Raw genomic sequence first — 144,179 nt, 5'->3', positions numbered from 1 at the left:
ACTCCTGACTGCTCGTCCCAGTTGTGACACTATGTCTCTCAGGGGGTGGCTTTTTCAGACCCCTGAGAGACATAGCTATGCTGATGTAAGACCAGCCCAAAGTAGCAGGCTCCCACACAGCTTGAGTTGCAGCTTTGTCTCCTTTGTTCACCAGAGACTACATCATGCCTGTACAAAGAGACACCTAGTGGCTGACCAATATACTGTAAGTAAATGTATCATTACATCCCTTAGACATGCCCTACAGGCAGCACAAGACCAGAGAAAACTTTTCCTTTCCATTTCCTGATTCCCTCTAACTTTACTCACCTGCAAGCCAGCAGGTGGGGGAGGGGAGACGTTACAATGATTTCCCACTTAATTTAATAGATCGTCCATATTTTCCTGTTGTTAGTAACTGCAAAGATTGGGAAATGCATGTTCTGGATCTCTGGCCACACCAGAGCTTTGCACAGGTCTAAATTATGCCTGGCTGCAGGGAACAGCTGAAAAATCACTGGAGCACCGGCACACACCTTTCCTGTGTCTAGGCTACCTAGAGTACATAAAAGGAATGGTTGAGGGAGCCAGTTAAAACTCCTTTTTGGCTGCTTTTTTTCTGCCAGTGGGTCACAAAATGGCCATAGCACGGGCAACGATTAGGGTCAGGCTATTCAATTTCTTCCATGCACTAGTGGTGTGACGTTAGGCTCTGATCCTGCAGTCCTTGCTCATACAAAACTCTGATCAAAGTCTTAGATGGGAGTCTTGCCTGAGTGAGGACTGCAGGATTAGCCCCTTCTACCAGGAGGGCAGTAATTGCTGTTGAGAATGTTTATGAACAGGCTGCCTGAATGAAGTGACTTGTCTGTCCTAAGTAACTGCCTTATCTTGTCAAGTTCATGGTATAGGAACACTAATGGGAAGGTCTGGTCCCAGCACAGTGTGCTCGGCTTGGAGAAAAGAATCATGCTTTGGAAAAAGGACTAATGGCATGTTCCATTTGTAATGGCTTTTTCAGCTCGCTGGTGGGGAGTTTTTTCTCTGCTGTAAAAATGATTTTAGTATTTAATTCCTGGGGTTTAATTTGTGCCTTTGTGTGGAGTGCTTTTGAAGAGAACTCTTCTGTTTGGAGGAGTTCATTACTTACAACGCAAGAGTAATGTTAAAGTGGACGGGTTGGGTTTGGTTTCGAGGTGCTCCAGCTGCTGGTAGGTGTGGAGTTGTGTGTGTGTGTGTATGTGTGTGTGTGATAGAGAGAGGGAGAGAAAGATGCTGATGTTGCATATTTGTAATAGCCAAATTGCAGAATATAATGCAAAGCAGTAAATATAATAAAGGCAAACTAGCCCACTGGGCTACACTGGGTCCATCATATGCACAGTTAAAAATGTATGTTAAAATAATATTAAACCTGAGGGGCTGTCCAGAAATCTGCAAGGAAACACAGGCCAAATCTCTCCAAGCACCTCTCCATGCACTGACTCCAGTTCAGCAAAGCACTTACGCACAAACTTAACTTCTTTGACTTTGATAGCACTACTCACATGCTCAGTGTTAAGCGGGTGCTAAAGTGCTTTGCTGGATCAGGGCCACAGTGCTTGAAGTGAGACAGGGTCCTGGGTCCCCCTTCCTTCCCCCCAAAACATACTCAGGCCAACAGAGCTGCGTGAACACTGAAGGGTGGAGAGCGTATGCCACAGGCTCTTTAAGACCCGGTGGTGTACAGAGTTCCCAGGCGGGATTCTGAGTGGCTGCTGCAAACCTCTCCATTCACATTTCACAGACATCAATGAGTTACTCCTCCCCTCACCCCTGTTATCAGCATCTTCATTTTACAGAGGGGAAGGTGAGGTCCAGAGAGAGATGATCGCTCCAAGGTCTCTCATGGCAGAGCCAGGAACTGAATCCAGATCTCCTGAAAATGAAGCCCGTGCCTTAACCACAAAGTCCTGCCTAGCACATTTTCCTTTGAACACAGCAGCCTTCCTAGGAAACTAGCTTCTCTATGGCCCTGATCCAAAGCTCACTGAAGTCAATGGGAGTCTGTCCATTGATTTCCACGGGCTTTGGAGAAGGCCCTATAAGTGTTTTTAGAAATGATGTGTTTCCTTCCCTGCAACACTGGAAAGAACTGCTCTGGCCTCTGATTCCCCTGATCCATGCCCTGCTCCTCCCAGGCAGATCTTATCTTCCTTAGGGAAGCTGGAGCAGTTGGGTGTCATGGCCACGAAGGGTCTCCTTTGGTCCCAAGGGGTCTGTACCACCCAGCACAGTCCCATTATCAGTTCACCAAGTTTCTTTGAAGCTATAGGTGAAAAGTCACTCTTTTCCTGGTGACCTGTTGTGATAAATGAGAAGGGGGATCAGATTGGGGCAGGGAAGCTAATGAAGTAATTAGCCCGCTAACAAGGAGACTGGGTAAAAAAACACAGGACGGAAGAGCAAGGGGACAGCAGGGGTGATGATGATGGTGAAAGGCTAGCAGGGCCTGCCAAAAGGGAGTTCTCCAGGAGACACCTTTTCTCCCCCTACCTTTCCAAAAGGGGTAGTAAAGCTGGATAACATTGGAAATACTGTGGCTGCACTGGCATGTAGAAGGGGGTGGAGTGAAACACTGAAACACTGCGTGATGGTTTCTACGGGAGAGAAAGTCGCTAAGTGGGCTGTGTAAAGCAAAGAGGATGTGGGGACCTGGCACAGGACAATATAGAATATGCTAATTCTGTGTTAAGATACATCCTTATACATGTCAAGACAGTGTAATTGTCATGTCTTATGTCAATGACCCAAAATATCAATAAATAAAAACATTTCAACAACCAGAAACCACCTCCTTTTAACTTGTATGGTATGGGATCATTAGGACCCTAGCCCTGCAATGAGCTCTGGATGGGCCTGTGCACAGCTGACTGTGGGATCAGGACCTAAAGGTCTACTCCAAAATCCACTGAAGTCAGTGGGAGTCTTTCTACTGACGTCATTGAGCTTTGGACTTTAGGGCCTCATCCAAAGACTCCCATTGATTTCACTGGCCTTTGAATCAGGCGAAGGGTTGTTAGCACTGTACTAGCACGGAATTAGCTTCTACAAGCAATGGGTAGATGCTCAAATGTTCTGTCAATGTATCTTCTGCTTGCTTGCAAAATCCTGGAGATAAGTGATTTTTCATGGCCTGTTACTTCACTAGGGAATCTGTTTAATAAGGGGAAAAAATCATAGGAAAACAAAGAATAGCAATAATCACAAGCATTTACATCTGGCAGTAAAGTATTTGGGAAAAATTACTCCAGCAGCTTGTTGACTTTAAAACTTAATTTTATTAAAATGTTCAACATAAAGTTTCTATTTTAAAAAAGCACTCGAAAGAAATAGCCAAGATTAATAGGAACCTAAATTGAAACCATGTCGGTTTGTAGGTAATGCAGACCAACACTGAATTAATAGGAAAGCGTTTTTTTCAGGGAAAGTTCTGCAGTTTTTGCCACTGCTGTTTGTCTTTGCTTTAAGAACAGGAGGACTTGTGGCACCTTAGAGACTAACCAATTTATTTGAGCGTAAGCTTTCGTGAGCTACAGCTCACTTCATCGGGTGCATTCAGTGCGGGAAATACAGTGGGGAGATATATATACACAGAGAACATGAAACAATGGGTGTTACCATACATCCGATGAAGTGAGCTGTAGCTCACGAAAGCTTATGCTCAAATAAATTGGTTAGTCTCTAAGGTGCCACAAGTACTCCTTTTCTTTTTGCGAATACACACTAACACGGCTGCTACTCTGAAACCATACACACTGTAACGAGAGTGATCAGGTAAGGTGAGCTATTACCAGCAGAAGGGGGGTGGGGGACTTTTTGTAGTGATAATCAAGGTGGGCCATTTCCAGCAGTTGACAAGAACATCTGAGAAACAGCGGTGGGGGGGAGAGGGGAATAAACATGGGGAATTAGTTAACATGTCTTTGCTTTGTCTTTCTTGGAAAGGAGGTGGGGGTAAAAACACCAGCCTGTTAAATGTTTTATTTCCTCTTTAGATCTTTGTTCAGTCCAGTTTATTAAGCTTCCTGAAACAGTGGCCTATGCAAAGTCAATTGACAGTATGTCTCCCCTGTTTGTATAAAGTCAGATCCTCGGGTGGTATAAACCAGCATAGCTCCATTTACTTCAAAACATTCTCCACCAGGGATTTACAACAAATGTGTTGGTAAAAAAAGCAGACAGTAAACTGAAAGAATGCTTCAGCATACAGCTATTGCCCGTAGAAATGAATTACAAGTGGATCAGTAGTTTACAAAAGCAATAATGTATAGGTCTCATAATTACCGCTTCAGGATTCTGTGGAGTCACCAGTGCCTGGAAGAAAGAAGATTTAGCCTGAACAGGGAAGTTAAACAGGACATCAGGAAAATAGTAAAACTGACGTCATTGGATCATAGCCAATTTACACCATCGAAGGATCTGGCTTGTTGATTTCAATGGAGCCATGCTGATTTACACCAGCTGCTTTTATTCCCCCCCTCCCCCCCCAAAAGATATTTGTTAAGTCCACAGGGAATGATTACTGTGTGGTAACAATAGAGAACATGAACACTGGAGGAACTTGTTAGCAGCCTGAAGGCAGGTATGTCGCTCACTGTTTGGTCCATGAATTGTTAGTAGAAACATTGAATGTTACCAGCTGGCATCACAGTGGTCTGTATTCATTACGTGAATAAATGTATGCAGTTTCCAATGGAGTTTTACTTGGGAATGTCAGTGCAATTTGCAAGTAATAATTGTATTTCTATGTACATTACATTACACCAATTCCCAAGCGGGGGTTCTGTGGCAGTAGTTATGGGTGTGAGGACTCCAGTTTTTATTCCAAGCATTTATTCTAAGCATTTTAATTCCCAGAACCCTGGGGGGAGAGAGAGCCGCATGCTGAGACCCACTGCAAAGATGCTCAAAAGGCTGAGAAAGGGCCATTAGGGGGCACTCTAGTCTCAAAGTGAAACAGAGACAGCAGGAGAGAGGGAATACACTCCGTCCCTGCTTCAGAGATTGTGATGAGCCCACCAGCAGGGGATGATCATTCCTTAAAAGAAAAGGAGTACTTGTGGCACCTTAGAGACTAACCAATTTATTTGAGCATAAGCTGTAGCTCACAAAAGCTTATGCTCAAATAAATTGGTTAGTCTCTAAGATGCCACAAGTCCTCCTTTTCTTTTTGCGAATACAGACTAACACGGCTGCTATTCTGAAACCTGCCATTCCTTAAAAGGAAAGCCTCTGAGTGGGGTGGACTCTATTCTTAAGGGCCGCTCCTCCCCATGAGAGATCCAGCAAGGACTGTGAGCCGTGACGGGGAAATGATGGTGGCACAGTCACCAGGGATCCCTGCAACAACCTCCGCCCCCGGGAATGCACAGCTGGTGCCTAGAGCAATGCACTGAAAGAGGATTGGATGGGATGAGGGATTCTTGTCTCCCCGAACCACCTGTCTGCCACATCGCCACCTCAGTCCTGGAGCTGGCTGAGATGCTCCGAGCAGGAGGAACCGATCAAGGATTCGACATGTGAGCGTCATATGACCTGCTGCAGCCAGCACTTTCCCTGTAGTCTTGCCAGCAACACACCAAAGAATCCCAACTGGCGATGCTGAGGTGACACTGAATGAGATGCTCTGTGCTCGGATGGGAAGGAGTCTGGAGGCCACACTGGGCCTCTGAGAAAAAACAAACACCCTGAAGCAGCCTTGTGAGCAAACATCAAACTGCCTGCTCCCTCAGTACCTGCTCTGCAGGGCACTGCGAGGGACTGAGTGAGGGGGACTCTCTGTCCTCAAGAGGGCAGCTCATCCGAGTGAGATGTAGTCCTGAGAGTTGCACGGGATCTGGTCGACGAGGTGAGTATAGCAGAACCGCTCGGTAAGAGTGGCCATAATGTAATTAAATTTAACATCTTTTCAGGGCCGGGGGGAATACCATAGAAACCCATCACAGTAGCATTTAACTTCAGAAAGAGGAACTACACAAAAATGAGGAAGCTAGTGAAATGGAAATTAAAAGGAATGGTCACAAAAGTGAAATGCCTGCAAGCTGCATGGGAACTATTTAAAAACACCAAATCATAGAATATCAGGGTTGGAAGGGACCTCAGGAGGTCATCTAGTCTAACCTGCTGCTCAAAGCAGGACTGATCCCCAATTTTTGCCTCAGATCCCTAAATGGCCCCCTCAAGGGTTGAACTCACAACCCTGGGTTTAGCAGGCCAATGCTCAAACCACTGAGCTATCCCTTCCCCCCCCCCATGTATACCCTATTAAAAAACCAAAGTAAGAAGTCCCCAAAAATGCCAGCATGGCTAAAGAACAGAGCAAATGAAGTTGTTAGAGGCAAAAAGGCATCCTTTACAAATTGGAAGTCAAATCCTAGTGAGGAAAGTAGAAAGGCGCATAAACTCTGGCAAGTTAAGTGTAATTAGGCAGGCCAGAAGAGAATTTGAAGAGCAACTAGTACAAGACATAAAAACTAACAGCAAAAAATGTTTTAATCAGAAGCAGGAAGCCTTTCAAACAACCAGTGTGGCCACTGGACGATCAAGGAGCATTCAAGGAAGACAAGGCCATTGCAGAGAAGCTAAATGAATTCATTGCATTGGTCATCACTGCAAAGGATGTGAGGGAGAAGGGGAAGGGATAGCTCAGTGGTTTGAGCATTGGCCTGCTAAACCCAGGGCTGTGAGTTCAATCCTTGAGAGGGCCATTTAGGGATCTGGGGCAAAAATTGGGGATTGGTCCTGCTTCAAGCAGGGGGTTGGGCTAGATGACCTCCTGAGGTCCCTAACCTTCTATGATTCCCACACCAGAGCCATTCTTTTTAGGGGACAAATCTGAGGAACTGTCCCAGATTGAGGTGTCAGTAGAGGAGGAATGAATTGATCAACTGAAAAGTAATAAGTCACCAGGACCAGATGGGATTCTCCCAAGAGTTCTGAAGAAACTCAAATATGTGATTGCGGAACTACTAACTGTCGTATGTAATGTATTGCTCAAATCAGCTTCTGTACCAGATGATTGGAGGATAGCTAATGTGACGCCAACTTTTAAAAAAGGCTCCAGAGGCGATCCCGGCAATTACAGGCCAGTAAGCCTGACTTCAGTACTGGGCAAACTAGTTGAAACTATAGTAAAGAGCAGAATTATCAGACGCACAGATGAACACGATTTGTTGGGGGAAGAGTCAACACAGCTTTTGTAAAGGGAAATCATGCCTCACCAATATATTAGAATTCTCTGAGGGTGTCAACAAGCATGTGGACAAGGCTGATCCAGTTGGTATAGTGTACTTGGACTTTCAGAAAGTCTTTGACAAAGTCCCACACGAAAGACTCTTAAGCGAAGTAAGCAGTCCTGGGATAAGAAGGAAGGTCCTTTCAAGGATCAGTAACTGGTTAAAAGATAGGGAACAAAGGGCAAGAATAAATTATCAGTTTTCACAATGGTGAAAGGTAAAGAATGGCATCTCTCAAGTATCTGTACCTGGACATGTGCTGTTCAACATATTTATAAATTGTATGGAAAAGGGGGTAAATAGTGAGGTGGCAAAGTTTGAAGACAATATTAAATTACTCAAGATAGTTAAATCCAAAGCTGACTTGTAAAGAGTTTCAAGGGGATCTCACAACACTGGGTGACAGGGCACCAAAATGGCAGATGAAATTCAATGTTGATAAACGCAAAGTAATGCACACTGGAAAACATAATCCCAACTATACATCCAAAATTATGCGGTTTAAATTAGCTGTTACCACTCAAGAAAGAGATCTTGGCGTCATCGTGGCTAGTTCTCTGAGAACATCTGCTCAGTGTGCAGTGACAGTCAAAAAAGCTAACAGAATGTTAAAAACTATTAGGAAAGGGAGAGCTAATAAGGCAGTAAATATCATAATGCCACTATATAAATCCATGGTACACCCACACCTTGAATACTGTGTGCAGTTCTGGTTGCCCCATCTCATAAAAGGTATATTAAAATGAAAAGATACAGAGAAGAGAAAAAAAAAATTTAAGGGAATGGAACAGCTTCCATCTGAGGAGAGGTTAAAAAGATTGGCACTGTTCAGCCTAGAAAAGAGACACTAAAGGGGGATATGATAAGGGGCTACAAAATTATGAACGGTGTGGAACAGTGTATAGGGGCGTGTTCTTTACGCCTTCATGTAACACAACTAGGGGTCATGCAATGAAATTAATAGGCAGCAGGTTTTAAAAAAAAAATGGCCAGGGGACTGTGCATTGTGTGAAGAAAGCACAGTCAACCTGTGGAACTCATTGCCAGGGGATATTGTGAAGGCCAAAAGTATAACTGGGTTCAAAAAAGAACTAGATAATTTCATAGAGGATAGGTCCATCAATGGCTATTACCCAAGTTGGTCAGGAATGCAGCCCCATGCTCTGAGTGCCCGTAAACATGTGGCTGCCAGAAGCTGGGACTGGACAAGAGGGGATGGATCACTCAATAATTGCCCGGTTCTGTTCATTCCCTCTGAAACATCTGGCACTGGCCACTGTCAGAAGACAGGATACTGGTTAGATGGATCATTGGTCTGACCCAGGATGGCCATTCTTACATCCTCATATCCTGGGAGAGAAGTTCCCCTCCCTAGGCAGACGAGTGGGAAGAATGGAGGAAGCCCAGATCATCTTCACTAGAAGGGTCATGAGGAGCCTGAAGAAGGGCCGGATGGGGCTGCTCCATTCTCACTTCTCTCAGAGAGATGTGCTGGGACTTACAGGAGAGCCCTGTAAGACAGAGTCAGCAGGAGACGAGAGGGCCCTCAGTGTCTGCTCCACTGATCGCAGCCAGCAGGCCAGGCAAAGCCAGGAGGACATGTTCACTTTTTACATCATCCTATAAGAACAGTGAGCCTTGGAAAGGAAATGAGAACAGCAAGGACCTCTGAGCCCAGGCCGCTCACTGGGGCAGCTGCTTTGAGCCCAGGCCGAAGGAGGATTTATTGGAGCGAGGGATTATCATCTCTGGAAGCCACCAGCCGCCACGTCCCCAGAGGAGAGAGGGACCCAACCTATTCCAGTCTATGCCAATCATCCCTTAGCTGAGCTGAGCCTCGATTCTCAGCCCTTTTCATCTTTCCCCCTAAATGACCCCTTTCCTTCAGCCCCGGGCCTTTCTGCTGCATTGCCCTGGCACTGGCTGGCCAGTAAGGAAGGCAGGCAATGGCACCATGGTCCCCTTCCCAAGAGCTCTCAGTCCCCTAGCAGTACTGCAATCCAAGGCTCACTTGGTGCTACGTTAAATCAGCACATCCCCAAGCTAGCCTGTGTTAACCTGCTGCAGGTCCCCCCACCCCACATTCTCCCTTAGCCACTGGGAGCCCCCACAGCTCCTCGTCTGTTCCCTGCCCACCTTTATTTGCCTCCTCCCCGTGGTCTTTGGTTCCGGGAGCTGCAGGGGACAGCACCATGCTCACCTGCAGAAGAGTTTCACACCTTTATGCAGCTGCCGGCAATCTGATAAGGGATCGGCGGATCTGAGTCCGATTCCATCTGCATCTATGTCCCTGTGCATGGCCCGGTCGTCTGCTGCTGATGCCAGCTTTGCTGGTCAGTGAGCCTGCCCCCGGGGTGCAAGTGACTGCGGGACAGTGAGGAAAAGGCACTTCTGCGTGGCAGGAGGCCAGGAATTGTTATTAGCAATAGGGAAACACTGCAAAGTTGCAGGAGGAGAAGGGGGTGGTCACTAGGCTGGTGTCAACCCACAGGTCTCAAACCCAGGCCTGCCAGGTTCACAGCCACATGCTGACCTGCCATCTGGAGGTAGCAAACCTGGAGCCCATGAAGCCCAGCCACAGTGTGAGGCTCTGCCCCAAGGTCTAATAGGCTGAGTCCCAGAGCCGCTGATTGGCCCGCTGGCAGCAGATAAAGGAAGCTGTCTGAACAGCTGGGATCGACCCTGTGTGTGCCTTGTGTTGCCAGCGCCCCCTCCCCCAGTCTAATTTCCTGGCACTCTGACCCAGCTGGACTCCTGCCATCTGACTTGTGATTCCTGACCTCCAGCTTCTCTCCTGCCTCTGATCTCCAGTGGCCTGACCCGGCCTGAATCTGGTTCCCAGCTCATGGTTCTGATCTCCAGGTTGTCTCTGGCTGCTGACCTCCCAGTATCCTCACCCAGCTGACTCCTGTCTCGTGACTGTGGGCTCTGACTACTAGGTCTGGCTGCCCACAACCCAGCTGTGACAACCGGTGGGGTTCTGCACGGAGATCCCTGGTGAGTGAGGCACCTGGGGCTGCTCAGGCAGACGTAGGGAGAAACGAGAGCAAACTGGGTCCTGCAAGACCACCATGCAAAATGCCAAGATTTTCTGTAGTCCATTGAGGGCTGCTCTGTGGGATGCTGGGTGGACACTTAGCTCCTCATGCTGTCTCTGACCCTCAGATTTTGTGACTGTTTAAAAACACCATGAGTGCCATGAGACAGCTCACAGCCTATTTAAAGGTATATTACCCCATTCCTATGCACTCCAGTAACATGCTAAATGAGTGACAAAGATTGGCCCCAGGGAACTGCTGATGGCTCAGAGGAGCAGTCGTGGGAGGAGGAGGAAGAGTGGGTGGTGATTAGCTTTGTATTTCAGTTCTTAGTGGACCAAATGCCAGGCACATAAATTGAACTAGCTTCTTCCTTCCCCCTCCCCCGCACCCCGCCCGGTAGTGGTTCCTGTTGAAAATAATGGAGGGGCCCAGTGGGAGGCACCTGCTCTGTGGATCAGCAGAGGTGTTCGGTCAGTACAGCTGTCAGTCATGCATTTGTTGAGAGTGGTGATGCCACTGTGGGTCCCTTTGAAAGGTCCTGTCCCCTTCCACAGAAGTCAAATAGGCCTGTACCTGTTGGAGGTGGGGAGACGGGGGGGGGGGGGGGCAATCAATGCTGTTGCTGTGGTGAGGCCTTTTTGGTGACCATACCGTTGCCATCTGGATGTCTGATCATCCTGCACCTGTCAGGACCACTACATTCACTGAAGAGAGGGGGTTTATTTACAAACGACGACAGCTTGTAGAATAGCTGTTGCTTTTCCATTCAGAAAGCTGCTGCAAAGACCATTTTCCTAGTCGGTCGCTTTGACCACATTGCCCCTCTCCGTGCATCCCTCTACTTCTTTATCATATCGAACATAAGCTACTTTCCTTTATTTTCAAAGCCTTTCACGGCCTTTCCCCATCCCATCTGTCATGCACTATTGAAAGGTTGACTCTTGCCACCACGTCCCACATTTTCAAACAAGGACCTTTCATTCTTTCTCCCAGTTGGGAGGAGCTCCCTGTAAACATCTGCAAACCCAGCTAAGCATCTTCCTTCAAATCTCTCCTTGAAATGCTCCTTCGCCATGAGGCCTACAAAACACATGACAACGGTTAAGCTGCTTGTGTGCTAAGACCACTGCTGATCATGCTGTGACCAATACGATTATTTGTATACTCCCAAGTCTTGTCTGTATCCAAATGTTGTCTCATGTCTTATATGTAGATTGTAAACTCTTTGGGGGTAGGGTTTGTCTTTTTGTTCTGTGTCTGTACAGTGCCTAGCTTACCGGGCCCTGGTCCATGCCAGAGGCTCCTAGGTGCTACAAATAATAATTTTCCATAAATATTACTGTGGTTTAATACAACATGCACCATCAGCTACCATAGACCTTGTGTTTTTTAATGTTTTTACTTAGAAAAAATGAAGGCCAGGCTCTTGCATTCTTCGGAAGAGGACAGTCATCACAAGTATTCTACATTCCTGAGTCACTGGTTAATAAGCCAATGATTTTTGCTTAGGATAAAATAAGTCAGTCTGTAGAAAAGCGAGCTTGTTCTATAAGACCTGTGCCACTCTCTGTTCTGCCTTAAATCCTCAAGCCCAAGTTTTAACACAGGGTTGCCGACTTGGTGAAATGACGTTCTCCTTGTTGCCAAAGCGAAAGCAACAATGCCAGAGATCTAATCAGGTGGTGACATGGACGACTAGAAGATATGTTTATGTACATGGAAAAGGTAATTCTCATGGCGCTTTGTGCCAAAGTGCTGTCTAGAGCCGAGGTTTCAGTTACAAGCAAAGCTACAATAGGTTTGCATTAGTGGCAAATCCATCAGGTGCGGTGTAAAGACTCTAATGAGAATACGTGTAATCTGATTCTGGGCACGTTGCTCATTCGTTTGACATATCAGAGCCACTTACGTGAGTTTGATCATTAAGGTGGAAGATCTGGATTAAAGTGACAAGATGTCCTGATTGTATAGGGACAGTCCCAATATTTGGGCCTTTGTCTTATATAGGTGCCTATTACCCTCCACCCCCGTCCTGATTTTTCACCCTTGCTGTCTGGTCACCCTACTCTAAAGAATGCTTCTGCTACAGAGCTCAGTATTAATACTTTCCTAGAAATTAGGAGTAAATTCAGGAGCCAAGCCTCAGAGTGCGTCAATGACGGTTCAGTAATTAATAATTCACTGGTCGGTAATATTAATGCACTATAAGGGAGAGTTTCAAAATCACAAAATGCAGCTAGGTATCTAATTCCTTTGAAAAGCTCCCCCATAAGAGAACCCCAATTAACTGAAATTCTCAATTTACCTTGTTACGCACCCCGAAATGTTAGAGGCTAGACCCACCACTTTAGAAGAGCAGTGGGTTTGAAAGAGCTGGGGACACAGAATACCACGTTGGGGTGGCATCAGTCACTGTGCTCTGGGGTTGGGAATGTAGGCCCTGATCCTGCCAAGATTTATGCATGTAGTTGATCTTACGTTACACCATTGCACAGACACACGGGGAGAGACAGTCCCCGCCCTGAAGAGGTTACAATCTAAATAGACATGAAACAGGCCCAGAGGCAAAGTGACTGGCCTATCGTCAGTGGCACAGCGAGAAATAAACCCCACCCTCTCTCCAAGTCTGTTACCAATAGACCCTCACATCTATTTCGACGTACAAAAGCGGTGAGTTTTACCAGGACGCTGTAGGGTGTGTCAGCTCTACAGTGGAGCCATAGCATGTGCTTGCCAACCTTGGTTGGTCATAGGCTCGAGGGCTGCTTTTCACTATGTGGTAGGGAGAAGGCATTTCCTCTTAAAAACGCATCTAGCTAGGTACTCATAATCCAGCAGTGAGTGCAATATCTGAGCACCTTACACTTGTTAATGGATTTACCCTCACAACACTCCTGTGAGGTTGGGAAGAACCAGCCTCGCTTTTACAGAGGAGAGCCAAGGCAGAGAAAGACTAAGCCACTTGCCCAAGGTCCCCCAGGTAACAGGTGGCTGAAGCAGGAATTGAACTTCTTGAATCCCAGGCCCGTTCTTCTTCACTAGACCAGCCTTCTTCCGGGAGACAGCATTGTGAGCCAGAATGTATTCCTGGACCACAGCAGGCTATAAGAGGACGTACCATTTACTATTGTTTTGGGTAGGAAGTGGAGAGCTGCCAGGAACAGTCTTCCTCCACCGCAGAGAAATGCAACTCAGTGCATGCAGTGAAGTGGCTTTAGAGGCACATCACTGAGGAGGGAAGACTTGAGGCAGATGCTTCTCCCAAAGTCCCACAGCGGGGAGAAATGTGAGCCCCCTGCAGCGGTATAACATGGTGCTTCATCTTCTTAAAATGGAAACCTAATGCAAGTCACCTAGTGGCAGAAGGCTAGATCTGCAGTTGATGGTTTCTGTGGCTGTTAAGGTGAAACCCAACTCAAGAGTATTTGTATTTCCTATGATGGAAGGGAGCTTTAAATGAAGGATGATGCAAACATGATAGTTCGCATAACATGCTTTGGTTTTATTGAATTAAAAATAAAGGGCTTGATTCTGCACCAGCTTGCACTGTATGTCGTCATTTACACCTGTGCAATGTGAGTACAAAGTGGTTGTTAGAGGCTGCCACGGGCGCAAGCAAAGAGAGAATTCTGATTTGGGTGAGGTTCACGGCCCTTTTACACTGGCACATCTGGCCACGCAAGGATCAGGGCAGGGGAGAATAGGACCCAAAGTTTTCAATGTGTATTTTAACGTTCCTGTTATCAGTCTCTTGAGACGCCCACTCTGCCATCGAACAGCCAGACAATTCTATCGCTATAATAACTGCAAATGTAACAATGACCATGGGCAGATCATCAGCAAGGGTTGAACCTGGGATGTCCTGAAAGGAAGCACTTCTACTACTTGAGCTCAAGGACCCCACCTGTTAATGCAAGGGCTGTAGCACACTCATAAATTTGTGTACATGGTCTAGCCACTAGAGGGGGACAAATAGCCACACAGTATTCGCCTGGGGTTATACCCATGTCCTATCGCACAGGGAATGTGTAGCACTGAAGTCAGTCATTGGTTTACGTGGCTTATCCGTCATTCATTGCTGCTTACCCTCCTCAGCGCTTGTTGGCAGATTGTTGTTTTTAGAGCTTGTCAAAATGATTCAACTTCACGTTTAATTGATAAATAAATGGTGATGGAAGGGCTTTCCCTTGGGTCATGGCATGGCACTCCAGCACGTCTGCCTCAGTTTCCCCAACAGAGTCATCTGCACACTTCAGCTATGGATGCAGCCTAGCTCTCCGTCCCAGTCACTGAGAAAGTTCTGGGGTAGCGGGGCTCCCAAGGCATAACTCCAACAGAAGCACGAACCCAAAGAACCTCAGCTTTCAGCCCCCTTCCCCTCAGGTGGCTGGCCTTAGCACCCACCAGTGGGTTGCTGGTAACAAATCAAACTGTCTTTGTCAGGCCTACCCATCTGCAGGGACGTCCAGGTCAACTGCAGTCTTCAGTCAGCTCCTAGCGCCGGCCAGACTTGCCTCACGACAGAGAGCTGTCCATCTTCTCTCCTTCTGAGAGAGCTGTCCCTCCCCCCTCTCCCCCCACTGCCCCTTTCAATTCCTCCTTCCAGGCCTGACAGCTGCTAAAAGTGGGGCGGTGTGAGGCGGCTGCTGTTTATTAACCCCTTCCAGGCCAGGGTGGGGTCCATCACACTAATACTATATGATCATAGTTCAAACGAAAGAGTAAAAAAGAAATATTATGTGAGTTTCGTTTTGCAAAAAATGCTGAGATTTTGACTTTTCTTCCCAGTTCAGGACGGAACTAAATTTTGAAATATCACCATTTCCTGTGGGACAGAAATTCCGAATGTTGACCCTCTCTAGCTCCTTTCCTCAGAGTCTGCTTAGCAAACACATTTGGGCTGCTGTTCTCCCAATTGCTCTGGATGAAGGCTGCCTGTCACCACTGCCGTGGCTCTAAGAAGGGAGTGTATTGTTGCCTGCCTTTCTGAGGGCAGGCTGCTAATTACAGCTTTAATTCTGTTTTGTTTTGCAGGCTCCAGGTGCCCAAATTGTTATCACACATAACGACAGAGCTAAATGCAGGCGAGCTGTCAGACAAGATGTCCCGACTGGCAAGGTGCCCATCAGATGGGTAAAACCTGTTATGGATGAGCCATTTGAAGGGATAACATAATATAAAAGGAATTTGCTGGGGTCCATGTAGACATCAAAGTGTCCAAGCTGCAGTTTCTGAAACTCTGAAAGGATCCAAATTAAAATACTGATAGATCTGCCTACTTATGTGCAGAAGGCCAGTGGACTCACTGGCTGCATGAATGTAAACCATTGACTGGGGTTTCTTTTCCTTTGATTTTCACAAGAGGCAGCCAGAATTTTTGATGACTAGTGGTTGTTGGCCAGTGATACCCACTATCTGTTCAGCTTTGGGGGGAAAAAAAATCCCACACCACATTTGAGATGCTGTACAAATAGCTTGCTGGCTGTTGCGGCTTTTGGCTTACCCATCATTTTCTGATTGCGCTGGGCATGCAGCCTTCTTAAAACAGGGCAAATGTTGGCTGGACCATCTGGAGAGTTAGTTCATGAGCTAACATGTTTGACACGGTTCCTGAATTTTACTGCCAGCTATTTTGTGAGCAAACCCGAGAATGCAGACAAACCCCGTTTTGACATTTTTGAACCAGAAAGTTTCAGTTTTTCATGTTGAAAGGAAGTTTTGTTTTGAAATTTTAGTAAATTTAGACCAAAAAAAAAGGTTTAAAAAAAGAAAAAAGAAAAAAAAAACCATTGAAGTCAAAACAAAATATTTGGCTCATGAAAATGTTTGAGATTTTGACTTTTTTGCATGAATTTTGGACAGGAAAATTTTTCAATATCTCAAAAAATGTTGCAAGATGGGAAGATTGTTTCCCACTCAGCTCTTTGGGTGTGATATAGTTTCCATTGAATTCAATGGGTCTGATTTCATGTTATTCCATTCCTCCATTTGGAGCCACCACTGTGTTTCCTTGCCTAGCCCTGGTTGTAATGTCGAGCAGACTCAGGGCTGCCTTCACTTGTACTGTGCTTCCCGTCTTCCCTTATGGGAGTTGTGATAACTGGGCCTACAAATGGATTCTAATTGCAAGCTCAACAGTAAAAACGATATGAAAGTTCATGAAATGTCATAATAACTTATAATAACAAATGTTGATGGGAAAAGCTATGAAAGGAAGACAAGGCTGAATTAGTCTAAACCAACCCCCCTGGTATATCTAGGGGTCTACTTAAATCGCCGTGAAATCACACCAATTTCATGGATGTGTTCATACAGTATAGATACAATAAGTATTATACTGTACCACTGTTACCTTTGTAAGTTGCCCTGGAGAAGGGAATCTGCTAAATAAATACATAAATAATTAAAAAGTGTAATACTCAGTACATACATCTTAGAGACACACATTTATGCTTACCTAAATAAAAGAGTCCATTTTATTTGTTAAACACCAGCATCCACCAGCAGTTGCAACTGACATCTCCTGTCTCGGTGGGGTGAATACCTGTCCATACATTCAAATTGCACATTCTGCATCCACGGAATTGGTAGGAATTGTAAGGCAGCATTTTGCCAATTTGTAGAGATTTGGAAACTGATCAGAAACAGAGTCCCCAAACTCAGTTACTTTTCCCAGCATCTGGCATTCTTTGACAAAGGTCAGATAAACCGCACATTTGTTCTCATGATCTTTCTCCCAACCAGGAATTGCTTGAATTAGCTCAGGGTCAAAACACAGAAAAGGTACCTGATTTGGATTGAAAATACACTCAAAAAGTAGGGAGCTGGTTGTTCATACCGAGGTGGTAGTGGCTGATTGTACCCGTAGTACCAATTTAACTTTTCTGCTATTGAATGGAACACTTCTTGTGGCTATTTTCAGTTTGGCACTTTGAAAGTTGTTGCGATGCCATATCTATGGTCCAACTGATCAGATCTACCAGTTTGTTGTATGCTTTGTGAATCAAAACCGGGCGACTTTCAAACCATGTTAGAAGGTGCGTGGACTGGATAGCATTCTCAGTCATGAATTTCACCTGGTCTTCAGTATTGCTCTGTTTGAACAGATCAGAGACTTTAAGCAAAAGACTGTTTGCCTGGTGTGATTTCAAGCTCCTCGCACACAAATTGCTGGAAGTATTTAATATTCTTTGCATGGTAAGCAATTGCATTAAACCACAAATTCCACCACTGGTTCAGGTGGAAGTGACACTGCTTGGCTACCACTTTGATTGGCCATGGACTCCTTGAATCGTAGTTTATGGTTTGGACAATGAAGAAAGCAGCATATCCACCTCAGGGAAATGTGTGTGCCAGATATCTCGGGCCTTTGAAATAACGTATGTATTACAGGTAATGTGAATTGCAATGGGCATCGTTCCTTGTACAGTAGAACCTCAGAGTTACAAACACCAGAGTTACGAAGTTGCCAATCAGCCACACACCTGATTTGGAACTGGAAGTACGCAACCAGGCAGCAGCAGAGACCAAAAAATAAAACAAAACAAAAAGCAAAGACTGTACAGTACTGTGTTAAATATAAACTACTCAGAATAAAGGGAAAGTTAAAAAAAAAAGATCTGACAAGGTAAGGAAGCCTTTTCTGTTTGTTTCATTTAAATTAAGATGGTTAAAAGCAGCATTTTTTTCTGCATAGTAAAGTTTCAAAGCTGTATTAAGTCAACGTTCAGTTGATGATTTTTGAAAGAACCCCCAGAACGTTTTGTTCCGAGTTCTGAACAGTTCAGAGTTACGAACAACCTCCATTCCTGAGGTTCGTAACTCTGAGGTTCTACTGTAGTACATCAGAGAAAGCTTTGCACATGTACCTCACGTTGCCAGAGAGAAATGCGGAGACTCTAAGCTGTAGTTTACAACAGCCTTTACTATATAATGCGATACCGTTGAAAAATGTACTGACTCAAGCTGAACAGGCTCTGTTAGGAGAACAGGCATACGGTCATCTATCCAGCTACCAGGTCTGAATAAAACATGGACTATGTCCTTATCCCGTGCACCTATGGCTTCGTCAGCTACAGCTGAAATGGAATCATATTCTGCCAGTGCAGCGTTTGTAGACTGTACGTGCTTCACAATTACTTCTGTTAGATAATCTTGGTGAAGTTAGTTTGCATGCAGGAAACTGCCAGCATTTGGTGCGTGCTTTCTAAAGTACTCCCTTTGTTTCAGATTATCCATTTTTTCTAAAGGTATACTGGCAGCCGTGAAGGCCTCTACTAGCTCGATTGTAGCTTCTTCTTGCTAAACTACTTTCAGTTGTTCGTTTAAACATCCTGGACACTGTCACTTTTTTTTTTGTTCTGACCTGTGGCTTCTGTACGTGCTTTTTGTTTAATATGTGATTTAGACTCAAAATGGCGATTGAGCCTGTTTTTTCTGCACACATCCAGAGTCACGCTGCAAGATTGACCATATTCTGCATGTAAGGGCCTTGCTGGGTACTGCTTCACACAATCCAAAATGGAAATGTTTGAGCAAAAAAGTTCAATCATTTTATGGAAAGGAAGGTATTGAAAAAATATACTTTTACCATTATAAAAAATAGCATGACCTTTTTCTGAACAGCTCTAAGTTAATATTTTGTACAGAGATTATCTCGAGGACAGATGTGGATTTCACTGTTCCTGGTTCTAGCCAAATTCTAATAGTTTAAACATAATAATTTGCACATGCACTGTGATTTTAAAATAATGTGCTTTTGGTTTGGTTTGGATGTAAAATTTAGTTTGGACACCAACTCCAAAAAAGGTTTCTACAAATGAGACCAAAAAGAGAGTCTTCTGTAATTACCCCAGTGCACATATTTCCTTGTGTAGAAATCTGGTTTCAGTTTGCCTGCTGAGAGCTCGCTAGAAGTTCCCCGCGAAGGATCAGCAATACAACCTAAATCAAGCTGGTTGGGATAGAAATACTTTCTCCTCGTGCCTCCAGTTTCTCAGTGAACTAGGGCAGTGCAATGTGAGGCAACAGGTAATGAATTATTGTAGAGTAAGAAGAGAAAGCAGGGAGAAGTTGTCAAACATAAATAGTGCACAAATGATGCTCATAAGCATAGTCCAATTTAGAAATGATGAGCCATTGCTGGTGTAAATTGCAATAGGTCCATTGACTTAAATGAAACTGCACTGATTTATATCAGTTGAGGATCTGACCTTTCACCTTTCAATTACTGTCCTTTCATTCACAGTCCTTGGGTAACATTATGCACTGACATATCAGAAACCTGTGGGCTAGATTTTCCAACCTATCCTTAGACTTATAAGCTATTACCAGCAGGAGAGTGGGGTGGGGGGAGAGAAAACCTTTTGTAGTGGTAAACACCCATTTTTTCATGGTTTGTGTGTATAAAAAGATCTTCTGTACTTTCCACAGTATGCATCCGATGAAGTGAGCTGTAGCTCACGAAAGCTTATGCTCAATAAATTGGTTAGTCTCTAAGGTGCCACAAGTATTCCTTACTCTTCAAGTAATCCCACTGATTCAATGGAACTACTTGAGGTGTGAAGTTATTACATAGCAGGAAAAAGAAGGCACAATTTTGCCCCATTTCTAAGCACTTACGGGAACAATCTCCTATAGCTTCAAGGAAGACCTCGTCAGTCTTGTAACATAGTTAAAGACAATATTAACATGGTCTCTTTTCAGTTGCAATGATCAGGTTATTTACTCTAGTTTCTTTTCCATAAATTGTTCCACGCATCATTTGCCATTCACTTTGGGCCCAATGCAGTGCCCACTGAAGTCACTAGGAATCATTATACTGACTTGCCATGCACTGGATTAGGCCCCTTGTCTGTTCATGTGTCCCACACCAGATCAGATGGCAGCTACTACTGCAGCATGATGTTTCTCCAGCTGTTGTTGCATTTACTGCTTACACAATTGGTTTGGTATATAATCTTCTCTGTGCTTTTGTGTAAAAGAAAGAGAGTTGTCAGAAGCCAGTTTGTGCCCTTTGGTGTCTGTTGTTAATACATTGCCACTCAGATATTCATCCAATATAGAAAAATCATCAGTCATTCAATTCTGGTCATTTACTGTCACTGCGAGCACTGATGATTACAGAAGGCAGCTGTTATATTGTATAAAATCAAACTAGGCTGTCGAGAGAGGCATCTAAAGCCACATAAAGGAACTTAGAGTTGAAAAGTGGGAGCTTAATTCTCTCTGTCTTCATATCAAAACGGGGACACTTACCCACCTCTGTAAAGCAGAAGGAAATTCTCAGACGAAAGGTTCTATTTAAGTGCAGAAGATCTTTAGGAAGGGGAGTTGGTTGAAATTTTTCAAATGTCAAGCCTTTGTCCAAATTTTTCTGTGAAACTTCGAACAACAAAAAGGAAGAAAAAAATCAATGAAATTGCTGCTTGCTTCCCCTCCCCCCATTTTTCAACCAGCTCCCTTAAGAACTGAACGACAGGTGTGTTGTCAGGAAGGAGGTCATGTTTGTCACATGTACATGAATTTGACACCTCAAGAGCACACATGCGTGTGTTCTGCGCCATGGACAGAAGGGCACAGAGAGCACCATGTAAAAGAAGCACCATCGCTCTCACGATCAACTGTCGTTTTCTTTTCCTTTCATAGTGCTCCATTTAAGCCAGCGATTTGTCCCACTCTCCGCTTTCCTCTTCAGGTTGTTTGAATGAAACAGGTGCTTCACAAAAAGCCTAAAGCTAACAGTGCTAATCTCTGCTTTTCACAAATGGATCTTTTGTACTGCCTGTTGGATTTGGATTTACAGCACTGAGTCTTTCTTTTTTTAAACAAACAAACAAACAATGAGGGCAAACAACAGAGAGGGGAGAATAAAAGGGAATCCGCACACATAAATGAGATGACATCATTAGTTTAGCTTAGATGATACAGTAGTCAAGGGACGTGATGATGGGAAGGAAATAACGTGGTATATGACAAAGGGCTAAGTATGAGACAACCCACAAAGCATCTGCTACTGGAACAATGAAAAGTTCATTGGTTTAGAGACCTTGGAGCTCAGGTGCAGTGAAAGAGAATAGGGTCCCATTGTTAAGGCAGGATCAGCAGTCCGCTTTGTTCATTTTTCCCCCCTTGGCACTACAATAATAATAACTTGTCACCATCTTGAGACATGTTGGCATAGATCGCAACCACTGATGGATACTCAGCCAATGAATGCACTAAAATGGTTTGTTTCTGTTGATGTACATCTTTGTAGAATCCCCTAATGGGAATATAAAGAGATGAAACCTTCACTGCCAATTACTTTTTGTGTAGTCCACTTTAACCCCTCATCGCCTGGAGAGAGGCACACTGCACTGGTGTTACCATGCTGTTGGGCTGTTTCTTGCCTTCTCGTATCGTTTCATTCATTCTATTTGCAAATGGACGTGTATTAAAAATGTCACAGCTGTAGCTGGGCAAGTTGTACCACCCTGATGTTGTTATTTTTTACAATTAGTTTGCATTGGAATTCATTTAAAGAGGGTCTAGAAATGAAAACAAATTCATTCATCAGTTTAAGGGGCTGATCTGATGCCCACTGAAGTCACTGAAAAGAGTCCTCTTGACTTCCCTAGGTGTTGAATTAGACACTAGGAGACTCAGGCCAACTCTTTCAAATTTATTTTCAAAAGCGTCCTTCAATAAGTTTTGTGTGAGAGCTGGTTCAGATGGGTTTGCAAGTCATGGACTTTGGAAATGTTCTGCTTTGAATGAACCTGGTTTTCCTCAGATCTCTTTGGTGCCTGGACACTGTAGGGATGGGCACAAATCCCTTCCCGATAGGGAAGGTTCAGGTCTGATGGGTGCAATGCTTGTTTGCATGGTTTTGCGTCAGTTTGCTTATTCGCCAGAAATGTAGTTGAGACTAGGCCTAAGTTATGAACCAGAATTAGAACTCTGAGCATCTCAGCGAGGCCCTCTGCCAAACTGGGATGGCATTACTATGTGACACAAAATATTATTAAATAATGACGAGTCTGTTGGTACGGGCCTGGGGAACTTCTGAAGGTAATGCAGGTAAACTCAAGCTATCTGAACTCTGATCATCCAGAAACTGGACAGCTGGACTAAATTGCAGGCCACAAGATCAGCACATGCTGAGTGGTCCTCAAAGACATTTCAGGGTTAACAGAGTTTCAGAAAATGGTGACCTCTCCAAAGTGACTCTATTATCCCGGGAAGACTCCATCCCAGATGTAGTTTTCAAAGAGTACATGGGCATCTAATTTATGGGCATCTAATTTATACCATCTCACCAAATCATCTTCCTTGAGCCTATGTGAAGGTAAAACTCAGGAGAAGGTTCACAGTATCTTCATAGCTCCATTCTGGGCTTGACAGTGCTGGTGCTGGGATATCCTAGCGCTGACCCCAGAATCTCTGTCCTTCCATACCCCAGGATTTAACAAACCATCCAGGGAGTGCTGGCCTTATCTAAACCCCATTGGAGTCAATGAGAAAACTCCCGTGGGGTGTGGGCAGTGGATTACGCCATATAACAAACCATTCAATGAGCAATGGTCTAATCCACCACTCAGTGGAGTCAGTGGGAGAGTTCTCATTGATTCCAGTGGGCTCTGGATCACACTCTCAACTATTGTATGAAGATTTCCATTTCAAACTGATTAGCACTCTGGCAGCAAGGGGCCGCCGGTGAACTAGGAAGTGAACTGCATCAAGGTCTGATGCCAGCATTCCAACACACTAGCAAGGCTGGTTGAAATTTTTCGGATTTAAAAATGTTGACAACATTTTCAAATGTTGATGGAGGGATTTTTTTTTTTTGGTACTTTCCTTCTCTCCTTGTTTTTCAGTCAGCTGTGCCCAACTGGGTTGATCCTGGAGTAGGGTTATTACAGAGTGCAGGGATTTAGAGCAGTGGGATATCACATGGCTACAAAAATGACTGCTGAGTACAAAGCATCACCTCGTGTGATCAGTGTTGTGCCCATAACAAATTCCTGCGTTGTAGTCAGCAATCACTGTATAAATCCCAGACACACCATGATCTGGAACTGAGACACAGCCAAAGACACAAACCTTTACCACTTGGGCCTTTAGTTTTTGGTAGTAGCAGGTGCCACGTTTGCTCTGTGCATCAGCCACGAGAGGGCAACTTTCCTTGCTGGCGCTCATTTGTTCTAGTGTACCTTCATCACTCAAATGTCAGCAGAAAGAGACTACACAAAGGGCTCTGACATGGCTAACACCAAATTTGTACTTTAATTTGAATTTATATTTGTGGAAGAAATTTGGCCCACCTTGATTATCACAACAAAAGGTTTTCTCACCTCTTCCCCCCGCTCTCCTGCTGGTATTAGCTCATCTTAAGTGATCACTCTCCTTACAGTGTGTATGGTAACACCCATTGTTTCATGTTCTCTGTGTATATAAATCTCCCCACTGTATTTTCCACTGAATGCATCCGATGAAGTGAGCTGTAGCTCACAAAAGCTTATGCTCAAATAAATTGGTTAGTCTCTAAGGTTCCACAAGTACTCCTTTTCTTTTTGTCATCCTTTTGATACACAATACAGTGCCCCGCGAAGTCAATGGGACTCTTTCAAATGACAGGTGGGCATTGGATCAGTCTGTAAAGACATAGGTAAGCTTTTGGGGGCGGGTACCATCTTTTTGTTCTATGTTTGTAGCGCCTAGCACAGTGGGGTCCTGCCCCATGACTGGCACTCCTAGGTTCTACCACAATATAAATAATAATAATACATCAAATAGCCTTGGTATATCCCACCTGTTTGAAGTGCTTAATGAAAATGTCCATATTTCATGTTTCAATGGAAATAAATAGACCTTTTTATTTTATTAACAACATAACATATGATTTTTTAATTTTTATTTTTACCTACGTGCTCATTGAGAAAAATTGATCGGACTGAGAAAGCTTTATAAATAAAACTATATTTAATGTAGAGCATGGGACAGGAAGTTATTTCCTCCCCCTTATATTTTACCTTATTGGCAATGTAAGAACTTTTTGGAACAGTTGACTATCAGGTTATTTGAACAGAGATTCTAGTGTCTCCTTATCATTTCTTGGTTATTTATACAGTAGCAAGCAGCCTCAAATACCAAGCAAAAAATGGAGGCGCGCATAAGAGAACTTCAAATGACTTTGGTGAATAGCTGAAAATGAACAGAGAAGTTTTGAAACTCTTTTAATGAAAGTCTAATTCTCTACCTCCATAAGAAATGGCCCGCTGATGATGGAAACGGCCCAGACATGTCTGCAGAGATTTGGGAAGCTCTTGTTTCAATGTCTCTTTGCAACGGTTAAAAAAATAAAGAATTCTGAATTCCTGCCCGTTGGTGTCTCCAACTTACATTTCTTCTTTGTACACCATTCTCTGTCATGCGTCATGCAACAGTACAAGCAATGCCTACCTCGAAGCACGTTTATGATTTGTATTGCAACAGTATCTAGACCTGCGTTTCTCAAATGCAGCCACAGTGGCTGCATTCAGCCACCTGGGGCTTTTCGTGCGGCCACAGCCTCCAGGGTGGTGAGTGGGGGAGCAAAGCAGTGGCCCCCTCCTCTGGGCCCACCAGCAGGGGCTGGTCCCTGCTCCCTGCTCCCTTCTGGAGCCACAAACACTGTAGGAGCAGATGATCAGTGGGAGTTCTCCACTTTCCCCAGGGACTCAGCCTTTCACCCCCAGGGACAAAAATTGCTGACAATGTTGAAATGTCCCGGTTTTGACATTTTTGGGATTTTCATTTTGAAATGACTTTTTATTTTGACATGTTTTCAAGTTTGTATTGGCATCTATAAGAATTAAATATAAAATTTCAAAAGGTGAACTCAAAACCAAATATGCTGATGGACCCAAACCACATCTTTTGGAGAACTTTCTTTCATGGAGAATTTTGAATTTTGGGGGTTTCATTCCTAATTGGAATGGAAACCTGTGTTGAAATGTCAAAATGCTTTGTGAAACAGAATTTCTGTCCTCTGCACAGCTTGAAAAAGCAGTTTGATTATCATCCCTGTTTTACAGACAGGGACCTGAGACGCAGAGAGTAAGTTAATTATTCCATATCATGCAAGAGTTCAGAAACAGGGAGGAACTCAGGGTTCCTGAATCTCAGTTCATTGCCTTAACCCCCAGGGTGTTCTTTTCTCTGACATGCATGCTTGGTGCCACTCGTTACTGCTCCCCCAGGAATGTATATTGCAGAAGAAGTAGTTTGATGTGGAAATGATAAAGGTTAAAGGAATGTCAAATCCTTGAATACAGAGGGCCAGATCCGGCACAGCTCCCTTGCTTTCAGTGGAGTTGTGCCCATTTACACCAGTTGTGGATCTGGCACTGTATTGGTGTGCTGGCCCTTTAAGGTTAGGAGAGGTAGTGTGAGAAGCCAGTTACCCTTTACCCAGAATAACCAAAAGGGACATTGGGAGAAAGGAAGTTGGTTCTGGGGAATAGCTAGTATCTGAGACAGTGAAGGTATCGGAAAAACCAAGACTACTGTTCCGTTAAGAGCCCAGGACCAGGAGCCCCGCCAGCCCAGACAGGTGTTTGGGGTTATTAGCCCCAGGTGGGAAGGATTAAGGGAGTGGGTAGGTGACTGGGTGGGTGGATCTCAAAAGGGGGCTTCAAGACCGGTTAATGAAGAGCTGCTGAGAGCCTGGAAGAAGGAGGAACTCAGCCAGTGGATAGACCTAGAAGGAGGGCTGTGAAATCCTGATCTAACGGGGTGAGTTTATGGGCTGGGGAGGCCAGAACTCAGAAGGAGGGCGGTGGAAACCCTGAACTAAAGGAATGAACTTGCCAGCTGGGGAGGGCAGGGCTTGGCTTGAGCCACACAGCCCCAGAAGGAGAGCAGTAGATACCCTGGTCTAAAAAGGTGAAAAGGGGTTCACTTTGGGAAGCTGAATACACAAGCAGATTCCCCCTCTTCTGGGGGGGTCTTTGTTTTTGTGAGTGGATCATTTCTGGGAACGGAGGCAGGGTGACTGCAAGGCTGTTTCTGGCCATGACGGGGACATTCCAAGAACAGCACCTGTCTGTGGGGCCCCAATCTGCACTGAAGGATGAATTTCAAATAACTAAATCACCAAGGTATGGCACTGACCCAGCTCACTGCTGGGGCATGGTTTTAATGTCTGGCATCACACGGCATGTTTTCAAAGACAGCGATCAGTCCTCATTCCATGCTTAGATGAGCAAAGTTTCTGGTGCTGGGCAAGATGTTGTCATTTGGAGTTTGTGCTCCAACGCTATATGGAGAGAAGGAATACGAGGAAATGAGCCGTGCATGGGAAGCTGTCCTTTGTTTGCCTGCAAGACCAATCACATTTACACTGAATGCAAACTTTGCAAGGCCATGGTCTTTCATCATAAGGCATTCATGCGTGTGTGTGCTAGCCATGTTAAAGCACATATGAGATCACCACTCTGGGCATGGCAGCTGTGCGCTATCCACCGGCTGCATTTCATTTGGTCTCCGAGGATGGTGGGGAATGGCTGGGTCCCCTGAAGCTCCCTGCCACTTGTAGCTCCGAGCCCTCTTCGTCTTGTAAAAGGCAAGTGAGGCAGCCGTGGTGCCATTTTTGAGAGGCATCAGCAATGTTTGATTTAAGGCTCCCCTGTGCCTGGAAGGAGGAGCCCGGTACTGGGGCAGAGCGGAGACGAAGCACCAGCAGGCATTCTGTCCCAGGGAAAGTGGAACAGGTCCTGGAACTCCCAGGTGTACGGGGACTTCTCTATACAGACTCCTCCACTGCAGGCTGACGCGAATCCGTGTTTCCATGAGTTACAAAGAGACTCCCTTGGAGTTCAGTCACAGAGGGGCCTTGCAGAACCTGGGCTTTGTATGGGGCTGTGCTGCCGAGGGGGAATAGACACAGGGTGGGAGCAGCGCTCTGCTCTCCAACGCCTGACCCCGAGTTATCACAGCCTCGTTCTGGCCCCCTTCCCCACCATGATAGGCTGTCTCCCTCCTGCCCCTCCCTCTCCATCCTTCCTGCCCATGTTTGCTTTTGAGGGGCTGAGCGTGCACTGGGGGTGGCTGAATGCTGGGGGACCGAGGGAATTTGTTTGTGGGGTCACTGAGCGCCTTAAAGTGTTATGGTGTGTGGGCGGTAAGGTATGTGGAGAGAGGTCGGTCTGAGTGTCAGTGTTGCCTTAACTGGCGACCTCCTTGATTTCTGGTGGGTGTGAATTAATTGGTAGAAGAGGCCACACCTCCCCGTTCTGTCATTTAGGAAACACTAAAGCAAATAAGCCCAGAGCTGCCAAAATCCGAGCAATCGCTGATGGAGCCCTGATGGGGAAGACCGCCAAAGAGCGTGAATGGAATGTCAGTGAGTACAGAAGTTAAAAATACACATCTCAAACCCTGAGGACTCCCCCGGGGCTAAGAAGCTATATTGATACTAGACTTCAAAAGATCCAAATAAGCAGCAACTTCCCCCCTTGCCCCCAGAGCACAGGAGTACGTGCTTGCGGTGTCAAAGCGATGTTATTTCTGCGCTGCAGATCTCAGGATAGATGCCTAGAAAAACAATTCGGATGTGTTACCTCTTCTTGCATTTAAACTTATCTTTTTAAAAAGAAAATGAGTTAGTTTTAGTTTCATACGTTAGCCCCTAAAATGTTTGTTTTCTGAAGATTTTTAAATTTCTCTCGGACCTACCTTGGAGAGGCAGTGTGGCCTAATGGGCAGGGTGCTGAACTGGGACTCAGGAGACCTAGGTCCTATTCTGGATCTGCCACTACTTTGCTGGATAACCTTGGGCAAGAGAATTTCCTGCCTGTGACTCAGTTTCCCCATTTTAAAGATGATACTGACTTCATTTGTACAGTGTTTTGAGATCTGTGGGCGCAAAGTGCTGTATAAGAGCAAGGTATTTGGGTCTAAGGCCAGGTTTACACTGGAGATTCCTTGGTAACAACCATTGGGTGAGCAAACCCCATGTATAGATCATCAATTTGCACGGGTGTAGCTTATACATGCTTGGAACTGGGATACACCATGGCTTTGCCTGTCTGCTGTAAGGATTTGCTTTGGTGCAGCTACCCCAATGGCTGGGCACAGATGTCTGGGAATCCCAGAGAAGAGAAGGTCTCAGGTTTTCACTGGGGCTTCAGTATAAGCTAGTGCTTGACTTAGGAAAGAAAGACGTGTGTGTTTAGTGTGTGTTCCATATCCCCCTCTGCTGGGTCCCCGGAGGTTAGGTGACTGGTGCAGCTTTGAGCTTCAGGGCTTAGACCAAGTTTTCAAAAGTGACGAGTACTTCGGGGTGCCTCAAGCTTCGGAGGCTCAACTTGAACCTCTTTAAAGGGACCTGATTTTTCAGAGGGTGGTTGCTCAGCACGTGCGGAAAGTCAGGCCCCTTAAGATTTCTCAAGTTGAGCAGCCAAAGACGGAGGCACCCAAAATTACTAGTCACTTTTGAAAATCTTGTCCTGTGTCCTTCAGGTCAAATTAGTCCATTCATTCCGGGAGGTCACTTTTGTAATGAGTGCCATCTTGGTCATGACCAGGGACCTCCAAAGCCAAAATGGAGGATGTATAATGCAGACTTATTTGTTTCCCCCAATCCCTTCTCTTCCCATCTGTCAGCTTAGATGAGAAGAAGTGGGGTGTGGCCCACCCACTTCTAAGCTCCTCCATTTTGGGTTCTGCGACCATTTTAGTCCCCTGCTGCTTCCTGGGTTTGTCACTAACATTTCCTTTCAATACTTGAAACCACGTTTTTCCCATCAACAAAAACCAAATGCTGAATTCGGCACAGGTGGAAAGCAAATCACTTTAAACTTCTTCCATCCCTATTGAGGAAGTAGCCTGATCATGGTTAGTACTGTGGCTTCATCGCGGCTCTAAGGGCCTTGCCACAAATAAAAGGTACTTTGGTCACTTTGATCAAATGGACATGATGCTTTTTGTCACCCTTAACTGGCCCATGCTGCAGTCTCCCTCTCCCGGGAGTGCACTGAGGAAGTGTTAGCTGGCTTTGCAGACTGGCTGACTTAAAGCCTACTTAACTTGGCCAACAGAAGGTGAAGTGGATTCTTGATTATGATCCACAAGTACCTACACGGGGAGAAGATTTCTGATAGTAGACGGCTCTTTCATCTAGTGGACAAAGTCCTAACAAAGCTGAAGCCTGACAAATTAGACCGGAAACAACCTTTAACAAGGAGAGTAAATAATCATTGGACCAACTTATGTAGGGATGCAGTGGTTCCCCATCACCTGAAGTCTTTAAATCAAAGCTGGGTATCTCTCTAAAAGGTATGGGGTAGCTCAGCCAGACGTCATGGGCTTGATACAGGAATCACTTGGTGGAATTCTATGGCCTGTGATGTACAGGAAGCCAGCCTAGAAGATCATTATGCTCTAGAGTGTCCTGCTACTCTTCCGTGGTTTTCCAAACAGTTTATTAATGACCAAACCCTGGTTCCACAGAAGCTTCTGAGAATTTCACTCTTCATTTCATAGTGACCAGGATTTGGCCCTAATAGCATAGTTCATTAACAAAGGCAAACTTGACTGACCACATAAGCACATTAGCGATCTACGTTCCCTATCCTTTGTACTATGCATAGGTAGACACGCTGACTCTTCACAGAGTCAACCGAGAGTTCAGGGGGCAAGCCCCATTGTGGGACTGGAGCTGCAAGAGTTAATATTTGCTGTGCACTTTGACAATACCTTCGTAGCTTGTCATGCCAACGGAGGCTTTGAACTTGTTACCCTCAAGGCCCCACAGGACCTTTCATGAAGCTTGAAAACAGGCATGTGTATTTTACTTTACTTGCTTTATTGAGAATACATTTTGCGATGGAGCAGCGTAAGAAAGGAAGTCAAAAGCAAAGTAAAAGACACAATCATTATTTATACCACGGTAGCATCTGGATGTCCCAGCTAAGATCAGGACCCCATTGTGTTTGGGTGCTCTGCAAATGCTCAGCAATAAACTGCCTCTGCCCCCAAAGAGTTTACAGCATAAACAGACAAAGGGAATATTATCCCAATCTGCAGATGGAAAACTGAGTCAAAAGGCATGACTTGCCCGGGATCATACTTAGCCCAGATCTTTTGCCTCTGCAGTCTAGAGCTTTAACTAAAAGACCATCTGTCTTCCCAGTCAGCTGGAAAGTGACGACTGTAAGTCTCCTTTGTCCTGCTGTAGCAGTGTACAGTGGTATTAGTGTCGATGAGACTCAGCCTCACAGGTAAAAGAATTAGGAACAGACTAATTTGATGCAGTAAGCTCTCAATTATTATGTTTTAAATAATAAGGTAGAGAATTGCTGTCTTCTCTGTGTTTGCACAGATTTGAGTGTGGCTCAGATAAAGACCCAGCAAAGCATTTCCTCACCCAACCCCTCCCCCATAGCCCGTGCCCTGTCACTCTCTAGTAGTGGCTGGACCACAAAGAGGTTTGAGTCCTCAACAGCCTTCTGGTATGTCTACACTGTAGCAGGGAGTGCGCCCCTCAGTGCAGATAGACAGACATCTTCCAGCTAGTATGCTGAAAACATCACTGTGGCCGCAACCCAAGTACATAATGGCAGTCAGGTGAGCCCATGCTCAAGCAGCTAGCCCAAACTGCCCCCCACCCCTAGGCTGCTGCGCCCACCCGGCTATTTTTAGCTTGCTCGCTTGAGCAGGGCTAGCAGGTGTCTGTCTACCTGTGCTGTGGGAAAACACTCCCGGCTGCAGCATGGTGCTCACAGACCTGGGGTGTCTAACTCTGGCAGGAGCGGCTCACGCTGTTCAGTCAAGCGTTGGATCCCCACTGCTGACGACGCCCCGAGGGTGCCCAGAGTTACAAAGCCTCGAGTTGGCAAGAGGGAAAGTGCTTACATGAGCAAGGAGCAACCTAATAAAATATTAGCTCAGCACGTTCAGAGCCACGCAACTCGATTAGAGGTTTGTAAAAGAGCAGTGCTGGCTGTCGGTGATTCAGAAGCCCAGGCCAACGAAGAGAGAATATGCAATGCTTTAATGCCCTGTGACTTGGGTGCTGAATAAGCGTGAATCAGACAATAGTGTGAAGTGGGGTTGGGAAGGATTCATAAAACATACCCAGCTCTTTTTGTATGACTATTAGCTAGAAATCTTCACGGGTCAAGTGACCAGATCCTTTCCTACTAGAAATAATAGCTATTTATGTCATTCTCCTCCGGGACCTTGGCATACACTTTGAATTCTGCTCTGTGGTGGACAGTGAAATCGAAGCTTGGATTGTTCACAACAACTTGTCACTTTCACTTCATTGAGAAGATAGGTGCTGCCAAAAAGAGCCTGTCAAAGAATGAATTGTAGGGGTTGGATCACTTAATACGAGACTACAATACTCCACCCCATTGACTTAAACCCTGTGCTCAATTGGCCGCCAATTATTTAGTATTTTGAATGGAGCCTATTTGTAATAGGGAGAATAAAAATGTGTTAGAGCTGTAGGTCTGAAGGCCTTTTCTAAAAAGTTCTTCTTTGGTTAAATTTTATTACTGATGAAACTGGGAGACTGATTAGCACGAGCTAGAGATAAACTTATTGCGGGCAATGACTTTCCTACACAGGCCTGCTCGTGCATCTTCATCTTGGCACTTAAAACTCTGATGTCACTTCTTCTAAGCAGAAAAAGTGAATTTTGCCCAGTTATGTTGGTTTTATGAAGTGGAAGACTTTCCTCTAGGGACTGAAAACTAGAGCTTCAAGGGAGCCACTTTCCCATCCTGAGCTTTTGGGGAATTTGGAAACTTTTGCCTGTCCCAAATCAGAATGAAATGTTGAAATCTGAACTTTTCACAAACCAGTAATCTGGGGAAAAAATTGATTGGGTTAATTAAAACACTTTTAAAATATTTTCAATATTGATCATTTTCAAATATTTCATTTTGATTTTGAACGTTTTCAGTATAAATTACCTAAAATAGCAAAATGAAAAGTGCTTTTGAATAGAGACACAATTTTTTTTCACTTAAAATGTCGAAACAGGATGCTTTGAAAACCTTAAGTTTTTCTTTCAAAGTGGGAGATTTGTTGAAATCATCCCTTCCTAGCGAACTGTCTCGGTTTGGAGAAATCGGCATTTCCGACAAAAAATTTGTGTAACAAATTCCCACTCAGCTGTACTGAAACCCCCTTTCCAGCTGATGCTTCACATACCTTCTTTTATGTCAGATACAGGGTGATCTTTACCTTCTGCTGTCAGCTGGTTTTGAGCACACTGTAATGAGTCAGCCTGCTTATTGGCCCAGCTTCTCCAATGGGATCCAAGCAAACCTAGGCCTACAGAAGTCTTAGGGAGTGGTTTTTCTCCTCTTGGGGGTCCTGGCTCAGTCCACATTCTGCTGAGCTGCTATCCTCTTGCTATTTCCATAGACACAAATATAAACCAGCGGTAGCCTCAGCATGTGAAAATCTGCAAAGCGAGGAGGGAAGATGGAGAGGAAAAATGCTGGCAGTCTAGAGAGTCACTGAGTGCTATCATTGAGACGTGAAAGGTCTCTAGCTCCTGCAGAATATGCTGCATGATCAGAGAAAACTAGCCAAATGGCTGATTACAGAAGGCATCATTAAAACCCAGACAGTCTCCTGATGACTGGAGGTAGAAGACTACAATGGGCTGTTAAGCAGGGAATGGAAACGATCCTTACAGCCCGTAGCATAGGTGAGATGTTCCAAAAGAGCCAAGGTAGTAGCTGAGCATGCACCTGCCACAGCTGCACTCAGTGGAAGCAGTCGAGCGTTAAAAAGAGGGGGTGGCTGATGGCTTGTTCTCTGTGAGGGCCTTGGGACTCTGCAACCTGCTCCCCACCCAACCCCCTCACTCCAAAATGGAGTGAGTAGTACCTTGCTTTGCCAGAAGTCCGTTCTACTGCACTGTGTCTACTTGTAGAGTAAGGCCCCATCCAGCAAATACCTGCTCAGCTTTTTAACTTGGTGCACCGTGGGATTGGCCTCATTCAAGTAAACACGGAAGTCTTTGGGACGCCTCACGATGCAGAAAGTTACGTCTTTATGGGATTGGGGCCATAGGCACTACTCGGCAGAATCAAGCCCATAATAGGCATTACAATAATCGGCATTTATTTTTACACACACGCCTACGGAACTGGAAGTGGGATTTGAAATGCATTGAATCCACCCTTCACAGCTCCTTGTGACCTTGATCAGGAGCATTTATTTTAATGCCCATTATGCTTTGAGATAAGTAGAGTACCATCCAGTGCCCCAGAATGGCCATTAGCGTCCTCCTCTCTATCAGGAAACCTGCAGCCAATTAATCACACACTGCTCTACAATCTTAAGATTCAATTATGCCTGGATAAGTGTTGCTCAGCTGTTCCTGCTGCTGCAGATGTGACATATCCTGAGATTAGCTGAGATCCACAGAAGGTCACTGATTCGGTATCTGGCGCTAAGAAAAGCAAGGCTGTCTGGAAGGGAAGTGACACCATCTTCGAAACATTTTATCACAAAGTAACTATAGATGTCTAAAAAATCCTGCCCTCTCCCACCCTTCCACGGAAGGTCCTTTTAGCTCACTGTTGCCTGTCTCATCCTTAGACAATTTACCATTTTGAGATGGAGAGGTCAGCAGATTAATAACCTGTTAGTAGGACTCCGATGACAGACAGTAGCTAGTGCTCCTTGGGGACCATTGATAGCTTAACTTGAATTCTTTGAGAGAAAACCAATTTTTCCTCTTCTTGAAAACTTATACTTCACATGGAGCATGGCAGACGGGTATTCTTTGTTTCCCTATGTGTGAATGGTTGCCAGGCATGTTACTGCAGTGGGTGCATGTGGAAGGGGCCACTAGTCCTTTTGATTGATCTAAAAATTCCCCCTCTGAATTTTTTTGCAGCTGCTATGACTTCTCAAAACTACCAACATTTCTGTGGTTCTCAGGGGCTGTTGGAATCCATTTAATGGCCCCCCAAGTTACAGTTTGGCACTCATTGAAAACATTCATGCCACAGACCTAATTAATTATGTTGGGTATCATTATAGTCATGCCTTTGCCAGGATGTTCTTTCAAAACCACATTTCTCTTGTCACTCAAAAAACACAGTCAGTAGAGTGGAGACACTTGCAGTGCAGTAAAGCTAAAATCAACCTTTTGGAAGAGAAGTGGCAGGATTTTGTACATAAGCGGAACATGTCAAATTCTTCTGAATCTGGAGGATTTTTGAGTTTAAAAACCAGAAGAATCTTGATTAGTTTTCTTCAAACATTTGTCAGGTTTTTCATCCAGCCACAAGCAGGTCAAAAAAATCCTAAGTGACTAATCCATCAAGATTTTTGATATTTTTCAAATTTTTAAAAAAGCAGTGAAATTTTTTTTGAGGGGGAAAGCCTACACAATCTTGTTTCTAGTTTGGTGTTTTTAAACCCACTTTCTGTGTAAGTAATAGGGTGGCATTAAAGGCAATGTAACTGTGGGCAGTACCTAAATAAATAAAGCAGATTGAAGTTATTTCTATATGATAGTGCTGATACGACTTCTAGAATACTGAGTTCAGTTCTGGGCACCTCACTAACGGAAAGCTATTTACATAGTGCTGTGAATTCAGAGGTGAGTAGCAGAAGTCAACTGGAGCCTGGAGAAATGGTTAAAAGAGCTGCATACGTCAAGTTTGACTTGGCTGTGACTGAAATCTCATCTACACAGAAAGTTGCATGGCTTTCACCTGCTCTTCCAGGATCCTGTACCTTAGAGTGAAGGGCTGAACTGACATTGCTAGGAGTTGAACTCCTGGTTATAGGCATTCCAGGTGTACTGCACGAAGCCACTGTTATAATTTCTATTACACTGCCCCCTAGGAGCACCTGCTGATATTGACATCCCATTATGCTAGACACTGTACAAACACTTAGTGAGAGGTGGTCTCTGCCCCAAAGAGATTACAATGTTACTAGACAACAAAGGTCACCCAGAGTCACACACCTGAGGAATGACTAGCCTCCTGATTCCCCAGACAGTGCGCTGCCCAGTAGGCCACACTGTTCCATTAGGCAGCCCAGTCAATAACAATGAATACATACAAACTGAAATGATTCCTGTCCTAAAGAGCTAACAGTGGTCCAAGTGCATGGATGTAACAGCTTAATTTGAAGGCATCTTGTGATGGGGTAGCTGCCCCTCACCGGTCGAAAAGGGGTTAAAAGCAGCCCTAAGGAGGCTGTGCCAGAGGCAGCTAATCAGAAGAGGGCTGAAGGGAGCAGCCAATCAGGGCCAAGCAGGCCCATATAAAAAGGGAACTGCAGGGCAGAGGAAGGCAGTTCTCTGCTGGGAGCCTAGGGAGGAAGGACTGTGTCCCTGAAGGGCCAAGAGAACTGCCAGCACCCTGGACAGAGCAGTGCAGCAAACAGGGACCGAGGGAGCCAGAGACAGCTCCGGGCTGGCTGCTGGGGGGTTTGCAGACTGAGGCCCTGATACAAGGGTTAAAGAGGGTGCTGGAGCCACGCGGGAAGTGGCTAGACCGTGAACTGCAGTTTGCCACTGGCAGGAAGTGGCTGAACAGTGGATTGCAGGTCCCCCGGTAGGGAGGTGCACAGTGTGTGGCAGGGCCGGAGGGCTGTGTGGCTGAAGAGGACGCCACGGTCTTTGGAGAGATGTGGGTCCAAGAGCAGGAGTCACGGCAGCAATGCACCACCTGAAGGGGGCGCACCCAACTACAGAGCTAATTCAGGCTGAGGAGGTGCCAGAGCGGTGAGTGGACCCCATTACACATCAGTTGTTGAGACGCTGCAGCCTGTGTTTACATTACCTGTAGAAGGGAGAGCATGCCGGCTGAAAATAGAGCAATAGCAACTTCCAAGGGAAATGTTGTGGCTGTTTTGATTTCTTTTCATGTGTCTGAGCTGCCTGCTCTATTTCAAATGTTAAATTACAGCTGATTTTTTTTTAATACAAATTTGAATGGAAACAATTCTATTTTTGTACAAGTTAGTTAGTGGGAAACTGGCCAAACTGAGCTCAAATGAGAATAAATTGTTCCCGTAATGAGCTGTTGCATCTCCAAGGCAGCCTAACCAAAAAGGACAAGAAAAGGTGTTAAAGTGGACGGAACTGCTGTTGTGATGGCCCAGAAGCAGCTCAGGAACCGGATTGACTCTAAGAGAGTTTGTCTACATTGCAGTCAGGGAGGGTGACTGCAGCACGTGTAGACGTACCCGAGCTTTAATCTAGCTAGCGTGAGTACCAACGGCAATGGAGTCGCAGCAGCTGCCCGAGGAAGCGCCCACGGCCCTGGGTGGGTTTGTACAGCTAGCCCTGGAGCTCGTGTCTCGTAGCTTCACTGTTGTTGGGACTCGGCTTCGCTAGAGCAAAGCTTGCTCGGGTATGTCTGCATGTGCCGCAATCACACATCCAATGGCACTTCAGACATAACCTAAGGGTCACAATCTGGATCCAGTTGTTGCTCTGCTTGGTGTCCCCTTCTGGTTCCTCTTGTACCTCTGACCTTCCCGCTCATGACCCATCCCTGGTGTCCCCCCCCCTTGGTTCTCTCAATGATCTCTAGGCTCCCACGATGCCTCTCCCCTCTGAAGGGGCAGGCCTCTGGTCTGATGCTCCCCTTTTCCCAGAATTCATATAGGCTGGTTCCCAGCTTGCTCTGAGGAGGAAGTAATCTGCACCAGCCCTAAACCTGGCACAAGTGTCTTCCCTGGGTACACCAACTCAGCTGTGCAGGTTGGCACATTGGGGGGGCAGGAAGGGGAAGAGGAAAGAGTGACAAGCCAAGACTCCACCCCTTCCCTTCACATGCCCGCCCACTTGCATGTGAGAATTATCAGTGGCCCACGGGCAGTTGTTCTGCCCCAGTTCACTTGTGATTCACAATGCAGGCCTGCAGGAGAGTAAGAGGGTTACTTATGCTCCCTTAAAGGCTTACATGGGTCAACTGCCATCCCACAGGGCCTTGGTTTATTCCTAGACAATACTGTATTTCTAAGCACAGGCTGCGATTGCGTTCTACCGTTTTGGAAACGTCACTTCTGAAGTGCACGCTCGGTCCCTGAGAAGGAACCACCAAAGCTGTATTCCCAGTACAAGGTCTGGCTTTAGCAGCAGGCCTCTCATGTACTTCGCAGCGTGTGTTGAGTTAAAGGCTCGCATTGAGAGGAGAATATAGACCTTTCTGTTTGTACAGCTCAGTTTCCCAACCTTGCCCTCAGCCCTTTACAAATAATTAAATGGGAATCTGAAACTGGAACCAACTCCAAGAAGCCAAATAGAGGTGGTCTCTCCTCCTGGGGATGAAAAAGAGAATCAGGACAGGGATGAACTGAAGTTATTTTGGTGTTTTATAAATAATCTTCCAATTTCCCATCACCTGCCACTCCATCTCTCTGGGGGTCACTGCCGGACTGTGCTTCTCTGTCTCTTTGCCAGACGTTCTGCTTCTGTGTGTGAGATTGGCCACATGAGCCAAAGGAGCACCTGGAAAGGTGAACAGAGCTCTGGCTCCCAGAACAATAGGGTTTTGCTTTTTTTACGGACACGCATAGGCGGTGGAACCGCATCTGGAAAACTAGGAGGCAGCTAATTTGGCTGTACTGTAGCATTTGTAAATACCGCGTGGCTGAGAATAGCACTGCTGTGAGTTCTGATTTCTTGGCGAAGCGAATGTCCTAGAACTTCAAACATGAAGCGTTTACATGGGCTTCCCCATAAGTGGCTCTCAAGAGATTAGTGTGTTGCACCAAATATTTTTATTCTAGCCACTGTGTACCCATCACCAAAGTAACAGGCCTTTTGATAAAGATCAAGGGGATTGGGTGGGGAATCTGAGTAATAGTCATATTGTATTCTAGTACAGCAGGATACGGTGGATGTTGACACAACAAACCTGTTTCCTAGACTCCCTTATTTAAAGGCCACCCATAGATTCAGAAAATATTTGGCAATTTTGAATAATAAGCTAAGGAAGGCCTTTACAGCTCTTCAATTTCAAACTGTGCAGTTAGCTTATTTAGAAGGGAGACACCTTGGCTAGAGCTGGATGAAATTTGAATTTTTCAGTGAAAAACGCAGATGTAGTGACATCGAAACATTTCACAAATCCGCGTTGAGTTTGCTGAGCTGTTTGGGTGGCAAAAAACCTTGAGAGGAAAATATATTTGTTTTGGGTTTTTTTTTTCAGTTTGAAATTACTTTTCTGTTTCAAAATTGTCTTTAAATAAAATGAGAAGAAATCAAATGTTTAAAAACAGCAAAAAATCCAAACAAAAGAGGGGTTTTGTCAGAAGGTAACGTTGTATTCAACCCCACATGACTTGCTTTTTTAACTTAATTCACTGAACGTCAAATTCCTGCTTTGACCCCAAACTAATTTCAATTTTCTGGAATTGCCAGGGAACCAAAAAAATCCTGCATTCACACATCTCTCATACTGGCATTGAGAAGTAAAACTGTTTGTGGGGCTGGATAGGTTGAAGATTTGCCATGTTACTTACTACCATGCAGCTTGTATTTGAGAAATAAATGGCTATTTCCAGTCTCAGCCCACAAGCCTTTTACCTCGTTGGCTCAAATTAGAATACTTATGAAACAATAACATTTCCGCTATATGGGCAGCTGTGCTATTTGCCTGGGCAGCGGCAAAAACGAGAGAAGAATTGTGTGAAATTATTTTTTATGGCCTACTTGGACCAATTTATTAGAACTTCTGTAAATTCATTTTATTGTTTTTATGGGGTGTCAGGTAGGTTGAATCTGTACTTTTTATCATCTTAAGTCAAAAGATTCAAAATTTATCTGTTTTTATGGCTAACTTCTAACATGCTATACTAACAAATCACTCATGATAATACTTTCTTTTATCGGTTGTGCTCAAAGTGCTTTAAAAAGGAGATGAGCATCAATAGCTCTGGTTTACACATGGGGGTGGGGGGGAACTGAGGTAGAGATTGGTTATGTGACTTGCTCATAGTCACACATTAGACCAGCAACAGAGCTGAGAGTAGAACCCAGGTCTCCTACATCACAGGCTGGATGTTTTTGCACTAGGCCATACTGGCTTCCTATAAGCTAGCTATAAATAACCTTATGATGGCCATAAAGTTTGTTCCTTCAGCTACAAAAATGATTTTTGGAAGATGAGTTGAAAAAAACATAACAGATTACAAATCCATGGTGTTGACTGAGAAACATTTGCATTCAGGCTGTCATACTGTATATCAGGCTTTACCGGGTGTGATTTGACATAGTGCAATTACTAAATTACAAGACAAGTTTTATGTTGAAATATCTGGCAAATAACCATATAAAGTGCAGGGAAAATAGAAGGTTCTAGCTGAAGAAGAAGTAGAACAGAGTATTCACTGTTACCGTAATGCCTAGGAGCCCCAGTCATGAGCGAGGGCCCAGTTATTCTAGGCACTATATAAACACAGAATGTTCTGATCTCTTACTGAATTTACAGCGGTAGAACTCCATTGATTTTGACTTAGTTACTCCTGATTTATGCTAGTGTAACTGAGAGTGAGCCCGAAAAGAAAAAGTGTAGGGCCTGATCCAAAGCCCACTGAAGTCAACGGGAGTCCTTCTGTTGGTTTCAATGGGCTGTGGAGTATTAGGTCATATATGTGTGTTTTGAAAAAATCTCCTGCCCTTGAGATCCCAGCTCTGACACTCCCCCCTCAGCTCCAGATGTTCTTCCCTTCAATAGGGAAGCCGGGATGAGGGGGTGTTATAACCATGGTAGCAGCCTGCATGGAATTGGAGGAAGGAACGCTGGTTGCAGAAGGAGAGTTTGGAGAAGGCACCAGGCAGCCAGTCTGTGTGCACATGGCTGGAATGTTAGCTGCAGTTGCAGCATCTTTGTAAATAGTTCTCTTACTGAAGAGCCAGTTTAGTTTTAGAAATGTCTTATTATCCAGCATGTGGTGTGTGAAACAACCCCGAAGAACTTCTTTTGAGTCCTGATGGGTCCAAGTAAGACTCTCTCAATGACTTCAGTGGGCTGTGAATTGTACCTTGCTATGCCCATATGGCTCATGTCAGCAAGCATGTAACTCCTGCTATATACTTCTCAAGCGCCACTAACTTATTACCTAGCAACACAGGACTGTGGTGGGAATTCTAGATTCAAATTCGTACCTTCGGGGGCGGGGGGGGGGAAGCTTTGTGATTCACCTTGGGGTCATGACCGCACCCCATTGAGATACACCGCTCTATCTCAGCGGCTAGAGTTTTTTTATTTTTAAAGGGGTTGTTGATTGGCTTAGCTGGAAGAAAATCACATTTCCCTGAAACTCTTAGGGATACTCTAAATGGGTGGATTATACAGCTGCCTGATTAGAAGTTTGGGTTATGCAAACACACCGTGTTTAGATTTAGGCTTTGCAGTTGGAGTCCAGGCAGCTGTTTGCACTTAACTCCATCAAGAAGCCAAGTTAATCAAAGAGCAGGAAGGATTTTTTTTTTTGCCCCCTTAAACCTATGGCTTTATTCCTTCTGTCCAAATGTCTTGGAGCCGGCCTTGTTGTGATGTAGAGCAAGGTGTAGGGTGTGCTCGACTGCGGAATGACTCTGAGTGGTTTCGGACTAGCGAGATGTTATGCCCAGCAGATTTTTTTTCTTCTTTCTATGATGTCACCACTTTCCTTGTCCAAATTCCATAAAGCCTCCACCCATGCAGCTGGTCTTGTATCACAACTGGGGCTTTGCTTCCATATTGCAGTTTAACAGCTCAGTAGCCTGTTTATTTAGGGCTGGATTTGGATACCCTGCCTTGGGTAGCACCTGAGTGTACAAGCACCTCAGTAAGTCCCCTCCTGTTCAGGTGAGCAGGCTGGGAGATGGTGGTGACCTGACTCCCCCCTCCAGTGCGCAGGCCAGTACACCTGAGCGGGCAAGGAGCGGGATGCGATCTGCACCAAGTAAGTGGCTGCAGCAGATTACTTCCCCTGTGGATTTAGATCTTAGTTTTCTTAAAACACAAGCCCCAGACTCTGATCCTACAGACACTTATGGAGGTTGTGAGTTGTCCCAGTGGAATGACTCACGTGCATAAAGTTACTTTTAATGCATGAGATTTGCAGGACCAGGATCCGGGGGCCTGGTTTGCATTAACACTAAGCCCCCTTTACACTGTTCTGCCTTCAAGAGCGGTAACTGTAACTTACCTCCACTTTAAGGCCCCTTTACACTGCCAAAGTGGTGTAAAGGGGGCTTAAGGGCTAACTCTCTGTGTCACTATCTATTATGACAACATCACAACCCAGATCTTGGTCCCCTGACATCCACTAAAGAATTAAGCCTTGCAACAATGCTTGTGGGGCTGGTATTATTATTATTATTATACATGTACAGATGTAAAAATTGAAGCCACAGATGTTAGGTGCAATTTACATCTCTCACGGACACCTCCTAGTGCTATAGATTCGTGTCCCATGATCTCGACCTGAATCTTTTAGCAGCATCATACTACAGTGGTGGATATTGCTTTTCTGAGGTTTTCATTCTTAAATGTTGGTTCCCTTTTAATTTAAACGACAAACTTCAAATTGTTTTACAATGCGAGAGCCATTCTCTGTAATGAGATCTGATCTGTGTATTAGTCGTAGTCAAATATTTACGTTACAGTAGCACGCAAAGTCCCCTGTTGGGATCGGGGTACTGTTGTGTTGGACCCTATACAAAACATAGGAAATAGACCATCCCTGGAGGATTTGCAGTCAGAAAGACACAAACCTAAATGGTAGCAGATGAGGATGCAATGTACAAGCAAATGAGTATGGTGAAGAACTGGCAGGACTTGCTAGTATCTCGTCGCAGAGCTGTGCGAATAATGGATTTTTCTGTTCAAATGCAACTCTGAATGGGGGCGAAGGGGAATAGTTTCAGGCTGAACCCAAAAAAGGAATTTTTTTGGCAGCTAAAGAGTCAAAAATTTCATCCTGGCTCAAATTAAACACTTTATTTCAACACACTTGAGACACATCATTTCAACTTTTTTATTGGGCTTTTTAAAGGAAATTTCCCTATGAAAAGTTGTGTTAAACCAAAATATTGAAAATTTTCATTTTGAGAATTTAAAAACGAAACCCTCTGGGGGATTTTTTGGATTTATTTTTCTGGGGGTGGGGGATGAGGGAAATGATTCAGCAAAACCAACACAAATGAATCTGCATTTTTCTCAGCGGGGGTGGGACTTTGCCCAGTTCTATATATTAGTATAGTGAATATTGCTCAGGTTTGCAGGTAAAAGCAGACAGTTAATCTGATCTCGTGTGGAACATGTGGCATGCTCTGAATGTACAATCTATGAAAAGACCTGATGGTGTCTTGTATTTCACTGCTGGTGTTGGAATTTTGTTCCCGTCATTCTGGAAATATCCTGAATATGATAAGTTAGTGGCAAAAATTAAATGGTATATGTAATAAAACAGGGTCAACTAGTTCTCTTTGAAGAGTCAAAACACTAATATGGAATATCCTTCTGTCACAAATTTTTCAATTTAAGAAGGATTTTCCTGGATTTGCAATTTTTCGGTTTGGTAAGTGGAAGGGGGGCCAGCAGCACGCGGATAACCTGTCCTAGCGAATGCAACATTTACCTATTGCTTGCACTTGGTAAGTAACTGAAGCTCATTCCATTGCAGAAATGCCATGCCAGAATAGTATAAACAGTTATTGATGGGTCTGCTGGGAAAGACTTCTGAGACCCACCTGTGATTAACCTGGCAGGCCACTTTATGCCACTATTGCTCCATGTTCTAATGTGGCCAAAGCCTCACCTATTCAGCAGTAAACACAAATGAAATTCCCCTTGTCCTGTACTATGGAAATGGTATTTACTGGGAATCCGATATTCTATTGGGCCTCATAACTAGAGCTTTTACCTGTTTATCTTGAATGAGGCTAATCTGATCATGATGAGTTAGATTTCTGGACATGTGTGTCCCAAGTTGTTGTATATATTGGCCCTCTGAAATATCAGCTGAAACTAGATGGACTGAAGCTTGAAGTCATGAGGTTTTCCCTCTTCTCTCAAAGTATGGGGCAGATGCTTAGATGGAAAGCTATTTGCTTACCCCCCATGACCTGGAGTTTTGCATGCTAAGATAAGGGAGATAAAAATCTCATGCTTCAGGGCATAAGATGATCACTGCAGGAGTCAATCTGGAATTTTCTTCTGGCCCATGTCACGGCATTGCACGATTTCCCGAAGTCAGTGGTACTCGCGTGCCTTCCACACTAAGGATCTGTCCTTATGAGAGAGGTTCCCTTGCGTACCCCTCTTCCTAACTTCCCTACACCACATCTTCCTGGCAGTGGTTCTGGTGCTTCTTTACACGAACAAAGAAGATGGAGAGGAGGGAGGGGTGTGTGTGAGTGTGTGAACAAAACTCAGTTGCAGTGGCTGTGTTGCTTGCTGCTGTCCATTCACACTTGGTATGTGAACTCATTGTATTCTCCCCCTTGGGCCTTGTCCATGCTGAAGTTTTTTCTGAAAAACTCCCACTGTTGCTTATCGCACCGGCATACCTGCACTGGAGGGAGCGTGTGGGCACACCAGCCGCAGGTGTTTCTCCCACAGAAGAACCTAGACCCGGCATTAGATTTGTGCGCAGTGGAAAAAGGAATCTGCATCAGACAGTTTAATGGCTTCGCTCCTCAGCTGCTGTCAATGGGCAGAAGTCCTCTGACGTCAACAGCGCTACACGGAGCAACATCGGCCGAGGATCTAGCTCTTCCGAAGCCCTCTGGGTGGGGAGGCAAGTGCTCTTGCAAGGCCTGGTCAGACAGTAAATCGGTTTATGGAGCAAGGGTGAAACTTCCAGAATGTAACTGACTTGGGAACCTAAGTCCTGTTTTCACAAGCGATTTACTTGCCAGATCCACAGACTTAGATACCTAGCTGCCACATTCGCACACCTAACCCACACAACAGGCAGTCAGGCAACCAGACTGGGATTTTTTGGGGATATGCATGTATCCTGTGGTGGCCTGGGTTCAAGTCCCTGCTTCAAAGCATGGATTCAAACCTGGGTCTCTCACATCCATGGTAAGGGTTCTAACCACTGGGCTCTAGGGTGGGTCTTCCAATTGCTGCTGCTGAAGCTGTTCCATTTTGAACGTGGACCTCCCACATCCTGGGTGAGTGCCCTGACCCAGTGGCGCTCAAGCTTTCCAGACTACTGTACCCCTTCCAGGAGTCAGATTTGCCTTGGCTACCCTGAGTGTCACCTCGCTTACAAATACTACCATGTCCCAGCATACCTCATTGCTTCATTCCTCATTTTGTCTACATGAAACTGTAGTTTGTACTGACTTCGCTACTGCTTTTTGTGTAGCCTGTTGTAAAACTAGGCAAATATCTAGATGTTTGTTGTACCCCCTGGAAGACCTCTGCGTACCCCCATGGGTACAGATACCCCTGGTTGAGAACCACTGCCCTAACCTCTGGGCTATTAGATGTAAGGAGGACACCTCCTCCTTGGCTTTCTGTTGTGTGGGCGTGGCATGCTCAGAATACACCTAGCTGATTGGGCTCTGCAGGCAAGAGAGGCAGGGGACTCCCTAGTTTTTGAATCCCACCGGGGTTTAGGTGTAAGCTAGGTACTGAGAAGCTCCTCATTGTCAAGACTGTGCACTTCAGACACTTCGCTGCCTAGGGAATCACAGGGAGGAATTAAAGTGGAAGTGAGGTGCCTAAATCCCCTTGTGGATCTAGTTCTTAACTCCTTATCCATTGTCTAGGGAGCTTGGATGCCTAACTCAGGGCTGTAAATTCCACTGGGGAGCAATACGCCTCAAAGTCAATGCCTAAGTCCCTTTATGGATCTATTTATTAGGCACTTAGGAATATAACTCCCGTAGATTTTTTTTTTCCAATGAGACTTAGGCTCCTTAGGATATGTCTACACTGCAGTTAGACACCCGCAGCTGGCCTGTGACTCAGGTTTGCAGGGCTGAGGCTGCCAGGCTATTTAATTGGAATGAAGACATTCCAGCTCGGGCTGGGATCCTCCCACCTCTCAAGGTCTTATTGCCCAGGCTTCAGCCTGAGCCCAAACATCTACACTGCAATTAAACAGCCACTTAGTCTGAACCCAGGTCAGCTGGCAGAGGCCAGCCACAGGAGTCTAACTGCCATGTAGATCTACCCGAAGTGGCTAAGTCCCTGTTGAAAATGGGACATAGGCACTGAAGTCACAAAAGCACTTTTCAAAATGTCACCCTGGTGGTCTCCAGAAACATACATCTGTCTTGAGTTTGCAGCAGCTTCTTCTGTGCTGAGTGATAGACCAGCTTTGCGCACTGCTGATTGGCCAGCATTATTTCTGAAAGAAAACCCTTTCTTACCCAGACCAATTGAAAACATGTGAGGCCCTGATCCTCAGCTAGTCTAAGTAGTCAATGGAGCTCTCCTAATTCTCACTACTGAGGATCTGGCCCATGACATCTCTCTAGGTTTTTGTGATCTAATCTGGCTGTCTAGGTGTTCATACTCGGTTCATCACCATGGGGTCACAGCGACCACTCTTTGCCCTTCGTGGTATGTAAGGAATGTTGTAGATACTTTGCCTGCAGGTACCAAGCTAGGTTATCTCTAGGGCAGCCTCCATCTACAGAAGTGGACCTTGCAGGGAGTTTCACATGTCTTGAACCTGTGCTCCTGAATGCCTCAGTTACTGCCAGCTAGCGTGTGTGTGTGTGTGTCCATTAAGAAATGAGACACTTTGCCATCTGAATGTGGTGTTTGCACAATGAATCAGATTTATCACAGAATTACTTAGCAGAGACGGCAAAAAGAGAATCTATAATTATGATTCACTGGGAAAATCCACAGTGGTCAATAACCCTCAAACTCACTTCTATTTCCCTGCTACAGTGAGGTAGCATTAGGGCACTGGGTTATGATTTAAAACAGGGGTTCTCAACGTTTTTCTTTCTGAGGCTCCCCAACATGCTATACAAGCTCCATGGCCCAGCTGTGCCACAGCTGTTTTTCTCCATATAAAAGCCAGGGTCTGTGTTAGGGGGTGGCAAGTTGGGCAATTGCCCGGGGCCCCACACCACAGGGGGCACCATGAAGCGAAGTTGCTCAAGCTTCACCTTCAGCGCTGGGTGGTGGGCTTCAGGCCCCATGTTGCAGTCCCATGTGGCGGGGCTTTGGCTTTCTGCCCTGGGCCCTAGTGAGTCTAATTCCAGCCATGCTTGGCAGACCCTCTGAATCCTGCTCATGGCCCCCCAGGGGGCCCCAGACCCCTGGTTGAGAACTGCTGATTTAATATATATTGTCAAAGCTTTCCCGTGCTGTACATCTTGGATTATCCAAGTGTTTCTTTACTTGATTATCTTTAAGTAAGGAACAAATAGATGTTACAAAACTACTTGGATTTTCCCACTACTTGTATGTTGCCAACTGCAAATATGCATTGCAGACTGGAGATGGGAGGAAAATGTGTGACACTGAGGGTCTGGTGAAAGTTCTGAGTCCAAAAGATTTTTTATAGCAATTACCTAGCCACTGATTCTATACCTCATGGCCTTCTTCGGTAGTAACTCTAGGGATACGTATCAATGGGAGAACTGACAATTCTTTTAATAGAAAATACATTTTTCAGTGGCAATTTGAATACCAAAATAGTTTGATTTGGGAATGCTGCTACTTTGCCTCATGGGAGGTATAGCTCAGATGCTTCAAGCTCCCATTCTCCCCTCCAGGCTGGGCTGCCTGGCTGGGCTACATGTCCCATGATGTCCTGCTGTTCCCCCCACTGCAGAGGGGAGGTAGTTCTTTCAGGGTGGCTCCGGTACTCGTGGAAGGGAGCTATGGTCCAGCTGGGGATCCCAGTCCATCCAGAGAATGGGGCAATGAAAGAACCAAACTACAATGCCCATATGGTACCACAGAAGCCTTTCCAAATCAAAATATTTGTTTTCCACCAAAATGTGTCTCCGGAAAATCTAAGCTTTCTGCAGGAAGTTCCAGTCTTTGCAAAAATAAAAAAATTATAGTTGGAAACCAGTTGAAAGACAGTGCTGACAAAACCTTTTCAACCAACCCTAATTAATCGTGGAACATCCTGTCCAAGGAACACTATTTTGGTGCCTTAAAAGCTGAGAACTTTTGAAAATCTGCAGACTATGTGGCTCTGGGAAGAAGGATAAAGGAGTTTGAGGCGCAAGTGGTGTTCTCGTCCATCCTCCCCGTGGAAGGAAAAGGCCGGGGTAGGGACCGTCGAATCGTGGAAGTTAACGAATGGCTACGCAGGTGGTGTCGGAGAGAAGGCTTTGGATTCTTTTACCATGGGATGGTGTTCCATGAAGGAGGAGTGCTGGGCAGAGACGGGCTCCACCTAACGAAGAGAGGGAAGAGCATCTTTGCGAGCAGGCTGGCTAACCTAGTGAGGAGGGCTTTAAACTAGGTTCACCGGGGGAAGGAGACCAAAGCCCTGAGGTAAGTGGGCAAGCAGGATACCGGGAGGAAGCACAGGCAGGAACGTCTGTGAGGGGAGGGCTCCTACCTCATATTGAGAATGAGGGGCAATCAGTAGCTTATCTCAAGTGCCTATATACAAATGCACAAAGCCTTGGAAACAAGCAGGGAGAACTGGAGGTCCTGGTGAAGGCAAGGAATTATGACGTGATTGGAATAACAGACTTGGTGGGATAAGTCACATGACTGGAGTACTGTCATGGATGGTTATAAACTGTTCAGGAAGGACAGGCAGGGCAGAAAAGGTGGGGGAATAGCACTGTATGTAAGGGAGCAGTATGACTGCTCAGAGCTCCGGTATGAAACTGCAGAAAAACCTGAGTGTCTCTGGATTAAGTTTAGAAGTGTGAGCAACAAGAGTGATGTAGTGGTGGGAGTCTGCTATAGACCACCGGACCAGGGGAATGAGGTGGATGAGGCTTTCTTCCGGCAACTCGCAGAAGCTACTAGATCACACGCCCTGGTTCTCATGGGCGACTTTAATCATCCTGATATCTGCTGAGAGAGCAATACAGCAGTGCACAGACAATCCAGGAAGTTTTTGGAAAATGTAGGGGACAATTTCCTGGTGCAAGTGCTGGAGGAGCCAACTGGGGGGGAGCTTTTCTTGACCTGCTGCTCACAAAACAGGAAGAATTAGTAGGGGAAGCAAAAGTGGATGGGAATCTGGGAGGCAGTGACCATGAGTTGGTCGAGTTCAGGATCCTGACACAGGGAAGAAAGGTAAGCAGCAGAATACGGACCCTGGACTTCAGGAAAGCAGACTTCGACTCCCTCGGGGAACTGATGGGTAGGATCTCCTGGGGGAATAACATGAGGGGGAAAGGAGTCTAGGAGAGCTGGCTGTATTTCACAGAATCCCTATTGAGGTTACAGGGACAAACCATCCCGATGTGTCGAAAGAATAGTAAATATGGCAGGCGACCAGCTTGGCTTAACGGTGAAATCCTTGCGGATCTTAAACATAAAAAAGAAGCTTACAAGAAGTGGAAGATTGGACAAATGACCAGGGAAGAGTATAAAAATGTTGCTCGGGCATGTAGGAATGAAATCAGGAGGGCCAAATCGCACCTGGAGCTGCAGCTAGCAAGAGATGTTAAGAGTAACAAGAAGGGTTTCTTCAGGTATGTTGGCAACAAGAAAGCCAAGGAAAGTGTGGGCCCCTTACTGAATGAGGGAGGCAACCTAGTGACAGAGGATGTGGAAAAAGCTAATGTACTCAATGCTTTTTTTGCCTCTGTCTTCACGAACAAGGTCAGCTCCCAGACTGCTGCGCTGGGCAACACAGTATGGGGAGTAGGTGGCCAGCCCTCTGTGGAGAAAGAAGTGGTTAGGGACTATTTAGAAAAGCTGGACGTGCACAAATCCATGGGGCCGGATGCATTGCATCCGAGAGTGCTAATGGAGTTGGCGGCTGTGATTGTAGAGCCATTGGCCATTATCTTTGAAAACTCATGGCGATCCGGGGAAGTCCCGGATGACTGGAAAAAGGCTAATGTAGTGCCCATCTTTAAAAAAGGGAAGAAGGAGGATCCTGGGAACTACAGGCCAGTCAGCCTCACCTCAGTCCCCGGAAAAATCATGGAGCAGGTCCTCAAGGAATCAATCCTGAAGCACTTACACGAGAGGAAAGTGATCAGGAACAGTCAGCATGGATTCACCAAGGGAAGGTCATGCCTGACTAATCTAATCGCCTTCTATGATGAGATTACTGGTTCTGTGGATGAAGGGAAAGCAGTGGATGTATTGTTTCTTGACTTTAGCAAAGCTTTCGACATGGTCTCCCACAGTATTCTTGTCAGCAAGTTGAAGTATGGGCTGGATGAATGCACTATAAGGTGGGTAGAAAGTTGGCTAGATTGCTGAGCTCAACGGGTAGTGATCAATGGCTCCATGTCTAGATGGCAGCCAGTATCAAGTGGAGTGCCCCAAGGGTCGGTCCTGGGGCCGGTTTTGTTCAATATCTTCATAAATGATCTGGAGGATGGTATGGATTGCACTCTCAGCAAATTTGCGGATGATACTAAACTAGGAGGAGTGGTAGATACGGTGGAAGGTAGGGATAGGATACAGAGGGACCTAGACAAATTGGAGGATTGGGCCAAAAGAAATCTGAGGTTCAACAAGGACAAGTGCAGGGTCCTGCACTTAGGACGGAAGAATCCAATGCACCGCTACAGACTAGGGACCGAATGGCTAGACAGCAGATCTGCGGAAAAGGACCTAGGGGTGACAGTGGACGAGAAGCTGGATATGAGTCAACAGTGTGTCCTTATTGCCAAGAAGGCCAATGGCATTTTGGGATGTATAAGTAGGGGCATAGCCAGCAGATAAGGGACATGATCGTTCCCCTCTATTCGACATTGGTGAGGCCTCATCTGGAGTACTGTGTCCAGTTTTGGGCCCCACACTACAAGAAGGATGTGGAAAAATTAGAGAGAGTCCAGTGAAGGGCAACAAATGATTAGGGGTCTGGAACACATGACTTATGAGGAGAGGCTGAGGGACCTGGGATTGTTTAGTCTGCAGAAGAGAAGAATGAGGGGGGATTTGATAGCTGCTTTCAACTACCTGAGAGGTGGTTCCAAAGAGGATGGTTCTAGACTATTCTCAGTGGTAGAAGATGACAAGACAAGGAGTAATGGTCTCAAGTTGCAGTGGGGGAGGTTTAGGTTGGATATTAGGAAAAACTTTTTCACTAGGAGGGTAGTGAAACACTGGAACGCGTTACCTAGGGAGGTGGTGGAATCTCCTTCCTTAAAAGTTTTTAAGGTCAGGCTTGACAAAGCCCTGGCTGGGATGATTTGATTGGGGATTGGTCCTGCTTTGAGCAGGGGGTTGGACTAGATGACCTCCTGAGGTCCCTTCCAACCCTGATATTCTATGATTCTATGAAAATCTACCCCCCCAACCAGTCATTTTAAAGGTGACCTGCAAAGGATTTTTCAAAACTGGGCTTGTCTTTGCCTTGATATGATGTATAAAAGATTGAAAACTTTAAAGTGTTCTAATTTGCTGCTTGTTTTTTTACACTACAGACACTGGGAATAACTAGGTCTTGTCTCTTCTGGCTTTGCTGGAGGAGCAGCAGGAGCTATAAGGGATATATAATGTGAGTTCTTAACACAACTACTGAAGGGGAAAGAGTGAGTCGTTAACAAAGGCTTCCTTTATTCAAAATATTAGTCACTCATGTCAAGTAATCATGAACAAAAACAGGGGATCTAAAAATCCCTTTCCCTCTTAATAGCTGTGATATAACCGTTTCACGAGTTTTCCAGTCATCAGTGTTCCAGCCTAGAAAGCCAGAGTTTCTAATGTAAAAAAAGCGGAAAACGTAAAAACAAAAAACCTCTTATAAATAATATTGAAGCAAAGGGGGGACAATACCGACTGGACTTATGCCCTTTTTGCAGGTCCCCTTTAAATATGTAGTTTTAAAAATTAATGATTTGTAAATGAGCATCATTCTAGCGACTTTCAATAAAGTTTGTCTGAATTTTTCTCTGTACGGTGATCTTTCATTCCCTGTGATGTTAGACTGGCAAGCCAAATCCCAGATTTATTTCGAAGAGGGTTATTTCCTCTTGAATGACACGTGGAACAACCTTCAGTGCCTACGAGTCTAAAAAGAGTTCAGAATCACCCACATTGTATATACACCTGTATGATTTGCCTGTGCCAACCAGAAAAACAATTTAGCAACGGAACCCTCTGTTTACTTTTTTCATGTGCCAAGTTGCTTGACCCATCTTTAACTCCTTTCCAAAATCAATCCTACTAGAGTATGTCAATGAGCTGCATCGTGACGGTTGATACATAGCAGCATCTGTGTAACAGTAATTAGGAACGGTAATGGAATTGGCTACATGGCGAAAGTAGTTTGGCTCGACTGCTATGAACCAAAATTTTGTTACAAACATGACCTGTTTAAGTAAACAGCAGATTTAGGAGCTACACTGTACATAATTTTTCATAAATATAGGCCCCATGTAATAAATAAGGTTGGGCATTCCTAAAAGCACCGTGTAAAACTACTGAAGAACTCAGAGCTTTTGAGACAAGCACTCTTTATTCTTAGCCAAATACAAATGTCAAATACATTTCTGCCCACCTTCTGATACTATAGAGAATGGAAAAACTTCTTTTTAAAGAGTTAATTTTAGTAAATTTACCAGCAGCCATAAAAACAAAATGCGCGTTCCCCAAAGAATACAATGCCGTAAATCACACTTTCTGAGTCAGATGTTAAACAAATTAACTCCAGAAAAAACGTTCATCAGGCACTGATTCACCATTAAGTGTCCATCCTGTTTGGCCAATGTACACAGTGCCACATATTTACTCCAGGGGAGCCTAGGAGTAGTCAATTATTCCATACCATCATTTTTCCTATGGCAAAACTAATAAGATAAGCAGCTGCTAATAAAGGAGGCTTGGGGAGGGGGAAGTAAACCCAGAGGGGCTACAGAATAAAGAGATATGTGTCTAATACCAGAGGACTAGAAAGAGTCAGTCAGCACTTCACTTTACTCACTACTTTGTATTTTCAATGCCCTACTCGCTGCCATTTCTGAAAGCCACTGGCTGACCTCTCACTCTTTATGGTCACTCTTTGTTTTTGCAAGGAACTTAGTCTGTTTTCTTGTCCCAAAATTTGAAGCAAATACTGTCATTATTTTGATTACCTCTGCAGCACTGGCTTCTAGGAACCAAGAAAAATCTCACATCACCTCTGTACACAATTACATCATGTCAACCTCACATCTGCCAGCTCTATTTGGAGGTCGGGGAGGGGCGGGGGAAAGAGTCATTTACGTGCTTGCTTCTTTTGCTTGAGAGACTCAAAGTGACCTCATGCACTTCTGAAGAACCCCCCGCCCCATCTGCCTGCACCAGGCTAATAAACCAGCCATATGTGATCCTGGCTCACTATATTTCCAGTAATGCTCACAGCACAGAAGCACCTGTGGTCATGATGGCAAGATCAGATCGTTGATGGGCCCGATAAAAGGTAGCTCCTTACCCATCTTGTCTTTCTAATATCTTGGCACCCACATGGCTACCACAACCCTACATAGATCCGATCCTGTCCTTTTAAACAAGGTCCCGAACATGTCTGAACTTTTGCTATCCACTTGGTTTTGAAAAGAGGTGTGTGGAGAATGGAAAAGAATAACTGATATTCAGTTATTATCATACACGTTGTAAGGCGAGGGATCACTTTAGATAAGCTATTACCAACAGGAGAGTGGGTTTGTGTGTGTGTGTGTTGGGGGGGGGGAGCGGGTGGGGAGAAAACCTGGATTTGTGCTGGAAATGGCCCACCTTGATTATCATACACATTGTAAGGAGAGTGATCACTTTACATAAGCTATTACCAGCAGGAGAGTGGAGTGGGGGGAGAGAAAACCTTTGGTAGTGATAAACACCCATTTTTTCATGATTTGTGTGTATAAAAACAAACATCTTCTGTATTTTCCACAGTATGCATCCGATGAAGTGAGCTGTAGCTCACGAAAGCTTATGCTCAAATAAATTGGTTAGTCTCTAAGGTGCCACAAGTCCTCCTTTTCTTTTTGCGAATACAGACTAACACGGCTGTTACTCTGAAACCTGATATTCATGGCCAATTCACGATAGGGCTGGGATTTTTCAGAAACTGATGTGTAAGTATCATGTTAAAGGTGAAGCAGACTATCTAATATTAAATGTGAGCCTGTCTTTCATGTCCACTGAGGCCCCTTGCCACATCTCTGGTGGGGAAAAGAGGCCTTAATCTACAAATAAGTTGCATTTATACCCATGTTAAGGCCCCTTTAAACCTCTGGGAGCTGATCTTTGGCTGGTGTAAATTGCCACCCCTCCAGGGAGGTTAATGGGGTGATAGCAGTGGGACTATCTGCCCTCTAGAGCACTGGAAAATGGAGCTGGTGTGATTGAGTATTAGGTGGGCTGCGCTCTGAGAACTCAGAGGCCTAGGAAGAAATATGAAAAAAGTTTCCACTTCAAAAATAGGAAATAGAGGCCTCCATGGTTCAGAGGGCTGGCAAAGAAACAGAGTGTTTGGGGCTAGATTCACAAAGGGATTTAGGTGCCTAACTGCCACTTGAGGCACCCGAGTCCAACACTGAGGTGCTCCATGAGGAGTCTTGGTCTCAAGAAGCAGTCTCTCTCTTGCATGTGCTTGGTGCACAGGGGGATGTACATTCTGCACCAACAAGGAGGATGGTGCCGCTTCCTCCTTTAGGTATGCCAGCCCTGCTGTGTGGATAGGTTTGGAGGGGACCATAGCTCTATTTTGTCTCTGCCTTATCATGAGTGATGTGCTTCCCAGACTGAGCAAGAACTTCAGCAGTCCCTAAAAGAGTAAAAGCATGCAAATGTCCAAATACAAAACAACAACAACAAAGGGTGTGTTTATTATGTGTTTGTACCAGCAGTGCTAACATTTGTGATTTTTATCACAAGTCTGGCAATAAAGCCCCAGCTCCTGGAGTCCTGTGATTATGTTAGAATCTTAGCTTTCATTTAAAAAAATATTTCTAGGACTGATGGTTGCAGAGAAAAGCTGGAAAACATGACTCCTAACAATTCAGAAACCAGAAGGAAAATAAAAAGACCCCAAATCTTTAAAATCCAAGGAGTTTTTGGGGAGCCTGACTCCTGACTTTTGACAGCCGGGAGTTGGCAATATGGTCGTGCAGCACCTAGATCAATGGGGTCTTGATCTCTGTAGGCACTACTATCATACACTCATACTTGCACCCACAGCAGACAAATGGGGTCAAGTGTAGAGAGTAATTTTTCACCCTATCTGGCCAAATCCAAGAATATTTTCATACCCCACCTCCCCGGAAAACAGCCAAACCACCAATAAATCATAGATTCCAAAATGTCTGAGTGAAGCAACATTCTATTTCCTACGACTCCATATGAAAACCGGATTGCCAAAAAGCCGCCGGCCCGGAGTTCCCTGTCGCTCTTGGCTGGTGCGTCAGATAATGAGAGGAAATGTGTTTTTGTGAATTGGAATTTGTCCTTAAATTGCTTCTAAACAATGGACCCTTTCAAGAAAAATTTAACCACTAGCTTATCACAAGAATTAATGCTGTGGTTTTTGTAAGTGAGCCTCTGGCTTATCAGATACTTTTGTTCCTCCTACTTGGAGAAGGGAAGTGAAAAGTGTTTATCAGTTAACTTTCTTCAATTTCATGCTCTTAAATCTGTTGAGGGTCCACATTTCACCTTGGTAAATGGCTACTGGCCCAGGATTCATCCTTGTTCTCTTCTTTAACATCTCTAGCCCAGGGAAACTCAACCAATCTCTTTCCTCATTCGCAGCTGGTTTGACATAAGGCACAGTAATGAAACACCAATATACACACACATTCTTAGGCTTAAAAGGATTTGATTGTTATTGGTAAATGTTCGTTGACTTCACCGTACACACACTCACTGACAAAAAAACATGTCCATTGCTGATGATCGACATTTAGGAATAAGGAAAATGCTGCTTGAGAACTTGTTAGAGTTTGAGTTCAGGATATTTACGGAGTATATTTTGACGTGCTGTTGACATTTTGAGTTTTAATGGTGATAAATCTTTAATTTTTTGAATCTCAACACCTACTGCCATTAAATAATTGTCTGACCTCCCCACCCCAAGTTCATACAACGATGACCATTTAAATTGATAAAAAAAAACAGAAAAAAATGCTTAAAATAAATATCAATATTTCTGCCAAAGTTAGATATTAAAAAAACCACATTCTGCCAAGCCTATGTATTCTGTAGCTAATTTTCATCCTCAGAATCCATTGTGCTTTATAAAGAGGGATTGCTTATTTACCACTGAAATACTGCCATCTGTAGATGGAGCTGGCTAGTGGTTCTTCACCAGCAATGTTGCATAAAAAATTGTATTTAGGCAGGAAATGAAGAATTCATATTTTGGTGGTTTGTTTCTGACTTAGTTATAAAATGTGTCATTTTACAGTTTGAGTGCATTTCACAGGAAAAGCTGGCAAATTGGAAAAGGTTTCTGAATGGGATTATTATTATAAAACAGGATTATCTGTGATAGAAGGGGAGTGGAATCAATGGCCCAAGAGGATTATTCCAGTCCTATGTTCCTAAGAGAGGCTTGATGGGTAAGGCATTAGACAGTCAAGAGATTAGGGTTCCATTCCCAGCTCGGTCACAGACTCTGTGTGTGTGTGTGTGTGTAATCTTAGGTAAGCTACTTAAATGCCTTAGTTTCTCATCTATAAAATGGAGGATGGTGGTGATAACAACATCCTTTTTCTGTTTTGGGTATTTCAAGTTGAAGTTCTTCAGGGCAGACTGTCTCTTGTTTATACAGCACCTACCACAATGCAACCCTTCTCTTTGTCGGAGCCTCTCGGTGCTCCTGTAATACAAATACAAAGATCACCTGAAAAAATACCACTGAATTTACTAAGTAAAAGCCAAAGCAAATATCTTCCCCTTTTGCCATGCCCTGAACGTCAGGAAACTTGGGACTTTCTCAGATCAAAGAGATGTGATGCTTAGAGTCAACAATCCCCTCCTAGAGTTCAAATCCAAAGACTTTTAGCAAGATCATTAGCTAATTTGGGATAGTGTCTAAGGAGGGGGATGGTCTGTAAAGGCTTGATCCAAACCCAGAGGGAATCTTTCCAATGACTTCAATGGGCTTTGATCAGTCAAGACGCAAATCGTGCAGGACTTTGTAGATTTAAAATGAACACCTTGGATTGCTTCCATAAACAAACCAGTAGCCACTGCTGTCCCAGGTGTAATATTTATCACCTGGGATATATCACTAAATGATTGTTCTGCCACATTCTGTGCTATCTGAAGTTTCTGAGTGGCCCTCAAGACTACCTTCTGCCCTAGTTCCACAAGGAGGTGACAAAGGAATGGATAAAAGATGAGCTTGCTATCTGGTATACTCTATTTTTAGATGGGACCAACTCCAGCAGGTAAGATGCCGAGGAAAGGCATCAGAAGGCCAGTCTATCAGTACTTTCTGACATGCAATGTTAGCCCTGCAGCTACGATGCTTGACAGAGGTAGAAGCCCTCTTAGAAAAATGAAAGTCAATAGGGCATTGTCCATCAAGTCGTGAGCCTGGCCTGCTCGGGTGTCCCTAGACATATGTTTTTGGGGAAAACTTTGCCAAAATAAAGCATCTCATCTCCAGCATTAAAAACGAGTTAAACTAAATATATTTCAATAACTATGGTAAATTTACAATCTGATAAATAAGTTTATAAAATAGATACACCCTACGGTCCCGATTTAGGAAAGCAACTAAGCCTTATGTGATGTTCTGAATAGAGAGAGATCTGGGCATGTGTTTAAATCCCATTGACTTCAGTAGGATGTAGGCACATGCCTAAAGTTAAGTATGTGCTTAAATTCTTTCCTGAATGGGGATGTTTTCCTCAATACAGTCCTGTATCTGTATCTCTCAGCAGCACTTTAAAATCCCATCGTTGTACATTCTTCAATATTAAGTCTCTGTATTCAAGGGTAGTCAGAAATACAGGTATGCGATCAGGGTTCTATACTAGAATATGTTCTTTGTGCTTCCGTTTACCTAGCAAATTCTTGTTTTCCACCTTTAATACCACTGAAATATGTGCCCTAAATGAGCCGTCATTTGTAAAGCTGAAAGCTGATATTTACTTCAAGTAATAAAAAATTGGACTTCTTAATTCCTATGAAAGTGAGAGCCCATTTGAAAGGTACAGAGGATAATGCTCATATTATTTTTCAAACAATAAACAACTTGCATAATCCTATTATGAACACTACTGTAGATTTTACAGTCCATCTGACAAGCAATAAACGTTGTGACGCTGTGTTTGAAATGTTATACTAGGGACGGTAATGCCAAAATGAGGAACCCTATGCATGCGGCACTGGGTCAAGCTGCGGTCATGGTACATGTCTCCAATAATATACACTATGTTCATAGACTTTTTAACCTGAGATCTAAAATGTACAGTTTAGAAAATAGGGTTTAGCCGTTCAACAGGCTTTCATGAATATTTACCTTTAAATGCCTGCCAGTCAGGTTGCATGGATCTTGTCGTACTGTACTGCCACAAAGTTTGTGTTTCCTGTCATAAGCCCGGCCAATTCTACGACAGTGCAGCAGGATAAAGAACTCCCATTTGCTAGAAGTGTATAATCTGTAAATGCTCGAACTTGGCTGCAGAAATTTTTTCTGGGACACTCAAAACTTTTTCTGATTTCTTTGTTGTTCTTTCTATGCATTACTAACGGTGCAGGGACATATGTCAGGGTACTATGACCCTGGCTTCTGGGGTTTTTTTCCCCCAAGAAAGCCTATAATCCTATGTATATGTTGATAATAAATGACCGGCTGTGAGGTTCTGTGGGTCAATATTTGGGCCAATCATCATTTTGCAAGAGGTACTTGTGGGATCAGACCCAAAGCATACATATTACCTATCCATTAATGTGGGCACCTGCTAACTTTGTCATAAATGAATTAGCAAGTTGTATGATGCACTTTCTAACCGAAAGACTGTTATAGAGCCATCAAACCATGTTATGTCCCCACTAAATTCTCCCTACATTTTGCAGTGAATACCGATTTATATTATTATGTAATCAAGGGGTTAACAGGGAATGCAATAATCAAACAAAAAACACTGCCAAATTGGAACGATGAAAGTGGGCACTTGGTAGTTCCTTTTATAGTCAAGGTGCAAACAGTTTCCATTATAACCCAGTGTTTTATATACTCATAATTTTCTGAGGGGAAACACCACTTTTTAGGGACATGCTTAGTCTTTGTATGAAAGGGAATATTTCTGGGAACTTTGAGCAAAATCTCTTTAGCCATTTAAGAATTCTCATGTTATGAAGTGGTTTAGGGGCTCAATCCCATGCCCTTTGACAGGAAGAGAGTCTTTCCATTGACGTCAACGAGAAGTGAATTAAGACCTGTGTTTTTGTGCCACCTTAAATTTGTAGAGCAGTTAAAAAGATGTCTGCTTCATCATGTGAGATACCTCAAGCACGAGAATTCGAGGCAGCTGAAGAGTTATGCTGCTCTTAAGACCGTGTCTGTTCTTTTAATCCTTAAAAACCATCAACAAAGAAAAGAAACATTCAGGTTGCAGGGTAGGATTTTCCAAAGCCTTCAGCGTGGGCCTAACAGGTCCCACTGACATCCATAAGAGTTTCACCATTGACTTCAAAGGGGAGAAGAGTTAAGCCAACAATGAGTGCTTTTGAAAATATAAACAGTGGGGTTCAAGTCAGGAAATTCAGAATTTAAGGTTCCAGTGATACATTAGCTTAGCCATGTTGCACTTCTTTTCTGTTTGGTTTTTCCCTGGTGAAAAATGTAGCTCAACATTTTGCTGTTTGTTGTAATTGTAGCGTAAAATGCACAGCTTGTGCTGTGTTGCTGATGGAACCTTAACGTTTGCAATTTCCTAATTCTGGTGACTTTCACCATCGCATGAGAACCTGGGCTTATTACTTTTAACAACCAGACACAAACATCTTTCAAGTCAGGAAGTGAATCTCAGTCCTACTATACAACCTAAAGCCTTTCACGGTGTCATCTTTATCTGTGGTCACTCCTGACTTTAGGCCCAGTTTCACACAAATCTTCACTGGCCCCAAACTGGGCTGTGACGGCACAAGTTTGTACTGGTGATGACTGGAAGTTGAAATTAGACAAATTCAGACGGGGGATAAGGAATACATTATTAAGAGATGGGAAAACGAAAACAACTTGCGAAGGGTTATGGTGAATTCTCCATTACTGGCAAGTTTCAAATCAAAACGGGATGTTTTTCTAAGAGAAATGCTCTATTTTGGGGACATTCTCTAGCCTGTGCTAGACAGAAGGTCAGCCTAGATTACCACAGTGGTCCCTTCTGGTCATGGCATCTATGAACTGTGGCTTTGATGCCTACATGCAACACCTGAACTCTTCTCTTTCTGCGGGAACTAACTTCAATATCCAGTCAGGCCTGGTCTACACTCTAACGTTAGGTTGACCTGACTACATTGTTCAGAGCTGTGAAAAATGTCTTGCCCTGTGTGACATAGTTAATGGGACCTACACCCCAGTGCAGAAACTGCTAGGTGAACCGAAGAATTCTGTAGCTACCAACTCTAGAAGAGGTGGATTTACCACAATGACAGAAGAACCCCGTCTGCTGCTGAAGTAAGTGTCTGTCTGCGCTGCACCTGTGCCGCTCTAGTATTTCTAGTGTAGATAAGCCCTCGTTTTCAAAGTGCCTGTAGAGCTAGTAGCAGAGACAGAGATTTTCAAAGGTCAAATTCAATTAAACCTGGAGGCCTAGCTCCTTTTAGGTGGCTTTGAAAATCCCAGCCAGAGTGAAGATGAGAGAGCATGTGAGCCAATACTTATCCTTCTGTAGCCAACCTCTGATGTGACTGGGCTGTTGGGAGGTTGTCAGTACTTCGCGTTGTTGCCTGGTATTGTACTCTTTTGACTGCCAGCAGAATGAAAACGAGTGTCAGACTCACTTTCTTGCCTGGGAGCTGGTTTTTTTTTTTTTTTTTTTTTGCTGAGAAGGAAACATTTGAGCTTCCCAAAGCTTCAACCCAGTTGATGTGTGGAGCTTTCTAGCTCACCTTGTAGCTAGTTTTTGATAACACTGGCGGCACCTCAAAAAACAACAAGAATTCTTTTATCTGGTGATGTTTAATCTCCCAGGAGGCCAGCTTGCCATAGCTGGAAAAAGGACACTACCATATCTTTCCAGATAAATGGATGCCAGTGTTACTGTTCTCTCAGGTTACAGTGCTGTGTAAAATACTTCCAGCTTCATTTTTCTCGGTCCAACTGCCATTGCCGGCAATAAAGACTTTGCCCCAAGGTAGTCATGCTTGGACAGTAAGGTGAACACTAGCCTGCATTTGTTCCCTGTTTAGTATTAGTATCGGGGCTTGCTTCTGGGAATTTCAAATCTATGGTGTCATCTCACTGAAGTCCATGCCAGTTGATGCCTGCTGAAGATGTGTCATTAAGTGAGAAACAGTCTCTAGTTGCAACCAGCTTCCCAGAACATCTGGGTTGTTTTAGGAATAGGCCATGCTGCCATTTCCTCCCCAGCAGTTTGAGGTGGCAGATGTGATGCCTTTCAGGGTGTGTTACCTGATGGGATTTGTCATGAATGTCGTATTTATGCTTTGTGACTCTCTGGTGATTTTGTAGGTGTTGTTGGCCTCTCGTTAGTTATCGCACCAACCTCAGATCCTTAGTTCCAACTCTCTAGTGGAAGCAAGGAGGAACTATATGCAAAAATATTAACGTACCAGATCCTTAAGTGTTAGCAAAGTGGAGGGTGAGTTGAGGCATTCCTGGAGTTAGCGGACAGATTGAGGGCTGTGGCTTTGTTGAAGGTTATTCTCTGTATATCTGCACTTTATGTCTTTGCCCATTCAACTGACTGTCAAACACCAAGGGAATTTGAACAGAAAATGTAAGACAGAAACGTACCTGTACTTTCAGCTACCTTTATGGATTAGGATTCTTAAGGTGGCGCTGCAACAAGGCCCGTTTTACAGATGGTGAACGGAGGCTGAGAGAGGTCAAACAGGTCATCTGTGGCAGAGCTGGGAACTGAACCTAGTTCTGCTGTGCCCTAGTCCAGCCGTACAGTGGTAGACTCAAGGAGCCCTGTCTACTTAGCTTAACAAAGACCAAGTCAAGGGGTGACTTGATCACAGCCTGTAAGTACCTACATGGGGAACAAATATTTGATGATGGGCTCTTCAGTCTAGCAGGCAAAGGTATAACATGATCCAAGAGCTGGAAGATGAAATTCATACTTAAAATAAGTCATGCAATTTTAGCAGTCAGCGTAATTAACCTTTGGAAAAACTTGCCAACGTGGATTCTCCATTGCTGACAATTTTAAAATCAAGATTGGGTGTTTTGCTCTAGGAATTAGTTTGGGGAAGTTCTGAGGCCTGTGTTATACAGGAAGTTACACAAGATGATCACAATGGTTTCTTCTGGCCTTGGAACCTATGGATCTTATACAAAACACCATCTTTCCTCTCCCATCAATTCAGACAGCCCAGAAGGGTTACAAGATTAACCAAGGGCTAGTGAACCTCAGCAGTTGGTATCGGTGTGTACTTGTTTTTAGGCCTGCAAGAGGGAGGAGCTTTCCAAAAAGAGGCTGAGACTGACATCTTGATGAAAACACGTATGGATTATTATAGAACTGTGAAACGTTTGGCGTGGATAGAGGAGATTCCAAGGAGGGTTTATAGTAAAGACTGTGAAGCACCAGTGAGAAATTCTGCTTCCATCATTTTGGAGGTGGTTGCTGTTGATTCAGAATTGGAATGAAATGAACGAGAATCATTTGAATGAACAGAGTTAAAAGAAGGATTTGAGGAGATAGTTGAAGCTTCTTTTCTGCGCAGGACCACGGGTGACTGTTTGCTTTTAACAGACACTTTGACAGCTACAGATTGCGTGAGACAATGTGGGTGAGGAAATCTCTTTGACTGGACCAACTTCTGTTGGTGAAAGAGACAAGCTGCACTGAGCTCTGCTTCAGGTCTGCAGATTGCGTGGGCATTCACAGCTCTTTGCTCATCAGCTAGCCTTGCGGCCAGAAAGATGATCTGCTTTCCTCTTACTTAATCCAGTCATAAATTAAATGTCATTTTGCAAGCTTTGAAGCACCCGAGTTCTCTTTTTATCATTGGAACTCTGACCTAAGGGTATGTCTTCACTGCAGCATAGCCTGGGCTCTCAGATGGGTGTTGCTGCTAACCCCTCTCCCATCCACACACACAAACCTTTCACACTAGTGTGGTGGAGCTTTAACCCTAGGCTAGCTGGCACTGCTGGAGCAATGGGTTACAGCCAGGGTTCTCCTTCACTGGTAACCTGCCCATCATGCGGCAAGGATGCAAACTGAATCACGCAAGTGCTGATCATCCACCTGTGCTTTTCCGCAATTCCCCTGTGTGTCCGGAAAGACAGACAGGTGCTCTCACAACTTGCAAAGAATCATAGAGCGCCTCACTTTACTGCACCGCAAAGAACCACAAGATATGCCCCCAGAAGTCCTAGCACAGCACCAGTGAGGGCATAGTAAATCAGGTAGGGCTTTGCAGTGGGGCTGCTGACACCCCAGCGAGGCTAGCCCTGGAGTTCAGATCCGGTTGCCAATCACCTGAGTTAATTCTTCAGCACAGACATACCCTAAAAGGTCTCACCTTCCCCAAAAATTTCAACGGACGCCCGCGGAAATGCAGTTCCCCCGGGGAAACAGGCCAGCTTTGTTCGACGATGGCAATAGGTAGTAAAAGCCTTACTATATTATCTTTGGGCAGAGGGCAAAGGAAGTTCTTTTTTTTTAAGAACTGAGGATAGATGGTGGTTTTGACTACAAGCCAGGGTATTAAGCAGTTATTGTGCAGAGCATGCTGTAAATGTTGAAAAGCTGACAAATGTGCCACGGGTGCTTTTGTACCAAAAAAGACTGATTGTTTTTTACCTCCTGTACATTAAGGTACACTTCCTCTTTTCCTTAGTATTTGGACTGCCTTATACAAATCTGTACAATTATGCCTAGAATGCACACTCAACTGCTTTTTCACTTACACGTAGAACTATTCTTTTTCTATAACTCACGTCAAATGACAGACTACTGAGAATGGCAAACAGCATCCCCCAAGTTCAGCTGCAAGTGTCTTTTTCTGTGACTGACGGGGAGATCTGCAAAACACACAAAGCACCTGACTCCCATTGACTTGGAGTAAGGCATCTTTGACCATCTCCCCTCTGTCTTTCGAGAAACCTCTCTTTTCCATGCGCCGCCTCCAGAAAAACCTGCACTCTTATCAATGGACAATGGTAAGATTTAATTTTTTTTCTACTCCGTCTAAATTCTGACCCTGATTCAGAGCCCATTGAAGGAAATGGGGAAAAAACCCTCTTTGGCTTTGGATCATGTCCCATATGCAAAGAAACTGTATGGAAAAGGTGGCTTGTCTCTGAAATGTGGCCGTGTAAAAGCAGTACTTTTGCACTGTATCGTCTAAAGGGCTGGCATAGCATACTCTCCCTCCTCAGTGGGGAAAAGTCCCAGAGGATTTGGGACCCAGTGGGGTGTTTTGAACCTACTGCCAATCTTTTCTTATTTAGACTTCTATCCTGCAATCCTTTCCTCTTGTGATCAGTGGCTTGCAGTGTCTGCCATTTCCTAAAATGGACCTGCAGAGGGATAGCATGATCCAGTAATGGGCCACTGGACTGTGACCTAGAACATCTAGGTTCTCTTCCTGGTTCTCTATGGCCTTCAGTGAGTCAATACATCTCTCTGAGCCAGTGCTATTCTTTGTCTATTATGGTGGTTCTGAAACGTATCTGATCACACCCCCTTTCTTTGTGTCTGTAGTACTTTATACCCCTCCACACAAATGCATACACCGAGATACGTGGCACCATTGCGCCACTTAAATCCGTTTTGGCTTCTTTGTTTTTCACTTGAGTTGGGGTTTTTTTCTTTCTGTTGCACGAATGAGCCAACGATCCAGTGTAATAAGAACAAAAACAAAACGGCGATTGTGAGCCAGGCTCACAATTAAATGTGCACGCCGCGTTGTAACAAACGGATTAATGTACAGATGGCAATGACTTTGTAGAATGCTACGCAAGCTTCACGGAAATCCTCCAGATGCACAGCGCCAGCTGAGGACCTGAGATGGCCGGAGGATTCAGCGTTGCTCATTATTCATTGCTGGGGGCAAAATCTGTGCAGTAGGTTTTTTATTTTTTTCCTAAATCTTCTCACGTTCCCGGCCCAGCATACATTCCCTGCCCCCCTGCAGGGGGGGTCTTCCCCTGGTTTGAGAACCTCTGGTCTATTAGATTGTAAACTCTCTTTGGGGCAAGGGCTGTCTCTTCCTGCATGTTTATACAGTGCCTAGCAAGAGTTTCCTGATCTTGGTTGGTGCCTTCAGGTGCTACCAGAATGCAGATGATAATAGGCGTAGCTGATAGGAATTTAGCCAACAATTCTGATGAGGATGCACAAGAGAGGATAGTACTGCAGAACACACACATATGAAAGAGTGAGCTGGATTCTGACAGTGGCAGAACTTGATCTTAAATGTGACAGTGAGCAGAAAAGTCTTTGAATACCCACAGAGGGCAGATTTTTTTGAATAAGCAAGAACACGGCCGCCTTTCAGATCACATAGTCACTTTTCAGACTAGAAGTACCCTTGATGGGTCAATTGTGAGTTGCAGTCAATGGGAGCTGTCTGCGAGTAGGTAAGGACTATTTGCCCCTTAATGTAATGAATAACATTAATTAATAAAAGGGAGAGTGAATAAAGTAATAAATGTTGGGAGATTAAGCAGCGTGTTGTCCTTCATGCTGACCACTGTTTTCTGCCCTGTAGATAATTGGTAGTAGGACATGAAAGGAATGCAAACACTGACCCCTGCAAAACGCTGCGATAAGTGCCAAGTTGAATTTGGCTCCATAGTAGAAGCTGATCTTTTAACACCTGTAGGCCTGGCCAGCCTTCTGAGATAGACAGGCCCAGAAGGGACCATAAGCCAGCTGCTTGCTGGGTTGAGTTACTGAGAATGTAGTTTGACATGGTGCACAATGGAACAACAACACACAGGGCCCTGATTTCCATCCTGGCTAAGCTGTACTCAGACCAGGAACAGAGGTGGGAAAAGATCGCTTTAAGCTGCCTTTGTCCCTTCTGCGTTTTCACCCCTGCCTGGGGCTTGCCTAGCCTTACTGTCAGATCCCAACAATGCCCCAATGATGGGAACTGAGACACAATTGTTGGAAATAGGGAAGCTTTTTATTTTTTATTTAAACAGGATCCACTCTTTGAAAATGGAAGATTTTGTTTCCCAAAAGCCAGGCCGAATGATTTGATACCCTCATCAGTTTGGCCCTTTGCTCACCTTTTTTGCATGTACATGCTTGCTGCTAATTCAGCTTAAAATAAAAATGTAGCTCACTGCTAAGTATTTGAGTTATTTAGTAAACATTTTTCCTATGTACCTAAAGGCAAGCCCTAACAGCACAGATTAAAACAAAGAAAGCACTGTTTCCTGTTGAAATACGTTAAGCCTGGCTCAGTTCTGTGTTGACCATTATTCCATTTTACTTCGTTTAATAATTCCTGGGAGCGCATCATACTGCTCTGTTTATTCTTCACTGTGCATGTGGCTTTTAGCTTGAGTGATTAAGGACTACCAGGATAAATCAAGCTGTAACCACATAGCATGTACATAAGAATGGCCCTACTGGGTCAGACCAAAGTATCCTGTCTTCTGACGGTGGCCAGTGCCAGGTGCCCCAGAGGGAATGAACAGAACAGGTAATCATCAAGTGATCCATCCCCTGTCACTCATTCCCAGCTTCTGGCAAACAGAGGCTAGGGACACCATCCCTGCCCATCCTGGCTAATAGCCATTGATGGACCTAGCTTCCATGAAATGTATCTAGTCCTTTTTTGAACTCTGTTATGGTCTTGGCCTTCACAACATCCTCTGGCAAGGTTGACTGTGTGTTGTGTGAAGAAATAATTCCTTTTATTTATGTAATGAGATGGGGTGAACACTCAGCATTTTTTGAAAATCAGAGGGTGGGGGGAATCCTGCCTCTGTTGAGATTTGCCATTTATTTCAGTGGAGCCAGGATTTCACCCCCCCATGTCTCACGCTGGGCTGCCAAAAATGAGGAAATCCAAAATCACTAGTCACTTTTGAAATTGTAGCTCATAAAACTTGCCTGCCCTTGATGAGTCACTAAATAGTAGACCTTTTACCTGACATTAGTGCCGAACAAATTTTGCTTTCCCTGCACCTTAGTCCTGTGTGAATTTTTTTTTCCTGGGAAGTGGGTGGAGGAATTCCACATTTGGGGAGAAAGAAGAAAACATTGATGTGGCAGGTGTTTTGTATTTGTGGGTGCATGTATGTATTTATCTTTAGTGGATGCTGTTTGAAGCTGCTTTGAGGTTTAGAATGATTGATTTGTATCCAATGAAGGTGGGTATCTAGGCAGAGTCCAAATACACATTAAATACACATTAAGTAAATACACATTAAAATGTAAATTAGCAAATGTCTCTGCTTGTCACATGGGTATTGCTGCCACATTAGAGAAGGCTATAGAGTTCATAGTTAGAGCTGATGAGAAAAAGAATCATTTTTTTTGGTGAAAATTCAAATACCAAACAATTTTTGAGCTGAAAACCAAACAATTTCTGCCCAAACCCAAAATACTTCTATTCAGAAATGCTGCTGTGGTGCCTTATGAGAGTTGTAGTTTATGTACCTCATACACTCATTCCCTATAGATTGGTGGTCTTGGTTGGACTACATCTCCCATGATGCACAAGAATCTCCCCTCTTAGAGCGGGGAGACAGTACAATATGAGAGATGAAGTCCAGCTGGGGAGCCCACACCAGAGATGAGAATGGGACATGAGGACAGAAAACTACATGTCCCTTGGGGCACTGTAACTGCATATCCAAATATTTTAGGTTTTGGCTTTTTTAGTTTTGGGGCATTTGGTTTTTCAATGAAAATCAATTGTTTCCTATGGAAAGTAGGCACTTTTCACACACAGAGAAATTGGTTTAGTCAAAAAGCCTTGTTTTCTGTCAAACAGTTTTGATGGACAGGTTTTGACTAGTATCCAGAAGTATGAGTAATTTGATTTTGCCCCTTTTCTGTTTGCAAGTTGTCTGTGCAAGCATCATGAATTTCTCACATGGCTTCATTGCTCAGAAATGTTCTCGTCATACAATCCTTCACTAGCAATTTGTCAAAAAAATTCAGTATCTGAAATCTGAGTTGCTGTCATACAGTAGGTAAGGAGGGATTGTTCTGAAATAGTCCGTGCTGACCTAACTCTGCTCCCATTAAAGTCAGTGGGTCTACTTCTGTAGTAAGTAAGGGATTCAGACTCCGACCCAGTGTCAATGTAAAGAGACTGAAATTATGCAGATGAGTGGTCAAAATATATTTAAGGCCAGGTTTTCAAAAGAACTCACCATCCATTGCTGACCATGGTGAATCCTCCCCTCCCTAGTGAGAACAATGGGAACTGCTGAGCATTTCTGAAAGTCTGGTTACTTCATTTAGGCACCTAAAAGGGAGCTGAGCTCTTTTGAAAATCTGGCCCCAAATGTGGGTGGCTTGAGTTTTTTCAAAATCAGTCCCTTAGGACATATTGACAACTATATTTTTCAAGGGTAGGATTTTCAAAAGCATCTATATGCCTTGGGATCACAAATGCCACTTGAAGTCATTTAGGGTACAATTTTCAAAAGTGCCTGACAGGCTCCTGAATCCCATTTTCAAAAGTAACTTAGTCACTTAGGTATCTAAGTCCCATTGACTTTCAATAAGACTTAAGCTTCTAAGTCCCAATGTTTGGGGACTTAGGCTCCTAAGTCACTTAGGCATTTTTGAAAATGTTCTCTTTAGTCACTTTTGAAAATCCCTTGAACACTAATAATCAACAATAGTTTACACTGATAAAGTAGTGTAAGTCTGCATGAGTGAAATTACCCCATATGTCTCCAGGCACGCATCACTTACCCAGAAAGTCCTCGGCTTATCTATACCTCCATGGATCTGAATACTTGTGATGTCTCCAAAACCATCGCTGGTAAATTGGGGGTTGTACTCTATTCTACACCGTCCCTTTGGAGTTTTTACTATCAGGCTTGAGGCACTTGGCTCAGAGCCCAGGACAAAGGTAAGAGAGATTAGGAGAGAGAAACTGAAGTGGGAGAACATCAGAGACATCAGAGAGAGATGAAAGTTGGCTGAGGTATGTGGAGGAGGCTGTTGCTGCGTAGGAATACAGGGTGTGTCTACAGAGACCAAAGCTCATATTCCATATTGGAAGGTATGGCTCTGGTCTGCAGGGATAGATCAGGGAACTGCGGCAGGCCGCTCGCTCCGGTTACTGTCTTATATGTTGGGATAAAGGAATCATTTAATTGTTGAATACAAGCTCCCACTGCTTTAATGTGAAGAGCAACACGGGCAGACCTGAACAAGGAGGAGGGGGAACAATGGGGGGAGGGACAAGAAAAGAAAGCGTGATGAGGCAAAGGTAAAAAAGGAAAAGGATGTAACCAGGAAATGGATCAAGAAACAAAGGGAGACAGAAAGAAAACAAGAAAAGCCGCAACTTTCAGTCCTACAAGCTCCCCTGCGCAGACAAACCCTGCGCTCGCCCAGAGCCCCGCGTAAGTCATAGAGCTCTGTATGAACAGTACAGGGTGCTCTCCCACGGCTGCTGATAAGACCAGGGCCTCCATTTCTCTCTGTTCAGAATATCTTTGAGGGGGCATGGAAGCTGGAGTCAAGCTAGCAGAGAATCTTTGGCCTGCTCATGGCCTGGGAATGGAACAGCTTGTAGAGTAATCAGGAGGAGGGGAAAGCTTTTTCTGTAGGATGAGTCTGGCCTAAGAGGGGACAATCCACACATTAGTTGTCCAGTGGCTCCACCATACAGTTTAAGCCTAGACTTTGCCACCAGCCCTGAGTAGAGGTAACTGCACTGCCCCAGGATTTTGAATTGGAGAGATTACCAACCTTGCCCAGGGTCACACAAATGATATATGGTATTGCCAGGAACCAAACCCGGGTCTTTTAAATTACAGCCCAGCATCTGGACCGCAAGACCAGTTTGAATAAGTACAACCCTTCCTGTCAGGTTTCTGGTGAGAACACTCACCATTATGAATGCCAATTTTTTCTACTCAGGTGCATCCTTCAGCATAGTTTCAAGCTTACTGTTTCCACAAACATTGCCGCCAGTAAGTTTAAGTTGCCAGAATATTCGCCAAAAGCAAATACACGAGGCACATGAGCACAGCTGAAGCAAATTAATTAAAAAAATTCAAATGTCTATTTATTAAATGTCTTTTGCAATATCTTCCCTGCTCTAATTATGACTCTAGGTGATTAGCTGACTCTGTAAAGTTGATCCTTGAAGCTGTGCTGATGGGGATAATGGATGGTAATGCAGATAATTATGGTAACAACATAGCAGATCAAAGTGGGTGGATGACTTGAGCAGAATGGTAATGAAACCTGGAGCCTTCCCTACCCAAAAGACTAATTCAAATCTAACTCAGACCAATAATGGTATAAAGGATTTTACCATCTGATGACTGTTCCGTGAGAAATTTTACAACATACAGACCTCTGGTGGTTGTAGTGTATGAGGGGTCTTTGGCCAGGTCCTCCTCTGGTGTAAATTAATCTAGCTCCAGTTAAATCAATGAGGGTATCGTCAGCTGAGGATGTCACTTTCAACTAGAAATTCGGCACCTTTTTTTTTTTTTTACAGTGAGACCCCTGGGGCTAAACTGCCAAGGGAAGTGGTGGATTCTCCATCTTTTTTGATGGCATCTCTTAAATGCTGTTTTTGTCACCTTTTTACTGCAGCTGAGTTGTGGATTGATTTTTTTTTTCACCTCTGTCTGTGTGAGGGGTATTCCTGCTTTGGTTCTTTCTCCACTCCTTCCCCATCAGTGCTCTCTTTTCCTCTTGCAGTTTTTCCTCTCACTCTCCCTCCTCTGCTCTTGTCTATCACTGGTTCCACTTCTTCCGCATTCTCCTTATTTTCTGCTGGTAGACTGGGGAATCCAGCGTTCTTTGTCTGCAGATGTAGCTCCTTCCATCACTAGATGGCACTAAGGAGCAGCATTAGGAGAAGAAGACACAGGGTGCAGGAGCTTGCTTCTGGATGGATGACTGCTGACAAGAAGTGAAAATCCTATTGAATTTACCCTTTGTTTTCTCTGTTAGGTCTGCATAGAAGCTGCATGGATTGGCTGACTCTGGCTGGGTTATAACATTAAATGCTACCTTGAAAAAGATCACAGTAGTCAGGTGTGGAAAGGAGCTCCAGGTTTGGGGAGAACCTTGTACAAATGTGGATTTCTGCATTGCGGTGTCTAGAGGATAGGGCATTGGATTGGGACTCTGCAGACCTGGGTTCTGTTCTCAGCTCTGCCACTGGCCTGCTGGGTGGCCTTGGATAAGTCACCTCCCTGGGCCTCCATTTCCTCATCTGTAAAATGGGGATAATGATACCGACTCCCCCTTTTGTGAAGTGCTTTGAGATCTGCTGATGAAGAGTGCCATATCAGAGCTAGGTATTATAATTATGTACCCAACTGTGATGATGCTGCTGGTTCTGTAGACTGCTGTCTGAAAGCAGAGTGAGGGGAATGGGAGGATGGGCTACTTTTTAAATAATGGCCATGATTTTGACAAAGGCCTGGTGAGTTAGGGAGCCTCAATTATGGGTGCCTGTGATGGGATGTTTCTGACTGTTTAAGGGTCAGAGGGCTGGTGCCAGGCAGCCTGTTTCATTAACCTGGTGCAGCTGAGGAAGGGTAGGTGTCCCCAAGGGATTAGAGACCTCAGAGGAGAACTGTCATGTCATGACAGGGGAGAGCCCTCTGGGAAAGACCTAGGAAGCCTGTAAAGCCAGTGAGGCCTAGGAAAGAGGCTTGCAAGGTAGAACGAAGCCTGGAAAGGACTCCAGATGGAAGGGCTGGAGTGGCTATGGAATACAAGAACAGATGGAGACCAGAGGAAGCCCTGCTTGGGAGAAGACACTAGTGTTAGGCCATGAGGAGTCTTTGGACTGTGTGTACTGCAGGTGGATAAAAGGACTGTGTTGGGCTTTCAGGGACTATCTTGCCCTGTGTGGGACAATGAACTGGCCCCAGCTAGGGATAGAATTGGACATGAGAGAAGGCGTGCTGGAGTCTGAGAGTGGGAGCTGAGGAAGGCACACCTGTCCTGCTGCAATTTGATGCCAGAGGGCACCCTGAGAAGGGGCGATCTGTGGCCAGTGCCCTACTGGAGATACCTGATTTGTGAGAGGGCAGGTGCTTAGCCTGATCATAGAATCATAGAATATCAGGGTTGGAAGGGACCTCAGGAGGTCATCTATCCAACCCCCTGCTCAAAGCAGAACCAATCCCAAACTAAATAATCCCAGCCAGGGTTTTGTCAAGCCTGACCTTAAAAACTTCTAAGGAAGGAGATTCTACCACCTCCCTAGGTAACGCATTCCAGTGTTTCACCACCCTCCTAGTGAAAAAGTTTTTCCTAATATCCAACCTAAACCTCCCCCACTGCAACTTGAGACCATTACTCCTTGTTCTGTCATCAGCTACCCCTGAGAACAGTCTAGATCCATCCTCTTTGGAACCCCCTTTCAGGTAGTTGAAAGCAGCTATCAAATCCCCCCTCACTCTTCTCTTCCGCAGACTAAACAATCCCAGTTCCCTCAGCCTCTCCTCATAAGTCATGTGTTCCAGTCCCCTAATCATTTTTGTTGCCCTCTGCTGGACTCTTTCCAATGTTCTGAGGATCAAGGCCCTTTAGTCTGTCTTAAGCCGGGCATCTGAGAATGGAGGTACTGCAAATAACCAGTTGGTTTTAAAAATCTTGTCCCCTCCTTGCATTCAGGGAGATCTTTAATACTGGTACCTTCTGGATCTGAAGAATGGTCAGTGGTACCAGCCTCTCCCTTTATCCCGCAAGGCCCTTTCCAGGAACAGGACCATGCTCCCCATTTTCCTTTGATTAGTCTTGTTGGGAGTTGTGTAGATGGATGCTCTTCTCACCTCTGGTTGGCTGGTCACCTCTTCCCATTAGACAGACAGCTCATCTCCTCTCCCCATAGTCTGTTTCTGGGACATGGAAAAGGGCAAGTAGGTCCACTGGCTCTCCCTCAAATATCTGAGAACTGTCTGCAGGGAGATGGGAGACCCATCCACCAATCCCATCTTGCTGTGGGACTGGCCAACACTGCTCCTGCTCCCGCTCCTGATACTGGCCCTTAAAACTCTCTAGAGCTGAGACACGCTTATTGGATAAGCACTGAAGGTGAGCATGGGCCAGAGGGAAGTATGGTCCTTGACCCATGGGGCTTACCATTTAAGAGAGCTCTCTGTGGGGTAGGTTAAAGGGCCCATAGCAGCGGAACAAAAGGCCAGGACTTCCCGTCCCTATCACAAGATGGGGACTCACCATCTGGGCTTGCAATCCACCCGGAGATGTTTGAGGAGGCGGAACAGCACTGGGGTGTATTGACCAGACCCCCACAGAAAGGCAGAAGAGAAGGGGAACTTGCTGGGAGAGTAGCTGGGAATAGGGACGCTTCATCCCTTTTCCCCCTGGACAGATGGATTTCTTCTCTGTCCACCCTGCCTGTGAGACCTGGGGGAGAGGGAGCAGGCCCTGACTGTCATCAGGCTGGCATTTGGAAATGCCAACTGGACCCATCTCAGCACTGCTCAGCGACTACATTATCAGATTGCCCAACTCCTGCTTATGGACAGGATCTGAAGCAGGAGGCTGGTGAGTGTTTTTCTTTTCCCTGCATGGTGCTGGAGGAAGCTCTGCTTTTCATGGACAATGTGACATGACTCTGTAGGCTTTACACCAAACAAGACACAGATGATTGGATTGAGGGTTGATGTTTAGAAGGGGCTACAGTCGTAGCTCTATAAGGGGACACAGCAATAGCCCCATAGTGACTGATGCAGGAGGCCTTCCATTCCACATCCTTGTTCTCAAGTGCTTTTTAATCCTTCCATTGTGGCCTCCATCCATCCACCCTCATTTCCAAACTGCCCGTCAGCCCGGGACCTGATCTGTAATCAATGGAAAGACTCCCATTGACTTCAGTGGGCTTTAGACCAGGCTGCTAGGCTCAGATTTTCAAAGCTGTCTAAGGGATTTGGACACCAAATTTCCCTTTAAAATTAATGGGAATTGGGAATGAAAATCTCATTGGTGGCTTTGAAACCCTCACCCCTAGTGTCCAGGTGCCACCAAAGTTCTGTTTCCAACAACTGTTTCCCTCCTGAAGGATCTAACCAGGGTTGATCATAACTTTTCCCCAAAATACATCATTTGCTTCTGAAATTTCTTATGCTCAGCACAGCAACTCCTTCTATTCCCCAGGTATTTAGCCTATCACCCACACACTTGCTGCGGCCATCTTCATCACAATCCCTTTTGGGGAGGGTACGGCAACAGCTTTTGCTCTTGAGTGTATACTACAATCTGGTTTGCGTGTAAAATTTAGATCGACCTCACACCCCTGAGTGCCTTAGTGAAGCCAGCCTACTGTCTGAGGTGCCGCGTGGTCAACAGAAGAATTCTTCTGTCAGCCTAATTACTGCCACCTCAGGGAGGTGGATTACCTATACAGAGGGGAGGGGGAGGAAATTCCTTCCATGGATGTAGGAAGCGTCTACAGTAGCATAGCTGCAGTGTGCAGCGATAGTGTCATAGTGTAGACGTGCCTCCAGTTGGGTATAGCTCTCCTTATCTATTCTCCTTATCCCTTCTTTTCCTGGGAGTGCTTGCCTCTGCCCCCACTCCTGAAATCCAGGTCAGCTTGTGGCAGACGAAGAGATCATCCTCAGAATGAAGGGAAACTATTAAATGTGAGTGGCTATAAACATAGCTGGACTGAGACACTTTAGTAGGCCTAAAATCCTTGCTAGAAAAGTACTCATTAAATGAGATGGGAAAAGCTCAGGCCAAGACTTAAGTAACTAGAGAATTTTGGGTGACCAGTTTGAGACCCCTTAAAACGATCTGATTTCCCCCACCCCCAAATGTGCTGAGCACCTGCCCTCTGAAATCAGGCTCTTTTTGTGTGTCTCAGGCTGCGAACTGAAAAATTGCGATTTTTGGGGTAGCTCTAGTTGCTTTTGTAATTCTCTCCTGTATATGGTAGAAAGACTTTTGTCCTCAGCTGCAAGATTTATAATGTATTTGGTGCACCAATCTGTCAGTGGAAATCTGTGTATCTCCTTCAGTGACATGCCTCAGGAAGGGATCTTGTCCCAGGAACGGAAGTCTCTCTCTCTCTCTCTCTCTCTCTCAGCTATCATCTCTTGTTCCAGGGAGATTTGTTTTCATAGCCAAAGTGTCTCTTTCCCATTCTCTCTTTCTCTTTATCATCCCCTGGGACTTTGCCAGCACAGCTGATAAGCCTTCATTAGCATACTGTAGATTCCCTCATTCTTTAGATAAGAACTCAATACACAAATAGAATTTTATTTCTAAATTACAATGGGCTAGATTGTGATGCCCATGCTCACCCTGAGTAATACCTGCCATTCACAAAGTCCCACTGAAGCTAAACGGGCTAACTGTAGCATAAGGTGCTGTCCCATGTGAGCAAGAATAGCTGTAGTCAGTGGATCGAAATCTAGCTCTACATGTATTTCATTTCAAGCGTATATTCTCTTGATACCGCCCCCCTCTAATTTGATACCGCCCCTCTACCTTGTTTGCCCGAGTGCATTCCAGGGATCTTTTACCCATTTCAAAGGCTTCTGCAGCTGGTGCAAAGAGGAAGTTCTTTACTGTACATAATAGATTTATGATTCTGTGAAATCCCAGATGTTTGACAGTTACTAACACTCTTTTAGCTCCATTGGTATTAGCAAGAGAGATGGTTTAAACGTGACTTTTTTTTCCCCCTGACACACACCAATGAAAAAATGATTTTCTGCATTTTTTTATTGCATCTTTTAAAGTTTTCATCAGACTTTTTTTTTTTTCTCCCCCCACCCCTGTTTTTCAGCTGCTGGAAAAACTACTGGCTTATAGAAAACTGAAACTTTTTGGTTTAAAAGCATAAGTTGGGAGCTTGGAGTTTTCAGTTTTTCAACAAAAACTCCAAGATTTCCACCAAAGATGGAACTTCCCCCCCCCCCCCATGAAAATGTCCATTTAGTTGAAGAAACCACTTTCCATCAGAAAGAAAGAAAAACAACACCTCCACCCACCAACAAAAAGTCTATGGAAAAAGTTCCACCCTAGCTAATTGGAGTGAAGTTTTACTGGTACCTAATCCAAAGGCTGTTGAAGTCAGTGGAAAGGCTTAATACACTTTGGATCTGCCCCCCTCCAGTGTACATAGACCACTAGCTGCTGGGGTCATGTGACCCTACTGTGAGCGGACCAAACTGATATGGTGTTAACAATACCAGCAGTGCATGTATGCCAGCGCTCCCAACATTGCTAACTCTGGTGAAGCTGAACCAGTGTTAACAATGGCAGGAAGTTGGAAGAAAAATTCCTTAGAGCAGAGAGGACATCAGATGGGTTTGCATAAAAACCAATTAGCACCTTGGGGAATTTTCAAAGGATTTCACAGTCCCTGTTGTGAATCTAAACAAAAACCCTCTTTTGGAGCAGGAACCTTTATCTTAATTGGGGCCAGATTCTGACACCGTTACGCACACTGGAAATCACTGGGCTCCCTTGCACAGTAATGTACTATTTAGGGTGCCAGATTCTGATTCCCTTCTTTCTACTAAGTAGTACCTTACTCCCTCCATAGATTTCAGTGGGATCACTTGTTGAATAAGGTTATCACGATCTGGCTCGTAATGAAATACTTTAATTGTCTCTGTTTCCTGGCTGATTGCCAGATAGACCACTATACACAAACACATCAAAAACTCCCTGATATCTGTACAACAAATACAGCTCATCTCACACACCAGTATTGCTAACCAGCATTGCCAACCCCAAGTGTTCATAAGATTGACCTAAAAAAAAATGAGAATTTGCAAATAATAAATTATGGATTCTTTTTATTTGGCTTCTGATTTTTGATCACATTCCCAATCTTTTCTCCCCAACTGTGAGCGCTAGAAATTTGACTTCTTTTTAAAATAAGAGCTGTGATTCCCAAGTAATCATATGATGCCAGGAGCTGGTGCTTAAGAAAAACACGACGTACCAAGAGACAGTCACACTCCATATTTGTGCTGAAGTGTTCTCAGGAAAATCTAAAGAAAATTGGTGGAGCGATTTTTGTTTTCTGAGCCTGTGATTTGCTCTTCTCTTTCATAACTTGAGAACAGCTTACTCTGAAAAATTAAGACTAATGTCTAGGACATATTTGAATATATCTGTGTTAAAATTTACAAGTTATTAAACTGGCAATTTCTTATTTTAATTGGTGGTGCCAATGCACAGATTACAATCTTGGAAGATTACAAAGTCCTGTGAAGATTATATGGTCTGACACCAGACTCTTGTAAATATTATCATACGTGCCAGTAAAATCTGACTATATAATGTGTGCCAGATACCAGCTGCATGCTGTTCCCAGTGAAATCAATGGCAAAATTCTCATCTTCAACGGGTGCAAAATTGGGCCCAACGTCATTGTCAGTAAATGTGCACTTAAGTATCAGAGAACGTGTAGGAGGAGAAGAATTCTAACCAAGCAGTTTTTTAGTCCTAAACAGATACTACAAGCTTATTATATGCCATCTTAGAGCCATTTTCTGCAAAGCTTAATCACTTTGTAGTCAACCAAAATTCATATCCAAGCCAGTGGCCTGAGGAAGGAGTGCCGAATGTGTCTGCCAAAAGACTTGGACTTTCTCCTGAAGGTGAGAGCCTCTGTATAAGTGCATCCTGAGATGAACGAACTGTGAATCCCAGTAAAGGTACAGTACCGAGGCTGGATGCATCCAAAAGAGAGTCTGGGTGTTGGTAAAACTCAGCAGATTTGGGCTTCAGTGGGAAACGGTGCCTCTGAAAAGCACGTCGAGGTCATGCACCAGAGCCACTGTTTTGTATCTCCCATTGAATGTTTTCTTGAATTCTCATCAGAGGCCCTCCTCTATCCCCTCCATCTGACTGAATTTCCCTGTGACAAAGGGTTTGTCACCTGGGAGGAGAAGTATCTCAGACATTTGCACAGTAGACATAGGCGGCGTGTGAGTCTTCCATTTGGGGAGGCTTACACATGAGTGCCGTAGGGGGAGTGTGTGTGGGGGGGGCACCAGTGCTTGGACCATGGATCTGCCCCCACTCGGCCTCTTCCTCTGAGGCCCCACCCTCACTCTGCCTCTTCCCACCCCCAATCTGCTCCCTTCCCTGATCCCCCTCACCCCCCCGGCTTGCTCCTCTTCACCTCCTCCCCCGAAGCCCTCCTCACCCATCGCTCGCTTCTCTCCATCTCTTCCCCCAAGGCACCACGGTCTGCCTGCCCACTCACTCCTCTCCACTGCAACCTAAACCACCATTGCTGCAATTTAAGCCCATTGCTTCTTATCCTATTCTCAGAGGTTAAGAAGAACAATTTTTCTCCCTCCTCCTTGTAATAATCTTTTATGTACTTGAAAACTTATCGTGTCCCCTCTCAGTCTTCTCTTCTCCAGTCAAACAAACCCAGTTTTTTCAATCTTCCCTCATAGCTCATGTTTTCTAGACCTTTAATCATTTTTGTTGCTCTTCTCTGGACTTTCTCCGATTTGTCCACATCTTTCCTGAAATGTGGCGCCCAGAACTGGACACAATACTGCAGTTGAGGCCTAATCAGCACAGAGTAGAGCGGAAGAATTACTACTTGTGTCTTGCTTACAACTCCTGCTCATACATCCCAGAATGAGGTTTGCCTTTTTTGCAGCAGCGTTACATTGTTAACTCATATTTAGCTTGTGATCCACTATGACCCAGAGCCCTTTCCGCAGTACTCCTTCCTGGGCAGTCAGTTCCCATTTTGAATGTGTGCCGCTGATTGTTCCTTCCTAAGTGGAGTACTTTGCATTTGTCCTTATTGAATTTCATCCTATTTACTTCAGACCATTTCTCCAATTTGTCCAGATCATTCTGAATTTTAATCCTATCCTCCAAAGCACTTGCAACCGCTCCCCTTGTCCGCAAACTTTATAAGTGTACTCTCTATGCCATTATCTAGATCATGGATGAAGAGATTGAACAAAACCGGACCCAGAACTGATCCCTGCGGGACCCCACTTGTTATGTCCTTCCAGCATGACTGTGAACCACTGATAACTACTCTCTGGGAACAATTTTCCAAACAGTTATGAACCCACCTTATAGTAGCTCCATCTAGGTTGCATTTCCCTCGTTTGTTTATGAGAAGGTCCTGCGAGACCGCTGTGGGAACATACATCTGAACTACGACTCCAGGAGGCACCAGGGTGCTATTTTGAATATAAATACTTATATATATTTTTGACCAAAATATTTCATTGTTTGATACATTGCCAACAAGGGAACATCATCTGTAGGGGGAGATGGAGTATTTTCTGACCAGCTCTAGTAGCTGATAGCTTCTTAAATGGCCCTGTCGCTAGAGGGGGACAAAGACACCCTTGGCCAGTGTGCTACCTGAAAAAAAGGCAATTTCTTCCTAAGATGAACCACAATCTTTCAGTCTTCTGTCTTCCATCTTGGATGAGTCGTCATCTGTGGTTATTGCATTTCTGGAACTAAAGTAAAGAGCTTCTCTGTCTGAGCTAAAGACCCAGGCATCTCAGCTCACTGGCTGTAGGTGATGCATAGACCTCTGTACATGGACTAACCACTAGAGAGGGACAGACAGCCAAACTCTGCTTGTGTGGGTTATCCAAGCACATACAACTGTGTTGTTAGCAGCCACAATAAGAAAATTGTAACATCAAAGGTGTGTCAGTGGGTAAACCCAATCCAAATGCAAAAGATTAGGCATGAAAAGCAAGTTTAGAGCTGACACAGGTTGGACTTTTAATTTTATCCATTGCTAAACTGAAGATCTTTAAGGGACTGTCCATCAAAGGGGAACGAATGCACATGTAATTGCATCTTTTCTGGCAAAGAGGGAACACGTTATTAATTAATTTTAGACATATGATTAAGGGTCTCATGCTTCAATGGAGCTCTATGGATTTGCACTAGCTGAGAATCTGGCCTTATATTTTTGAGACGATAACCCAAGGCATATAAAGACTAGCTTGGGTTTGTGCCCGTACTTAATTAACCAACACATATAAAAGAAGAAGTTGTAGCACCTGAAAAGGTTTGCAGCGCCTACAACTAAGTCAAAGTAGCAGCCGCGGTAAACCAGACCCTGTGAGCATGTTTACATTTTGAATTTACCAAATCTTCCCACTTGGAATGCAGAGCTAGGGTTCAGCCAAGGAACTGTTAGCAATGAGTGAGAGTTAATGGATCAATCTGCTGGGTTCTGTCCGTACTTTCACTGCTGATTCCTGGACTGTGTTTGATGAAAAGACGGCAACTTCTTGAGACAGAAGATACAGATACATGTTAAGGTTGGGGACCTACATGAACAATACAGCAACGTTGTCAGTGTTTTACTTCCCTACCACTGCTTGCCAACACTGACAATAGAATATCAGCAAAGTGTAGTTCTCTTTTAAGTACTATAACTTCACATTATTATTAACCATTTGCTCTGATTCTCTTTGGAAATGAAGTCAGTGCTTGGGGATCTGAAACATTTTAACAGGAATAAGTCATCCGGGCCATGTTGTCTTTGTGTATCCCCCTGGCAGTTTGTGTTTAGAGATCTGAATTAAAATGGAGTTTTCAGAATTGTTCAGCTAAACCAGGTCTATCTATCAAAGATACTTACATGCCCCCCCAGTATGAGAATATGATCACCTCACGAGCTTTTAAAATGTATTTATGCTCACAAGACACCTGTCATCCCTATTCACAGATGGGGAACAAAGGCCCAGATCCTCCAATGTATTTAGGCTCCTAACTTTCACCAAAGTCAAAGATGACTTATGCAAGGTCATACAGAGAGCCTGTGCCAGAGCCTTCCAAATTGTAAGCTAGTGTGTTAGCCACTGGACTGTGTTCCTCTGTACATCTGGTTGCTGTTTTCATTCACTTTTCCCAATTATTGTCATCAACACTAAGAAAAATTTAGCACAGGATGGGAAGAATAATTTAGGTAATTGCAAGTACAGCAGGAATTTAGATGGGTTTGAAGGTGGGTATTTGGAATTTAGCCATGCAAGTAAAAAGTAATCTAGGCCAGCTTCTCCTCTCAGTTTCTTTGGTGTAACTCCACTGAAGACAGCAAGTTTCTTTGGTGTATAAGAGGAATATTTAGCCCCATGTCTCTTTGGAAGAGGAAGCCATTGTACTTAGAGTGACAGTGAGAAAATTGTCAAACTCTTCTCTGGTTATCTAAGTGAGTAGTTACTGGTTATAACTAGAGTTGGTCCCGTCACTCATAATGGATAATTCATTTGATGAATTTCCCCTCTTATTCTGTGTTTGAATTGTCCATGAACAAATCACTATTTTCAAATACTTGTATTTGTTGTTCATAATTATTTGCTGAATAACCTCCATGAATAATTCTTCTCACTGTAGTGTATGAAGTTCATTGAATGTATCCAATGTTCAACTTATTTTGATTGGATGCATAAGTCATCAGCCCTTATTCTGATCTCACATCAGGGTAAATCAGGAGTGTCTTGAAGTCAAGTGTACAGATCTTCAGCTGACATAAATGTGTGTAGCTGTTTTCATCAATTGACTTCAATGGAACAATGCTGACTTTCACCAGCTTAGGATCTGACCGCATGGACTTTTACCAGTGGAAGAGGAGATTCATGCCCCTTCCATGGTTTCTGTCCCCTGATTGAGTTTTTTAAATCTTAGAACCAGGTTTTGCTGCAAATACTCACATCTGTGAATTTGAAATTTGCTTTCTAAAGACAGTGTGCAATATTTTCATAACATTTGCCTTATCAATGAATATTCTTGCCAGTAAATTCACTTGCTAGATTGTATACACTGAAAGTGATTGTTTTTGCAAGCATTCCCACAGTTCAGTTATTGCAATTGCCTGACAAGTTGAAACAGAACATGCTTTAAGAGAACATCTATAGGTAGCACTGGTAGATGTAGTAAAGTTTCCATATTCAGCAGTCTGAACCCTTCTGTTACAGCATTATTCTTAAAGTTACATAGCTAAAAACTTGCCTCATCATCGTCCACTGAAGTCAATGGAGATATTCTACTTTTATTTACCTTATCAGGTTTCCCACTTCTAAAGCTATTTTAAGAGACCTCTGGGCCATGTTCTCCACTGTGTCCAGCTTTTGATGGATGGAGCAAAGCAGGTGGGTTGTCAACCACCTCATTATGGCTCTGTGTTTCTCTCCCAGGCCCTTAGCACAAGTTATTCTGGGGGCTGGTCTAAACTGCACCAGCAGGCTGTAGTCTCCAAGTCACCATTAATCACGTGGTGATTGCTGGAGTGCATTTGGGCTCTTCTCATCCTCCTTGTGTGCCCCTTTCCTACCTTACTCCACTCCCTGCAGGAGTGAGGCAAATAATTTGGCTTTGCAACTTCTGCTTGGGGGTATCTGTAACAGAGGAGTTATAGGTGGCTTTCAGTCCTGTTGTGCCAAGACACTGAACTTGGGCTCAAGAGATCTGGGTTCAGTTTCCAGTTCTGCCAAACACTTTGAGCTTGGTTAAGTCACTTATTTTCTCTGTTCATTTCATCTGCAAAATGAGGATAGTAATATGCCATGTCTATTTTTTACTGTAAGTAAAGCTGGGTGAAATTGTTAGACGAAAACCTTTTTTCCAGCAAAAAAATGCAGATTTGGCAAAACTGAAACATTTTACAAATTTGCATTCACTGGGTTGTTCCTGTCAGGAAAAAAAAAATCCGAAAAAATCAAAATGTTTAATTTAGACATTTTCAAAATGAAACATGGCACAAAATGAATTCATTTAGAACTTTTTTCTTAAATTTTTTAATTTAAAAACATTATAAATGCTCAAAATCAAAACATGTCTTGTTTCAGATCAAATAGAACATTTCGTTTGACCTCCCAAATATTTTTTTTAACTCTTCAATTCCCTGAAAATGTATGTTTTCCATTCAACCCAAAATAAATTTTATTTTATTTTTGAGTTTTTTGGAATTACCAGTGATCTGAAAAATCCATTATTGACCTGGCTCTAATTGTAAGCAAGTTGGGGGCAGGGACTATCTCTTCTATGCATATGCACCGTTGCCAAGCACAGTGGGGTCTTGATCTCAGGGGCCCCGGTTCCTAGTGTAAAACAAATTAATATTAATAATGCTTTCTCATGAGACTTCTGGAACGTCTCTTCTAGCCCTAGCTGTTCTGGCTGTTTTCTGGCAATTCTGTGTCTGGATTTGTATAGAATCATAGAAGATTAGGGTTGGAAGAGACCTCAGGAGGTCTAGTCCAACCCTCCAGAACTGGTAAAGCACGCAAAACCAAAAAACATTTCAGTACCTTAAAGAGCATCTCTCTGAGTTCTAAAAATGGGGAATGGTTTTATTTCTATTTTTTTCTAAGTAGCTCACAGTATTTGAAGATAAAAGCTGTATCCAGCTGAAATTTCCAGGTGAACATTGTTTCTCACTGTGTGTAATTTACTAATGAATGGATCCACAAGAACAAAATTCAGAATATATCCTGGCTCTGGCTGGCTATGAAAATGAGAAAATGAGAAAAGCTAACTAACCAGGGTGAATCTGGGCCTCTCTTTACTAGCGAGGCATGAAAACAAGGAGTACATCAGCATGTGCTGTTAGCTACAAAAAATTATCTCAACAGCTCTGCAACCGGTGAGGTAAATCAATCTCATGAGCCTTATTAGATTAACTCAGCTGGCTGTGTAACATTTTTCATGTCTCGGGTTTCATGTTTCTGGATGTCAACAAAAGTTTCTGTTGTGAAATTTGTATGTTTGTTTTTTAACTGTACGAAGATAAATGTAGTTCTCATAGAGGTAAAGCCGCTGACCTTTCTTTAATTATGAGCTAATGCCGAGGGTTGATGGATATTGCCATGTCGCTGAGCTTTTCTGTTGAGTGAATATTACTGAATATGCTTGTGAAAAACAGTGCTGCCTTTGTACTGTGGGCTGCAGTTCACCAGCAACACACCTGATTACACCAAACTCATTTTACCCAGAGCCCTGCACCGTGTCAAAGGAAAATGTTTGATTGTAAATGCAGTGAAAAGCAGACAAAAACAAAAAAAGGTCAAAGAAGAACAGCAGTAATTAACCCACTGAAATAGATCATTTTGAGGAATTTTTTTCTTTAAAGAAAACTTCTTTACCTTCTGATCACTGTGGTGATGCAGCTGTTAATCCAAAAGCCAAGCCAAACCAAACAAAAAAAACCCTTGGTGTCCCAAAAATATCCTAGGTTTTGTTTTAAATATTGTCAGTTACCAATTCAAAGTCACTAGTTCTCCCGGTGGTACGTTAATAATAATAATTTTAGGATTACGAAATACCTCAAGATATGACTTAGGGCTCAATTATGCAAACACTTACTAATGGGTACAATACTTATCTCCTTATCTTAGAGACAAGGTAGGTGAGGTAATATCTTTTATTGGACCAACTTCTGTTGGTGGAATAGACAAGCTTTTGAGCTTCATAGAGCTCTTCCTCAGGTCTGGAGAATGTAACCAGAGTGTCCAAGTGAAATACAAGGTGGTTAAATATAAGGGTTCACACATGCTGTAGGAGACCACTTAAAATGAAATGTGCAATTAACGGCTCTGCAATCGTTTGACAACTACGCATTAGCAGGCAGTAGGGTGTGTTACAAATTGTTGTAATGAACCGTAAAATCAGGGTCTCTGTTAAAGCCATGGTTTTTAGTGTTCAGCAGAGTTATGAATTTACGTTTCCAGGTTTGTTTTTTTTTGAAGGCTTTGTGCAGGTTTCTGTTGTATCAACCCGGTACTAACAAGCTTCAACAGGACTTTATTTTCAAAGTGGAAACCTCTTTACCAAGCTGCTGCTGCACCCTCTGTAGCTTTCTCCTAGCCTCTCAACTCCTCCCCCCTCCTTCCTGTTTCCTGTCCTTTCAGACTCCCAACAGCCAGTGCTCCCAATTCTAATAATTACAAGCAACATCTAAACACCACAATTTCCTTTGAGGATGAGGACTGAGAGGTCTGGAGTGATCGTTCTGTGAAAAGTGTTCACCCACCAGTGATAGGGCATGTTTCTCTTATCGTTTTTCTGTGAGAATTCATTTGAGAGCGTAGTGATTGATTGTTTTCACCACATAGTTGTTGGGGCATTTGTAGCACTGAATGAGCTACACGACATGTTGTGATAGGCATGTGTAGGACCCCTGGATCTTGAACGATGTTTCAGGGAGTAGTGATCAGCAGAGCTATGTCTGTGGGTTTTGAATCTGTTCTGGAAGAGTCTGGTGCTGTTGTAAGTTGATGTGTCCTGGTCTGTCAGGAGCTTTCTTCTGATGACAAGTTTGGTGAGGTTGCGGGGTTGTTTGAAGGCCAGAAGAAGGGGCTTGGGAAAGATTTCTTTCAGGATGGGGTCCCCCTCAGGTGTGGGTTGTCACTGTTTGATGATCCTACACTAGAACGCATAGGGGGTATGTTTGGTGACAAGTAGGATCGTGTAGTCAGTTGTTTATATTTTCTTATATCGAAGTTGGTTCTTCTGGGGTATTTGGGTGGCCCATTCCATGATGTGATGTACTTCTCTGGTGGCGTGTCCTTGTTTAGTGACGTGTGCTTAGGTGTATATCCCTGACTTTCTCTTCAGAGCAAATGGTATCTGAGTACTTGGCTATAGATAACCACTTTCTTGATACATTGGGGGTGGGGGTAAGCATGGTGATCCATGAGTTTCTCATATATAGTCATCATATGGCCCCCATTACCCTAGTACATTTTCAAAATTTTCAGTGAATTGAAAAGTTGAAAATATTTTTGTTTTGGATCGAATAATATATTTTTAGTTCTGACAAAATCAAAACATTTTGTTTCAATTTCTCCCATTTTAAATGTTCTTTTTAATTTAAAAAATAAAATAAAATTTAAGGACATTTTGAAACAAAGTAGTTTCTGACAGAAAAATTCAAAATGTTTCATTTTGAAAATGTCAAAATAAAACCTTTCAAACTTTTTGGAATTTGTTTTCTTTTTAAACAAACAATTCAGCAAAACCGACACGAATTCTTGAAAAGTTTTGGTGTTGCTGAATCTGCATTTTTTTTAACCTAAGATTCGTTTTTGTGGGAAAAAATTTCCCTAGCTCTAGTTCTGTCATCCTCATTCATAGATGAGGAACTGAGGTACAGAGAGACTCAGGGTATATCTACACTGCAGAGAGAAACCCACAGCACTGAGTCTCAGAGCCGGGTCAGCTAACTTGGGCTTGCGGGGCTCAGGCAATGGCGCAAAAGGTATCCGTGTAGATGTTCCCACTTCGGCTGGAGCCTGGGCTTCGAGATCCTCACTCCTCGCCAAGTTTCAGGTCCCAGGCTCCCCCACAAGTGGGATCCCGCCTACACTGATATTTTTGCCCCACTGCCTGAGCCCTGCAAGCCCAAGTCAGCTGACCTGGGCATTTCTCTTTGCAGTGCAGACATACTGTAAGTGACTTGTCCAAGGTCACGCAAGAATTGTGTAGCAGGGCAGGGACTAGAACCTTGTGTCCCAGCATCCTAACCACTGGCAATCCTTCCGCTTTACTTATGACTCTGGAAAGTTCCATTACCTTCAGCAGATCTACTCACCACAGCCAGCGCTATGCCCCCGATTCACCAAGGTACTTTATCGTATGAGTAAATTGAAACCTGTGAGGTGTCACGTGCTTAAAATTATGTGTATGCTTAAGTGCCTTGCTAATCTGGGACCTGTGTCTGGTGGAGTGAAATTCACCACTATGCAGAGAGCCAGCACAAAATCTCTGCGCCACTTAAGTACCACTTAAAAGGCCTAATTTGAGGACATAAATGGGGCTTACGTGGCATAGAGGTGAATTTCACCCACAGGGGTTCTCTCCACTGTCTGCATTCTAAAATATCTTTACTCTCATCCCATAATAGATGTCCCCCCCATCTTCTCCTTACTTACACCACTATAAGTATTAAACATTTGTCTTCAGTTCTGTCTTTGGAAATTGACAATGTTGAAGTACATATTTAAGCTTTCATGTTGACCCTCTGGGAAAAAGATAGAAAGAAACATTCACTTTAAGTGTAGGTGGAGTAGCAATGATAATTAGGTTGTATCATAGCTTCCACTGGTCTAATTGATACCACCTAAGCTGTGGCTTGAGCAACTGCCCTGATTTATTAGTTATATCTAAAGTAGGCTAAGAGTTTTTAAATTTGCCGAAGGCCTGTGGCTCTGGTATACGGCATGACAGAAATCATATTTCACAAACATCAAGCAATATAGTTATGAGACATAACAAGATAAAGTACGTCTGCACTACGGTGCCCTTTAGAAGTACCATAAAGTGGTGATACAGATATGATTAATAAGGCAGTCTGCTAAGTCCAAGTAATTTGTTTGCAGCTAAAATCCCTTTGATCCAAGTTTAAAACTACATCTGCCTCCTGAATCCAGTACAACTAGCCTGTAGGTGTTTCCCAAGAATTAAGTAACAGTCAAATATTAATCTCTCACCTAAGATCTAGTTTGTTTGTTCATTTTATGACTCGGGAGGTGTCTGAATTTCACAGCCAAGTGCGTTAAAAAGTTAGCTCCAAATGGTTTAGAAACCACTTTACAACATACAAGTGCAAAGATCAAAAGGTTGCAAAACCAAACTCAAGTGTGATGGAGAGCTGGATCCCATTTATCCATGTCCTGCAGTCCATAGTACCAGTTCTGGGCCATCTAAAGTGATCCCCCACCATCTGCTATCATTCAGATGGATTATTGCCCATCACGGTATTATCTATTTCAGGGTTTTTCATAGCTCCAGTCCTCACTAATTATTGCTGTAGATTCCAGGCAGCAATTCTCTTTATTTCTCTCATTCTATTTTTCTTTCATGCCTTTTCTTCTTCCATAACTTTTGCTTACACTCACATGTGTTAAGTTCTAGGATGTGGCTTTTGCCAGCGCACATGCTGGAATTTCCTCCTTTCAGTCAGTGTAGGAACCAATCACTATAGAGAACATCACGCTTCCTCCTTCTGCCTCCTCCCATCTCTGATCCCAAGTTGTTTCCTGCCTCCCTGAAGGAAGTCAGCAGGAAGCTGCTGGCTAACGGTTCTCAGCCCACCCCACCTTCGTATATCCTGAGGCCAGAAGGGACTACTGTGATTACCTAGTTTGATCTCCTGCATAATAGAACATCCCTGCAACAATTCCTGTCTGAACTACAGCAGATCTTTTAGAAAAACGTCAAATCTTGATTTAAAAATGGTCAGTGCTGGAGAATCTACCACAACCTTTAGTAACCCTCACTATTAAAAATGTATACCTCATTTCCAGTCTGAATTTGTCTAGCTTCAACTTCCAGCCATTGGATCATGTTAGACCGTTCTCCGCTAGACTGAAGAGCTCATTATGAAATATCTGTTCCCCATGTAAGTGACTATAGACTGTGATCAAGTCACCCCTTGACCTTCTCTTTGTTAAGCTAAATAGATAGAGTTCCTTGAGTCTGGCACTATAAAGCAAGTTTTCTAATCCCTTAATCATTCTCGTGGCTCTTCTCTGACCTCTCTGCTATTTATCAACATCCTTCTTGAACTTTAAACACTAGCACTAGACACCATATTCCAGAAGTGATCACACCACTGCCAAATACAGAAGTAAAATAACCTCTCTACTCCACTCAAGATTCCTGTGTTGATACAGCTGTCCTCTTGAGCGGAAGCAGGAGAAGGAAGCTCTGAAACAGAACCGAATACATCATCCAAAGAGACTGATCAGCCCAAAATCCTATTCCCACCAATCTTCAGCAAATCACATTACATCCCTGTGTCCCCATCTTTCTATCCATACTGAATGGAAGCTCTTCACTTTGGGGTCTGTCTCTCACTGTGTTTTGATAGCACTTAGCACAATGGGGCCTGCGGGTGTTAACTAGAATGCAAATAATAATGAGTTAAATAACATCCTCTCTGATTACACCTGGGAAAAGCTAGGGCGAGTGTTGTGGCCACTGTGGGGAGCCCTAGACCCTCCCCCTGCCCTGGGCAGGGGGCCCAAGAGCAGCCCCTGACCATGTCCCCACCCGCCAGGGCATGCTGCCCAGGGCAGGGGGAGGGTCTGCTTCTCTCTGCAGTAGTAAGGGCTCCCTGGGCGGCTCCTATCACAGCCTGGCTCCAGCTTGTCGCTGGCCCAGAGGGTGGGGCCTCACGGCGAGTTGGGGCTAAGGCGCACCTTGGTCCTGCCCCCCCACTGAGAAGAGGCTGGTGCCTCCCCTGAGCCTAAGGCAGGCGCAGAGAGGCGCTGCAGGGAATCCAGGACAAAGGTTGTCTTGGAGTCATTCAGCCCAGGACAGGGACTTGAACTGTGCATTTCAGGACTGCCTCGCCCAAGTCAGGACCGGTATTCACCCTAAAGAGGGGTGCGAGTCATAGGCCAAAAAAATAGTGGGTGCCCAGCACCCACTGGCAGCCCCATGGATCAGCGCTTCCCCCTCCCTCCCAGCGCCTCCTGCCCACCGCAATCAGCTGTTTGGGGGGGGCAGGGGGAGGAGCAGGGGCAGGAAGAGGCTGGGGAGAGGGCGGGAAGAGGCAAGGCAGAGTGGGGGCAGGAAGGGGCAGGGGCTTGGGGGAAGGGGTGGAGTGGGGGGCGGGGCCTGGGGCAGCGGGGGAGCAGAAAGAGGCGGGGTAGGGGTGGGGGCTTGAGGGAAGGGGTGGAGTGGGGGCGGGGCCTGGGGCAGAGTGGGAAAGAGGCGGGGTAGGGGTGGGGCCTTGGGGGAAGGGGTGAAGTGGGGGCGGGGCCTAGGGCAGAGCAGGAGTCAAACACCCCCCTGAGAACAGAGGAAGTTGGTGCCTATGGTGCAAGTTCAGGTGGGTATGTTACACCCTCCACTGATTTGTTTTTCCTGCTTCATCTGCCTTCCTCCTCTACCCCCCCCCGCCCAGAAAGAGTGGTGGTCCAGGGCTGGAGGAAGCCCAGCCTGTCCAAAGAGGCTGGTGATATGTTCCCTATTAGCTCAGAAGATTGTTCCTGTAGGAGGAGGAGAAGGCCATAGAGCCAAGGTGGAGCAATGTCCCCAATTCCCCAGCAACGTAAGTTGCCTTAATGTGGCCCTGCTTCTGTAACCTCGCCTGAATTCCTCTGCTCCAAATTACTCAACTCAGCTGGCATTTCCTTCCTCATACCCCTTCCCATACAGCCGCTCATTCCATCTACTACAGTTTGATTGACCGGATGTGGGGGAGGAAGGGAAATACTGTCCTAACTCTGCCCCCAGTCCCTGCCCCTCTCCCTGCCAGGCTTAAAGAGACAAGTTAAATGGGATCTTTAACATCAAAAGTTTCATTTGCTGCAGGAAATGTCAGGCTAACAAAAGTGAAACTGTTTCAAATTTCCCATAAGGAATACTCCCATCCCTAATATTTACACATATGGAAAAAACAACCTCCGACGGTATTTTTGTAAGTTCTCAGGTAAACTGAACTGAATGGTATCATCACATACAAGACTAGCTCTATACAGGAGATGAAAAAGTGTAAATCATAGCCCATGGCCCAGAGCCTTACAGTGCTTTTTTCATGAAGGAAAATCTGGGGCTGTAGGCTAAGTAGGAAAGGGCCATTTGAAAGGCACCTTAGACGCTTGCAAATTAGAAATGTCAGGGAAGCAGGAAAAGGATGGAAATGTCGGTCACAGAGGAAGTGATCTTACAGAAAGCAGCAGACAGACCAGCCTGGGAAGCTAGCTCTTGGGAAGGGTAATGGTATCTTGCTAGGGCTTTAATTAAACAGCTGGCCAGAAGGCATACACAGAATAATCTGGCCCCAGTGACGGTCATCAGCTGTCTTCCACAGAAGATGAAGAACTCTGCAGGGCTCAACTGAACAATCGGGTAGCATCACCCCTTGGAATAGATATAATACGTAGGCTACATTTACACTGCGAACTAGGCTGGGCTACATTGCCGTTTATACTCATGCTAGCTTGAGGAGCGCTAGTGTGAGCATGTGTATAGGAGCAGGGGAATTGCAGCCCTCGCTCGTAGCCTTAGAGTAGGTCTTTTAGAGCGCCGTGATGGCCCCTGGTGCAGGCAAGCAACATTTTTCTTCCAACTTATTGTGATGCTTATTTTTTAAAAAAAGTATTAATTGTTTGCTAGATGCTTTGCTTATGAGAAATAGGGCAAGATCCGTGCTGGGACAGAGTAACCAGGACTAGGAGCATGTTGCGTCTTTGTCGCCATCTAGTGGCTGATCGTGCAACAGGTTAATGGGTTGGTTATAGTGGCCATTTAGAGGGCTTAGCACGTGGCTCAAGCAGTAGTAATTCATGCTTTTAATGCGAGAATTCAAATCTCGATGACATCCTAGGTAGGTTGGTTCAAAAAGCTTAATGCTAGAATTATCAAAGGGGCCTAGGGAAGTTAGATACTTATCTCATATTGAGATTCAATAGGAGTTGGGTGCCTGACTCCCTTAGGCTCCTTTGAAGATCTCAGCCTTACCATACTATTAGTCTCATTCTATTCATTGATTTGCATGCTCCAGTGCAGGTTGGTGGTTATTCCCATAAGGTTAGAGGAGGGGAGTGTTCATTGAATGTGGCCTTCTCATCAGTTAGTAATGTTGCATGGCTGTCAACGTTACCGTATTTGAACTATAGAAGGACCTGGGTTACGTAGCACCTAGTGGTCGCACAGTCCAATATATTTTGCAAAAGACCTTGTATGACAGAGCTGCTGACTTAGGGAGAGTAACATTGGGTAGGGCTGGCAGAAGAAAGGTGTTTCTTAAGGAGGGATTGGGATGGAGAGCGGTCAGGAGGATAGGAAGCATCAGACATAGCTTGGAAGAAGGCATAAAAATGGAGTGGGATGAGGCTATAACGGGAGTGGTGAGGTGGGAAGCTTATGTAGAGGAAGAGGCTCATATTTTGGTGATGGGCAGCTATATAAAACCCTAAACTAAGCTAGCTAGATAAAGGGACAGAGGGAGGTATACTAAGAAGTGAGAGCAGAGATGTAGGTAGGGCTGAAAGGTCTCAAAGGAGAGGGTGAGAACCTTGAACTTGATGTGGAAGCTGAGAGGAAACCAGTGGAGGATTTGAAGAGGGAATAACATGGCCTGACCGGCAGGCCAGACAAGTGGCATTTTGGCTGGGGTAAAAAGGAGTTGAGTTGGGGATTGGGATGGGAAGAAGGATGTTGCTATAGCCGTGGCAGGGGATGATCAAAGCAAAACAAGTATGTTAGCCACAGCAACAAAAAGGAAGGGATGGATAACTGAGGTGCTGTACAGAAAGAAATGCCAGGATTCAGCCATGGTCTGTATGTTGCGGGGGGAAAGGGAGAGAGAGGCATTGGACATGACGTCCAGGTTACTGAGTGGTGTTCCACACAGGGCTGGGAGAGGAGAAACTTTGGGATGAAAGATGAGGGGGTGGGTTTTAGCCATGCTGTTACTGGGACAGGGTGGCTGGGAGTTTGGCAGAACGAGCTCAGAAGTGGGAAAATAAATCCCTGCGGTGATCTGGTGGTAAATTGATTGTGCAGAGGGAAAGGGGAAGAGGATTAGGGATCCGAACAAGGGAGATGAGTAAAGGGGAGGTTGGGAGCAGACTGACTTGGGATGGGGAAAGAGGAAGATGTCCTGTAAAAGGCCATCATGAAATATGAATCTAGTAAGCATTGTGATTTCTTTTAAATAGGAAGTTCATTAGCTAGGTAGAAAACTATAGGACCAGGTCCCCAGCTGGTATAAATCTGCTTAGATCCATTTAAGTCAATGGGGCAGATTCTCAGCCAGCGTAAATCGGCGTAGCTCCATTATGTCATATGGCGTCACTCTGACTCTCAGCAATAATGGAAAGAAACAAGAGCAGGATTTACAAAGCTTGCCCTTGACTTAACGCAGAAAATATCTGCATGTTAAAATACTCCCCACTGTATTTTCCACTGAATGCATCCGATGAAGTGAGCTGTAGCTCACGAAAGCTTATGCTCAAATAAATTTGTTCGTCTCTAAGGTGCCACAAGTCCTCCTTTTCTTTATGTCTAATACATAAACTCCAGGCCACAACTAATCTCTGAACGAGACCTTTACAGGGCATCACTTCTGATGTCAGCTACGCTCCTTGGGAATTGGCAGGCTTGAACAGTGCTCCAAGCAGCTGAACATACACTTCCTGCTGGTTCCGATGAGTTCATTCCTCTGCCTGCAAACATAAAATATGGACCGGGTCACAGTTATTGGTCCTTTGGAGCTACTAAAGGTTAGAAGACTGCCTCTAATGACTTATGCACATTAGGGCACAACCTTTCCACGGAAAGTTGATGACTACTAAGGCTTAAACCTCACACACATGTTTTTTTGGTTTTTTTTTAAGGTTTCTCTTGGGATCTAATGTATGATGTTGAGTTATGCAGTGGAACATAGTCCTATAGGAACGTACCTGCATTTGTGCTAGGGGACTGTTCTAATAAGTGCAGGTATCAATTCTTTGACCTGTGTCTCAGAGGTGAAACTAGATGATCATAACAGTCCTTTCTGGTTTTAAACTGTACATATGGGAACTGTGCTAAATGGTTCTACAGAAAGGTAGGCTTTGTATGGTGGTGGTTTCTCCTGAGTCATGGAGAGTTTAATTAATATTATTGTCTGTCTGTATTACAGTAGCACTGATCGGCCCTGTGGGCTAGGTGCTGTAATAAGACAAACCCTAAGCCAAAGATCTTGCAATCTTAATTTAAAACTGGCCATAACAGGGGGGTGAACTCTGTCAGGGGATGGAGGGAGGATGAAGCAAGAGGGATGTATGCACATAGACAAGGTAGGCGCGCAATTGGTACACAGAGGTGGTTGGTTTTTTTGGGTTAATGGAGAGAAATGAGCTGATTGTGTAGCCTGATCTATAGATTATGTATTAATTGTATTGACTACCTAAGAATTCCCAGTTATCTCTTTGAGGGTTGACAGGTTCTTGTCCCAAGATCAGGCCCAGGATTATTAAAATTACTGTATAGTTGGGAACCCCGATGTGCACAATTACAACACTCACACAACAGGAATTCTTCTATATTTCCAAATAGTTTATTAATACATTTAGCAAAGTCACAAACACTCTAACTCAGTAAGGTAGGCAGAGACTACAGAATGTCCATCTGCACATCCATATACTCAGACCATCCCTTGCAGGATGACCTGAAATGTTAGCCATTATCTTCCTCATCACCATCACTTTCCTCCTCATCACCAGTGGTCATCATTCTGGCCCCTTCCAAGGGCTATGTCTTTCTCTCCTCCCCCGCCCAGTCTGGGATACCACTTTTATAATACATTACGCTGTCACCACTATATCTAATGCATGTTGAGTAGGGGTTTTTCCCCCTTGTACTTCCTCATCCAACTAAAGCTGAGGTGTCCTTCTATAGGTTAGTATATTGATATGTGTAACTACCATTTCAGCTCATGATCATACCCATCACCCCTTGCGTAAGCGGATTTGCAGTTATTACTTCCATGTTCCTTGCGGTAGCACTGCCTGGAACATTCTAACTGCTACCATAGATCAACCTCTCCTTAGTTCCTAAAATCTAAAGGTAACCGCTGATCTATGCTAAGCCTACTTAATCACACTTACGCTAGTTTATATTTCCGCTAACGTCTTACAGGATACTGTAGGTTTCTTGCTTTACAGCTGAATATAATGGAAGCAGCTAAATACAATGAAGGCAAGGCAGTGAATATAGTAAAGGCAAGCTGGCCCTATGGGCTACAATCAGCAACTGTAGTCTCAGCTTGTCAGAGGATTTGCAGCTTCAGATCACCCTCCTTATGGCCAGGCTGTTGGAGATCAGGCAGGTTATAAAGAGGACATAGCCGGTCCCTGGGTGAAGGAGAACTCATAGGGGTGGGGGAATCTGCTGGAAAACATAAGCAATCCCTCTTCTGCCTTGCCCATTGCAAGACCCAAACCAAAGCTGAGCCTTTTGTGGATGTTTCCAAAGTGCTCAGTTAGCCTTTCCCACAGCCATTCCTTGCCCCTTGCCTCTGCGTTTCTAGGATCCAGCGGGAAGCAGCCATGCTGAAACACCGTGAGAATACCTGTTCTCTTGGTATATCTGGCCCAGCTGGAAACAGCTAGTGCTGGAAGTGTGGTGAGGAAGCTTGTTCTCCTTCCCGGCCAATTCTTGTATTCTTAGTGGGGTCCAGTTTAGAGACAATGTCAGTGGTGCTGAGCATTGCGTCATTAAATGGCAGAGCCAATGGAGTATGAATTTGCTCCAAAGGGGGGAGAGTTTTCCTCCCTGATCAGCAAAGCAGATCCTTCCTCATCAATGTGTTTTTTCCAAAGCACTGACATCAGTGGAAGTGCAGGAGGTGCAGAATAATCAGCACTTAGATGCACCCCAGCAAGAAGAGACCTGAACTGCCATTCCAGGATGAGACGTCCCCCAAGAATATTTAATTTCGAGATTAACTAGCAAGAAATAATGCATCTTCTTCTGAGATCACTGCATAGGGTGAGACACACTGTACCCACAAGTCATTTAAGAGCATTCTTTTAATAATTTGTGAAACTCGTTAGCAAGATATTAAAGGCCTAATGCAGTGGTGTGCTTCTAACGGGAGCTGATGAAGGAGTTGAAATGCAAGCCTGGTTATGTTATCACATAGGCTAATAATAAAACAAACTGGTTTCTTCACAACCAAATTGCAATTGTCAAGTTACCATCCTATGCCATTCATATAGAAATCTAGAGGGATGTGCAGAATGTCTGCAAGAAAACAGGAAGAATTTTCCTGTGGGGATGGCAAAAGCTTGTGGATTGCAAACTGGGACGTAAGGAGAATGATCAGTATTTTTATGTAACTCATTAACTTCCACAGAGGCACTCTGATTGCCGGGAGTTCCTATGGCACTCATATGTATGTTCTATGCTGATTTAAAGTCAACGAAGTCAATGAGAGGCTCTCCGCTGATGTAAATGGTCTTTGGATCAGGCCTACAATTCTGCCACTGATTTTAGAATCCTTCTCTCCCCTTTTTGATGAAAGTCCTTTTTCTGAGTCAGGGGGCCTCCTCCCTTCTCCCCCAGTCTGTTTCCACAGACCCCCACCATGGTAGACTCGGACGTATTCATCTTTATATTTCCAGGCTTCTGAATCGGGCAGGTCCTGGGTACACGGAAGCCTGTTACCTTTTCAAGTGGCAAAAAAGAGGGGATTTTTCCATAGTTGCATAGTTTTTCCACAGAAATGTATTCATAAGAGTTAAAACTTGCGCAAATTATGTTAATGTATGTGGTTGGCTTCAGTGCCAATTTTCATTGTGAATAAGATGCAAAATAAAAGAGCTCTTGTCTCTCCTTTTGCTCCACTCTGAATCCCTCCCATAATTTTTACGTCCACAAGCCCATTTTGTATGCGAATCAGACCATATGGGGAAAGGCAGAAAGGACTTTTGAAGCTGGGCGTTTGCTTCAAACTACTGATAAGCACATTAGAGCTACAGTTGTACCAAGAGAAGGTATATACAACGGTGTAAATAAGCAGAGCACAAATTGCTACAACAGAACTGTGCTGATTTACACCAGCAGAGGATCTGGTCCACTGTGTCACTTGGCTGCTTCATTGTTGCTCAAGAGAGTTTGAACCAACAGGGACATTCTCTCTCTCTCTCTCTTTTTCTTTTTCTGCATTTATTTATGTAGGAGTTTTCACAGGTTTACAAATAGTTGCCATGTGACTCTCAGACAAAATGAAAAGGAGGACTTGTGGCACCTTAGAGACGAACACATTTATTTGAGCATAAGTTTTCGTGAGCTACAGCGCACTTCATCGGATGCATTCAGTGGAAATGATGATCATTACAAATCATTGCCATGTGCATATCAGAGCCATGTCAATAATTATTACAACAGCGAGCATTTGTTTAGAGAGACAGTATACAACACTATAACCATCCGATCTCTCTCTTTCTCTTTCTAATGCAGACATTTTAACTTCTGCCCTGATAGTTCTTCACCACATCACACAGGTACCAATGCACACACACAACATTAACGGAGCTTAAGTAGCTCTCTTAGCCAGATGGCTACGAAACATTCATATATAAGATGTAGCTATGATGAGTCATTTCTTTCTGATGCGTGCCTTGACAAGCGGATGTTAGTACTTTTTGGTATATTGCTGTCACTGTATTACCTACCTAATTTCATTCCTGCATGCTGTTGCACTAAGTCGGTTGGCGTGTGAAGGTTGCCAGCGTGTCTCTTGGTTTCTTGCCAGAGTCGGTGCGCTTTATTCTGGAGTTGCTGTGGAACAGTGCTGGGAGAACCTCGAAGAGCTCAGAATTCAGCTTCAGCTTGGTGGAAAGTATCCCAACGGTCAGCTCTCTGTCTGACCCTCCTGAGTCTGCGGAATTGGATTGGAAAAGCTCGGAGCCTGTTCCTGAGAGATTCCCAGCACATCAACTTCCACTGGCAGTTGGAAATACCGGGTGAACGGCATGAACGGCCTTACTTGCAGCATTTTGGGACTTCCAGGTCTGGGCTCTGCCTCACATTTCCTCATGTTAATCTTAAGGGCTAGACCCTCAGCTTGGCATGAGCAGCACAGATTGCAGGGTGTCCAGCTAAAGTGGTATAACACTCTACTCTGATTCTTGGGTTTCTGCGTGTGGTGCTTGTCCCCTGGCATAAATTAGGGTATCCTAAAGGCTGCTCTATTTTATACCAACTTCAGATGGTCCCCAGGCATTGCAAAATGGCAGCCAGGGTTTGGCAGGGCTTGGGAAGGGAAGCTTTGGCTAGGGAAGCTTGGGAAATGCCTCTCCAGCTACACCAGTTTGATGGCCACAGGAAGAGATGTGGTCTTGGACTCACTGCAGGTGCCCTCTACAGTGGGGCTCTATGGGCCAGATTCCACGTGCAGTGAAGTGCAAAGCAGTCACATGCCACTAAGAATTTGATCTGAAAGATTCGGTTCAAGCGTAATTCTCAGAAGGGCTTTAGGGTTTATGGATAATGTGTATGTGTGTGTGTGTGTGTGGACAGAATGTTATAGAAGTGGACTCGGGAAGTTCTTTGCGGTGCACGATAACTTTACCAGACCTACTAACTTATGAACAATGCTTTGTATTCGTATGTGTCAGTAGATGGCACTTCTTATATTAACCCTCTGCTTACAGGTATGTCTCTTGTATATAGCAGCAGCGTTGTCAACCCCTAGCATTCAAAAATCCCAAGTACGTCCCTAAAAATCATGATACTGGCTTAAAAACAATTAGATATTTTTAAAAAATGAGTTTTTATTTGACTTCTGGTTTTTGAACCTTTAGCGTGCACTCATGTTTTCAAGCTTTCCTCTGCACCCAGGGGGGCTAGAAACTATTTTTTTTAAATCAAAGGTGAGAGTCTCATGTATGTGATTCTAGAAGCTGGGGTTTCTGGGAACCCCCTCACCCCCCAAATATTGTGAGAGTCACCATAAAACCATGAGAGCTGGAAGCTCGGTAGCACTCAGGTAGTATATGGTAGTTTGTTATTCAGAAAATAATAAAAGGAGGACTTGTGGCACCTTAGAGACTAACCAATTTATTTGAGCATAAGCTTTCGTGAGCTACAGCTCACTTCATCGGATGCATAAAGTGGAAAATACAGTGAGGATGTTTTTATACACACAGACCATGAAAAAATGGGTGTTTATCACTACAAAAGGTTTTCTCTCCCCTCCACCCCGCTCTCCTGCTGGTAATAGCTTATCTAAAGTGATCACTCTCCTTACAATGTGTATGATAATCAAGGTGGGCCATTTCCAGCACAAATCCAGGGTTTAACAAGAACGTCTGAGGAACAGTGGGCTGGGGGGGGGAAGAAATAACAAAGAAAATAACAGAACGCCACTAGCCCTCAACTTCAACCCCCAACTAAAACCTCTCCAACGCATCATCAAGGATCTATAACCTATCCTGAAGGACGACCCATCACTCTCACAGATCTTGGGAGACAGGCCAGTCCTTGCTTACAGACAGCCCCCCAACCTGAAGCAAATACTCACCAGCAACCACATACCACACAACAGAACCACTAACCCAGGAACCTATCCTTGCAACAAAGCCCGTTGCCAACTGTGCCCACATATCTATTCAGGGGACACCATCACAGGGCCTAATAACATCAGCCACACTATCAGAGGCTCGTTCACCTGCACATCTACCAATGTGATATATGCCATCATGTGCCAGCAATGCCCCTTTGCCATGTACACTGGTCAAACTGGACAGTCTCTAGGTAAAAGAATAAATGGACACAAATCAGATGTCAAGAATTATAACATTCATAAACCAGTCGGAGAACACTTCAATCTCTCTGGTCACGCGATTACAGACATGAAATTTGCGATATTACAACAGAAAAACTTCAGAAACAGAGAGACTGCTGAATTGGAATTCATTTGCAAATTGGATACAATTAACTTAGGCTTGAATAGAGACTGGGAGTGGTTGAGTCATTATAAAAAGTAACCTATTTCCCCTTGTTTATTCTTTCCCCCCCCCGCCCCACTGTTCCTCAGACGTTCTTGTTAAACCCTGGATTTGTGCTGGAAATGGCCCACCTTGATTATCATACACATTGTAAGGAGAGTGATCACTGTAGATCACTATTACCAGCAGCAGGGTGGGGTGGGGGGAGAGAAAACCTTTTGTAGTGATAAACACCCATTTTTTCATGGTCTGTGTGTATAAAAACATCCTCACTGTATTTTCCACTTTATGCATCCGATGAAGTGAGCTGTAGCTTACGAAAGCTTATGCTCAAATAAATTCGTTAGTCTCTAAGGTGCCACAAGTACTCCTTTTCTTTTTGCGAATACAGACTAACATGGCTGTTACTCTGAAACCTGTCAGAAAATAATGGAAGCATAATACAAACACACAGAAGATGGATCTAAATGCCTTTTTGCAAAGGTATTTGTTACCTTAGCCTTTAAATCTGTCAAGCGGGTGCAGGGAGATTCCAGTATGTGTGCCTCAGAAATAGAGGGGGACACATGAGCTCTGTGACTTCAAGTGGCTATTCATTCTCCCTGTATTCCCACCTGGGATTCCACTCTGATATGGTTCCTTGATGCCCTGAGGTCAGACATATGAAGGACACATCGTCTTCTCTTGCATGGCGTATGCTGTTGTGTATCTAGCTCGTGTATCCCACCTGCCCACTATTTAGAGAGCAAGGAAGAGAACGAGTGGTGACTCCAGCATGGAGGAGTTCAGGGATATAGAAACCAAGACCATCATGGTGCAATCTGTTTGCTCACCTGGGCCAATGCTCTTCCTCTCCGGCCTGCAGAATGCAGTAGGAGAGAGAGACATCTGACAGGGGCAGGAAACTGAGAATTACTGCAGGTAGTCCACACTGTCCCCTCCTTTCTAGGAAGGATTTTCTTCAGTGACATGAGGCCATCAAGTCTGAGGACCTTCTTAGACCACACAGGACTCTGCCCTTCCAGTGTTTCCATTGTGGGCCATCATCTTCCTTGGCAAGAGGCCCTCTTTGGTGTCTCAGACTTTCATGCCAAAGCCTGTCATTTCTTCATCCAAGGTAGTCACTGTCATAGGCCCAGCTGCACACCCTCCAGAGAAGCAGACCACTGAAATGTCCCCCACATCTAAACTTTCAGATGCTGAGTGTGTTTAGCATAAATCATTTAGCTCTTGGGGGTGGGGGTGGGGAATGTCATTAGCATTCCCTGGTATATTGGTGTAGAAATAGTCTAATTTCACTTGGCTTGTGTGTTGCTCCAAGAATTTGCACTAATGGTTTTAAGGCCAGTCACTCAGTTCCCATTATCTCTCGGAATCTTATTTGCCTAAATGATTGCAGAGTTTGTGTCTCTGGTATTTGAAGGTGGTTCTTCCTATTTGTGAAAAATAATCAATCATTCTTCAGAGTATAAAAGCAGATCCTTTTTCTCATTAACAAGAGGCAAATCTGTTTACTGGAGGGGGAAAAAGACACATTCATCCAGATTCCCACCTGGTGTAATCAGCATAGCTCCATCCGGCCCATTATTCTAAAATCATAGGGTTAGAAGGGACCGCAAGGGTCATCTAGTCTAGTCTAATCTCCTGCCAAGATGCAGGATTTCTAGTGTTTAAACCATCCAAGACAGAGGGCTATCCAGCCTCCTTTTGAAAACCTCCCGTGAAGAAGCTTCCACAAGCTCCCTACGCAATCTGTTCCATTGTCCTACTGTTCTTACAGTTAGGAAGTTTTTTCCTGAGATTTAATCTAAATCTGCTCTGCTGTAGTTTGAGCCTCTTGTCCTGCCCTCTTCTCCTTCTTATTTATGGCAGCCTTTCAAGTATCTGAAGACTGCTTTCATGTCTTCCCTTAATCTCCTTTTATCCAAACTAAACATACCCAGTTCCTTCAGCCTTTGCTCTCATGGCTTGCTTTCCATCCCTTTCCAGTGTCTCTACATCTTTTCTATATATTGGTGACCAAAACTGGACACAGAACTCCAGCTGAGGCCTACCCAGTGCCAAGTACCTCAAGTACTTGCATGCTATACCTCTGGTAATACAACCTAAAATTGCATTTTGCTTTTTTTTGCAACAGCATCACATTGTTGACTCATGTTGAGGTTGTGATCCACCACAACTCCCAGATCCTTCTCAGCAGTACTGCTGCCAAGCCAGTTACCCCCCACCGCCCCCATTCTGTATTTGTGCATTTGGTTTTTCTTCCCTAAGTGTAGCACCTTACATTTTGTCTTTGTTGAATTTCATTTTGTTGTCTGTAAGTCAGTTCTCCAATTTATCAAGATCCTCTGAATTTTAGTGCTATCCTCCAAAGTATTGGCAACCTCCCAAGCTTTGTGTCATCTGCAAACTTGATCAGCATACTCTCTATTCCTACACCCACATCATTAATAAAGATGTTAAACAACTCCAGATCCAGAACAGATTCCTGGGGAACCCCGCTTGAGACCTCCCTCAAATCTGACATCATTCCATTAATAGTTACTCTTTGTTTGCAGTTGTTTAACCAATTATGTATCCGACCAATGGTAGTTCTGTTGAGCCTGCAGTTCTCCAGCTTACTTATCAGAATGTCATGTGAGACTGTGTCAAAAGCCTTGCTGAAGTCCAAGTATATTCTGTGCACCACATTCCCCCATCCACCAAATCATTTACCCTGTCAAAGAAGGAATTAAGTTGGTTTGGCATGATTTGTTCTTGGTAAATCCATGCTGGCTGCTAGTGGTCACCCCGTCATCCTCCACGTGTTCACAAACTGAATGTTTTATATATTACTCCAGTAGCTTCCCAGGTATCAAAATCAGGCTGACTGGTCTACAGTTTCCTGGTTCCTCTTTTTAAAGATGGGCCCTACACCAGCCCTTCTCCAGTCTTCCGGGACCTCTCCTGTCTTCTATGAGTTTATAAATATTATTGCCAGTGGCTCTGAGATTTCTTCAGCTAATTCCTCCAATACCCTCAGGTGAATAGTTGGGGATTTAGTTGGGGTTTGGTTCTGTTTTGAGCAGGGGGTTGGACTAGATGCCCTCCTGAGGTCCCTTCCAACCCTGATATTCTGTGATTCTATAACATCCAGCCCCACTGATTTGAATTCAATCAGATTGGTCAGAAGATCTCTGACATAGTCTTAAGAGGGGTTAAAGTTGTGCACAGGTGTCCCATTGTCTTGATGCATGAAGACTGAAGCAGAGAGAAATGCATACTACTGTCAGTTTATAGGGGTACTTGCAAATTCTGGTGCATCAAAGGCTGATCTGATCTACTCATGTCTGATTTGCAGGGTGAGGTTACAATTCATTTGTGGAATAAATATATATATTCCCCTCATATAAACAGAACTATCCATTTTTAAAAAGCGAAGGGCTGAGTTGTGTTTGATCACCTTGCTCTGTGTAAGGGGCGGGGCATAGCTGCAACAAACAAGGCAATTGGGGTGAAGGAGGATGGGGGGAGGAGGAAATGTTACGTTAAAAGATGAATGAGAAGATAGTGAAGCTGAGATCTAGTGTTTCCATGTGTGAACAGTGCTCACCTGCTCACCTCTATGTTCTTTTGGGGAATGATCTAACTTGATCAGATCTTCAAGACTGAGCTTCACCAAGGCCACGGAAGGCTCATCTCTTTTTCTTTTTTTTTTAGGCATTGGGCAGGGTGTCCTAGTCAAGGCAATGCTATTAGGAAGGCCTGCACATTCCAGAGATGAACTGGCCCCGTGCATTGGCTAGATGCAATGTTCCTCATTAATGAAAAGGAAAGCTGGGGACCACCTCCAATCACCGAGATCTTCCAGTTTGAAGAGCCCAGTGCTTCCACCATGGTTTGGCAGAGTTATTTCGGGCCAGGGAGTTGAAAAGTTTGTCTTCATTCCCTTGTGAAAAAGTCATCTACAGAGGCCCAGATTGTGACTGGCCCTGCCTGGGTGCACAGAGGACTGGGGGTAGTGGAACAAAGGGCCTTCTCTCTTCTTCCTCTGCTGCACAGGGGCCAGCTAAAATCTGAGCAAAAGCAGAGGCTGGTGCTAGCCTACTCAGAGGTGATGGGGTGATCTTGGGGCATATTCCCTCCCGCACAGCAGCCAGCAGAGCTCCAGCGAACGCGTGTTGCACCCTTCCAAAGGGCGTCGGAGCTGGAGCTACAGCGTGTGCTCCCCCCGTGCCCAGAAGGAATCCTGGCTGACTCATCCAGAATTCCTCCAGCTGCTCCCACCGCTGCGCGGCCCCTCCGTGCCCCCACAACACAGGGCCGCGCCTTAAAGCCACAGCAAGCCCTAATGTCTCATACAGGTGATTCCCTGGGGTGGAATGGAATGTTACTGCTGGCTGGGGAGTTCTTCCTGCCGGGTAGCTCACATTACTACAATCCTACCCCGGCCGTCCCCCTTTTCTTTTTAAGGGTGTGGTGTGTTTGTAAGTTTTTTGTGTTTATCAAGAAGTCGATTGTGTAAATAAAATTGAGGCGGTGTGTGCCAAATAGTTGGGCTGTGATTTCCTGGAGGGGAGCCAAGGCGGTGTGTGGGAGCATGCCAGTGTTCATACGTTCGCTTTGCTAAGAAATGTGGCAGGCATGAAGCCCACAGTCAAGAAGCTCCTCCAGCCTGACGAATCTTTAACCCTTTCGGAGGCCCACTCTGGTGCACGTCTGTGGTAGCAGGACAGGCAGCCTGGGGCAGGCTGGAGGTAATTTTGCACATTCATGGAGACAAGAGGTTTAGGCTTAAACTGTGTGATCAAAAGCCCACCACAATCAATGGGGGTCTTTCCATTGATTTCCCTAGGCTTTGGATCAGGCCCTAAATCGATACAATGCAGGTTTCACGGCGGTATTGCAAGCCTGGTGTTTTTCTGGCTAGGATTCATAGGCCCCAAAAGTGAACATAGGAAGAGCCAAACAGGCGGATGGGATGGGAGGAATAAATGACAGGGGAGAGCTCAAAGGTACCTTTGTGTAAATGAGAATTAGGAACAGTCATTTTAATGACTTTATTCCATATTTACAACTGTGTTACCAGAATTTTGCCCTGTTTCTTTATTACATGAACTCTCTAGCGTTTCTTGCTAGAAATTCTTATGCAGAAATCACTGAACAGTTTGAGAATCTTTTCTACAAGATGCAGACTGGAGCATTCGAGTGAAATCCTGTGGCCATTAACATGAAAGGGAGTTTTGTCATTGACTTCAGCAGGGCTAGGATTTCACTCCTGGTGTTTGTTTTGGTATTTCCCCCCCCCAGATCACAAACCTCCTTCCTCAGAACATGTCATGTCTCTGTTAATTCTGTAGGCAATTGCATGGAAAACATGTGTGAACTGAATAAATGCCCCCAAATCCTGGACCGTTTTGGAACCTCTCACTTACCACCACCAAAGCAAGCAGCTCTTGAAAATCCTGATGATGCACGAAGGAACTCACTTTCACCAAACAGTGGGGAGCAGAATTGGAAATGTTAGTGGAATGGGGGAGGGGGGGATGACTTCTTTCAGCTTAAATAGAAATAGTGACTTCCATTATTCACATACCTAAGCAGGAAATCTGCTTGCATTTCAAGCATTTATTGTAATTCTTCACATAGCTGCGGATGATAAGCCCCGTGTACTTGTCATTGCATGTTGCCTGAAAACGACTAGCTAAATTGCATTGCCTACCCAGACCACTTTTATCTTTTAATCTTTTCAAAGCTGTATTTTTGAACATCTTAGCCCCTGCCCCATTCCCCTTTTTCACTTATATTTCTAAAGCTCATTTATTATAATGTTTTGATGAGAGTCTAATTTATGAAGGGTACTTCCATGGACAGACCAATTTACTTATCTTATAAAATGCATTGACAGCTGCATTGTCCCAGCAGTGATATACAGGACTGATAATAATCCTCATGTAGTTATATTTGTGTAGTTCTTAACAGGTTTAAAGTGATGTACACACAGTAATTAATTAATCCTCACAACACCCCAGTGAGACAAGTAGTAGTATCCACCTTTCACAGCTGGGGAAAAGGAGGAGCAGAAAGGTCGAATGAGTTGTCCCAAGTCACATGGTAAATCAGTGGCAGTCTGGATTAAGAACTCCTTGGCTCCCGGCTCTGTCAACTAGATCAGTGTATTTACAGTAAAATCTGATGAAATTCCCATTGAAATGAGAAGACCAAAGCAAAGCCCGAGAGCTGACCTTTGGGATGTTAGAAATCTGGGTCTAGATTTGAACATTCGATGCATGCTCCGGTCTGATTGAAACTGAGTGTTGGAAGCATCCTATTAATTTCATTGGACTTTGACCAGTAAAGGAGAAACCCACGGCAAATCTACCACCCAAACTTTTCCAAGAACAGTGCTCTTGTGAGGACTGGGCACCAGCGTCTGTCTAATCCTTCTGGTGACTAGCTTTCCTAATGGCTTGCACAGTCTAATTTGATATTACTGGACATTGCTCTTTCTACACAACGCACGACTGAAATCAGGGAAATGATGGAGAAATACTAAACCTCAATATTGGTAAGTGCTTAGCAAATAATAGGTCAGATCGTCAGCTGGGGAAAATCTGCACAGCTCCATGGAAGTCGATGAAGCTCCAGCTGAAGGTCTGGGCCACGGAACCGGGCTGCTGTGAACTAGCCCAATTTACAAAAATGTAATGTTGATCTGTGCTGAAAAGCTGGTCTTATCTCTACGAACCTGCACTATACAGGCGACTCCGAAAACAAGCCAAACCTCGCTTTTCTTGCACGACCACAAGTCTAGAGGAAATCAATGGGAGGCTATTAAAATCAATGGGAGGTACTAAAGTCAGTGGGGGCTTGGGGTGTGCTAGGACTGGAAGGATCAGACTCAATAGTTGCATCAGGGCTGATTTGGCTCACTCTTTCAGAGGCCCAGGATTGCTCTCGAGAGCAAAAGTGCTCTGGGAGATATGTCACTGCCCCGGTCTTTGGTCACAATGCTTTGTTTTATGGCAGTGATCTCAGAATTACTGGAAGCAAAGCTGATTTCATACTCCCTGCAGAGTAGATGGTCAAAAAGTCAACCTCAGTTAAAAAGGAAACTGACAAGCATGCCCTTGATCACTGCTTGATACGGAAGGGCTTGAGACCTAGGACTGGATTTGCCACTGTTTTATCGCCGTATGTAATTGTTTACACCTGTGCAGGTATAGCAGCCTTCTACACCCACTTTGCACAGGTGTAAATGACCATTCAAGGGGAAAGACAGTGGAGAGTCAAAGCCAGATCTTCAGCCAGTGTCCATCAGTGCAGCTCCATCGACTTTAATGCAGCTGCATCAGTTTGCACCAATAGAAAATTTGGCTCTCAGGCAAATTTCCAGCCATATGAAGAATATTCGGGGAGGGGGGCATGTTTAATAGAGTTAAGCGTCCCCATTCTCTGTCAGCCAGCACCTTGTGTAGTTATTTCCACCAGAGCAAAGTCGGATGGCAGTTCAGAATGGTAGAGTGTCTCTCTCACTCTGCACTGGTATAAATGAGGATACCAGGGGAGTGAAGATTCAAGCCCAAGTGACCGTGGGGCACTTTAAAAGTGGATAACATGTAAACCCATGGCAAAAAAACCAAAACAATCCCCCCCCCAGCAAAACTAGGATCAAGAAAGAGCAGAAAGATTAAAACTAACAGTTACGTTGAGAGGGGCCAATGGGAGAATTGCTCAGACTGGAGATCACATTGCAAAGATGACACATGAATAACTAGAAAAGGGAAGAACCGAGAGGGTTATAGAGGCGAATGAGACAGTGAGCACGTTCCAACAACTTCTCCTTTTAAAACAGAGAAAAGACTTTTTTTTTTTTTGTAACAATTAAAAGAAGTTGTTAAAAGAGTTTGGCACCCACCAAAAAAGTATTTCAGGCTGAATAAACATCACCGAGCTCTGCTGGGGATTGGGCAGGTTGTCAGGATCAGGTGTTTGCCTGTTTCCTCCCAGCAAAGTGTAGTTGGTGGGTATTTCCACCCCGCAGATCTCTCGGAATGGTAGCGCTATCCAGTTCCTATTACTTGTGAGGAGTGATTGTTGTTGTCAAGAGTCACTGGGGATTCAAGCTACGCTATGCTAGTGAGCAATTCTCACCTGAGCCTCAGTAAAAGCTGTTTGAAAATGAAACAAACTGTTATTATGAATGAGTGTCAGTGGAACCGTCCCCACCTATGCACAGGAAGGGACAGAAACAAAGTGGAGAGCAGGGACAGCCGCAGAGCTATATTAACCTCATGAAGGCACCATGCATAAAAATTCACCGTAGTGCAGAAGGCCTGCCAAAGTCCCTTATGCATGACTTAAGTCCTACAAAAAGAAAAGGAGGACTTGTGGCACCTTAGAGACTAACAAATTTATTTGAGCATAAGCTTTCGTGAGCTACAGCTCACTTCGTCGGATGCATTCAGAAACCTGTCATTAAGTCCTACAGTAAATCATCCCTATGCAGAAGTCCTATTCACCACTAGAAGCCCACCTAAGTTCTCAAAGAAGGTACATGCAGACTGTCTGCACAGGGCTCAATTTCACCCTAAGGGCTTAAGTGATACCTTTATATGGTCTTTGTGCTGGGGGGAATTTCAAGAAAGAATCTAGAGCTGGGGAGAAGGCCCAGAGACTTTTCTTTTTCAGCAACAAATGAATCAAAGATTATTCCAGCTTTTCCCTATTGGTGACTGCAGACCACTGTTTCTGCTTCATAGGCGATGCTGAGAGTCTGTGACAAGGTGCAAAGGCACTCTGGCATGTAAAGGGTTATCAGGTTCCTGCCTGTCACATAGGTGATCTGGGCAGGGTTATAAAAGGAAAAGGAAGCTGGTGCAAAAGAGGCAAGCAGAAGGCAAGCCAGGAGCAGGGTGTCTTTCTTCTCCAAGCTGGCTTACGCTGGCAAGGCTTCCAGTGGTTTTGTTCCCCAGTTGTTTGAGTTGATTTGTTCTGGGTTTGAGGCTGTGTTTTCAGAAATCAAGCGAGGCCTGAAGAAAGGCTTGTACCTGGAACTTTCCCCCCCCTGTCCCCAGCTGGTGACGCTGCCCACTGGCTTACAGGGGCACATGATATTAAAAAAAATGAATCATAACAATATTTTTGAGCCAGCTCATCTCCGTCCCACAGCAAAATTGTGCCCAGACATTGGTGTGAGGTCCCCCTCGTAGAGTTAAACTGAGATGACACTGGAGGCTCTCGCCTTGCAGAGCAGACAGTTCCCAGAGATACGGCCATCTCTGGAGAGGCCTTTGAAGCCTCTATAGCCACTCTTGAGTCAGCGTGGCCTCTGAATCACTGGCAACATGGCTCCGTTGGACCCAAGTGGCAAGGGACTTCAGAACTGACAACCCCACGCATTCAAAACTGCGAGTCTGACCCCCCAAAAATCACAAGGGAGGCTTCAAAATGATGGGATTTTTAAAAAAACAAATAATGAATTTGGGGGTTTTATTTGTTTCCTGGGGTTTGAACCATTAAGGTTCACGTTTTCAAGCTTTTCTCCACAGCCACCAGGGCTTAGAAACTTGGTTTTGAAATGAAAGCTGAGAGTCCCACATAATCACATGATTCCAGGAGCTGGGGCTTTAGGAAAAACACCAAATATCGTGAGACTTGTGATAAAAATTACAAGAGGAGGCAATGCGTCTAAGAGCTGCCCCCAGAAATCTGAAGTGGGCTCCCCAGCACAGTGGGGCTCGGCAGGAAGATAAATATAACCCCACGTTTTGTTGACTGAGAGTAGTTCTGTCAGTATTCCCTTCCTCAGCCTGACCATACTTATGGCCTACTCTGGTCCTGCAAAACTCCATCTTTGGGATCCAGGAACTGGTGGGACAATGCCACAGAAGTGGCTGATTTCCTCACTGTCCTAAGGGACAGAGAGAGATCCTCATATGCAAGTTTCCCTCTGTGCATGAAGCCAAGGGAACAGACTGGGTCTCTGTTTATAATCAGTGTATGTGAACTAGAGGAGGGTGGGAAACCAAACTCCAGCTCTGAATGCTCCTGAACTTTGAGGATGTTTGAAAGCTGAGCCTGGCTTTGGAGCCACATTTCACAAATGCCTGTGTTTGTAAAGCCCATCTCCAGAGTCTCTGACTTGGGCCCATCTGCAGTTAAAACAAATGAGCTTTGCAAATGCTGCCATTACTGCTCTCCTCCAGTGACATGTTGAAAGCCACCACCATTTGCTTTCCTCCCGAGCAGCTCATTATAACCTCACTGTAAGTCGCTTGAAGTGACTTTGTTGTCCTCCTCATGGTGAATCAAAGAGACAGGAGCTCCCATCCAGCCCATGTAAAATGCCTGTGTCAGATCTTCCAGCTACTGAAAACAGCCAGCAAATGTCCCTGATGTTAGTTCCCTGGGACTGAAATGCACAGAGATTGTGTGACTCTTCTCTTCTTTAAGCTGAACGAGGAGGCAAGGAACTGCTGAGTAGTTCTTGTCTTCACACATGATCAAAACAAAAACAGCTTGGATGCTGCAGGACCACACAGATGATGCATGAATGGGCAGCTCCTTGAACGCTATAACTTCCTATGATCTGAAGGGCCAATTTCCTAGGGAAGGCCTGTGATTGTTCTAAGTACTCCCAGCTATCTTCGAGACACCACTGACTTCCTGAGGAAACTACAATCCATCGGTGATCTTCCTGAAAACACCATCCTGGCCACTATGGATGTAGAAGCCCTCTACACCAACATTCCACACAAACATGGACTACAAGCCGTCAGGAACAGTATCCCCAATAATGTCATGGCAAACCTGGTGGCTGAACTTTGTGACTTTGTCCTCACCCATAACTATTTCACATTTGGGGACAATGTATACCTTCAAATCAGCGGCACTGCTATGGGTACCCCCATGGCCCCACAGTATGCCAACATTTTTATGGCTGACTTAAAACAACGCTTCCTCAGCTCTCGTCCCCTAATGCCCCTACTCTACTTGTGCTACATTGATGACATCTTCATCATCTGGACCCATGGAAAAGAAGCCCTTGAGGAATTCTACCATGATTTCAACAATTTCCATCCCACCATCAACCTCAGCCTGGACCAGTCCACACAAGAGATCCACTTCCTGGACACTATGGTGCTAATAAGCGATGGTCACATAAACTCCACCCTATACCGGAAACCTACTGACTGCTATTCCTACCTACATGCCTCCAGCTTTCATCCAGACCACACCACACGATCCATTGTCTACAGCCAAGCTCTACGATACAGCCGCATTTGCTCCAACCCCTCAGACAGAGACAAACACCTACAAGATCTCTATCAAGCATTCTTACAACTACAATACCCACCTGCTGAAGTGAAGAAACAGATTGACAGAGCCAGAAGAGTACCCAGAAATCATCTACTACAGGACAGGCCCAACAAAGAAAATAACAGAACGCCACTAGCCCTCAACTTCAGCCCCCAACTAAAACCTCTCCAACGCATCATCAAGGATCTATAACCTATCCTGAAGGACGACCCATCACTCTCACAGATCTTGGGAGACAGGCCAGTCCTTGCTTACAGACAGCCCCCCAACCTGAAGCAAATACTCACCAGCAACCACATACCACACAACAGAACCACTAACCCAGGAACCTACCTTTGCAACAAAGCCCGTTGCCAACTGTGTCCACATACTATTCAGGGGACACCATCATAGGGCCTAATCACATCAGCCACACCATCAGAGGCTCGTTCACCTGCACATCTACCAATGTGATATATGCCATCATGTGCTAGCAATGCCCCTCTGCCATGTACATTGGTCACACTGGACAGTCTCTACGTAAAAGAATAAATGGACACAAATCAGATGTCAAGAATTATAACATTCAAAAACCAGTTGGAGAACACTTCAATCTTTTTGGTCACTCGATTACAGACCTAAAAGTTGCAATTCTTCAACAAAAAAGCTTCAAAAACAGACTCCAACGAGAGACTGCTGAATTGGAATTTGCAAACTGGATACAATTAACTTAGGCTTGAATAGAGACTGGGAGTGGATGGGTCATTACACAAAGTAAAACTATTTCCCCTTGTTTATTCCCCCCTGCCCACTGTTCCTCAGACGTTCTTGTCAACTGCTGGAAATGGCCCACCTTGATTATTACCACAAAACGTTTCCTCCCCCCCACCAGCTCTCCTGCTGGTAATAGCTCACCTTAAGTGATCATTCTCCTTACAGTGTGTATGGTAACACCCACTGTTTCATGTTCTCTGTGTATATAAATCTCCCCACTGTATTTTCCATTGAATGCATCCGATGAAGTGAGCTGTAGCTCAGGAAAGCTTATGCTCAAATAAATTTGTTAGTCTCTAAGGTGCCACAAGTCCTCCTTTTCTTTTAGAAAAGCCATAAGTGATCCTGAAGGACCCCTGGAAGGATGCCGGCTCACAAAGTTGAGCATTATAAAACATTTGTTCCTTTTAGAGTTATGCTTTGTTTACTTTTCATTAAAAATCTGATCAAAGCAACCGCTGTGCTTTACATATGCTGCATGAGACTGCTAATGACCCAGCAATGAGAAGGAATGCTGGCTACACACTGGTCTAAAGACCAGCAAAACAATATATTCTAAAGCAATTCACCAGCCTTTGGATAACAACAGGAGTGCAAACAAGAGCTTGGGAGGGAATGACATGGAGCCTAACTGGTTCCCATAGATCCAGGTAGATGGGCCTCTGACCATGGAGACTGTTCAATGGGGGTGCAAAAATGTCCCCCATCTCTTGATGGTACCATCAAGCAGAAATCGCCTCTAAGAGATTCCAAGGGGTTTTCTCGCAGGTGGTGTGATCAGGCCCAGGTCGATTTCAGAATAACATAGAAACATTTGAGGATGTATGGAAAGTCTTTTAGGGTCTCATCCAGCATCCAGTGAAGTCAGCAGAAGGACAGTCAATCAGTGGCTTTGGAGCAGCCCTTAATGGTGACACACACAACCATCCAAGCTATTCTTCAGCTAAATGATAACAGGGAATATATAAACCCTATGAAAAGGCCAATAGGCTTGTCCAATTACCGTCCTTTGTCCCCTCTTTTGATGGCGCTTGGTCACAGGAGGGTCGTTTTGTTTTCTGTGAGTACAGCACCTTGGATGGAGTCTATCAGTGCCACTGCAACATGGCTAATAATAGTTAATACATGTTGGACTGTTCGATTTCAAGACTGATGAACACCATTCACAATTACTATCAGTCCAGCTACACCCTCGAGAAATGTCTGTAGCTGGTTCTGCTGGGGGGATATTTTTGTAGAAAAATGGCAGTATTGCAAACTGTGCTGCCCATTTTTATCTCTTCTTGCAAATCTCATTGAAAAAAAAAGAATCTTTCGAAGAAATAAGCCGAGATCTCATTCTGCATCCAGAGAGCCCCAGAATTCCCTTTGACACCAGTGGCCGCCTGACGAGTGCCAGGAAAAGATAGCATCAAGCCCCAAGTGTGCAAATATTTCCTCTTTTGCGAACTCTGGCAAAAGTCAGCCGACAATCCCTCCTTTTAACTTCTGAAGGCTTCCAAGACAACTCCCAAATCAGTCGCTGCAGCATTAAAATATTCATGTTGTAATTGCAGCATTTGGGGCAATTCTGAAGACCAGCATGACACGTCAGGCAATCCTTCTTTCAGTGTCAGAAGAACAATATTTGATCTATGTTTTTAGGGCTTGGTTTGAAATTTGATGATCAAACTAAATTTTTGTAAGAACTATGTCCCCTTGCAGGGGAAATTCTTACCTTTTTTTTTTAAAGAAAGCAAGTGAGAACGATAGAAGTTATGATAGTATTTAATTACCGATTGGGTAAACTGACAGAACAGCCTCCTGTGACTTGGAAAGTTTAATTTTGTGCGTTTTGGCAACTCCTTAAAAGCAGAAAGTGAGAGCAGTGCTGTCAACAGGGCTTTTGATTTGTCTTGATGTTTATCCTTGAGATGAAAGTGCATTCTGAATTAAGTTTGAAGGCAAGAGGCCAAATTCCGACTTCAGCAACAGAGGTGATAAACAGTCCAGATTTACGCTGCTGTAACTGAGGTGAGCATCTGACCCATTGTCTTCTACCGGGAATTTTAATGGGGTCAGGTCCAATTTAGGATGATTGTTTTCACATCCACAGCTCACATCCTTCCAGCCTTGCTCACTCCTCCAGCCGCCTTACTGGGCTACCTTGTGTCTGTAGGCACAGCTTGAATGTGGGGCCAAGTGGCACCACTCCAGGAGGCTTGTGCATAAGAGACAACTCTGTGGGCACCCTCTGCCCTGATCCCTCTTCCCCAGGGGATGGTGAAGGGGGAGGAGGGAGAAGTAAATTACTGCAGCCCTTGAAAGGATGTGGCTTACTTCTCCACTCACACCTGGCCAGAGAGTGAAGCCAGTACTCTGCCCATTCTGCACCCCTCCCTGCGCATTCACTCATAGAGGGGACTATATCCGGACATCATGGGCTTGAACCTAAGTTCTAGGTAGATCCGACTTGGCTGAGCAGTGGGGTTAGTGGGGGGGTGGAGGCATCTTACAGCCCTGCTCAGGTGAGCAATACCAGGGCACAACCTAACCTACCAAAATCAATGGGAACATAAGAACAACGACCCTGGGTTAGACTAATGGTCCACCTAACCCAGTATCCTGTCTTCCGACTTGGCCAAGGCCACGTGCTTCAGAGGGAATGAACAGAACAGGCAATCATCGAGTGTCATCCACTCCCAGCTTCTGGCGAACAGAGACTAGGGACACTCAGAGCATAGTGTTCCATCCTTGCCCATCCTGGCTAATAGCCATTGATGGACCCATCCTCCATGAACTCATCTAGCTCTTTTTTGAACCCAGTTATAGTTTTGGCCTTCACAACATCTTTTGGCAGTGAGTTCCCCAGGTTGACAGTGTGTCAGAGAGGGACTGCTTGGAGAGTCAGGTGCTACTCAACATGAGTAAGGCTGGTAGAATTGGGCCTATAAAATATCTGAGTGCTGGAAAAAAAATAACTACTGACATCGTACAAGAAGATGACTTTTCTATTTTAATTTTGTTTTAAAGCGTTGCCAAGAAGGCCAATAGCATTTTGGGATGCATAAGTAGGGGCATTGCCAGCAGCTTGAGGGACGTGATTGTTCCCCTCTATTCGACATTGGTGAGGCCTTATCTGGAGTACTGGTGTCCAGTTTTGGGCCCCACGCTATAAGAAGGATGTGGAAAAATTGGAAAACGTCCAACAGAGGGCAACAAAAATGATTAGAGGACTGGAACACATGACTTATGAGGAGAGGCTGAGGGAACTGGGATTGTTTAGTCTGCGGAAGAGAAGAATGAGGGGGGATTTGATAGCTGCTTTTAACTACCTGAAAGGGGGTTCCAAAGAGGATGGATCTAGACTGTTCTCAGTGGTAGCAGATGACAGAACGAGGAGTAATGGTCTCAGGTTGCAGGGGGGAGGTTTAGGTTGGATATTAGGAAAAACTTTTTCACTAGGAGGGTGGTGAAACACTGGAATGCGTTACCTAGGGAGGTGGTGGAATCTCCTTCCTTAGAAGTTTTTAGGGTCAGGCTTGACAAAGCCCTGGTGGTATGATTTAGTTGGGGATTGGTCCTGCTTTGAGCAGGGGGTTGGACTAGATGACCTTCTGAGGTGCCTTCCAACCCTGATATTCTATGATTCTTATGATTCTATGATACAATCCATGCTGTCTGGGAAGCTAAGGTGAAGCCTGAGAAGATTAACCAACACTTCCATTGTGGTCAGGCTCTCTTTATTCACTGACTGATTTTAAGTTCTCTAAATTTATCAGGCTCACAAGCCTAGGGCTGACTTAATTTGAGTTATAAGAGAATGTTTGTGTGGCTGGGAAGAAAAAGTAGGACAACATAAATCCCCCATATAAAAGGCTGCCGATCCAAATCCTGCAAATAGACTTGAAGCTAGTCAATAATGTCTTTATCCCCACCCATGGAAAACTTTGACCAAAAAACCCCACCACTCTTGTTGAAATTTTCAGCAGAAATTTTCAATTTTTCTTCCAAAAAACCCCCAAAGTCAAGAATTTTCAGCTGAAAACTGGAAAATTGGGGAAGGGAGGCAAACATTGTTGGTTTCCCAGTGAACATTCGTCAAATTTGTTTGAGGACATGTTTTCCGTGGACATTTTCAGTTAGTTGAAAAGGCAACTTTTCTGTAATAAATAAATAAATAAATAAATAAAGGATGGAAAATTGTCAACCACATGTTGGCAGAATGTTCTGCGCCTCAGCCAGGTCAGCAGGGGGCCATGCATGCAGATGTGCAGAAGAAGAGCCTGCTAATAAACCTGCTCATCTCATTTTCCTGCTGACTCCGAATTACAGCCAGCGTCAGTTCTTCTTTACAGCTGGAGAAAGGGAGTTGCTTTGGCTGGAATCAGATGGGTCTAGGACGTGGTAGGATCTTAAAATGTATTCTTGGCATTTTGGCTGACTCCATCGTACTTTTAACACTTCATTCAGTGCAGGAGGAAGAATCTGTAATGGAACCCTGGTGTTTGTCAGTGGAATAATTCATAGCACTTTACAAAGCACTACATATAACACTAATAAATCCTCACAAAGCATGTCAGCAAATACTATTATTATTTATTTTTAGTGATGGGGAAGCTGAAATCCAGAAGTGAAAAGACCAGGCCACAGAGCACGTCACTGGCAATGATGGGGTTAAAATCAGGGTCAGTAAAGCTCACTTAATGAATTCCTATTCACAGATAAGAATTCACAAACCTCAAAAATAAACCCAGAAACTCATTCCTCTACCTTCAAAAGGTGTGTCCATTGAGCACCTACAGTTTGAATATATTCGGAATTTGGACCTGATAGAAATTTGGGCAAATCAAATCTAGATAAGAAAAAAGACACAAGCAAAATGAACATTTTAATGCTTGTGAAATGTGATTAGAGATAAATAGTGCCTCTTTGCTCACCCCTCCCTGGAAGTTTCTGACTCCCAGCCATTTCTCTACCTGCCGCCGCTGCTACTGTCTCCAATGCTAAGGTCTCAGGACAGATCCTGGGATGGGGTACGTTAGCAGAGCCCAATGGTTCTTAAACTTTTCCATACCAGGAGATCCACCTGAGTCCGTCCTCTCCTGTAGCTGAGACTCCACTTCCATGTAATAGTATGAGAAGGTCAGGGTATTTGCAATCCTTGACCCTGAAATTGAGAACCCCTGAATCCCCATTGATGCCAGTTGAGCTAAACTGCTGTACACCAGCTGAGGATCTCTCCCTTGGTTCCTCAGTGAGATGGGGTGTACTTGGACCTTTGAGGCCCCCGCTGGAGGCCTCATGGTCCTACCACACCCCACCCCAGAAAAGGAGCACTGAAGGTGGGTCCACCTGGCCTGCCCAGAAAGGCTACAGGGAAGCAGCCAATCAGAGCGTACCAGGCTCAGTTAAAAGGAGCTGCAGGGCCTGAGCAGGCCAGTTGCTGGTGGGGACCAGAGGAGCAAGGAAGGTGCTCCTTGCTGGAGCTCAAGGGAGAACCACAAGGTCGGTTCTGGTGACATTGGCATTCCATGAGGAAGAACTTCAGCCCTGAGGTCAGGGTGAAGAGGAAGGGGCTACATGGGAAGTGGCCCAGGGAATAGCCATACCAATTGTTAAAGGAAGCAGCACGTGGCTGCTATTTGAAGGGTCCCTGGGTCTGGACCCAGAGTAGTGGGTGTGCCCAGCACTGGCAGGGTGGCCTAAGCCCTTAGATGGGGATAAGGCTTGTTTAGAGGTCCAAGTAAAGGGAAGAACATAAAGAGTCTCTGGGAAGAAAGCCCTGGGAGCAGTGCTCTATACCAAGGCCGACATGAACTCAAAGCCAACCCAGAGGTGGCTGAGAACTGAACCCAGAGACAGGGCTGCAGATACCAACCAGGGCATGGTGATTAACCCTGTTGGACTTTAGTTACCCCAGAACGGGTTGGTTTGTTCGTGCAGAGAGACTGTGTGAGACCTGGCCAGAAGGCAGGGCCACTGAAGGACCCACCTGATGAGGTTAACCGCCCACAGGGGGTGCCGGGAGAGAGAATGTGCAGGTTCACACACGACCGACAGGAGGCGCTCATGAGAGGTGAGTGTCCCCCGTCACCCTCAGTTTCCCCATGAGATGGAGAAAATGAGTGACCCTGTGTGACTTATGCAAGACAATGAACCTCTCAGAGTCAGGGGCAGAGCTTACAAAATAGCTCGGCGGTGGGCACAGAGTGGCGTTTTCAAAAGCGCTCCGTGCTGGTCAGCCCAGTTTTCTCATTGACTGTAACACGAGCTGTTGGGCCAATGCTGAGTGCATGTGAAAACCCCCTCACGTTTACTGTCCAAAGCTCAGTTCTCATTGGCCAGTTCTCATTGGCCAGAGTGGGCCTTATTGATGATGATGATGATGTCACTGCCCTGCAGCAGCTCCCAGCTTGCCAGGCCCTCAATCCCAGCATAAGCTAAGAAACCCCTGTGCACATGGGACAATTGCCAGTACCGCCAGGGAGACCAGTCAGTAGGGAAGGAAGATAACAAGGCTCCTCATTCCCCCAGCCCTTAATTTGAAAGAATAGTTTGGGATCCTGAAATCCTTCCATTGGCCTGTCTTCTGCAGACACTCATCTCTCTCTCTCTTCCCCAACCACCCAGCCGGTGGGAAGCTTCTAAAGCTCTTGGTGCAACTAAAACTAGCTGTTCCACTTCTCCGGCACTGCTGAGAGGAAGCCAGGGCTCCTCTTTGAAGTCCCACCTACGTGAACACAGCCATGGCAAGGAGTTCAAAGGGAAGCTGCGTCTTCGTCTTGTAGCCCACAGGGCTCAGCGAGGCTAGCAAAGCAGTCGGGCTGGCTTTAAGGCCCCTGATCAAGCGGAGCGCTTAAGCACACGCTTAAGTCCCGAGGGACGCCTTGCATGCTTAAAGTTAACCACGGGCTTCAGTGCTTTGCTGGATCCGGGCCTAACTGTGCAGGGAGAGAGGGATATGAGGGAGGGACAGCAGCTGTGGTGTGGAGAGAGCGGCAGCTGTGGGAAGAGGTGGAGACAGAGGGGCCTGAGTGGGTAGGGTGAGGTATAGACTGCCCCCATGATGTCCCAATGCTCCTTCTGTAGCAGTCTGGCAAGGCGGAGTCTCCACTGCCTTGCATCTCATGCAGGTACACACCTGGGCAAGGCTGAGCTCAGCTCCGCCCTCCTCCCGCTGCTCCGACGGCTCTAAGGGGTGGAAAATTGGCTCCAACATTGGTTTCGGTGGAACCACTGGCAAGACAGCGGGACTAATGGGTGGCGGAACTGGGCCTTCATTTTGCAGTAAATATGATTCGAGCTCCCCCTGAGCTTCCTTACCTGGCTTGCGCCTGGCTTCTGCCTTGCATTGCTGCAGGAGTGGCACTAGAAGAGCAGCGGGTCTCTTTGGAAATGGGAACGCTGCTGCAAAACAGGCTTCGGGCAAGCCCAAGACGCTGCCTGATGGGCGCAGCCCTGTGCTGGCTGGGGAGAAGGGGGTGTGAAGCCCCAGCTGGAGCTCTGCGTGATCTCCTAGCATCGCTCCCTGACGTTCTCCCGGGCAGAACAAATTGCTTTTTAAGGTGTGTAGCATGCACACACGCCCTGCACTGTCAGCCATCAAGCCGTGGGGTGGAGCTGGAGCCTGGCTCCTCCCCCTGCCTTCCTACTCTCTGCTCCTACCCATCAGGGACTTAGAGAGCAGTGAGCACCGCAATTGTGGCATGCCCTTCTGCGGGGGCTGCTGTGGGAAAGAGGCTCTTTTCTCCTTTCTCCCCCCAGCTCAGTGCATGGAAGGGCAAGCCAGAATTAAGCCCTTTGCTCTCTCACCATTCCCATAAAATGAACGGTGGGGTGGGGTGGGTGTCTGTTTTCTGGGGCAAAGTCTTCCCAGAGCTGTTTCCATTTAGCAAATGGTACCGTTTCGCCCGGGACAAACTGTAAAAGCTTCACCCTGCTCATGGAGATGTCGGAGTCTCTCGGGGCATCGCATTTGGTGTCCCCAGCAGAGGACATGCCCTCCCACTGAGGTCCTTGGGACAGGCCTTCCTCCAGGCTAACCGAGCAGGGTTGGATGGGGCAACCTTTGTAAAACATCAGTGCATCTCCTTGCTCAAACCAGAGGGGTCTCTCTGCAGAGCTGGGTGAAACATTCCAGTTTGTTAGCAGCTGAGTACGCACCCTTCACCATGCTCCTTGCTCTCGCCCAGAAGCTAGGTTTCTAGCAGCCATAGAGAGGAAGGTTGGACTTGTGGCTAGGTCATCAGACTAGTGCTTAAGAGAGCTGGGTTCAGGTTTTGGTTCTGCCACAAATTTCTTGTGTGACCTTGGTTAAGTCACTTGATCTCCTTGTGCCTCAGTCCCCCATCTGTAAAATGGGGGTAATAATCCTTCCCTAGCTTGTCTTTTTTATTTACATTGCAAGCTCTTCAGAAAAGGGACTGTGTCTCCCTGTGTGACTGTGCAGCACCTTGCACAGTGGAGGCTTAATCTTGGTTGAGGCCTCTACATGCCACAGTAATACAAATAAATAATAGACCTAGAAAGGACAGTATTTGGAGAGATGTCTTCAAAAGAATGTTTAGATTCTCTTAGAATGTGCATTTGCCCTGCCAGGGTGAACATACAAATACATGTATTTCTATTTGAATACTACAGGAGAATAAATTTAGAACTGTTTAAAGAGGCCATGAATACCTCAATCTGCTAGGTGGAAAAATTACTACTCCTTGTGGGTAACCCAACCTGTTTAAGTTGCTAAAAACATTCCTGACTTGAAGAAGGGGGGGTGGGGGTGGGGGTGGGGGTGGGGGGCACGGGCGGAAGGAATAACTTGGCGGGGGGGAAGCTTTCATAAAACAACTTTCTTCAGATTTCTACTTTAATATTTCAGTATGCAACGTTATTTTCATAACTCCGGCTTTTTTGGGCAGAAGTGGGGGAAATGAGAATATATTAAAGGAGTTTGAAAACCATGCTCTATTTGTAAAACATGGGGGGGTGGGGGGTGTATATCATAACACTGACAGTACTTGCAGCTCTGCCAGATTCTTCATAAACTGCCAGAATTCTCTGTGCTAAACAACATCATGCTATATTGTGGGTATTTCAAACAAATATTTTAAGGGAAGGGAGCATTCCAATCCGTTAAATATTTGTCGTGCTTGCAATAGTCAGTCATGGAGTTTAATTTTAAAATCAGCCAGCTTTTTAGTTGCACGAGTCAAGGAGTGGGTTTCATAACTCTCCAGCTAGTTATTGCTATGTATTATTGGCAATACAGCAGCCTCTAGGCGGCCGCAAGTGACATCCACGTCTCATTGTGCTAGGCCCTGTGTGAGCACGTAGTAAGCGCTGGGGACGAATTGGAAAAGTACGTTTCGCTCACATGGGTCTGGATTTGGAGGGGTAGCCAGACTGAGAGGCAGAGGGGGTGACAGTTCTGAACTGGTTTGGGAGATGGTACAAGTGGCTGTGGTGAGGAATACAGGGATGAGGCCTGAATTTTAGCACTAGGAACAGAGAACAGGGGAGAGATCTCCTGGTTTCCTGGCAGCAGTGAGCACTGCTGCGTAAATGACTCTTTCCCCAGCAGTCAGTGAAGCTGTTGAGCCTTGCGAGTTGCAGTAGAACATCATACTACCATCATGTAGTAATGACTGTCGCATCTGGGGCCCCTCTCACGAGCTTCCCCCTGGGATTGCTCTCCTGCCTGCTCAGTGCTACTCCGTGGACTCCGAAGACACAGAGCGTCCTCCTGTGTTGTACAGGATTTGGCCCTAGAACTGCAAACACTCTGCAACCCTTTTTTGGGTGTTTTTTCAACAAGCTGAAAACATGCATGGGAAAATTTCATTTCAATTGAAATATTCCACTTCTTGTGGCTGGAAGAAATTGAAACTGACTCCCCCCCTCCCCAATAAAAAATGGTTTTCAGTGTTTAAAAAAACAAAAGTTTTTGAAAGCCAAAATTTAATTTAAAATGGTTTTTGAAAATCAATTTTTTGTTAGTTGAAAAAAATGAAATTTTCATGGGAAATTTTGAAAAAAATAATCAAACATATTCAGAAATTTCCTGTGAAAAACAGTCCTTACTCCTGAGTGTAACCTCATTGACTTCAACATGGCTACTCATGTGAGTAAGGCTGACTCACATGAATAAGGGCACAAGGTGTTTTAACTAATGGCTGAAGGTCCCTCTTAAAGCTTTGATCAGAGGCTCACATCTGCATGAGCTACCACAGAATATAGATTAAATTACATTTTAATTCTACAGATGATGGGACCACATGCTAGACCAAATTCTGCAGCTGCCCCTTTACACAAGTTCCATGGGCTTAGGCTGTCTGTATATCTGTCAAATCCAGTCCAGAGGGAATATATACCATAAAAACATAAGAACAGCCATACTGGATCAGACAAATGGTTCATCTAGTCCAGAATCCTGTCTTCTGACAGTGGCCAGTGCCAGATGTTTGAGAGGGAATGAACAGAACAGGGCAATTTCAAATGATCTATCTCCTATTGCCCAGTCCCAGCTTCTGGCAGTTGAAGGTTTAGGGACATCCAGAGCATGGGATGGTGTCCCAGATCATCTGGGACAATATCTATCAATGGACTTATCCTCCATGAACTATAATTTTGGCCTTCACAACATCCCATGGCAATGAGTTCCACAGGTGGCTGTGCATTGTGTGAAGTACTTTCTCTTGTTTGTTTTAAATGTGCTGCCTATTAATTTCATCAGGTGACCCCTAGTTCTTGTGTTATGTGAGGGGTAAATAACATTTCCCTAGTCACCTTTTCCACATCATTCATGACTTTATAGACCCCTATCTTATCCCCCCTTAGCGAACTCTTTTTTCTAAAATGAACAATCCCAGTCTTTTTAATCTCTCCTCTGTTCCATACCCCTCAATGTAAGGCAGTTTCCAGGGCATAATATATTGGGGTATTATACAAGGGAGTTCCCTAGGCAGTTCAATACAGCCAGAACATCTCTGCACATCAGCCTCCAGTTTAGGAGATGTTCCTGGGAGTAGACAAGTATGGTTGGAAGGTGCTGCACTCTGGCTAGTCTCAGCTGCTGGAGTGGACTGTATGGGGCCATTGCAGCAGAGTGTAAATCAGAGCTGCCCCGAGGCTGCTGTAATGTACAATAGAGATCATGCCCAGAATACAAGGAGGCACGGAGTTGTTCCTGTACTGAGCAAAGCTTGGGAGGAACACAGCTTATTGCTCAGTGCTTTTTAGCTGCTGATGTCATTAACATGCTACATGCTGGATTTGCCAAGTGCAGAAGGATAGATGTTTTGCATTATGTTTTAGTGAATGAGTGGCATGCCTATTTGTGTTGGGATATAAGGTGCTAATTAGTATTTTGTTATTATCATCTACTTCCCTTTTAGTTGTCCTAGACAATAGCAATCATTTCCACAGGTAAAGAGAACCCATGCCTTCTACAATACCAGATGGTGCATTTATCTACCAATTTCCTATGAACCAAGAGACCTGTTAATGATCAGAATGTCTCATGAGAAGCTGATGATACAGAAGGAATAGGACGGTTTAGGGACAGGCCTAGGAAAGACGTTTAGAAGCTGATTGAGAGAAATCACCAGAACTGGGGTCCACTTTCACTTTTCCTCTGGAGAAATGATAACCCCGTCTCTGGACGGGGTTGTTCGGGAGGCATCAGGTCATAATAAAGGGTAATAGGAAGGGCACGGGGTGAGAAAAAGGTTCTTGCTAAGTTAAAGAGAGACACAGGATAGCTCAACTGGGAGGAGAGAGTCAGGTTTAATAATGTCCCTGCTAAACGTGGTTAATAATTGAGGCCTGTGCTCTTGATGGTGGTAACTAGGGGATAATCTTCCAAGGGTGGCGTGACGGTGGTAAGGGGCAGGCCGTTCAGCAAACACACGTGGAGCATACAGCATTTGCTGAGGCATCGGCTCTAAACAGAGCTGGGTCACTGGGGAAGTGCAGTTTTGTAAACACTCCCCCGCCTCGGTGAATACAGAACAGGAAGGCAACGGAGAGCCAAAACTGAGCGTGTCTGTTAAAGACAGGGCAAATGCTAGCTCTCGCTAATCAGATGGCTAGCGTTTTGCTTAAGATAACTGGGGAAAGAAGCTGAAACGTGTACAGTATATCTCAGCATAGGGAAACTGACCAATTTACATCAGTCCCTGCCAGTCCTCTCTATATAGCACCTAGCACAGTGGGGCCTTAATCTCAGCTGGGGCATCTAGGTACTTCCATAATATAATGATTTAGTTGGGGATTGGCCCTGCTTTGAGCAGGGGGTTGGACTAGATGAGCTCCTGAGGTCTCTTTCAACCCTGATATTCTATTCTATGGTTCTATAATTATCAGTTATAATCAATACTAGTTAAATCACACACATGCTGGTCAACAGGCGTTCTTTTCAGCAGGCAGGCATTTAAACTCCCTGTTAAGCAAGACTGTGAAGAGCAGACAGCTACCCAGCAATGTTGCATTCATGCAGCAGTCTTTGTTTGAGACAGGCCGGCTGGGAGATTAATCCGCGCATGCAGAACTGGGTCTGCGCCTGAGCACAAGATCCAATGAACTGGGGAGGGGCTGAAAGTCCTGCATGAATAAATCATTCAGAGCTTATCAATCCCCTAATCATTTAGTCAGTGAGAGCCACTTTATTTAAGTATTCATCTGAATATGTCATGGAATTAAAATGAAGGGTAACATGGGGCAGTTTTTGCCTGGCTTTTATGTGGATTCACAGTGGGAGGAGGGCAAGGAGTGAATGAATCCCATTATCCCCTTGTGCAAAGACTGGACATAATTGTAGTCCCTACACTAAAGGGAAAACAAGGGCTGCTCTCAGCTACTCCACGAGTGTGCCTGGTTCCCCAAAGGGAGAGTGGAGTGGAGGCAGAGCTGGTTGCTTGTGGAAAGTAAGCTGCACTCCATTAAGGGATGTAGCAGTGCACACCTCCCCTTCTGCCTGAATGTCACAATGCACCTCTTCCAACACAGGTCACAATCCAGCCCTATATTAGTAAAGCATGTATCACGGACACAGCTCAGGGTTAGCTGAATCTTTGGCTCCTCTCTGTGGGGCAGCTCACATCGCAGAGCTACAGATCCAGACTCTCTGCAAACTCAGGCAGATGTATCTGCACCAGTTACACAGGCGTCATGTTTTGAAGGTTTTCTTCCCAACCATAATAGCCGGAGACTTAATTTTGGTTTAAAATGAAAGCTGAGACTCTGGAGAACAACTGAGAATCCTGTCCATGCCACACGCACCAAGGTACACCTAACACCTTCAGAAACACTGTCTAGTGCTCCATCGGATGCCACCACAAAAGTGTCAAAAACTTAAATAAGATTACCTTGTGCAAAACGTTAAGGCATTGTCTTCAGCGAGGGTGCCAGCCGAATGTGCTAGTGACTTCCTTGCTGCTTACCAGTAAACTTGTATTTAATTTTCCAGTGCTCAGTTAGATCGTGTAGGAAAACATCACCAAATACTGTAAAAACGAGATGAACTCACCAAGATTTTCACTGGTTGTGGGGGGCAAAGATAGGGTGTGATCATATAGTGAAGGACTGTATCAGAATGTATATCCACAGTGGGGACCGAATAAAGGTTGCACAGGCAACCCTAATCCTGGCATTTCCTAACTTTTGTGTGCTTGACTTTGCAATCTTAATGTTCTTGTAAAGTAGGTTTTGTGTGTATAAGATAGAGAAAACATGTTGCAAATGTATTACAAAGAGAAGACAATTAATATTCGGGGTATATATTGCTTTACAAAGGGCTAGGCGGTCTGTGTGTGTGTGTGAGTGTGTGAACATGCACGTTAAAAGTAGCAAAGCTCTTTCCAAGCAACATCTTAGCACACACTTTGGACCTGACTGTCCTCTCACATCATAGTTTTTTAATGATGTAACTCCACTGGATTGTCTCCTGTTTAACTCCAGTGTGCGTGTGGGGAGAATCCAGCCTAATTTGCATCAGAGCTGTTGCTCCCAAAACCTACAATCCCGATTGTCCTCCCTTTGCAGCATATTTGCAGCATGGTTCACGTGGATGTATCAATGTGAATAAAAGGCAAAGGTTTAGGCAGACGAATAATTCTCCATAATATTGTGCTCTGTTGTGCTAGCCCCTGCTTGGTGTGGTTTAGGTAGCTAATGGCTATAAACATGTTTTGGCCTGAGAGGCTTAACATCAACCGTAGGTCAATATGGAGGCAAAAATCCCAATGCTAATAGAAAAAAATAGAATCAATGTTTAGAATGTGAGTCACAACCTCAAAATAGCCGAGTAGAACAGAAGAGGGTTGTAGCTACCAGAGGGCTCAAGGTGGAATTTTTAGATCCCAGGACCACTCCTAATTGCTATCTTCCTCTCTAACATGGTTACTTGGTCTGCTTCAGCATTTCATTTCCATTCCCCACCACTTTTATTCCTCAGATCGGTTCTACAGCAGAACCAGCCCATTTGGGGTTATAGGTGAAATCCTCTGTCTTAGAGGCGAACGCCACATATAATCATGTGGGGCGAAGGTGGGCTGAGACATGAAGAGGCCACAGCGAGGGTTTGGGCTTAGATCTGTTTATGCTTAGGGTGACCATATTTCCCAAAGGGAAAACGGGACACCACATGGGGCTGGCCCAAGCCCTCCCGCCCCCCCATGAGGCTAGTGTTGCTGCTCTCCTGAGCCCTCCCTCCACCCCCATGCAGGGTTGGATTTTTCACACCCCTAAGCAATGAAGCCATACCAGCCTAATTTCCTAGTGTAGACCAGGCCCTAGATAAATTATAGAACTGACAGCTTTAATGAGTGTGGCTGCCACAATTACCATCAGCCATTATAGCTCACTCAAGAATGAGGTATTATCTCGGGATAATAAATGTGAAATTTAAAAAAAGAGAACTTCTGGGTTCTCCTAGTATTGCATGGCAGTCTGCTCATCTCGGTTTGCATTTATTTATATTTTCTGTCTATCTATGTACTTATGACTGTAGTATCTGAATGCCTCCCAAGTATTTATAGATTTAGCTCTACAATACCCCTTTGAGGTGGGGATGTATTCTTATTTAACTCCATTTTTCAGATGAGGGAACTGAGGTGTAGAGTGTGTAAGTGATTTGCCCAAGGTCATACACAGAGCCTATGGCAGAGTCAGGAATGAAACCTGTATCTCCTGGATCCCAGTCCAGGGCCTGAACTGGAAGACCATCTTCCTACTTTCCAGGCAAAATTCAAATGGCTTATAGCTTACATTTAAGGAGAAATATGAAATAGACATTGCACCTCAAGAGTTCCAGATCTTTGGAGGCATATTATTTTCTTAATGTATCCATAGAGAGTACATGATGATATGGGGTATGGGTGTTCATTGTTTGGAGTGGTCCTATTACTCCAGAGTGGAGAAGTCATGAATGAAATAGGAAGGACATCGCAAATAGCTAACACCACACACCCTTTATACCAAGCCACCTTATCATGTATTCTGTATGTGCCATGTGTTTTCTACAGGAAAACACCTTTAGATATGTATTACGGAGTTTGAAAAATGTTCAAACTCAACAACCAGGGGTCATCCAATAAAGTTAGTAGGCACCAGGTTTAATACAAACAAAAAGATAGTACTTTTTCAGACAATACACAATTAACCTGTGGAACTCATTGCAATAGGATGTTGTGGTGGCCAAAAGTATTACTTGGTTAAAAAAAGAACTGGATAAATTCCTGGAGGTTAGGTCCATCAATGATTATTAGCCAAGATGGTCAGGGATACAACTCCATGTTTGAGGCAGTCCTAAACCTCTGACTACCAGAAGCCAGGCATGGAAGGCAGGGTGCATCAGTCCATAATTGCCCTGTTCTATAGACTGCCCCTGAATCTCAGGTATGGGCCACTGTTGGAGAAAGGACACTGAACAAGATGAACCATGTTCTGATCCAGTATGGCAGATCTAATGTTCTTGTTACAATATTTAGTTTCCCTTAATGAACTCAAACCACCAGTCCAGCTGTGCAGGTGAGAATACTGATCTGTCTTTTTTAGAAACTTCTTTAAATGTTCTAAAATAGTTTTTCTGTTCATAACCATGTCCTCATTTGTAAAGGTCTATTATTGCATGGCCTTCCAGACAGAAGCAAGTGTTGTATGTCCCAATGGAAAGCTTGAATTTCCCCCTTTTCAAATGGTCCGAAGCTTCCACTTTGAATCCTCCTGAATCATGAAATATTGGACCTTAAACCTGTCATTTTTGCAGGACTGAATATTACCCATTATGCAGCTCAGGGCATTGGAGAGAAGTTCCCCATTTAGGGGGGGAAAGCTTGAAACACCATCAGTTGTGGTCATGTCCAAAGAGATCTCCATGGATGGATTGAGTCTCAAAAATCTACTTGCCCACCCCTTTGCCAGCATGAGGTTTAAAATACAATGATTAATGAACAAGCAGAATTTTTTACAAAAATGAATCACAAGAGAACTAGCATTTCTCTAATCCACGTTACTTCTCAGAACACCAAGAAAGGGAGAAACACATTCTCCCTTTCAGATACAAAGAATTCCCCTTGCTTTCAATGGGAGCTATGTGCCTACAGCTGAAGGCAGAATTTTGCTGGGAGTGACTGAATACAAAGTGGGAGTGAAATGTCAAGATAACCAGATGTTTATTAGGGAGGCGAGAGAACAGAAAACTACAGTAGTCCAGGGTGGAAATCACATGACTCTTATCATACTGCATTATGGAATTCGAGTGCCTGGAAAAAAATATTTCTTGGATGGCACAATGGTGAAATAACCAGTGTGATGAATGGGAGCTTCAAGTGATAACAGTGAGTAGAATAACTGCCAAATAGTCATCTGATTACTTCAAAACAGAAACCCTTTCAAGTCAGAGGCAAATTTTAGTCAGGCAGAGTCGTCCATTTTCAACATTTTTATTATTAGAACAGGTTTTACAAGCGTTTGATACTGATCTTTGCTCTCCAGCTGAACACGGGGACAGCAGAACGCATATAGTATAATAATAATACCCCCTCCCCCCCCCCCGCTTATACAGCCGCTGGAGATCACAAAGCTAAGTACCATTATCCCCATTTTACACACAAGGAAACAGAGAGGTGAAAGGGTGATTGGCCAATGCCCTGGGGAATGACCTAGGTAACTCTGGAGCTGCTACAACTGGAACTAAGGGGCCCATGGTGTGTAGGTGGAGCTGAGACACATACATAGTCTCTTCAGATCAGGCGCAGAGGGGGACCTGTCACAGACACTCACTGACATGCCCAAGGTCATGCAGAAGGCCAGTGGCAGGGCTGGGACTAGAATGCAGGCATCCTAGAGCAAGAACCCGATTCAATAAAGAGCCTCAGAGGAAAGTACATCTCTGAGTCTCGTGAGCATCACAATGAAAATGTTTTCGGTAGTGCCTAAAAATAGAACGGATGCCTACAGAGGCCAGTACTAAAGAGCGGGAGACCAAAACAAAACACTGGGTGATGCCTAATTAGCAGGAACAAGGTTAGGTAAGACTGAAAACTAAACTGGCATTGCTGAGATCCAGAAAATGAAACCCAAGTTAATGCCTGATCAGAGAGACAAGCCAGCTGCTACTGGTGGGTTAGCGCAGTGATTGGAACCTTCTCCGGGTTGCCCTCATTAGCAACAGCATCGTAGAAGGAAGCCTGGTGAGGTGGCTAGAGTGTGTGTCATGCACGGAGGGGATGAGTGGGTCACGGCACTGGACTGAGTTCCCGTTAGAGATGAGCTCAAGTTACAAACCTCAGATTCAATTCAAGACGACCCGAGATGGGTATTTACTTGCACGTTCTGTCCAATCCCTGGAAACACCTGTGACAATATCTGTGAGAGCCCGGCATTAAAAAGAGCAGTGTCTGAGCTTTATTGGGGTACACGCAGACAGAACAGAAGCAGTCTCCTGCGTGATTTGTAAAACGCTTTGCCAATCCTGCAGGAAGAAAGGTGCTATATAAAATACAAATATCACATGGGTTATACATGGCCTGTTTCAGTGGGATTGGAAACTGCCCCAGTCCCAAGGTCAAATTAATCTTTGGCATAGTTAAATATGTCACATGTCTACAGAAGCCTTCAAAGTCAGCCTTGAAATACAAGCAACAGAAGCGAATCCTTGAGTCTCCGTGTTCTACAGTGGGGTTTGTGTAGGTTTGCACTGAAAGAGGAGGTTGCCCTCTTCCAGCAATGGGACAGAACAGGGAGAGTGTTCACCACTTGATTTCCCACTGATAAATTTGCCCTGGTAAATTGGGGCCCCCAAAATCATATATCCAGACCCAATGCCTTTCATCCCAAAGTATTTGCAGGGAAGGAGCCTTTCACCTTTCACTGAGATGCAGCGAACTCTGGGGTGGAACATGACAGCAGCAACATGTATCAGAACATAACATCACTATGCCATTTAGGAGAGGTAGGAAAGAGGAACACCATACGATGTTAAACAGAGACTGACATATTAGGAGAAAATGCCAGTGGGCCAATAACTGCATAGACATTGCAGCACACAGAGCCAAATCTGCATTGTAATGGACTTTTAAAAATCAACTATTCTGAATGCTGAAAGGCCAGATGGTGAACCTCATACAGGTGAGCAATTACTTGCATGAGCACATATGGGAAATCAATGGAACTACTATTATGAAGTCATTGGAATTACTAGTGCAAGTAGCTGCTGGCCGGGGGTTCACAATCTGGCTCCAAGCAGAGCAGCATTTACGGGGAGACCCCAGAGCTGCCCCTCCGTGTATGACTACACTTGAGTTTGTAGCTGTGTTTTCACACTTGTTCATCAATGCAGCTGTAAAATGTGATTGTAGCATAGGCAGGACACAAACTTTGGTTGCTAGTCTCATTTAACCCTAGACTGTAGGGGAGGCTTAAACGTGACTCAGAACAGCATTTTGTGCAGGAATTTACAGTCACGTTAGTTCAGACGTGTTAGTTAACATGCTAAAACACAAGTTAAGCTTCTACGATCCTCAGAGACTAACGGAAATGAGAAAGGGAAAAGGAGGCATTAAAAGGTAAAATAAAATGTAATTCCATCAAGGGGAATTTTGACTCACAGAAACTCGTTTAATGGAGTGGAATAAGCTACCACACAGCTGCAGATCCCAGGATAAAAGAGACAAAGAAAGCAAAGCCTCTTGGGCTAACCTCCGGCAAGCGCATTTGAGCCTCTTAGCCAAGCTGTGTTTCAGTAACACATCGGAAGGAGCATGGGCTGTTAAATGATTCAAGCCAGAGGAGATTTGCAGCACTGGAAAGTGAAGTGTGTGTGTGAGTGAAAAAGAGAGAGAGAGAAAAGCATTACAGAAAAAAATTAACAGCAAATCATGGAGGGGAATTAGCCTCTAAACCACAGAGTGGAAATTACAGCTGAAAAGGGGGAAAATGTCAGAACCTGCATTGTAATTTGTCCTGCTTCTAAATTATGCATTATATGTATATTGAAATTAAAACCTGACGTATGAGGTACAGTAAATGATTTAGAATGGCTCTTTCATCAAGTGTGAACTGGCTCCTGGGATACTGATACGTGATGTTAATTAAATATACACCACTGTCCCAGCCTGGTGCCTATGCAGGACTTCTCACTTCTCGCTACACTTGTGCAAGCAGTAAAATATTCCTTAAGCAGCTCTGCCCAGTTCTGAATTTTAATACTCATTCAGCTCCAACAATGAAATAAACATAGTGTCAATGAGTTAGCCCTGTCTGCACTCTCGATGTTATGTCACGTTAAGCAGCTTAACTCTGTCTGAAGGCAAGTGGCATTGTTTGCGTCCATAATAGTCATTTCTAAACCATTTTACAGAACCATGTTTGAATCTGGCTGATGAGGATGCTAGCCTTGAAAATGGTTCCCTCTCAAGTTGCATGAAGCGTGGCTGTTTTGTTTCATAAGGGTTTCATACGAATGTCTTCTTCGTTTGCCATTAACGTGGGTTGGCATCTATACTCTTCTTCCTAACTCCCCCCTTCCCTCTGCCCCCACCATGTTCTGCTTTGAATTTTACATTCAAACAGTTTTGCCAAGAAACCATGGAAGATAGGCTGGAACCTCGAAGGACATTGCCTTTCAAATCACCCAGTGAAGACATATAATTTCTCCATCAACACCTGACTACTATCTTCTGGATATGACTAGAACCGTAGGAGGATAATGCCAAGTACTGCATCCATCATCACTTATTACTGGTAATTTTAGCAGCACCTAAAGGCTCCAACTAAGGTCAAGGCCTCATTGTGCTTGGCACTGAAAAAAAAATAATTGAGACAGTCCTTGCCCCAAGTTGCTTAAAATCTAAAAAGACAACATGTGGGAGGGGAAACAAAAGCACAGGGAGATGAAGCAACTTGCCTTAGGTCATAATACAGCAGATCAGTGGCAGAACTCAGGTAACTTGAATCACAGTTCAGTGCCCTACTCACTAGAGTGCACTGCCTCTCACAAACTGGTCTGTTAGTTGCCAAAGCACCAAACCATGCTCAGTTTTAGCTGGCAAGAGACCTGTCCAAAATGGACAACTTTGAATCCAATTTGGAGCCACCAAGAATCATTCAAGTGTAGCTGCAAACTCAAAACAAGAGTTGAACCCGGATTAGAACCAAACCAGGACATGAGTGGTGTTGAGGTGCACCCAAAGAAGAAACGCCATTCATTCATATTCCTTACGAAAGAGGTTTGTGACATAGTGGTGAATGGCAAGTGCTCCAACATCAGTGGATGATGTCTTGAGGAGGAGGAGAGAGAAGATCTCTGTATGTTTTAGAGCAGTTGGCACCCTCCCCTCACTCATCAGTCTATTGATAAAGTCTGCTATTAACCACATTGTGTCCCACTAGCTTTAAGAAGCCAGGATGGTCGGTACTGGAGCTGCAGGTGGTGGTAGACCAGGAAACCAAGGACATCCTCATTAGCAATCACATCTAACCCAGCCAGAAGGAACTGTCCTCTAAGAGCCCTAGAGTGTTACAACCAAAAGGCATGACCTGACTAATCTGGAGTTTCTGGACTTGATTCTGTTCTGACTCCTTTGTGCTGCTGTGTCATGGGGGAAGGCCATAGGGGTGGAGAGAGGAAAGGAGACATTCAAATACATAATAGATTTTGCATCCGATCTGTCTTCTGAAATGCAGGAATTTGAGCTGGGAGCTGGGAGCGCTAGGGCATGCCTCTATACAGCTTTGTTCACTGCACGCCTGCAAACCTCTCTTTAGCTGCCTTATGGCCCAGAGATTGGCTTAACACATGGCGTTCGAGCTATGTATCAAGGTTTTCCTGTTAAAAGACTAACAGTCCGGGATAGCAACTTGCAAGCTTCACATTGACTTCAATAGAGAACTCATATGTTCCATGGGTAGACTTACTGTTTCAGTGGAGAGCAGTGTTGCAAATCCAAGAGACATACAAGATATGGCGTTATGGGACAATTGTAAGCTGGCCCTATGGAAACCATAGGATGGCTAGTATCTAAGTTTCTGGGTTTTAAAGGGCTATAAAGAGAACTGTTTGGGGTGCAGCATATCTCTGATAGTTCACAGCTCTCCTATTCCTGGGCAGCATCACTGATACTGTTTTTCTGGCGTTGAAGTTCATGGGCCAGATCCTCAACTGGTGTATACCTCCATTGAAGTCAATGCTATGCTGATTTACACCCGCTGACGATCTAGCCCCCACATTTATACTACAAGAAACCACAGTTCCATGAGACCAATGATACAGGCATTGACGAGGCCGGATCATCTCCACTAAATACACCAAAACATCTGGAAAAGTTTATATATAGCAACAGAAAAAGCTAGTGCAGCAATGTTGGATTATTTGTGGAATGATGGCACCTGCTTATAAACCTGAAAAAGGTACGTATGCCCTCCCGCAATAGCTGGTCTTGTTAGTTGAGATTCAAATCTTTACAACCAGCCGCAAAACAATGAGTCTCTCCTACAGGTTCTTTGTACAGAACTAAACTGGGAGATAATATAAGCGGACCGGCAACACTTGAGATAGAGTAAACTAAAAGAATGGAGGTACTATCTTGGGTAAAGTAGGGGCTGATTATATACTAGGTTACACTGTAACCAACAAATAATCAGGACTTTTGAGCTTGTGGTTAAGACAATGGAGTTGGACTCAGGAGAGTTGCTTTAATTCTCAGCGGAGCAACCGCCTTCCTGTGTGACCTTGGGTCAGTCACTTAATCTCTCTGTGCCTCAATTCCATCCTCCAGTTCTCTCATCCTTAGTCTGTCTTGCCTCTTTGCGGCAGAGGCTGGCTCTGACTCTGTGTTTCAACACAGCTGAGGACAACAATGGGGCCCTCTTACAGCTACAGCAATGCCAATAATGAGTTGTACTTTTCCCTTATTTTCAGTACAATACATTTTATCCTGCCCAGGTATTGTCCTGTAGTCTTCTCTAACTCATTATCCTTGATGCAAGATTGTGGAGAGACTTACCGATCAGTGTTCAGAGTTTGATAGTTATACACAAGACAGTAATAAAAAACACCCATTGATTTCTTTCTGTGTGCACACACCTGGCTTGATCCACTAAACATTACTCAGGCAGACTATTATTTTATTTATTTATCTGTATTACCATAGAGCTATTGGAGAGATGGTCATGACTTACGGATACTTTCAGTTCAGCCTCTCTTTAAGCAAGGATGGAACTTAATTTTATGGAATCCAAAGTCTCCTAGTTTTTTGCGGGGTAGCATGAATTATGTTGGGTAAAGGACTAAATTGACAGGATAATAACACAACGTGCTTTGGTAGAAGATAACATAGGCTGATTTATTACTGCCTTATGTTGTAAGCACCAGCAGGACTAGAACTTGGGACTGTTAAAACACTAGGCTACTGACACTTCTGCACCACGAGCAGGAACTCAGGGCAGGTTTCTACTGGGGTCCCTGTGAAGCTAGGCACCCCAAGACTCCCGCCCAGCAGGACCTAAGTGGTGGCTCCCCGCAGCCCACTGATTGGCCCATGTCGGTATATAAACCAGGAAGCCACTGCAGGGAGCTATGTGAGCTGTGATGCAGTATGCCTGCTTGCTTCTGTTTCAGACTGTCCCTTCCTGTGAACTTTAGACTCTGGCTCTTGATCCCAGTTTTTTCCTGACTCGGTTACTTGCCTTCTGTCTGTAACCTGACGCCTGACCCTGACTTCCTGGTATCCTGACCTGGCTTGACCCAGACTCCACTACATGTCTTCTGACTGCAACTTGGTAACTGACCAGCCCTGACACATGCTGTCTCTTGTGCGTCCTCCGTTTCTGGGTCACAAGGCTTACGAGTGTGGTGGAAGCTGCATGCTCAGCCCTTGGGAGGGGAGGCAGAGAGAAGCACCTCACCGTTCATTCCGAGGGATCTTTCACTGGGTTTGAGCTCGTGGTTCATGACTTGCTGCTCATCGGCCTATAGGACCTAGTGGGTACAGAGGGAGTTTCCAGGATACAGAGAGGCGACTGATGGCAGGAACGTAAGGAAGAGCACCACACTGCCAGTGCAGAGGAAATCAAGGGACAGAAGTTGTAAACTTTTGTTCCTGGGTTCCAATAGCTGGACCAAACGTCATTCTGGCTCCGGAGCTGAGTATTCGCGCCCATGTATACGCACCAACACATCTAAAACAATGGATGAACGTACCCACAAGTGCCTGTACCTTTGTAATTCCTGACAGAGGGCAAAAACCTGCTGCTTGTTTTGAGTTCAGTTCCCTGGGCCTTCTGGAACACAGTGCTTGGGCTAGAAACACCAGATTGTGTAGCAGCAGTTACATTCCCTGGCTTGTCGGTAGAGCTACTAAACATTTCCCTTTAAAAAAGGAAATTGTTTCCCCCCCAAAAAATTGGGGGTAGGGGTGGGGGCAGGGGGAGGTTGGCTTTCACTGGAAAAATGCGGATTGGGGGGAATCATGATAAATTTTTTTAAAAAGAAAGCTTTGGAGTTTCATGCTAAAAAACTGGCATTTTCCAACCATCACTACTTGTTGGATAAGAGGCAATATTTACATATTTAATTATTTCCCTTTCTACCTGATGTCCTCTATTCCCTCTGGTTTCATACTCTTTCTCTTTCCGCTCTCTCTAATCCCTGATCATTTCTTTTGCATTTTGTACCACCTAGTGCTACAATCAAAATGAATAGAAAGTTGACGTTTTGCACTTTATCCTATGTGGGAGGCTGGTAGCAGCACGAGCTATGGGTGAATCAGTTTGTGTAAAATGAAAATCTCTGAACTTTCCCCAAAATTTTGGAAGGTTTTTTTTTTAATTTCCAATTTTTATGGGGGACTAGAACCAGAAGTGCCAACGTACTATGCCAAATGGCCTTATAAACAGGCCAGATCCTCAATTTCAAGTGCATTGGCACCTGAACTATGGAACGATGCCCATTTATACCAGCTGGAGATCTGACTTAGTATTTCTGGTCAGGAGTGGAAACAGGACTACTAGAAATAGCATGAAAAAGCCTGTCCACAGGCCTGCCTCGGTTTCCCTTCTGAGTCCCCACTAACTCTACACCAGACTCACTTGCCTCAGTAATACCCCTCCTGACTTGGTTTATTACAAAAACATATTTCATCTAATCCATAACAAAAGTCCCCAAACAGTCCATGCTTCACCTTCGGTGCATACAGTCCTTAAAATCACACCTCTTTTCACCCATTAACTTGACACAGACCACATGCTGGTATCTTCTCTACCCGGACTCTTTGTCAGTCATCATCTGTCCCTCAGTCAGAACAGCCACCCCAGCACTTAAACCTGAAAGGCAACCCCACGCTTCCCAGTGGGAACACCCACAGCTTCTCTGCTGGGAGATCATTCTCACCAGAGAAGCATCCACCATTCCCCCTGGCTTCAGCTCTCTGGTTTAGAGGTCAGCAGGTAACTCCCTTTGCCCCTCTCTAACCTTCTGTCCTCTCCAACCCTGGCTCTCTGGCTTTAGGGAGGTCTTGCTGCTCTCCTGCCTCCAGCCTACCCCAGGAACCACCTACAGCTTCCTTCAGGGACCTCCTTCTGTCTCCTGGTTTCTGGCAGCTCTCACCTGCCAATCTCCTGACTCTCCCATTCTCTGACAGCTCTCACCCGCCCTTCCTGACTGAACCCTGTCAAGCCTGACTCAGCAGGTCTCTCGCCCTCTAGGGCCTAGGTGCCTCTTCTAAGCCCAGTTGGAGTGAGCTGATGAGTCTCCCTGTGACACATCCATATGGACATTACTGGCAAGGATAGCCATCCCTTGTTGAATCTGTAAATCTGCAACATTGGCTGGGCAGCGTAAATTGAATGGAAGGTAAGTGTGGCATTTTGACTTCAAGTTCCATTGATGTGCACATGATATACCAAGGTATGCATAGAGAAAGACAGAGCAGTAGCATGAAAGCCTCAAGACGGAGCATGGAAGTCTCAGTTGTGTCCAATTACCCGAACGCCACCGGTGTTTCCCAGAGAGCTGAAGCCCTCTAGGCACCATACATGTGCTGGGAAACGCACGTTACAGGATCTTAACAGGAAAGTGAGACTTAGAAACTGAGTAGACTCATCAGGACAAGAAATGGAAGAAAGGGAAGTGCGCAGAAGAACCAGAATCAACACCCTCTCTCTGCCCCTTTGGTACGTTCTGCTGGGCACTAACTTTCTGTTCCTCCTGGGCAAATATCGGCTTGAGGAGAATGACTGTAGTGGAAGATAGTTAAATGATATATGGGATCCACTAGGAAAATTTCTGTCTCTGCATTTGAACTTGGGCATGTTTGTCTTTCAGTTGCACCCTGCATGTAAATCTTCCTCATGCTGTCGTTTCTGACAACATTAAACTAGGTTGTGGTTTGTTTTTTTGCATGCAGGATACAAATTTAAGTCCATTCTTTGCTATACCCTCACATGGTTGGGAGAGCCCAAAAACATTTATTTGGTCATTTCAATGCTCAGCATTGCCTAGAGTTTTCAAATTTTCCTCTACATTTTAACTGGCAAAATCTAACTTAGATGGCCTCTGTTCCCACAGCAGCTGAGCACCTTCTGATCTGTAGTGCATTCTGCGTCACATCACCCCTAGGAGTTAGGGAAGGGCTATTTTAACCAGTTGGCAGCTGCAGGATTGAGGCAGAGAGAGAAGCACAGGGTCATGCATGAAGTTTGTGGTAGAGTAGGGAATTGAAACCAGGTCTCCTGAGTCCAAAATAGCAACCTAACCACTGGACCATCCTTCTTCTCACATGGCCTGCAGCTTGAAAAAGAATCCCAAACCCTTCCATGTACAAACACTGATGACTTTCTTCCTCAACTGCAGATTTAGTCTCTTGCTCTGTTAACTTTAACCAGATCCTTCTTTCCCCAGTACACTGCTGTTTAGCCAAGCCCACCCCTAGGAAGGGATAACTGACATGTCTTGCCCTGATCCCACGCTTTGAGTTGCTGTACCTTTGAGGAGCATGCTATCAACACGCACCACTGGAGGATGCTTCCCTCCTCTCTCCACCATGGGACTCAGATCTCAGAGAGGTCCCTCCCTACTTTTGAGGTTGACTAACTGGGTCTGTCTTGAATCCTCACAGAATCTTGCACTAGCGGGGTTGCCAGAGCCTGACCCACCCAGGAGGGGAGTGTGAAGGAGCTCTGCATGCTACTGTGGACGGGGCTTTCCCCATTCTCTCTATGCATTAATCCCATGGGGCTAACGGGAGCTACTCTCATCCACTGAGCAAAGAATGGACTCCCACACAGAAAACCAGTGACTATGGGTATGATCCAGAAACACCACCGAGTATGGGAGTCTTTCCCATTGAATCATAGAATCATAGAATAACAGAGTTGGAAGGGACCTCTGGAGGCCATCTAGTCCAACCCCCTGCCCAGAGCAGGACCAATCCTAGCTAAATCATCCCAGCCAGGGCTTTGTCAAGCCTGACCTTAAAAACTTCTAAGGAAGGGGATTCCACCACCTCCCTAGGTAACGCATTCCAGTGTTTCACCACCCTCCTAGTGAAAAAGTTTTTCCTAATATCCAACCTAAACCTCCCCCACTGCAACTTGAGACCATTACTCCTTGTCCTGTCATCTGCTATCACTGAGAATAGTCTAGATCCATCCTCTTTGGAACCCCCTTTCAGGTAGTTAAAAGCAGCTATCAAATCCCCCCTCATTCTTCTCTTCCGTAGACTAAACAATCCCAGTTCCCTCAGCCTCTCCTCATAAGTCATGTGTTCCATACCCCTAATCATTTTTGTTGCCCTTCGCTGGACTCTCTCCAATTTCTCCACATCCTTCTTGTAGTGTGGGGCCCAAAACTGGACACAGTACTCCAGATGAGGCCTCACCAATGTCGAATAGAGGGGAACGATCACGTCCCTCTATCTGATTGACTTCAGTGGGCTCTAGATCTGGCCCTGTAGCTTTGTACCATGCTCAGCAGAGTGTAGGCATGGTGGGACCAAGCAAGTAGGATGGTCTTGGGTAAGCAGAAGCACTCTTTCTTTTCTCGGAGAACCTCCTGGGTGAGTGTCAGAAGAGAGTTCAAAGGTGGCCTTTATAGGCATCTGAAGCAGCTTGCTGCAGCTCTTTCTTCCTGACTTTAATCCAGCTGCCGTAGTGATCCAGCTGGCACTGGTCTGGAATTTACTACATGCTCAAACACTTTCTCTGCAAGTGGCTGCTGCAGTAGGGGAAGATGCCTCTTGCTCACCCAACTTACGACGGCTGAAGGCCCAGTAACCGATGTCTTGTCCTCCTTTCCCATGTGTTTTTTACTGCTTTCCTGGACCGCAGCACATTACATTACTGTGGGCAGCTAACTGCCATGTCAAAAAGCAGAAACAGGTTCCCTCATTTGGACTCCCATGGCAGCAGGCAACTGCTAATGGTGCGACGTGCACTGCTCAGAACAAAAGCTTTATTCCATCTCCCTATTTGATTCCTTCTTTACCAACAGCCACGCTCCCTCTCAACTGCACGGGGGCCAAGGAGGAGGAAGGGGCAGGGAAATGTTACAAAAGTGCAAGGTTTCAACACGCTTACTAAGCTTGTGATTTACTTGTAGAGCTTAACTCTTTTTGCCAATTATTTTAATGATGCTGCAGGCGCTTCTCATGCTTGCACAGTTGCTGTGCTGCTGAGACAGTCTGGGCAGATCACATGGGTAATATTCCGACAGAGAATGGGTCACCCAGCGAGAAAAAGCAGCTTGGGGAAACCACTCCTCCTTTGCCAGGCCTCCCCTTCCCTCCTCCCCTTGTCTGTCTGCCTCTCTCTCTGGCTCGCTCTCTCTTTGAAAGCTTTGAAGGCTTAAATCTCAGATGGGGGCTTGCTTGAGCTTTTACTGCCTTTTCTATCCCAAAAAGCTTATGTTCACTCAAAATGGCAATTACTCGCGTTTAACTGAAACCATTTTGTGTCGCTCCAGACTCAGTGCTTGATCTCAATAGTAAATGAACGTACAACATATTTCTATTACTCAGGGCTCTGTAGTCATGTAAGCCCGCTCGCCTGAGTTAGGCTTTCCCTTTCCTACGTAATTCATACCTTATTCAGTTCTGAGCGCGCTCCTGTAGATTTGAGCCGTGATAAGAACATGAATGGAGCCGTCTACATTTGAAATCAGGTACGCTGACTGAAGAGGTTAACTAACGTGTGTCAGTGTGTTATTGTTTGTTTGTATTGCGGCCGCATGTGGAGGCCTGCACTGAGATTGGTCCTCTCCATCTACACATAGTAAGGGTATGTCTACACTATAAGTGGCACAGCTACACTACACTAGTGTAGACACATAGCCCTGGTCTACGCTACAAAGCCAGGTCGAGGTAACGTTGATCTAACTCTATAAGCGTCTACACGATAATGTTGCTCCCGTTTACGTAACTCGCCCACCACACCGGCTTAATAACTCCACCTCCTTGAGAGGCGTAACCGTTAGGCCAACGTAGTTAGGTCGACACAGTGTCAGTGTAGACACTGCCTTGCTTACATCAACGGTGGCTGCCTCTCAGAAGCCGTCCCACAATCCCTCACAATGACAGGTAAATCAGTGCAAGCGATCCTGGGGAGGAGGCGCACCGCCGACACAAGAGTGGGCCTGCAAAAGCGATTTAAGTGCGGCGGTGGGAGTACACTGACGTAAGGTAGGTCAACTTAATTTTGTGGTGTGGACGTGGCCTTACTACAGCGCGGAAGGTTTTTCATTACTTTAGTAAATCCTGGTAGCTCGGTTGACAGAAGAATTCTTCCATTGACCTAGCTGTGTCGATAGTGGGGGGTTAGATTGACCTAACTAATGCCACACAGGGCATGAAACTTTCCACAGTCCTGAGCAATGTGGCTAGGTTGACCTAAGTTTTTAGGTGTGGATCAGGCCTCAGAGGTAATGCCTGTCTCAGAGAGTTTATCTACTAAATAGGCAACATGGATAAGAGTGGAGAAGGGAAGGGTTATTTTCCCCATTTTTACAGATGGGGCAAAAAAATGAAGGTCCTGATCCTACAATGTGATCAGAGCCCTGCACCCACACACCACCCCATTGACTGCCGTGGAACCCCACCTATAGCCTCGGTGTTGCACGTGAAGCCTCTGGCAGAGGTAGGAATTGAGCTCAGATTGCCCGAGTCCTATTCCAGTGCTTAACTTCAACCCCAGCCTTCCTGCTTGACTGCAGTAGAATAAAACGCTAACTGGGGGGTCAACTTAACCCTTTGTCTCCAATGCACAGGTATTTTTGCTGGCATACTGGATAAAAATGTCTTAATCGAAGCTGTGTGAAATGTTGGAAGTGAAATCTGAACCAAAGTGAAACCCAAAGTGACAAACCCAAAACTCGGACTAGGTCAGCCACAATGCCAGTGACCCAATTTATGGTATTGCCTCAAACCCATATGGAATCCTGATTGGCTGCTGTCAGCAGTTTTGCCCGTTCCCATTCAAGCTGCGGGGGAGTGTTGCCATTATGGGTAAGTTTGGCTGCAGTTGTCTCGCTCCCCAAAGGAGCTCTGTTTGTACCAGCTGAGGATGTGTCGCCATGCCCTCCTGGAGTCCGCACGGACATTGCTGCCTTTCTCTGACTTGGCGTTATTCTAAGAATTTCATGCCATTTTATAATCAGTCTTGCATGACAGGGTACTGTCTGCACCACTGAAAGGCAGTCTCCTTTTTAAGATGTTTTAGCTTTCAGGCTGCCTTAAAAGCTCTTGTATCAAGAACCTGGTTTTCTTTAAAGGTCTGCTCTAACAAAGTGCTTGCAATCATGATTAGAAAACTTTCCAAACCTCCTCTCAGTTTGCTTAACTGATGAGATCCTGACTGGGTCCTGGGAGGTAAGCATGTCCCCAGGTGAGGCTTAGGAAAGGGAAGCCAGACAACACCCTCAGGGGAGGAGGTAAACACAGGGATTTTGGAAGCTGCTACATCAAATGGCCAGGGAATTATGATTAAAAGACTAGTCTGTCCCAGGGATAAAGGTTAAAATCCTGGCTCTACTGAAGTCAATGGAAGTTTTTCCCCTTGAATGCAGTGGAACTATAAGGGAACAGCTATTCATGTGTTAAAATAATCTAACCTTATCAGACCTAATGCTGAGTAGCAGAAAGGGGTTAGCCAAGAAACTGGAGCCGAAGGAAGGTTCCTTAGTAGTGAAAGGGCCACTTAATCTGTAAAGATCACTTGTATTTAGGAAGTGGCAATGTTCCTAACTAGGCGTCCACTCTGCTCCTAATGGAATTTTGCCATTGACTTTGATAGGAGCAGGATTGGCCCTTTAAAATGGAGCCCAGAAAGAGCCCTGAGTAATTTACTGCAGAAAGGGTGGAAAGGCCCTAGGCAGCAGTAGTACATGATGGTGATAGTTAATACTGAGGGGTATGGAGTGCCTCGAATTGCTCCAAGAACTTCTGAATGGTGGCTGGGGGTGTGATGTGGTGTGGTGTGGTGTGACAGACACTCGAAAGCAATTGACCCCGGATTTCTGTTTTGATGAACTAGCAGTGTTATAAACAATGTGTCGGGCACAAATGAGGGAAAGATCGAGCCATGATTTTTCTGCACTGGAGCATGTCCAAAGCCAAAGCCCTGGGTCTGAAAACCATTCTCTTTGTGGGACTAGAAAATCTAAATCTAAACTTTTCAGCCTACGCAAGGAGAGCAGAACTGTTACCTGTCACAGTGCTTACTCCCCTTCCTAGCCCCAGTGCCCAGAGCACCAGCATCTGGAGCTTTGAAGCCTATGGACATTGTGCCCTGCTCTGAAAGACGGAAGCCAGAATTTTGAAAAATGGGTGCCTAAAGTTAGACTCTGAGGGCCAGATTTACCAAGGTATTTGGGCATCTAAAAAAGTAGATGTCTAACCTTCTTAGTCAAGGGAAGTTGGGCACCTAACTCACTTAAGTGTTTTTGAAAATCCCACTAGGTGTCTACATCTTTAGGTTGCAGGTATGTAGGTATTTTCCAAATATCTTTGAAAAATTGGCCCTTAAATCCTCATTTAGGTGCCTGAATAATTGGTCAGACTTTCAAAAGTGCTGTGTGCTCCACAGCTCCCACTGCAGTGAGTGAGGTAGTTTGAATGTAAAATGGAGCCATGGTAGCAGGTCCATAGCTAAGGCGGCTAACTCACTTTCCAGCACAGACGGGATTTTCAAAAGCGCTCAGCGTTGGCCCAGTTCTGCCTCCATTCGCGTCAATGGTAAAACTCCCATTGACAGCAGGGGGAGCAGAGTTGGGTCAATGTTGGGTACTTCTGAATATTCCACTATCTAAAACCAACTGTGACCCATGCAACCTTCAGGCCCTGTGTTGTATGCTGTGTTGTTGTCGCCGTGTCAGTCCCAGAATCTTAGGGCATGTGGTGAAGATGCTCTATGCCGAGGGGAGAGAGCTCTCCCGTTGGCATAAAAAAACCACCCCCGCGAGGGGCACAAGCTATGTCGGTGGGAGATCTTCTCCCGCAGGCAGCACTGTGCCCACTCGCGCTTATGCTGGAGCAATTTATGTCACTCAGGGATGGAATATTCACACCCCTGATCTGATTTTTTCCATCACGCTTCAGATTTTTCCTGTGCTGGGTAAATAAGGCCCAGGTATTTGGGGGAAAAGAAGCACAGGATTGAGCCGTTAGGATACGTCTTTAGCCTTAAATCCATTGCTTTTTGAAAGGCCCTTTACACTTTTCTCCCCAACCTGGTGTTCTCCCAGATGTTGCCCTCTGATTTTTATACAATCACTGGATTCAGCTTTTTTATTGGTCCTTTGGAACATTTTTAATTATCCCTAAAAGATCATAATCAGCTGCAAGGAAACAACCTGAAAAAGTAACACACTGATTAAAGCATCTATAGCTGTTGGAGTTCTGTGGCATGATGCTTCCAGCTGTTTAAGTCGGGTAAAAGAGCATTTTAATGGCTCAAAGCCATTTAAAAATGTGTTTTTTATACATATAGCACATGCCACTGTTTGCCAGCTGGCCTTGACTGACAGCAAATTGCCTGGCCTATAACCTACTGCACCGTAAAGCTGCCTGATTCTAATGGGTTATTTATCCTTTCTTGCTATTACCCCATTGTTTGTTTAAAAATAGCAATATTAAAAATTCCTTTGTCACTAGCAGGGCTGATTAGGAGATTATTGTAAAGTACTAGCTGGCAATCTTGAGGGGCATCAAAATCTATTTACATCTCCTAGCACAACCGGGATATTCCCTTTGCTAATTTACTGCTGACATTAAAGAGCTTCATTTGGACAGTTTACACCTGGCAATCCAGCAACCTCTACATTCAAAGGATTCTTTAGAGAAGCTGAAAGGTCTTTCCTTGGCTTCAGCGGACTTTGAATCAGGCCCCAAATCAAAATATTTCAGTAACTGAAACCCATGTGGTTGGGCCTGAAAACACAGAATGGTATTTTCTGCAACTCTTTAAGTTACTATGGCAATTTGTATGCACAATTTACCAGCAGGGTGGATGGGCTGGACAGCTTAATACACTAGTACAATTTCCCACC

The 144,179-nt window shown here is 44.8% G+C and overlaps 1 long non-coding RNA gene across 1 annotated transcript; it reads left to right on the top strand.

Moving 5' to 3' along the window:
- Positions 1 to 35,601: 35,601 nt before the first annotated feature.
- LOC122465259 lies at positions 35,602 to 104,501 on the top strand. Its single transcript, XR_006289964.1, has 3 exons — positions 35,602 to 36,035; positions 96,916 to 97,172; positions 102,812 to 104,501. It is a non-coding gene; the product is annotated as an uncharacterized LOC122465259 (long non-coding RNA).
- Positions 104,502 to 144,179: the final 39,678 nt, after the last annotated feature.

The sequence above is a fragment of the Chelonia mydas genome, chromosome 3 (genome assembly GCF_015237465.2).
Source record: "Chelonia mydas isolate rCheMyd1 chromosome 3, rCheMyd1.pri.v2, whole genome shotgun sequence".
NCBI lineage: Eukaryota > Metazoa > Chordata > Testudines > Cheloniidae > Chelonia > Chelonia mydas.
This window is presented reverse-complemented; position numbering and strand designations above follow the sequence as displayed.